The 144179-nt window shown below is 40.9% G+C and overlaps 1 protein-coding gene, 1 long non-coding RNA gene, 2 other non-coding genes and 1 pseudogene across 6 annotated transcripts; 3 read left to right on the plus strand and 2 right to left on the minus strand.

Moving 5' to 3' along the window:
• The first annotated feature begins 4391 nt into the window (after nt 1-4391).
• Nucleotides 4392-4884, plus strand: LOC100478645 (annotated as a pseudogene).
• A 10578-nt stretch (nt 4885-15462) lies between these two features.
• LOC117797530 lies at nt 15463-15566 on the minus strand. Its single transcript, XR_004622545.1, has one exon. It is a non-coding gene; the product is annotated as a U6 spliceosomal RNA (small nuclear RNA).
• A 923-nt stretch (nt 15567-16489) lies between these two features.
• LOC117797531 lies at nt 16490-16593 on the minus strand. The gene has a single exon (XR_004622546.1). It is a non-coding gene; the product is annotated as a U6 spliceosomal RNA (small nuclear RNA).
• Nucleotides 16594-29607: 13014 nt separating this feature from the next.
• On the plus strand, nt 29608-47821 carry LOC105236643. 2 transcript variants are annotated; one of them, XR_004622420.1, is made up of 4 exons: nt 29608-29759; nt 33678-33881; nt 37612-37736; nt 47149-47821. It is a non-coding gene; the product is annotated as an uncharacterized LOC105236643 (long non-coding RNA). The 2 variants fall into 2 exon arrangements; XR_855103.3 differs by lacking the exon at nt 47149-47821 and adding an exon at nt 46848-47061.
• Nucleotides 47822-48960: 1139 nt separating this feature from the next.
• GK (glycerol kinase) lies at nt 48961-120877 on the plus strand. Of its 2 annotated transcripts, XM_011222081.3 has the most exons (20): nt 48961-49197; nt 59100-59173; nt 61273-61379; nt 68032-68109; nt 80607-80683; nt 82634-82771; nt 85598-85707; nt 86280-86346; nt 89143-89178; nt 89552-89619; nt 93312-93354; nt 93828-93908; nt 109432-109510; nt 110313-110409; nt 110931-111015; nt 111554-111674; nt 111785-111928; nt 114006-114086; nt 117884-117970; nt 119807-120877. In XM_011222081.3, the coding sequence occupies exons 1-20, from the start codon at nt 49120-49122 to the stop codon at nt 119815-119817; spliced, it is 1662 nt and encodes a 553-aa protein (XP_011220383.2). In that variant the 5' UTR covers nt 48961-49119; the 3' UTR covers nt 119818-120877. The 2 variants fall into 2 exon arrangements, with proteins under 2 accessions (XP_011220383.2, XP_034505497.1); XM_034649606.1 differs by lacking the exon at nt 117884-117970 and having other exon boundaries at nt 48963-49197.
• Nucleotides 120878-144179: the final 23302 nt, after the last annotated feature.

Raw genomic sequence — 144179 nt, forward strand, 5'->3', positions numbered from 1 at the left:
CTGGACTTATACACCAATTAATTCAGTTTCCAATTTATTTCAGTTTAGTATAGTCTGTTTTTACAGAGTGACTGCAAATGTAAAGACTACCAAATGTTGTAGAAACCAGCTATGAGCCAATAGTGTGACTTTTGAGCAAGCCATTTTGTACTTCCTAAAGTAGGCACAAATAGGTAATAATTAGGTGGTAATACCCTACATTTATCACAGAAGTGCTTTGAGAGAAAGCAGTTGTGTTGTTTGGAAAACAAATAAAGGCATTTATGAAAATCTTCTTAAGGGCGCCTGGGTGGCTCAGTTGGTTAAGCAACCAACTCCTGATTTCAGCTCAGGTCATGATCTCAGGGTTGTGAGATCAAGCCCTGCATTGGGCTCTGTGCGGAGCATAGAGCCTGCTTAAGATTCTCTCTCTTCCTCTCTCTCTCTGCCCACCCCTCTGCACACATGCACACCCTCTCTCTCTAAAAAGAAAAAGAAAATCCTCTTAAAAATTATAAAGTACTTAAAAAATGTAAGACAACTATTTTTGACATTGAAAACAAGTTATTTGTCAACTATTCGGTAAAAAAACTTATTAAGCAGATAAAAAGAACAGACTTTGCATCTTGTAAAGAGCAGTTACTCTACTTTTAAGTGCCGCAATCAAAATTTGAAACATATGTTTGCAAAATCCCATTCATAACTGTGGTATTTTGTCTTGCTATTGGATCTAATAGAATGGGGAATTGGTATACTAGGTGCTCATGCCCAGATGCCCACCATCGGGATTTTAAGGGGCTTTGGCGGTCTTCTCAAAATTGTGTACCAAGATGCGTGCCTTCTTCACCTCAACCTGGATCTTCTCATCCGAATTTCACTAGCTAGAGAAGCATTGCTTGTCCTTGACCTGAATTGGAGCCTATGTTTCAGGACTGTTCCTATGACTTCCCTTTGTTGTAAACAACTACTTTAAAAACAAAACAAAAATTCTTCTCTTATGTGATGTGTTCCACATACATAATTGTCAATATTTGGAGTTTTGCAGGGGCCCCTGGGTGGCTTAGTCGGTTGAGCATCTGCCTCTTGATTTCAGCTCAGATCATGATATCAGGGTTGTGGAATCGAGCCCCACGTTGGGCTCCATGCTCAGTGGGGAGTCTGTTTCTCTCCCTCTCCCTGTGCCCCTCCCCCTGTTCTCTCTCTCTCTAAAATAAATAAGTAAATCTTTAAAAAATATATTTGGAGTTTTACCTCACTGTCTTTGTTGCATCCCCAAACTCTTTATTACAGGGTTTTGAGAACCTCTGTCTATCGAGACTCCAACCTTCCCTAACACAAACCGTCTCCAAGCATCCTTCTGTTTGCCCTACTTGTTTCTGCCACATAAATGTCTTCATTGTTCCTAGTAAGTCTTCCTTGCTATGCACCCCCCCCAAAACTTATGCCTTCGTCACACTAAATCTCTTATTCCCTGGAATCTATCACTCTCTGGCATCCCTCTTGGGTCTATCTACATATTTTTCTTGCCCGTACATGTTTTGGATTACTGTAATGTCTTTTAAGAGGAATCTCTCTTGCAGAAGATATCTGGGTTTCAGCTTGCTTAATCTTAAGTGTAATTGTCACTCTTGCTCTTCAGGCCATTCTTGCCATTGGAAAAAGGTCAAGGCTACCTCTCTAAAAGCAGTATTTTAAACAAGCTGGCAACAATTTTGAAAATTCAGTTTTTTGGGGGGAATCAATAAAAGACACACATGGTACAAAAGGGGGGAAATTTCCCTAGGTACCCAAATCCTTTCTCTGAAGGTAACAGAAATTACCAGTTTCATGTGAATTCTTCCAGAGATATTCTTGTATTTAAAACACACACACCCAGTGCTCATGATGCACACTGGGTATTATACACAACTGATAAATTATTGAACACTACATCTGAAACTAATGATGTACTATAAGCTGGCTAATTGAATTTAAATTTAAAAAACACACATACACATACATAGACATTCCATGCTCATCGGTTGGAAGAACAAATATTGTTGAAATGTCTATGCTACCCAAAGCAATCTACACATTTAATGCAATCCCTATCAAAATTCCAACAGTATTTTTCACAGAACTGGAACAAGAAAACCTAAAATTTATGTGACACCACAAAAGACCCCAAATAGCCAAAGCAATTTTGAAAAAGAAAAGCAAAGCTGGGGGCATCAAAATTCCAGACTTCAAGCTCTATTACAAAGCTGTAGTCATCAAAACAGTATGGTACTGGCGCAAAAATAGACACATAGATCCATAGAACAGACTAGAAAACTCAGAAATAAACCCACAATTATATGGCCAATTAATCTTTGACAACATAGGAAAGAATATCCGGTGGGGGAAAGAGTGTTTCTTCAACAGATGGTGTTGGGAGAACTGGACAGCAACATGCAAAAAAGGAAACTGGACCACTTTCCAACACCACACACAAAAATAAACTCAGAGTAGATTAAAGACCTAATTGTGAGATGTGAAACCATAAAAATCCTAGAAGAGAGCACAGGCAGTAATGTGTCTGACCTCAGCCACAGCAACATTTTTCTACATATGCCTCTTGAGTCAAGGGAAACAAGAGCCAAAATAAACTATTGGGACCACATGAAAATAAAAAGCTTCTGCACAGTGAAAGAAACAATCAAGAAAACTAAAAGGCAACCTACAGAATGGGAGAACATATCTGCAAATGACATGTCTAATAAAGGGTTAGTATCCAAAATATATAAAAACCCAACATCCAGGGGCACCTGGGTGGCGCAGTCATTAAGAATATGCCTTTGGCTCAGGGTGTAATCCCGGCATTCTGGGATCGAGCCCCACATCAGGCTTCTCTGCTAGAAGCCTACTTCTTCCTCTCCCACTCCCCCTGCTTGTGTTCCCTCTCTCGCTGGCTGTCTCTCTCTCTCTCTCTCTCTCTCTCTCAAATAAATAGATAAAATCTTTAAAAAAAAACTCAACATCCAAAAACCAAATAATCCAATTAAAAATGGGCAGAAGACATGAACACACATTTTTTCTGCATGTTCAAGCATTGCCACTCAGACAACATGCTGGTGCCATGGATATTTCTGGACTTCTAATACGGTCAGCGTGGAGGTAACCAAGGGCATCATAAAAATGCAATTTTCCTTGAACTTTGGGTACACTGCACAACTCTCAGGATGCCATCCATATACTATTATATACAGTGTGTATTTCTGATCTCCTCCTGTGGTTCATATAGGGGTAAGAGATTACCAAATGAAAGTAGATACATTCAACGCACATATGCATGCAGTGCACAAATGAATGGATTTCATTGACTATGTGGTCTAGTGCATGGTGTTTCCTCTATTATTAAAGCGGTAATAAGTAATGCCCACATGAAAATAGACTTATTCCACGCGCAGTTCAGTGAACTGCACAAGTGAAGGAGTGCCATTCACTGTCTGACCTAGTCCTTGGGTATTCGTGGACTCCTCACTTCTTACCGTGGGGGTATGTAATGGCCACGATAAATTAGACCTATTCTGTATGCCATTGATTGCAATCCAGACTCATTTAGTGCCATTCACATCACAGTCTGCACCATGGTTCTTTCCGTCCATGCTCATGTAGAGGTACGTTTAGGGCACGTAAAAGCTGACTGAGTACGGCTGCAGGCACTGTGTACTCAAGATACGTCATTCACATCCTAGTCTTCACCATGGAGTTCTTGGATTCCTGATGTGGTCAGTGTGGAAGAAGTGATGGTCGCATGAATGCAAACTGGTTCCATGTGCAGCTCTGTGCTCTGCACACTCAAGGGTGCCCTTTACATCTTACTTAATGACGTGGATCTTTCTGGATCCACATAGGCACAATTGGGGAAGCAAGTGATGGCACATGCAAGTCAGTTTATTCCATTTATGCTCGGGTATGCGTGAGGAGCAGTGGCCAGGCTAAGACTCAGAAGCAAAGAAACTGAGCAGGGTCGTCCTCAGAGGTCACGGTCACCGAACTCTAGTAGCCTACTTCCATTGTTATTTTCTCAGGAAAAGCAGATTTTTTTTTTTGTCTTTCTAAAAGCTCCACATTCCCTTGAAAACGTTCCCACTGTTTTGGTTTTAATCTGACGCAAAAATATAATTCCTTATGCACTTGCCATGTTTTGGACACACTACGAAGCCCTTCATATATTTCATTTCTTCATTTCCATGGCCTCATGAGTTAGATACTAGTCATATCGCATTTTTAAAAATGAGGAAACCGAGCTTTTTCTTCACCCTCTCCACCCTCGTCCCAGCACTGCTACGCCCGCCCCACGTTCGCGCAGAGCTCCCAGCGCCTGCTAAGCTAGCCCCCCCGTCCTTTTCCTCTAGCCACCATCATGCTCATCTCCCGGGGCTTCATCCACTAGGATGAGATGCCGTCCACCATCTGCAAGATCCGGGAGATGACACAGGGGCTGTGCCTGGAGGTGGAGGGGAGGATGGTCAGGAGGACAGACGGTCCCACTGATGACTCACTCATTGGAGGAAATGCGTCCACAGAAGGCGCCGAGGGTGAAGGTACAGAAAGCACAGTCATCACTGGTGTTGATACTGTCCCGAACCATCACTGGCAGAAAGCGGCTGCACCAAAGAAGCCTACAAGAAGTACGTCAAAGATTACACGAACTCGAGCAAAGGCAAACTTGAAGAACAGAGGCCAGAAAGAGTAAAACCTTTTACGACAGGGGCTACAGAACACATCCAGCACATCCACGTTATTTGCAAAAACTACCAGTTCTTTACTGATGGTAACGTGAACCGAGATGGCATGGCTGCTCTGCTGGACTAGTCTGAGGGTGGTGTGACCCCATATAGGATTTTCTTTAAGGATGGTGTGCAAATGGGAAAATGTTAATGAATTGGGCTCTTACTCCGTATCACCTTGGTCATAACCGGCTGCTGCTCTCCATCCACATGACACCAGGACTTAGACGAACGGGACTGATGTCATCTTGAGCTCTTGATTAATTTTCACCTTGATTTATCTGGAGTGGAGGCATTGTTTTTTTTAAAAAAAAGTAAAAAACATGGTGACTAACATAACATAATAAAAAATAAAAAAGTAAAAATCATGTCAGGTAGGTTGTCTACAAATAAAATGCATTTAAGCTAAAAGAATGAGGGGGCGCCTGGGTGGCTCAGTCAGTTGAGCGGCTAACTCTTGATTTCGGCTCAGGTCATGATCTCGGGGTCATGCAGTGGAGTCCCAAGTCAGGCTCTGCGCTCAGCGGGGGGTCTGCTTGAGAGTCTCTGTCTCCCTCTCCCCCTCCACCCCCTCTCACAAATGGGTAAATAAATCTTTAGGGGTAAAAAAAAATAAACTAAACAAATGAGGAAACTGAAGTACTTATGCAGCTGTTAAGTAGTAAGCCAAGATTTAAATTTAGGTCAGTCTGAAACCAGAGCTCGAAGTATGCAATCTTGTTAAGACCTTTTTAAACTGTGTTGTCATTCTACTAATGGTCTTGTGAGCAGAGAAATTTAGCTACTTCATAAATATTACATTTTGGAAAAATGGAAAGTTCACTGAAGGAAAATGGGAGCCAGGAGATTGCAGACTGTCATGTGTATAAAGTGCTGTATTAATTAATGTGCTCCATTGGCTGTGATTTCCTTCTATACAAAGGAGATTAAATTTAAGATTTAAAAAATTATGATGGTAGCCTACTCTTGGATCTTTGCCTAACAAAACAGTCAAGTGTGACTGAAGCAAAAAGGGTTTATACATCCCTCTCAGAGGGAGCTCAGTTCACATTGTGAAAAGTGAGTTACTGCCGAGATAAAAGGAACGTGTCTAGAGGAAGCTGTTGTAGCCCCTGTCTTCTTCCTGCTGGGCCTGGGCCTTCACGCGGATCCTGAGACCGTGTCTCAAGACCTTTCTAAAAGCACGATTACATGAATTAATAAATACATCATTGAAAAGTGAAATTAAACTAAAATCCCTAGGAAAAGAAAATGAGGCACTCTAGGAGAGTGCCTCTGTAGCTAAATGAGCCAACATAATTAAGTTCTGCGTTTTAGATCGCTCCAGTTTGTCTGTTAATGCAGTATCGAACTGCTAACAAATCAGGGAGACATGGTCTTTCCCTGCAGGCTTCTGTTTATAAACACCAGATGTTTCTGGAACCACTGCTTTTGCTGAGGAGGTGTAATTTTGCCTTGAAGTAGTTGGAATATATTCTCGAATCTGAAGTCTTCCTGAGCTAATGGAACAACAATAGCAAGTATACTTATCTTAAAAGTTGAGCATCTGTGGTGAGCAATTCTATGAATATTCAAATGCCTTTTAACCTATACAATACCACCCTTGACTGATTTTTTTTCTTGGAGGGCCTAGGTTCAGTTTAAAGGATTTCAGTTTAAAGTACACCAATAGAAAGTTTTTTCTCTTAATTTGATTTCACTGTGTTTCCCCATTCCTGTTCTCCTGTGTATGTATATGTGTGTATACACACCGACCATATCTTCTCTTAAAATAGAAATATAAATAATATTCAACAGAAGAAGAGCTATTTCTACCTCCCTTAGATGTTTATTTTTCAAATGGAGGTGCTAGCAATACCATCAAAGTCTAACTTCCTCAAATCTGAAGATCCCTCCTGAACCTTGGATTTTTATTTCCGCTTACTCTGTTCCTGAGTCTTTGCTGTGACTTAGTATGGAAACATACACCTTGTTTGGCTTGCAGCCTAAAAGAAACAGTTTTTGCCATGATTCCTCTAGGGTTTAACTAATGCATCATTTGGATTTCTGTTTCTAGCCAAGATGGAGTAACAGGGTCTGGATTTACAGGAACAAAGTCATGAAACAATAGTTTTCAAAACATTGGACATTAGGCAATGAAGGACAATAATCCCAGAAAAACAGGAAACATACTAGGTAAGCCCTATGATTGCCCCAGGAGACTGAATCCAGTAATATATAAAAAGGATAATGCATCATGATCATGTTCGGTTCACCCAGGAATACAAGGCTGGTTTAACATTAAAAAGTAATCAGTAAAGGGGCACCTTGGGGGGCTCAGTCTGTTGAGCATCGGCCTTGGGCTCAGGTCATGATTCCGAGGTCCTGGGATCATGCCCTGCATCAGGCTCCTTGCTCAGTGGGAAGTCTGCCTCTCCCTCTCCTCTGCTCCTCACCCCGCTTATGCTCTCTCTCTTTCACAAGTAAATAAAAAAAATAAAATACAAATAATCTAGAATACTGAAAATAACTTGCAAAAAGAGGAGAAAAGTTGGAGGACCTATATCTCTTGAATTCAGGACTTGTAAAGTTGCAGTTGGTATTAGTATAAAGATTCATAAATGTATCAACTGATGAGGATAGGGAATCCATAAATAGATCCCCATACCTACCTAGATGGTCAGTTGATTTTTGACATAGGAGCCATGGCAATACAGGGGAGCCTGGGTGGCTCAGTTGTTAAGCATCTGCCTTTGGCTCAGGGCATGATCCCAGGGTCCTGGGATCGAGCCCCACATCGGGCTCCTCCTCTGGGAGCCTGCTTCTTCCTCTCTCACTCCCCCTGCCTGTGTTCCCTCTCTCGCTGGCTGTCTCTCTCTCTGTCAAGTAAATAAATAAAATCTTAAAAAAAAAAAAAAGGAGCCATGGCAATACAGCACAGAAAGATTAGTTCATTCAACAAATTGTGCTGGAACGGTTGGATATCCTTATGCAAGAAAGCAAACATCATACCTCACACCATGTGCTAAAAATTAGCTAAAAATGGATCAGAGGCACAAATGCAAAACCTATACTATAAAACTTCTAGAAAAACATGAAATAAAATATCTGCAACATTAGGCATTGATTTCTTAGATATGACACAAACTATGATACATTAAAGATGATAAATTGAACTTCAATTAAATTAAGAACTTCTGTTCTTTAAAAAACACTGTTAAGAGAATAAAAAAACTGCAGATTGGGAGACAATATATGTAAATTACATATCTGATAAATAACTAGTATCCAGTATATGTAAAGAACTCTCAAATCTTGGGACACCCGAGAGGCTCAGTTGGTTAAGCATCTGCCTTCAGCTCAGGTCATGATCCCGGGGTCCTGGGATCGAGTCCCACATCGGGCTCCCTGCTCAGCGAGGAACCTGCTTCTCCCTCTCCCTCTGCTCCTCCCCCCAGCTTGTTCTCTCTCTCTCTCTCTCTCTCTCATAAATGAATAAAATCTTTATTTAAAAAAACCCTCTCAAATCTCAATAATATGAAAACAACCCAATTTAAAAATGGGCAAAAAAATTGAATCAATACTTCACCAAAGAAGAAATGGATGTCAAGCATACTAACAGATGTTCGACATGATTAGTTCAAGGAAATGCAAATTAAAATCATAAGAAGCTACTACTGCACACCTATTACAATGTCTAAAATTCAAACGGCTCAGCATACCAAGTTTTGGTGAGGATATGGAGCAACTGGAATTCTTTCTGCATATGTAAAATCGTGCCATTCCTTAAGAAAAGTTAACAGTTTATCAAATAGTTAGACATATGCCAGCCATATGATTCAGTTACTCCTCTTCCAGTTACTTGCCCAATGAAGGAAAAATAAAAGCCTATATCTACATGAAGACTTGTATACAAATGTTCATAGCACCTTTACAAACACTAGAAATTCCCCCAAATGTCCATCAACGTATGAACTTAAAAAATTGTGATGTATCATTTGGTGGAATATTATTAAACAATAAAGAGGAGGGATGCCTGACTGGCTCAGTGGGTAGAGTGTGCAACTCTTGATCTCGGACTTGTGAGTTCAAGCCCCATGTTGGGTGTGGAGATGACTTAAAAATAAAATCTTTTAAAAAAATAAAAAGGAATGGGCTAGTGGTACATACAACAATAAGGATGAATCTCAGAATCCTTCTGCCGTATTAAAAAAGCCAAACAGAAATGAGTATGTGCTGCATGATTCCACTTATATAAAACTCTGAAATATGCAAACTAATTAGCAACAACAACAACAACAAAAAAACACCAGCAGTTGCCTGGGGAAAGGGGATGATTAGTGCAAGAGGGAAATTTTACAAAGGATGTGAAGAAGCTTTTGGGAGTGAACTGTTCTTTATATTTTTTTAAGATTTTATTTATTTGAGAGGGGGAGAGAGAGGGGGAGAGAGAGAGCACAAGAGCAGGAGGAGGGAGAAGCAGGCCCCCCACCGAGCCGGGAGCCTGATGCAAGGCTCTATTCCAGAACCCCGGGATCATGACCTGAGCTAAAGGCAGATGCTCAATCGACTGACCCAGGTGCCCCAAAATATTCTTTATCTTGATTGTGGTGGTGTGTATACATCTGTCAAAAGTCATCAAATTGTATACTTTATGTGAAGTTCATTGTACGTTAAGTACAGCTCAGTAAAACTGTTTAATAATTATTTTTTCTTATGCAGTAAATGAGTTTGCTGTATCCTTTTTTTTAAGACTTCTTTATTTTAAAGAGAGAGAGCACCATCAGGGGAGGAACAGAGGGAGAGGGAGCCAAGTAGACTCCCCACTGAGAAGGGAGCCCAATGCGGAGCTTGATCCCAGGACCACTGAGATCATGACCTGAGCCGAAACCAGGAGTTGGACACCCAACCGACTGAGCCACCAAGGCGCCCCTAGCTTGCTGTATTCTAAAAGAGATGTTCACTGTTACATTTGGTGCTTTGGCATCAGTACAAAACACTTAGAAGTATTGAACAGAATGAGAAACATGATCAAAAGGCAGCTGCCTTGTGGTTTAAAGAATGTAAAAATAACTTCAGCCAACTGAGAGGTTAGTACAGAAAGGGGAAGCAATTTTAGAAATAAATGTGAATTATATCTCATTTCATAAATTATTTCTACATATATTTTGTTAATGACCTGTGTTGTTCCTTGAAGTTAAAGTTTTTTTAAACTTAAAATTTTAAAGATAAATAAACATATGCATTTCATTGAGGAAGGAGGTTGCAATCATTGTGAGCAGTTACTCATAGATACTCTGGCATGCTTTGTAAGGTAATTTGGGGCTGAGAGGAGGCCAATGTATTTTTAAGGTAATAAAACAAGGGTGTTACTTTTCAATAAATTAAAGTCAAACATGTATTAGAGGGGAAAATAGATTTCTCTTATGTACATTTGTCCTTTGTCTCTGGTAGAACTTTGGAAGAAAATTCATTCTTGTAAAGGCAAGATGTATTTAATTTTAAATTCCTTAGAAGCTCAGGGGCACCTGGGTGGCTCGGTCAGGTAAGTGTCTGACTCTTGATTTCAGTTCAGGTCATGATCTCAGAGTCGTGAGACTGAGCCCCATGATGGGGCTGGGCGTGGAGCCTCCTGAAGGTTCTCTCCCTCTCCCTCTGCCCCTCCCCCAGCCATAGAAAAGAATGAAATCTTGCCATTTGCAATGATGTGGATGGTGCTAGAGAATATTTTGCTAAGCAAAATAAGTCAGAGAAAGACGACAAATACCATATGATTTCACTAATGTGGAATTTAGGAAACAAAACAAATAAGTGAAGGGGAAAAAAAGAGAGAGAAGCAAACCAAGAACACTACATCAAAAACTAAGGCTATACTGTATGGCGACTAACATAACAAAGTAAAAAATTATTAAAAAAAAAAAAAAGAGTGGGGACGCCTGGGTGGCTCAGTCGTTAAGCGTCTGCCTTCGGCTCAGGGCGTGATCCCAGAGTCCTGGGATCAAGTCCCACATCGGCCTCCTCCGCTGGGAGCCTGCTTCTTCCTCTCCCACTCCCCCTGCTGTGTTCCCTCTCTCGCTGGCTGTCTCTCTCTGTCAAATGAATATATAAAATCTTTAAAAAAAGAAGGAAAGAAAGAAAGAAACAGAAAGAAACAGACTGTTAACTCTAGAAAACACACTGATGGTTGTCAGAGGGGAGGTGGGTGGGGGGATGGGTGAAATAGGTGATGGGGATGAAGGAGGGCGCTTTTGATGAGCACTGGTTGTCCTATGGAAGTGTCGAATCACTATGTTGTACACCTGAAACTGCTATTACACTATGTGTTAATTGGAATTTAAATAAAAACTTTTTTCTTTTTTTTNGAATCACTATGTTGTACACCTGAAACTGCTATTACACTATGTGTTAATTGGAATTTAAATAAAAACTTTTTTTCTTTTTTTTTTTTTTAAAGATTTTACTTATTTATTCGACAGAGATAGAGACAGTCAGCGAGAGAGGGAACACAAGCAGGGGGAGTGGGAGAGGAAGAAGCAGGCTCATAGCGGAGGAGCCTGACGTGGGGCTCGATCCCCATAACGCCGGGATCACGCCCTGAGCCGAAGGCAGACGCTTAACCGCTGTGCCACCCAGGCGCCCCTAAATAAAAACTTTTTCTTAAAGGTAAATAGAATTCTACAGAAGATAGGAATAAGAGATTCAGGGGCATTTGAAACCCCTAGACTCAACACAGAGCGCCCAAGGAAGATACCCCTCCCTGAAGGCCAAAATCCAGATCTTTTTGAGAAGTCAGGGTCATGCCGGAGATGACAGGTGTGGATCAATGACAGAGAAATGCTTGTGGTGTCAGGCCAGCAGAAGTTGCCAGAAACCCGCTGGTAACTTGCTGGGGAAAATCTATCCTCTAGGATTCCTGGGAAGGTGTCTCACAAGAGGCACCCTGCTATAAAACCACTCAAGGTGGGGGCCAGGGGAAGCTTCTGGACGAGAGACGCTGCCGGGTTCTGTGCCCTGGGAGACCTGTGTGCTGAAGAGGAGGCACTAGCGAGGCCCGGCTCGGAAACGAGCCTGCCGAGCAAGGCCGTCAGCCCGGCGTGGAAACGCTTTCCTCCCGCCGCCTTCCCTCAGGCGCCTCTCCGAAGCTCAGCGCTGTGCTGCCAGCACAGGACAGTTTCGAGCCTGCGGGCCGTTTTCCCACCCGCAGCTGAAAAGGGTAAATTTGGACCTGAGCGTCAAGCAAGCCCCTGCTGGCGCGGGACGTGAGAGAGGAGGAGGAGAGGAGGCGCGTGCGAAGCCCCGAAGCCCTGGGAGAGGCCCTTACAGCGCGCCTCGCCCCTGCCCGCGGGGCTCTGGGATCAAAGTTGCTGAGTGCTGGTCCTCCTCAGCCCCCCGGCCATAGGATTTTGGATCAGTTACTATCTCTCTGCAGATAAAAACAGTGTATTGGTTTAAGATTTATTTGTTTGAGAGAGCGTGGGTGCACAAGTGCACAAACAGGGGGGGGTGGGAGAGGGAGAAGCAGGCTCCTCGCTGAGCAAGGGAGCCCGATGCCGGACTCAGTCCCAGGACCCTGGGATCATGACCCGAGCCGAAGGCAGATGCTTAACCGCTGGAGCCACCCAGGCGCCCCTAAAAAGAGTTGAATACTTGCATTCCCTTGAGAAAACCACGGTGGGGCGTCCGGGTGGCGCAGTCGGTTACACATCCGACTCTTGGTTTCACTGAGGTCATGATCTCGGCCGTGTGAGATGGAGCCCTGCATTGGACCCCACGCTCAGTGCAGAGTCCGCTTGAGATTCTCTCTAGCTCTCGCTCTGCCCCTCCTGGTTATGGGTGCGTGCGTGCGCGCTCTCTCTCTCTCAAGTAAATAAATAAATCTGAAAGAAAGAAAGAAAAGAAAAAAGAAGAAAAGAAAGAACGAACTATGGGGTCTCAGGCAGGATGGGGTATTCTTCGCCTCACTGGCTGTATTCGTAAGGTGGCTAACTAGGAGCCCACCAGGGTTTACCCGAAAGTGATGGCTTGAGCAGACTAACAGTAAAGTCATTTACCCAGTTCACTCCTCCCCAGTAGGCAATCAGAAAGAAAAGGAATGGCAATGTAAGAAACATTTATTAAGTGTTCTTTACCAGGTAGGCACTTGTGTACACACTGTACATATATGTATATATTTTATACACGTACATTTTACAGAAGAGGCATCTGAAAAGTAGTGACTTGTCCAAGTGGCAAAGCTGTGACTTCAACTCCTTCTTTCTAATCCAGTTTGAGAGTTCAGTTCACTAATCCACGTGGAATACTGGCTCCCCATAAATACCACCAAGATGACCTGTTGATAAGACAAAGCTGAGTTTATCCTTGCTGCAGTAAAAGAGAGCAACCTTGACAGAGTTTTGGGTGGGGAGGTAAAGCCAGGATGTTACGAAATATTCGACTCTGGCTTTAAAGAAGGCCTTCAGTGAGGAGGTCTTGGTTAGGATTAGGTAAGGATGGTGATGTCATAATTTATGATTGGTGACCATGGCTGAGGTGAGGATTTTTAAGGCAAGGAATTCAGAGTCTGCCGGAGAGTAATATGTCTTTCAGGAAGTTCCCGGAATGAGCAATAAAGTTATTTGCAACTATTATCTTCTTGGGCAAGAGTCTGCTGAGACAGCAAGTTAAGGTGAAGACAGCAAAGTATGAAGGACTAGAGTCACATTACTGAGTGTAGACAGTAAGCTCTGTGGGTGTATATGGTTTAGGTTGTCGTCCATAAAGGGTTTTCTTTTCTCCTTTATGGCCACATTCAAGCATGATGTATGACAAATTATTTTGTTAATGAAATGATCATTAACCAAATTCAATACTAAGACCATTCAGCATAATAACTAACTCTTACGTAGTCCTTTCTATGTGCTTTTTATATCCTAGCTCATTAAATCATTGCGACTCTGTGGGTAGGGGCTATTTTCATCTACATTTTATAGATGGTGAGGTGATGCACAGAGAGGTTAAGTAACTTACTCCTGTTCACAGTGCATTAGGCAACTGAGCTGGGATTTGAACCCAGGCAGTCTAACTCCAGAGTCCTTTTTAGGATCTAATTAATATACTAGTATAGTAATCATTCCATGTTAGGGTTTTACAGTTACCGTTTCTTCAAATCATCTGCAATTCATAGCATGCAGATCAGAGAGGCGGTTCAGATTAATCTATTGCCCAACATGATCCAGTTAATAAGTTATGGCCTTCAGACTAAGTTTGCAGACTCCCTCACCTGAGTAATTATTTTCCCCACCCTCCACTTGATCTTCCATAACTACCCCTTGATTTCCAAAGAACAATTATCAAATCCATGGGGCGCCTGGGTGGCTCAGTGAATTGAGCGTCTGCCTTCGGCTCAAGTCATGATCTCAGGGTCTTGGAATCGAGCCCTGCGTCGGGCTCCCTGCTTGGTGGGGAGTCTGTTTCTCCCTCTCCCTCTGCTTCTGCCTGCAACTCGTGCTCATTCGCTCTCTCTCTCAAATAAATAAATAAAATCTTTTTTAAAAATCCATTAGCTATTGCCCAACAAAGACAAAATACACCAAAAAAATCTAGTTCTGTATTAAGTTAGGGGTCTCTGCAAGTTAGAGCAGGGACTGAATTCTGATGGCTTCTGTACAATAAAATATGAAAAAAAGACAGAATTTTCATGTTCCCCTAGCTTTGGAGTAGCTTCACTAAATGACTTTCATTAAAAGAAGTGACTGAAAGTAATAATCTTTGACTTAGAACAAATATTTAACTTTTATAATAGAAATGTAAACAGAACAATGATTTGCGATTTCTCAACATGTTCTTTCTTGCTGAAGGACATTTAACTAGTTTTGACCTATAGTCAGGATAAGCATAGTGCACACTCAACATTTCCAACAATAAGGACCCACAGACAAGAAAGATATGCTTTTTTTTTTAAGATTTTATTTATTTATTTGACAGAGATAGAGACAGCCAGCGAGAGAGGGAACACGAGCAGGGGGAGTGGGAGAGGGAAGCAGGCTCATAGCGGAGGAGCCTGATGTGGGGCTCGATCCCACAACGCCCTGAGCCGAAGGCAGACGCTCAACCGCTGTGCCACCCAGGCGCCCCAAGAAAGATATGCTTTGACTTAAACCTTATTTGGCAAGGAGAAAAGAAAGCATGGCACCATTAAATTCCAAATGCTGAAGATTTTTTTTTTGCTTTTAGCTCAGGAAATAAAGCTTCAGAGAAGTCACTAGGGTTGACCTTCTTTTATTCTTTAATAGAATAAAATAAAATAATAGAATAAAACTCTTCTCTCTTTTCATTGATGTGCCCTTTGTTCTGGACTCCAAAGTTGATGGACAAGTTGATAATACAGTCAAGAAGTGTGCAATTTACAGACAACTGCCAATGAAGATATAACCTTTCTTTGTTGTGCATTTCACAAGCAGATTACATAACCTTTTGGGGATATGTCATCAGCACCAGCAACATATTAATTTTTTAAAGTTTTTATTTTTTAAAAAAAATTTATTCATTCATTCATTCATTCACTCATTCATTCATTTGAGAGAGAGAGAGAATGAGAAAGAAAGCACAAGCCAGGAGGAGAGGCAGAGGGAGAAGCAGACTCCCCACTGAGCAAGGAGCCGGATATGGGGCTCCATCGCAGGACCACGACCTGAGCCAAAGGCAGACACTTAACCTACTGAGCCACCCAGGCGCCCCTAGTTTTTATTTTAATTTCAGTTAGTTAACATACAAAAATATGGGGTGGTTTGTGAATTTGCCTGTCATCCTTACACAGGGGCCATGCTAATCTCTGTATCTTTCCCATTTTAGTCTATGTACTGCTGAAACAAGCTCAACAGTAACATATTTAAATAACATATGCTAACTACGCAGAGATACTTGGGGTTTTACTAAGTGTAGTTTGACTTGGGCTTTGTTGCTTCCCTTCTTTCCTCATGGTGGATAGAGAGGGAGGAAATGCAAGAGAGAGGCAGGGGTGATAGGAATGTTCTAGTAGGCCTGCTTGGAGAAAGGCACGCACAGGCTCCCTATTCATCGCCCCAACCCAACACACACACCCACATTACATAAAGAGCCCCATGCAGATGAAAGGAGCTCTTTATGTTGCCTTAAAAATGACACAAGAATTGTGTGTATCTCAGGTGCCTCTCCCTGGATTTACACGCCCAAAGCCATGCAAAATTTCCACGCCTTAGCCCAGCCCAGTCCCTCTTCATCCCCTGCTCTCCTGACATCATTCCCTTGTGAATCAGCTACTGTGAAGGCTGTCACCTGATTTCTTTTTTTTTTTTTAAGATTTTATTTATTTATTTGAGAGAGAGAGAGAGACAGCCAGCGAGAGAGGGAACACAAGCAGAGGGAGTGGGAGAGGAAGAAGCAGGCTCATAGCAGAGGAGCCTGATGTGGGGCTCGATCCCATAACGCCGGGATCACGCCCTGAGCCGAAGGCAGACGCTCAACCGCTGTGCCACCCAGGCGCCCCAACATATTAATTTTTTAAAGTTTTTATTTTTTTAAAAAAAATTTATTCATTCATTCATTCATTCACTCATTCATTCATTTGAGAGAGAGAGAGAATGAGAAAGAAAGCACAAGCCAGGAGGAGAGGCAGAGGGAGAAGCAGACTCCCCACTGAGCAAGGAGCCGGATATGGGGCTCCATCGCAGGACCACGACCTGAGCCAAAGGCAGACACTTAACCTACTGAGCCACCCAGGCGCCCCTAGTTTTTATTTTAATTTCAGTTAGTTAACATACAAAAATATGGGGTGGTTTGTGAATTTGCCTGTCATCCTTACACAGGGGCCATGCTAATCTCTGTATCTTTCCCATTTTAGTCTATGTACTGCTGAAACAAGCTCAACAGTAACATATTTAAATAACATATGCTAACTACGCAGAGATACTTGGGGTTTTACTAAGTGTAGTTTGACTTGGGCTTTGTTGCTTCCCTTCTTTCCTCATGGTGGATAGAGAGGGAGGAAATGCAAGAGAGAGGCAGGGGTGATAGGAATGTTCTAGTAGGCCTGCTTGGAGAAAGGCACGCACAGGCTCCCTATTCATCGCCCCAACCCAACACACACACCCACATTACATAAAGAGCCCCATGCAGATGAAAGGAGCTCTTTATGTTGCCTTAAAAATGACACAAGAATTGTGTGTATCTCAGGTGCCTCTCCCTGGATTTACACGCCCAAAGCCATGCAAAATTTCCACGCCTTAGCCCAGCCCAGTCCCTCTTCATCCCCTGCTCTCCTGACATCATTCCCTTGTGAATCAGCTACTGTGAAGGCTGTCACCTGATTTCTTTTTTTTTTTTTAAGATTTTATTTATTTATTTGAGAGAGAGAGAGAGACAGCCAGCGAGAGAGGGAACACAAGCAGAGGGAGTGGGAGAGGAAGAAGCAGGCTCATAGCAGAGGAGCCTGATGTGGGGCTCGATCCCATAACGCCGGGATCACGCCCTGAGCCGAAGGCAGACGCTTAACCGCTGTGCCACCCAGGCGCCCCTGTCACCTGATTTCTAATGTTTTTCACCTTTAAGTCAAATTAAAAAGATCGTTACACTGGGGGAAAACCCCACATCAGTCAGCAAGTGAATATTTGGTAAGAGACTGTGATGAGCCCACACCTTTACCTGATACCAAGTAGATCAAATACAGGAAGTGCCCTCCCAAACAAGGACTCTCCTCTTTGGGACAGCCTCCTCTGCCTTGAAGCTTTGCCCATCCCTCTGAATGCAACAAATCAGTATTTTGTCTCCACTTTAAAGAGTAAAACTTCTGGAACTGGGAGTCCAAAGATAAGTACTTAAGTTCAGGCTTAGTGCCGTCATAACCCATACCACTTCTCTAAGTAGATCACTCCCATTCATGATTAATCTCTCCCATCTTGATTCCCATTAGCTCCATTTCAGATGGTGATTTTTTCTTCTGACCTCATTTTCAAATTCTGAGTTGAATACTACTAATGCCATGAAATTAGATGGGATGATTAAATTTAGGGGGTAAACTATAGAATTGTTCACAAAAACGTGCACTTGAGACCTTAGAAAAGAATGGAAGAATGGATATTCTTTTTTTTTTTTAAAGATTTTATTTAGTCGGGGCGCCTGGGTGGCACAGCGGTTAAGCGTCTGCCTTCCGCTCAGGGCGTGATCCTGGCGTTATGAGATCGAGCCCCACATCAGGCTCCTCCACTAGGAGCCTGCTCTTCCTCTCCCAATCCCCCTGCTTGTGTTCCCTCTCTCGCTAGCTGTCTCTATCGCTGTCTCTATCTCTGTCATTTGAGAGAGAGAAACAGCACGAACAGTGGGAGGGGTAAAGGGAGAGGGAGAAGCAGACTCCCTGTTGAGCAGGGAGTCCCACGAGGGACTCCATCCCAGGACCCCCGGGACCATGACCCGAGCCAAAGGCAGACGCTCAACTGACTAAGCCACCCAGGCGCCCAAGAATAGATATTCCTAATCAGTATGGTTTTGTTTTGTAGTAGAGGTCATTTCTTTTCTTATCTGTAAATTAACTTTTACTCCTTAATTTTGCATGGGATTTCTATTTGAAGTCAAATTGTATTCTCCGTTTCTTTTCCTACCTGAACCACTAGAGTAGATTTCATATATGCGTGTCTGTGTGTGCGTCACACATATATACCTCAAACAATGTTCCTCGCTCACACCACTGGTCAGTGAAAAGTGATGAGAAGTATTTCAGCACGGGTTCTCGTGAGTGGTAGAACTTTCTCAGGAAGTGTGTTGAGGATGGAGCACCGTGGTGACCTATTTTCACCCTCCAGGTGTGGTTGTGTTGGTGGATGAAGGACTCCACAAAAGAGCAGAAGCACTGATGCAGATGTAGGGCCAGAAAATACATCTGAACAACTTTTTTTTTTAAAGATTTTATTTATTTATTCGACAGAGAGAGAGACAGCCAGCGAGAGAGGGAACACAAGCAGGGGGAGTGGGAGAGGAAGAAGCAGGCTCATAGCGGAGGAGCCTGATGTGGGGCTTGATCCTATAACGCCGGGATCATGCCCTGAGCCGAAGGCAGACGCTTAACTGCTGTGCCACCCAGGCGCCCCTGAGCAACTTTGAATGGGGGAGGGGAGAGAAAGGGTTTGAAGGATTGGGAGTCCTCTTTGCTTCCAGGTTCAACGTTGGTACAAAACTAGTTTAACAGGTTTTCCTTCAGACTACAGACTAGACATACAGTGAGACTGAGATTCTAAAGCCACATTCATCGTCCCCACATAAATTACTAGCATTCCTTGGGGCGCCTGGGTGGCTCAGTTGGCTAAGTGTCTGCCTTCATCTCAGGTCATGATCCCAGGGTCCTGGGATCAAGCCCTATGTCAGGCTCCGTGCTCAGTGGGCAGCCTGCTTCTCCCTCTTCTGCTCCCCCTGCTTGTGTGCTCTCTCTCTCTCTCCCTGTCAAATAAATAAAATCTTTTTAAAAAATTACTAATATTCCAGCCCCTTTGGCTCATGTTGAGACCATCCTTGTGTAGTCCCAGAAGTGGCTGGTGTCCTGACAGTCTATGGAAGGCAGAATAATGGTTGTCCCCAAATGTCCGTGTCCTGACCTCTGGAGTCTTCACATATGTATCCTGACATGGCGAAAGACAATTGAGGTTGGGGGTGAATTAAGATTGCTAATCAGTTGACATCATGACAGGGAAATTTTCCTGGATTATTCGGTGGGACCAGTGTGATCACAAGGGTCATTAAAAATGGAAAAAAAGAGTGTCTGAACAATGCCATGTGAGGAAGATGGGACTGGCATTGCTCTCTTTGAAAATGGCCTGAGTCCAGGAATGCAAACAGCCTCTGGAAGCTGGAAAGAGCAAGAACACAGATTCTCCCCTGGAGTGCCCAGGAGGAGTCCAGCCTTGACAGCACCTTGATTTAAGCTCAGTGAGATCCGTTTTGTACTTCTGACCTCAGAACTGTAAGGTAATAAATGTGTGTTGCTTTAAGCCCCCAAGTTTATGGTAATTTGTTACAGCAGCAATAGGGAAGTAAAACAGGCCCCATATGTCTCCTTGGCAATATCTTTCCTTTAATTTTTTTACCTTATTGGATTTTTTTACTTAAAAAAGAGGTTTTCTGTCCTTCTTCACCAATCCTGCCCATCTAAGGTTTTAATGTAATATGTATTCTTCCCCAGATTTTTTTTTAATGAAAAATTTCACTTTGCAACTTGCCTCTTTCACTTGAAATTCTATGGATGTTTTTCCAGGTCAGTTCAGATGTAACTCAATATAAAAGTTAAACGTTTATTCTCCTTATCAAAACAATTAAAGAAAATATACAGAAAAAGTTTAAATTGAGACAAGAAACATAAAGAAAAAATATTAATCCATAACTCTACAATCTGTGTAAAGTCTGCTGATAATTTTAAAATAGATGTACATAGGTAGAAAATCCATACTGTACAGATCAGTGTAAGATTATAAGTAAAAGCTTTCCTCTTTTCCTTCCTCCGTATTCCTCTCCCCAAAGGTAACTACTCTTCAGGTTTTCTTGTGTTTTCTTTTAGAATTTATGTATGTGTGTGCATTTGTGTGTGTGTGTGTGTGTGTGTATCCCACACATATCAGAGTCCATTCGTGATTGTGTACCTTGCTTCTTTTTTCTTAATTTATGTTACAGATCTTCCCCAATGTGACATACGCAGTCTCATTTATAGTGGTCGTATAGTATTCCATCTGAAGCCTCTTCGCAATTTATTTGACCAGCTTCCAATTAATGAATGCATTCGTGATTTCTTTTTTTCCTCTATAATAACGTTGTAATGAACATCCTTTTGAACACACTTTGAAGACCTTTTGCAAGGATACATCTAAGGTATGTTTCTAGCAGTGGCATTTCTGGATGAAAAGTGCATTCAAATGATTGTTGGCTATTGCCAAACTGCCCTCCAGAAATCACTGCATCAGCCGACACTCCCTCCATCACAACAGGGCAATGCCCATTTCCCCAAACTCTCACCATCACTAGATACCATAATATATTTCTAATTTATTACTAACCTTATAAGTGATACATAGCATTTCACTATTTTGATATTCATTTCTTTAATTATGAACAGGGTTGAGGTAATAATACTTCAGACGTTGAGTTGTGTTTGATGATTCACATGTTCATTTGGAGGAATGACAAATCTGTTTATAACAAAATAAATAATATTTGTATATAATCTAAAAATTAATTTGCAACTGACAAGTTCTATGACTTCGAGCAAATCTCCCTGGGCCTCACTGTGCTCGTTCTCACAAGTAGGTTGGACTAGACAATCTCTAAGAACTCATCTAGTTCCAAGTCTACACGTTGAGTTGATACAAGAAAAAAGGATCAGGGGCACCTGGCTGGCTCAGTAGCAGAGCATGTGACTTCATCTCAGGGTTGTAAGTTTGAGCCTCATGTTAGGTGTAAAGATTACTTTAAAAAAATAATAAAATTTTTGAAAAAGAAGAAAGGATTAAAGGGTATCACAATTACAAACCATAAATGTCTGAGTCTATTAGGGCTGCTATAACAAAATACCATAGACTGGGTAGTTCATTAAAAAAATTTATTTCTCACGCTTCTGAAGGTTGGGCAGTTCAAGATCAAGGCACAAAAAATTGTCTGGTAAGAGCCTGCTTCCTGGTTCATATGTCTTCTCACTAAAACCTCACATGGCAGGAGGGACAAGGGAACTCTCTGGGGACTTTTATAAGGGCCCTAGTCCCATTTATGAGGGCTCTGCCCTCATGACCTAATCACCTCCCAAAGGCCCCACCTCCAAACACCATCACATTGGGGATTAGGTTTCATTATATGAATTTGGTAGAGCAGAAACATTCAGTCTATAGCAATAAATAAGCCACAATGTATAGATGTTTTAAAAAATTGAGAATAATAACGACAGCCCCAGGGGAGAGTCTTATTTATCCCTGACTTTTTAAAGGTATTTTCACATTTTTATGTTTTAACTTCTTAGTTAAATGGTAAAGAACCAAACCAGAATGTTTAAATGAGGGGAGAAACCCTCTTTAAAAAAATTATTTCTTATTTAGCAACAGGGTCCTTTCCAACTCTGTGCTTATACTATGAATTTTAGAAGGCTGGTACCAACATTATTCAATTGTATCAATTGTTTGTTTTATGAAACATTATTTTATGTATTTACTTCCACATATTTATTGGTCCTAACGTGTCATTTCTATTGGGAATATTAATTCATTGCCCAAACATATCACAGTTTGCCTAGAAATTTCTTCACAGTGGTTTTTCAGATGCTTTCCAATTTCAACTAGAATTCTATTAGCCAAGTATAAAAATAGCTTTTTTCACACAACTCTGTCAACAATTGATTTATTTTTACTAATTAAATACAGTTAAGATGACACCTCATAGTTTCTCTAATTCACACAATTTCAAATTCTTCTGGAAGCTTAACTTTTGAATAACATTTGATATATTTCTTCTTACATAACTGTACATTCATATTCTTTGGCCATGCTTCCATTAGAAAATAGTTACTGCCTTTATAAACCAGTATCTCTTTTGCTTACATATTTTGGGGTTAAAATTTCTGTTCCTACATGTCACTTACAAGTATCTTTCTCACTCAGTTGTTTTCAGTTTATTAGTCATTGTTGTGGGAAAATATTTCACTTCTTATTATATCCGTTTCACCACAGGTATTTTTTTTTAAGATTTTATTTATTTATTTATTTATTTGACAGAGACAGAGACAGCCAGCGAGAGAGGGAACACAAGCAGGGGGAGTGGGAGAGGAAGAAGCAGGCTCCTAGCAGAGGAGCCTGACATGGGGCTCGATCCCATAACGCCGGGATCACGCCCTGAGCCGAAGGCAGACGCTTAACCGCTGTGCCACCCAGGCGCCCCCCACTACAGGTATTTTTATTACTTTAATTCTCAAAAAATTACCTCCCTTCTACAACTGACTTAAGATCTGTGATTTCACTTTCTTCTAGCTTTGTTTATGGATGACTTTTTAATATTTAACTCTTTAAGTAATTTGAAATATTTAGGATGTTATACAAGTTATTTCTGTAAATTTATTTTTCTCCATTTTCATATTCATTTTCTTTAACACATTTATTAGTGATTTGTTTTTATGACTTTGTGTCATTTGACGTACCATATATTGACATCTGAAAAATGTTTTTAGTCTACTCTTTATTGCTACTCTACTTTATCATTCTATTTTGTCTACTTAGACAGTACCAGAGAATATTGACAGTCGTTTAAAGTTTGGCAGAGTAAATCCTACACTGTTATCTTCTCTTCTAAGAATATTGCTTGGTTGCATGTTTTTCCATAAAAAATTTACAGATAGTCAAGTTCTCTTAAGCACTCTGTTGGGATTTTAATCGGTAATGAATTAAATCTCGAAATTAACTTGTAAAATACCTTTTTTAAATTTTATTATCTTCCCAAACAAGAGCATATGTATTTCTTCTTGTGCTTAGAATTCTCGTTTCTGCTGTTAAAGATGTCCAGTCCTTTTTTATAAGTTACAGATGTCCTCATCAGATTAGTAGCCAACAGTTAACGTTTTTATTCTCCCTGACATTTCTGAAACATGGCTCATGCAGACTTTGTTTTCACCACCCAGTCACTTAACATTTTGTTGTTTACACAGCAGTTTCCCATCCATTATCTCATTTGAGACTCACACCAACCCTGTGAGACAGGTCAAGTTCCAGACTTGTGACTTCAGAGATGAGCACATGTAAGAAATTAGCCTAAGGCCAATAACTGCTGAAAGTCTCAAGCTTCAGTCTAGAACCCTCTCCGTCTCCATTTTGGATTGAGTAAGAAAACAGTGAAGGGGCGCCTGGGTGGCTCAGTCAGTTAAGCATCTGCCTTTGGCTCAGGTCGTGATCTCAGGGTCCTGGAATTGAGCCCCGCATTGGGCTCCCTGCTCAGCAGGGAGTCTGCTGCTCCTTCTGCCCCTCTCCCCTCCCCCCACCCCCGCTCGTGCTCTCTCTCTCTCAAGTAAATAAATAAAATCTTTTTTGAAAAAGAAGAAAAAAGAAAAGAGTGAAATGCCAAGTGTTTTCTTTATTATTATTCCTTACTGTCATTTCCTTTAGATCAGTAAGAATTCATCAAGGCACACATGGTGCAGGAAAAAGCACAAAAATCCTGGCATTGTCATTTATTACAGTTGTGCTGATAAGCAGCCTTAAAATCTTTTTTAAAAAAATTTTTATTTATTTGACGGAGAGAGAGAGAGAGAGAGGACAAGCAGGGGGAGTGGCAGACAGAGGCAGCAGGAGAAGCAGACTCCCCACTGAGCAGGGAGCCAGACACAGGGCTCCATCCCAGGACCCTGAGATCATGACCTAAGCCGAAGGCAGACGCTTCACCAACTGAGCCACCCAGGCGCCCAGGCTTAAAATCTTTGAGCTTTGTTTTCTTATCTGTGAAATCAGAATACCACCTGTCATGTCCACTTTGTAAAGTTTCAAAGGTAAAATGGCATCATGTATATGAAAATCCCCAAGAAATGTTCCCAAGGCAAAATCACCAAATTTCTCTTTGTCAAAATTTTAACATAGAAAGTGAGGAGTGACCTCCAAGTTTTCTTCCTATGCAAATATTCCATCATTCAAGGCTGTTAATTAGGGGAGCAATTTACATTTAATTTAAAGTACAATATTCTTGCTTGATAATTGCAATTTCCATCTTTTACTGATGGTGGCAGTGCTTGTCTCTCTACACACCAGAACTTTTGGAGTTAAACAATCTTGTTAGATTTCACAAAACCTTTATTAGGTCTGCTACATGTTGTATAAGGCCCCTGTGTATTTTGTAAGTGGAAATGAAGTGAAACTTTGTTTTACATTGGAACATAGTAATAGCCTCTTTTTTTTTAAGGGGCACCATTAGGATGTCCCTGGCCCTGGGGTTAGAATTCCTGTCAGGTGATTTGTACAACTCTGAGCCAATTCTTTACACTAGAATGTTACAACATTCTTGTTGGCTGCCATCACTGTGTCCATGTCAGCTTTTTTAGTAGGTTATGGGTCATCCTGCACATAGACACCCCTTTTTTATTGCTTATATGGGAATGGCATTGTGAACCTTTATTTCTTTTAAGAATTTTTTTTTAGAGACAGCGTGGGGGAGGGAAGGGCGGAGAGAACATCCAAGCAGACTCCCCGCTGAGCACGGAGCCTGGTGAGGGGGTCTCTATCCCTCAACCCATGAGATCAGGACCTAAGCCAAAACCAAGAATCGGGTGCTCATCCGACTGAGCCACCCAGCGGCCCCAGCAGTATGAACCTTTAAAAAGTACAGTCCATGGAAGGATTAAGATACTCTGGTCTACCTGCTAGACACTGGATTTTGTATACTTTCATAAGCAGAGGTAGTCTTGGGCAAAAATTATGAAGGTTATGTCATTTATCCTCCAGTTCCTATCTTTTCTTCCAAATCCTCTCCTTGACCTTTTGCCCAGTTTTCTTCGATCAGGAGGAGCCAGATCTGAGAAGCAAAATGTAGAGGAAAGAGCACAGCTCTGGCATCAAAACACCTCTGTTGTTATCCTTCGAATTTGATTGACCCCAGATTGACCTGGTTTCCTCGCTTATAAACAGGGATGTATGATCACTTGTTGAAGGTTGCCAGAAAATAAAACAAATAGGGAAGTATTTATGTAATTTATATATTTAGGTTATTAATGTACCAAGATCTGAATATAAATATTTTATGTATCGTTCCTTATAGCAATGTGTGAATAACCCCAGAGTCTTTGCACACGCTGCTGGTTGTGCTGAAATGACTTCTGCCTTTTATCCTCGGGATTCAGATTCTAGAAGGCTGGTTCGAGTTTCCCTCTTAGAGGCTCCAGTAGCACTTATGCTTACTTCTGTTTGGTCTTTACCACGTGCTGCAATTCCCATTTACCAGTCTGCATCTCCTTCTAGACAAAGCAGAGTCTTTTGGGAGCAGGCACTTTGAGGACATGCATCTTTATAGCTCCGGATAAAATATAGGACGTCCAATAGATACCTAATACACCGGGAAGAGGAGGCGTAAGAATGGATAAAACAAATATAGATACAATGATAAGACAGACTGTGAGATGTACTCTGGGAGGTGAAGTAGGAACAGGTCATATTTGCTTGAGGAATCCACTTCATGGAAGAAGTGGAACTGGAGATAGGCTTTGAAGGGTGAGAATAATTTGACAGACAAATATCGAAAAGACAGCATCCCAGATGACGGGAGCTGCCCAGTCAAAAGCACAGAATCAGGCAAAGAGCAGGCTGTCTTTGGGGGGAATGGAAAGGACGCTCATTGGCAGGGGTAGAGTACAGATGGGGAAGTTGTGGGGCGTGCGGCTGGAAAGGTAAACAAGAGCTTACTCTGAATTTGGAGATGAGGAAGTTGAAAGAGTTCCCACTGCTGCTTGGCCCTTGGCCAGGCCTTCCCCTAAGTGCTCAGAACAAGCTCCTCCCCGTTTTCTCCTAACACTTCCAGTCAGGCCCCAGCCTCCTTTCTGCCGTTAGTAACTGGCTTACATCAGGAGCCTCGTCCGGGACTATCAGAGTAAACCCCTGCCAGTGATTTACTCTGACTGCCTTTTCCTCCTACCATCAATTTGGCATCAAAAAAACAAAACAAAACAAAACAAAACAAAACCCTCTGTTGTCGTCCTTACTTACTGGGTTTTCTGACTTTGTCACCCTGATTTAAACAATCAGAACCTATAGACATCAGGCTGCTCTGGATTTTACTTTTTTTTTTTAATGGTTACATGATTTTGACGTGATCCATACACGACAAACCGATAAGGTGAAACATGATACATCACCAACTGAGTCACTTTGGACAAGTGGTATCGTGGGTTGGGTGAGAGCAGCAGTGGGTTTACAAGACAAAAAAAGCTGTTTGAGCTAGCGGGATTAGTCCATGAGGTTTTTTTTTTTCTTGCCATGCCCTGAGGACCTTCACTAACCTTGCATCTCTGACCCTAGCCAAGCCTGACAAAAGCAGACCGCCTGGGGCCTGAAGTCTTCTTGTCCTATTAGCCTTGGGCCAGTGCTTGCTGTCATGCTAATACCTTGCCTCTGACCTCTTCAATATTGGCCAGACGTGTGACCGGCTTTCTGTATTGCTTTCTGGATGTGCACAGCAGTTTGCTCATTCTGGGGAGTACAGCTCTTCCCTGAACAACCTGGCTGGCCCTCTCCACTGTAGGGCCATGACATGGCCTAGAGATTGCAGCTGTGGTGTCATGTTCTGGAATAATAGTTTGCATCCAGAGCCAGCCACTGTCTGCCATCTCTCCTTAAACTGCCATTCTGACTGCTAACAATCTTAGAAGCCATTCCTATAGATAAGTTAGTTCCTCTAGCCCTTGGACTCCTTTCTTCCAGCTCATCACCATTCGTCACCACCATGGCCGTCTTTGCTGGGCCAAAGAGGAGCTTGTCAAAGACATGAAAAGGGAAAAATGTACCAGGTTGCATTGCTGGCCCCAATTATTCACACCTACCAGCAGGCAGACACTTGCCATGGTCTCATCCTGGGTGGAGTGAATTTCCCTGCCACTTGACTTTGGGCTTGGCCATGTAACTTGCTTTGGTGAATGATATCTGGATGGAAGTGCCACTGTGACAATTTTGAGCCTAGGCCTTAATGGGCCTTGCACGTTTCCATTTATTCTCTTGTACTTATAACATCTCCATTGGATGAACATGCCCAAGAACAGGCCATCTCAACCACAGGGAAAAAAGAACACATATGGAGCGGAACCACCCTTTCCAGTACATGACGTGCAGTGACATCCAGCTGAGCCCGGCTTTGATCAGACTACAGGCAAACAGCAGAGGCACAAAGACATCTTGCCTACCCTATCTGTCCCGTGTCACCACTGCTGACCAGATCAGAGTGACCGCTTGATTAATGGGGAGCCAAAGGTACATGAGAGGAGCCAATCAAAGCATCTTTTCAAGGGTTTGTATATGGAAACAAATTGTAATCAGAAAGGGACAGACTCAGGTAGACTCGGAGTAGGAGGCGTCATTTAGAGCCCTGGGCAACTTGATAAAGAAATAGAGAAAGCCAGTCTTGAGAGTGAAGTGAGAAAACAGGGCATATGTTCAAAGAGTTTCAGAGAAGAGTCCCAGAAAGACAAAAACAAAAAGATGATTAGAGTAAACTCAGTTCCCAGAGGCCTCCAGCACCAGCAGACATGAAGCCTCATTGAGCTGCAGGCCTTGTGTCTAAGAAGTTGTCAATCCTGTCATCAAAACCATCTGTCGTCTCCCACTCAGTGTGTGCACGTGTGCACGTGCCCACACGCACATAGGCACACACAGTGTTTTATTTTTAGCTAGCTTAAGTGGATTTTCTTCCTTGTAACTAAAGAACTGGACTAAGACTTTTCCAGAGTGGAAGAAGAGGAAAGAAGAGCAGCCAGCTGTGTGGTCGGCAGCCCCTCACATGATAGAAAACCACACCGACTGCAGGTGGGACCGTGTATCACGTAGCATTTGCTGCATAAGAAACCTTGAAGTTGAAGGGCTTTGAACAACAAAACAGGTTGCTGACAACTTTGTGGAATGTGATAGCTGGGATATTTGGGACGTTCGTGGTGACTCTTCTGGTCTTGCCTGTTAGGGCTGATGCCGGATGCTCTAGGATGGCCTCACATGTCTAGTGATTGTTAAGCCGTCTTTCTAGTAGGGCCTTAGTGGCAACGACTTGTCTCTCCTCCCTCGGGTCTCTCATCCTCCAACAGACTAGCCTAGGCTTCCCCACATGGTGGTTTGAAGACTACCAAAGAAGAAGCGAGGGAGCAGTACCCCAAATGAGGAAGCTCATTTTAAGTCTCTGCTCACATCATGGTTCCAAGGCCCCTTAGCCAAGACAAACCACTTGGAGGATAGACCCAGAGTGATGGACACAAAGCAAGGGCTTACATGCAGGGTGGGGCGAACACTTTAGAAGCCCTTATTGCAACAACAGAGAAAAACTACAATGGACAGGGAGGGAGAAAGGAATACAGCCGAGAAGCGCCTGTGTGCAAGGGCCAAAAGCCAGGAGAGTGGTATTTTTAAGGGAACAAGTCTAGGAAAATCTCCACTTTGCTATGACTCGACCTGTATACCTTTGGAAGAGTACAAGACTTTAACTTGGGGACTTGTTACCTTACAGTCATGGAAACATCAGTCTAAATAGTTATATACCATAAACATCTGTAGTATTTCACCCTCGCTGGAATGCCTAATAGCCCTTTCCTCCTTTAGAAAAGAGGCATTTCAGTAGAATTAACAGGGGGTGGAATATCAAAAGATTGAAAATAAAGTGCTTCCTGAATACAGTTTACGTAATAAGCTCTCATACCTGATAGCAGAGAAGACTCCCAAATAATAAACATAATTTTGGGGGGTGGGGACTATTCTGTTGCAAACACTTCACTGGGGGTACCACCAAAGGCACCAAATCCTTACTTGAAACGGGGCTTGTCCCTTTAAGTATCATAACCACAAAGCTGTGAATCATAAGTTAAAAGCAATCACTCCGTTCCCTATTCCTGAACACATATGCCAGCCTGGGCATCCATATCGGCAATGTTGGCAGACTGGAGACCTCCAAAGGTCACAGCAGTATGAACTCTGCCACCTGTGGAATATGCAGGCATCCCAAAGTGTCTAGACATTGGCACTAGATTACAGCAAGTTCTCTTGAATAGGCAGAAATGTCATATCACCCCACCCAGAAGAAGAGGGAATCAGGAAAGGAGAGCCATACAAATTTATGCCTTCCTCATGGTACAAATGCTGATTTACAAATAGAAGTTATTTCTCCTTTAACTATGTTCCTCTTGCTATGTTGCCTAACTGCAAACCAACAATTGTGACATCACCATCATTTCCAGGCAGTCAGACACAAGCTACAAAGAGAAAATTTCCATTTGTTGACTGCAGTGTTATTAACCAGCACTTAGGGAAAAGAACATGAAGGGGAGTGGAGAAGTTATGGTATACAGCATTTGAAAATGTAAGTACGAAGTATGTATGTGTGCCAAATTTCTGAAGAGCAGGGATTTGTGGACCAACTGTTTTTCTTTTTTTTAAGATTTTGTTTCTAGGGGTGCCTGGGTGGCACAGCGGTTAAGCGTCTGCCTTCGGCTCAGGGCGTGATCCCGGCATTATGGAATCGAGCCCCACATCAGGCTCCTCCGCTATGAGCCTGCTTCTTCCTCTCCCACTCCCCCTGCCTGTGTTCCCTCCCTCGCTGGCTGTCTCTATCTCTGTCAAATAAAATAAATAAAATCTTTAAAAAAGAAAAGATTTTGTTTCTAAGTAATCTCCATGCCTACTATGGGGCTCAAACTTACAACCCCAAGATCAAGAGTCGTATGGTCCACCAAATGAGCCAGCCAGGCGCTCCAAGGGACCAACTATTCTTAAAAGGAGAAAAAAACCTCCGTTTCCCATAACTTGGTGATTACATGTGTGCCAATATTTTACACAATTTTAAAAGAAACTTTTAAAAAATTAAATGTGTGAGCTTATTTAAATACAACCAGAAAGAGTTCTAATAAAATTTATTTTATCACAAGCAAGGAAATAGGCCAACAGAAGCCATGTGGTCAAAAGTAAAGAAGGTCAAGATCAGAGAATCGAAATGGCAATGGGAGGGAAACAGGTGATTTCTCAACCTAGGTAATGAATGCCCAGTAATGCCCAGTCAGCCAAGGAACATGAGTAGAGGACAGAACCATTCAAATATGTTGAAACTATCTTTACAGGTTTTAAAATAGACTTTATTTTTTAAAGATTTATTTGTTTGAGAGAGAGAGCACACAAGGAGAGACAGAGGCAGAGGGAGAGAGAATTTGAAGCAGACTCTGTGCTGAGCATGGAGCCCGACACGGGGCCTGATCTCATGGCTCTGAGATCATGATCTGAGCTGAAACAAAGAGTCTGTGGCTTAACCAACTGCGCCACCCAGGCGCCCTAAAATAGACTTTATTTTATAAAGCAGTTTCAGTTTCACAGGCAAATTGAGCAGAAAGAACAGAGATTTCATATATACTCCCTGCCCCATATCCACAGCCTCCCCCGTCATCAACAGCTCCCCCCAGAGTAGTACATTTGTTACAACTGATGAAGCTACGCTGACGTAGCATCACCCGAGGCCACAGCTTACGCCAGGGTTCACTCTTGGTGTTTCCATTCCATGGGTTTAGACGAATGCATAATGACATGTATCTACCATTATAGTATCATACAGAGTAGTTTCATTGCACTAAAAATCCTCTGTACTTTGCCTATTCGTCCCGAAGTCTCCCCCACACACCCCCAACAACCCCTGGCAAGCACTGATCTTGCTGTCTCTGTAGTTTTGCCTTTGCCAAATTCTCATTTGGTTCGAATCATACCGTAAGCAGCCTTTTCAGACTGGCTTCTTTCACTTCGTAATACACATTTAAGTTTTCTCCACGTCTTTTCATGGCTTGATAGCTCATTTCCTTTTGGCACTGAATAATAGTCCATTGTCTCGATGGACTACGATTTATCCATTCACCTCCTGAAAGACATCTGGCTGGCTTCCAAGTTTGGCAATTGTGAATAAAGCTGCTATAAGCATCTGGTACAGGTTTTATGTAGACATAGGTTTTCACCTCCTTTGGGTGAATACTAAGGAGCATGATTGCTGGATCATACAGTCAGAGTATGTTTAGTTGTGTAAGAAACTCCCAAACTGTCTTCCAAAGTGGCTGCACCATGTTGCCTTCCGAACAGCAACGAACACGAGTTCCTGTTGCTTCACATCCTCTCCAGCATTAGGTGTTTCTCTATAGCTTTTAATTTCTCATTCTCTAACATAGATTGATGACAGAAGTAAAGACCTAGGTTTTGTGCACAGTGGTGCGGAATGGGGCCTTGGGAGAATGGAGTACAAAAAGTAGAGTAGAAAATTCTGAAAAAAAGACCACAGGGGCACCTGGCTGGCTGGGTTGGTAGAGCATGCAACTCTTGATCTCAGAGTCATGAATTCAAGCCCCATGTTGGGTGTAGAGCTTACTTTACAAAATAAAATTTAGAAGACCACAGCTTTTTTTTCAGTGATGGCCTAATTATTTATATATATAATGTTTCTATGTTTACAATATCTTTCAGAAAAGAGCACTATTGATTCATCGTAGGCTGGCTTATGCTCTGAGTTTTTTTTTTTCATTGATAGCGGTAAATTCATAAGACACACGTGCACCTCACCACTTGGTGACCAATTTCATACATTTAAGTGACCTTTGACATGTAACCCAGATCCTTGCCTTTATTTTCTTCAGTTCTAATAAATGGAATTGAGCTAGACAATTTGAAAAGTTCTTCCCAGTCCTTTAAGCAATGACATCCATATGTTTTTTCACAAATAAGAAGTGTCCCCAAAGATATGTGTTTTTCAATGGAATGTTCCCAAAGAGAGGAGAATTTCCCATTAAAAAGGCATTGAATGTACTTAAAATTGTCATTCCTCTTTCCTTACATGCCATTCCTGAGTGATAAATGATACATTTTCTTCCAAAATTTTTCCTAATCAGGTTTAAATATGGAGCCTAAACAAGTAAATTATAGTTACATTTTCTTTTCAAAAGCATACTTTTTAAAAAAGAATCAGCAAGCAGTGCCTGGGCAGCTCAGTCGGTTAAGAGTCTGACTCTTGATTCTGGCTCAGGTCATGATTGATCTCAGTCAGGGTCCTGGGATTGAGTCCCACATTGGGCTCCCTGCTCAACGGGGACTTTGTCTCCCTCTCCCTCTGCCCCTCATGTGCTCTCTGTCTCTCTCAAATAAATAAATAAATAAATCTTAAAAAATAAAATAAAATTTTTAAAAATTTTTTTAAAAAGAACCTGCAAACGAATGATTATAATCCCATTGAGAGTAATGAATTCCCTCATTCAACATCTATTTTGTGCTAACTATGTGACTTTTCAGAGAAGGCACTAAATACATTTTCTTTTCTTTGTATGATATGACTGTGTGAATGCAGCCCTTGAAAAGTCAGTGCCCCATGATTACAAATGTAACACGTAATTTATAATCATGAACATACTTAAACATAATCGTGAACATAATTGTGGGTACTTTGGCTTCAATTTTGTTGGTTTTCATATTTGTTACATCTCTATATACAGTGGCAAAAGGCAAACTATAAAAAGGAACGTATGTCTGTCTCTCTTCTGTTAGCCATTAGAGACTCGAAGGTGGGCACATAAAAAGGGAAAGGCAAACAGGCACACAAAAGAGAAAGCATGAAAAAAATAAGAGGAATGTGCGCCTGGAAAGCAAAATGGATGCTGAAGGAAGAAAATAAAAAGAATCAAGTGACAGTGGTCTGACTTACGCATCACCTTGCCCTTCACGGAAACAAGCAAGACCTCAGGGCATTCCCAGCATCCCCCTGCCTCAGAACCCTATCAGGAACAGGGGTGCAAATTGAACACCTGTCAACTTGCATCAATGCGAATTTTCCAAACATGTTTGGAAAATGAGAACATTTCTGGATATTCATATTTTGATCTTTCCAAAAGACCCAGTGTCTTGGTTTTAACCAAATATGACCAAACATTATATTCTGTGAGGAAGAGAGGTCACACCAACACGTACTCCGGTGTCATTTACCTGCTGCTTCATGACAACTCCAAAACCAAGTGGCTAAAGAGAATAACCGTGTATTACCTGTCATGATTCTGTGTACTAGCTGGGCTCAGCTGGGTGGTTTTTCTGCCCTAGGTGATATTGACTAAGGTCACTCATTCTACTGGGTGGCTCATTCAGTAGCTGCAATCAGCTGGGAGCTGTACTGGGGCTGAAATTTCCAAGATAGTTTCATTCACATTTCTGGAAGTTGGTGTTGGTCAGCTAGAGTGCATAATTCTCCACATGGTTTCTCATCTGTTGGCAGGTTCAACTGGCTTTCTTAAAGCATGGCAGCTGCGTTCCAAGAAGGAAAGGCTCACTTTTGTGCCAATGCTTATCAAGTCTCTGCATCGTGTTTGCTGATGTCCTGTTGGCCATACAAGTCACATGGCCCAAGCCCAGTGTCGTCTGCACCTGTGAAGGAATACAAGTGACTTGTGATGGATATGGGGGGTTAAGCCTAGACCAGGTAGAGATGGGAATTGTTGCAAGGAGATGGAAATGTGTAGAAAATCATAGATGGGTTTTTCTTGCTTATCAAAGGAAATGTTACTGTTTTATAACAATGCTATTAATATGGGCAGCCTTTGACACAATGTACTCCAAAGAACAAGTTTATATTTTGAAATGGTTTTTACAGCTGAGACTCTGTGTGTACTGCCTACTTGTGACAGTTGTATGTGTTTATTTTGTATCTAGCAGCAAAGCCTACAGTAAACCCTTAAAACAATGAAAGAAATGTGGGAGGGTGCAGCACAATGACGTTATTACCAGAAGGTATGATTCCACTGACTGATTCACTCATTCACTCATTCAACAGTCCCTTATAGAACACCCACACCCTAGTGCTAAAACAATGATCAGGACAAAATCCCTGGCATCAAAGAGCCTAGGTCATTGCATTCGGAGGGGTCAGGGTAGGGAGAAGGTGGCAGGAATCTGCATCTCTAACAACCACCTTACATGACTCGGACAGACTAATGGTTGAGAACCCCTGCCTTAAGGCTTTTTCTACCACTATTTTAAGTGTATTATTTGTGAGCAAAGAACTAAGATTTGGGAGAAAAGGGGACTAACACAAGATAAAAGACAGATTTCTCTTAACACGGTTTTGTCAAATCCTAGAACAATGGAGACTCTGGCATACCCATAGTGCCCTGGTTCCCAAAGTGTGGTCTCTGTATCTGCAGTATCAGCATTACCTGGGAATTTGTTAGAAATGCAAATTATCAGACCTTGCCTACTATATCAGAAATTCTGGGGTTAGGGTCCAGCAACCCGGGTTTTAACAAGTCCTATAGGTGGTTCTGATATGGGTAGAATTAGCAAATCTTTGCCATATCCTAATTCTATTACAGTTGCAACACTGCATAGAGTGATACATAATTTTAGGTAGCTACACAGAGATTATTAACATGCATGTGAGTGGATTTTCTAGTTTGTGTGGGGGGAGAGGAAAGCTCCTAATTTGGCTTTATTAATCAAGTATGTTTACATTCTTAATCTGCCTTTAACTCCCTCTACTGTCCTGGGCAAATCACCTCTTATACCTGCCTACATCATCCCAGACCTATAAAATAAAGGAGTGTCTGAGCTATTTATTGTGATCCTTTCCATCACTAACTTTCCCTCTTATGCTTTCCATACCCATGTCAATCCCTATTCAAGTATTCGTTGCTAGAATAGCAAGAAGAGATAAGGAAAGGCTAGCTTTCCAAACAGACTAGAAAAAATAGGGCAAATATGGCAAGACCAAGCAGCATTACTGGATGTCCCCCTCCACCAAAAAAAAAAAAAAAAGATTCTCAACGGAAATGTCGTCTTTCTGCTTATATAAATTAACAACAACAGGAAACAGTAGAGGAGGAATCGTTGAAACACCCAGAGACTCTCCAGTGGGAGTTGACTTTGATTTCTTGCTCCACAGTCAGAAATCATCACAATGAACTTGAGACAACTCAAGCTACTTAAATCGTTTGCCTGAAGTGCCTCAGTGTCCGCCTCCAGGTTTCTCCCGTGGAAACAGAATTGCTAGTGAAAAAGCATCTTGACTTTCATGATTAACCATGCCGCTCGCAGAGTGCGTTCACCCACCCTCCCATCCACAGCAACAACATTTGCCGTATTTGACAGATAGCAAAAGGAAGCCAGGGAAGAAAATTAGTTACTCAAGGTCAGGACGATCAAGTGTTGAATGGCAAGGCCAAGATCAGACCAAGATCCTTAGCTTTCCAATCCAGTGTTTCCTCTACTGTTTTACTTTAAGACCTGGAATGGGTGGTGGGGTCAGCAAGGTGGACCAGCATCCTGGTCCTTTTTATTTATTTTCCTGGCATCCCTTCCCTCAGAGTGTTCTAAAAGGGCAATAGGCCTGACGTCAGGAGCTGGAAATTCTAGTCCTGGTTCTGCCACAGAAGGCTGGCTGGTCTCAGGCAAGTCACTTGGGCTCTCTGGGCCTCATGTGCCCCATTGTTACTTCCAACTCTGCCTCAGTAATAGTATGAAAAAGGAAATCGGAGTATCTATTGGTTGATTTTTACATTTATATAAATTTGAGTTTTCAGACTGTAACTAGTGTTTGAAGGGTTGAGAAAGAGCAGACAGATGGGAGTAATTCTAACTGGATAAGAGGAAATAGGACTAGGAGGTTCAGAGTAAATATTTAAGGTGTGGAGATTAGATAAGGCAAGCTAGACACTTCTGTTTAAGACCCTTGCCTTTGCCCTTCCCTGATCTCCAACAGGAGCTTAGATGTGTGTGACTCCTGAAACTTTAAATCATTTTTTGGTCTCTCAGTTTTGTTTTGGTGGAAGGAATTGGGATGTCGAAAAGACTGTTGTGGGAATCACAGGATCAATATATTTAAGAATCTCTCACGTACATCTAGCCCCACTTATTCTGAAATGTTTGAATTCTAATCCCACTATACCGGTAAATAATTTGGCTGTCCTCTTGGAATCTGAGAGTCAAAAAATGTGTGAGAGTTGGAACACAGTCAGTCACTTTTTTGTTTTTAAATGGATCGATGTGGTAGGTTTGGTGGCTTTCTTTTTCTGCCTGCTAGAATCAATGAAATCCTTATCTGTATCATTTAATTAATGCCTTTCATGGTGTTTAGAGGCAAGTTACCTTACTTCCTTTACATTTGCCCGAATGCCTGTCTGTGTCTTCTTCCAGGAAATTCAGAAATACTGATTCATCTGCCCTCTTCTCCTAAGCAGGCCAGTTTATTAGTAGTTCTTAAGTCCAGCATTTCTATAAGCAGGCCTCATGGGGAACACCAGAATCTGATACCTACACAGAGTACAGGAAAATTTCCTTCCAGAGCGAGGGTGGTTAAACTATAAACACAGGGATGGATAAGAGAGTGTGGTGTAGAGTAAGGGCTAGAGGGGAAAAAATAGAAATGATGTTCCAGAACCCTGAGAGATTAGGGGAAAGGATGGAAGGAAATGAGAGCGTGACAATAGTAGAGTGCTTTTGAAATTGACAGACAGCATGCTGGTTTACATAATTAGTGATTTTCAATCAGCATCTTTTTTTTAAAGATTTTATTTATTTAATTTGCCAGAGAGAGAATGAGAGAGAGAGAGAGAGAGAGCACAAGCAGGGGGAGCAGCAGAGTCTCGGAGAGGGAGAAGCAGGCTCCTCTCTGAGCCTGACATGGAGCTCGATCCCAGGACCCTGGGATCATGACCTGAGCCGAAAGCAGACATTTAACCTACTGAGCCACCCAGGCGCCCCTCATTCAGCATCTTTTAAAAATTGGGGAATTGTATAAAATTTCTGGACACAAGAGACTCCCTTTTAAAGCTCCATTTTTCTGTCCAACTAAGGAACTATCGAACTGAACCAGAGGTGGCAATTCTTTTACAAGCAATTGCTCATAAAATTTCAACAGAACAAGTGGCATTCGGATTATATGAGGCCAGTAAAGGAATTAATACATACCAGGGACAGGTGTGTTTGACAGCATCAATAAAAGAATCAATACTATAGTAATTAGGAGCAGCTCTACCAGTCAGCACCAATTAGCAGGGTTTTTTTTTCTTTGTCTAATTCATGTAAATTACAGCTTGCTTGTTTCTCATAAAAACCCCTTGCTTTCGCCACATGAGCAGGACACTTTTCCCACTCCTCTGGAATCTGTGCACCCAAACTGCAATTCTGAGATCACAAAGGCCTGTCTTCTTTTTCAGTTTTGCCTCCTTTTCTCAGTTGACATAAATGGTGTCAGAACAGCATGGGATCCGAAGCAATGCACCGCTCTGACTCTGGATTCAAACATGGTACCTGCCTGAGCAGGCGGCTCGGAGTTCTGCTGGTGAGTTCTCTTAGTTCTAAACCTCACTGTTTTCATAATTTGTATTAAGCAAGCTCTATGCCCAATGTGGGGATCGAACTCACAACCCCAAGATCAAGAGTCACATGCTGTGCTGGTTAAGCCAGCCAGGAGCGCCACCCCCACCAAACTTCCTCTTTTTGGTTGAGGCTCAGGCCTAGGTTTGGGGTGTCTTTCCCATGTGGGCTTTTGTCTATCTGTCTGTCTGTCTGAACTACAGTTACTCTCTTCTGTCTGGTGAATACTCAGTGGGATCTTTGGTTTGGAAAATTGCTGGAGAGCAGCCCCTACCTGGCAGGGTGTATGTTATGGGTCCATTTCTTGTAAGTTTCTGTCTTGTTGGATCAATCTTACTTGTTATTACGGTGGCCACTCCGGGGATCTTTTGAGATTCCAAAATTAGTTTATTTGCATGCACAACTGGAAAAAGAAAAGAGAACTAAGCATCTTGAGTAGGAAGCATAGTTCACTTAGTATTTGGAGACCTCTGAGAAAGTAAATCATTCTGAACTTGCTTCCTTACACAAAAATAACAACTTTCTAAAGCCGACTCTGACCTCCCTCAGAGATGATCTAAACCAAAAAAACTTATGAGAAACTGCTACAGCTGTTGCTTTTCCTCGACCTTCTCCCTCCTGCTCTTCACCTATATAGCCAAGGATTTTCTTAAAGATTGATTGATTGATTTTGAGAGAGCAAGCGAGCATGAGTGGGAGAGGCAGAGAAAAAGAATCTCAGGCAGACTCCCCACGAAGCACGGAGCCTGACACAGGGCTTGATGTGAGGCTCCATTTCAGGGCCCCGAGATCATGACCTGAGCCAAAACCAAGAGTCAGACAGTTACCCAACTGCACCACCCAGGCTGTCCTGTATATCCTAGTTTTACAGAACTTCCATTCTGTAATATCAACCTAGAGGTTCTTCTGGACCCTCCAGTCATCCAAACTGCTTCTCAACTTAAACCTAATGAAGGAGGTTCTAAGATTCATCAGTCGTTTATACTCCTTGGACCAAGGCAGGATTGTGAGCTGCTACCAAGGACCTTCCTAATGCCCTTGAAGACCCCCTAGGACTCGCTAAGGAATTCATCTGACCTTCATCAACTTATACACATGCTTATAAGTGAGTGGAATATAGGGGGATGAATGGGAAAAGTAGGCTGGACAAAGCCTTTTGATGATTTTTCTAAGTGAAAAGTTATAGCTATAGGTTTTAAGTTTTTAAGCTAGCTAAAGATTTACATAAAACTATCCCTAAGATTTTTCAAAAGACTATAGATTGGAGAAGCAAATCAGCAATGTACTCAATGGCCAAATGAATCTGGTTTTTGATTATTATGATAGGTTAAGAGAAAAAATTTTTAACAATACTTTGGTATTGACAAAATTAATTGTGAAAACCCTTTTCAAAAAAATTTAATTGCACCTCTATTAATTAAAAGACAGAGTTGGCTCAAACAGCCCAAGAGCACTTTCTCCTCCAAGGACATGAACAATGGGGGGAATGAATGCTCATGTAACAGAATAGGGCAGCTCCGAGGACAACAGGGGATCTTACTTCTACCCAATACCTTAGGGGAAATAGATGTTATAGGGAATGGGGTGAGATGAGGTCTCTCTTTTCTTTTTTTTTTTTTTTTTTTGAGTGAAGTTGACACACGACGTTACATTAGTTTCAGGTGTCCAACATAGTGACTCGACAAGTTTATACGTGATGCTATGCTCACCACACGTGTAGCTACCACCTGTCACCATGAAACTCTGTTACAGTACCACTGACTGCATTCCCTATGCTGTGCCTTTTAGTCCAGCGATTTATTCATTTCATACCTGGAAGTCTGTATCTCCCACTCCCCTTCACCCTATAGACATGGGAGCAACACTGTCAGTGTTAAGCCCCACCAACCTTCCTTTCCCCCTTCCTCGGAATGCAGAAACACTGTAAGTGGTGGAAGTGTCTCATACCTCATGACAGTTTTGAAATTCTTGCCTGTCCCTTTTCAGCTGGGGCCCTTACAAGACACTTATCAAATCCTTCTCATCCCTACAGACCCTATTCTCCTGTTAGGCTTCAATTTTCTGGAGATGTATCACGCGCACATCTCCCTCCCTCAGAAGGGGCAAAGGTTTTTGGAAATAGAACTGCACAGAGAAAATTCAACTTAGCTTCTGGACTGTGAAACTTCTTTAACACTGAAGGGGGCTGAGGGGGCTCAGAGCAAGTCTCCCCAGGGTGGGCCACTTCAGCATGTGAACTATTCTGAGCTGAAGGCAATGGAGACCCTGTGAGCTCAAGCGAAATAGCCGTTACCTTCCTACTCCACTCATTTTGTCTGCCTTTCTGGGACATGCAGGTTGCCACTTCTTTCTTTTGGCTATCTTTGGGAGTGACTCTGGGTCTTGGGAAGGTAGTATCTTTGCACGCTCGTTGGGAACGTCTTACACCCAAAGGGTAGTTATTTAATACTGTCGGAAATGCTTACTGTTTGTCCCCGCTGAAAACTGGCAAGAATTTTTCAAAGGTAGCTCTGTAGTCAAAAGTTGGCCAGATCAGAGGCTGATATTCAGCACCTGATAGGAATTTTTTTAAGGCATCTCCCTTAAGTTAAAATTGTAATTATATATCCAGAGGGAAAGAAACAAACTGAGGAAAGTGTAGCCAGATGGGTACATCAACCTATGATCTCATTTAAGTTGCAACCCAATTCCTTGAGGGATTAAAAGCTACTGTTTTTATCCTACAAATCTCTCCAAAACTAGAAATAAAGCCCCAGAAACAACCAACAATCCTTCAACCTGTCCTTTTCACCAATCCCAAAATATCCACTACTTATCTCAAAAGTCTTGTAATGTCTCTGGAAACTCCTATGTAGATCAGCCTCTATTCCTAAAACTTAGAGGGGGGACTGGGGGAGTTTTTTAAAATTACAAATGGCTATAGAAGCACCCTTGCCCAAAATCTAGCCCCCAGCTTCCAAAACATTACTTGTCAAGAATAGATACAAATGGTAAGTGCCTTCTCCACATATATTAGTAGAAAAAGTTTTAGCTATCTGAGCAGGGAAACTTAACTGATTCCATCTGCCGGAAAAACACTTTGGATCCAATTGTTCTTTTATAAACTAGTGAGTTCTGAATTATCCTACTTGTCTCATGACTAAAAAATTTATTCTATTTTTTTTAAAGATTTTATGTGTAAGTAACCTCTACCCCCAATGTGGGGCTCAAACTCACAACCCCAAGATCAAGAATCCCACACTCTTCTGACTGAGCCAGCCAGGTACCCCTCGTGGCTAAAAAATTTAAAACAATAGCTTTAAGGTCACCATTTGTGTCTGTCTTTATGATCATAGGTGTCATACATGTGTGGTATTTACTACTTCTGAATGGTATTGCCAAAATTAATTTATAAAAGAGCTCTGCTTAATTGGCTTAAAGAAAATTAGTGCTTATATAAATTAAATTCTCAGAGATTTCTTTCAAATTCATGTGATCTAAGATTAATCCTTAATATATAAAAGCTAATTGAAGTTGATTGGTTTAATTAAAACAGGCATGTTTTTAGAGTTGCCAGTATTAAATATAAAACTTTTATTCTACCTAGGTTTGCTAGAAGTCAAATTAGCTCATGTTATCTCTGTTGCAGAATTTGTCAGCAAGGAATATAACTTAAAGGTGACGGCTAGCTGTTTAGTGTCTTGTGAAGTTTTCATGACTAATCCAAACATAATTATTAAGAACAAGTGAATTAAATAGATGTAAGTAAGATAAAAGTTTATAAATGAACTTTTCAGCAATATTTATGTCTACTTAAATAGTTTCCCTAAATCCTTTTTGGTAACTTAAAACCTTAGTTTTGTTAAGTTAAATTACATGATAGATAGTCTTTAAATATCTAGATCATTTCCAAATCAGATAAAATACTGAAACTTTAATTACTAAAACATAAGCTTATTTACTTTTGACTTCATATTATAGGAACTGAAGATATTTAGGTCTACTGGTAAACATGTTTTGTGCCATACTGAGAAATTTACCATAAGAAGGCATATATTTCTAAAAATGATGAAATGTATTCATAAATTTGCCAGTCTAAAGAACGCTGGAATAGGGGTGCCTGGCTGGCCCAGTCAGTGGAGCGTGCAATTCCTGATCTCAGGGTTGTGATTTCAAGTCTCATGCTGGGTGTAGAGACTGCTTAAAAATAAATCTTAAAAGGAAAAAAAGGGGGGCACCTGGCTGGATCAGTTGGTAGAGCATTCAACTCTCGATCTCAGGGTCATGGGTTCGAGCTCCACATTGGGGGTGGAGATTACTTAAAAATAAATAAATAAATAAATAAATAAATAAAATCTTAAAAAGAATGCTAGTATAACAGTTCATAATTGCTTACTTCTTAGTTTTCATTAGAAATTAAGGTTTCCAGGGACGCCTGGGTGGCTCAGTCAGTTAAGCGTCTGCCTTCGTCTCAGGTCATGTGATCCCAGGGTCCTGGCATCCAGTCCCATATTGGGCTCCTTGCTCAGTGGGGAGCCTGCTTCTCCTTCTGCCTCCCCCCCTGCTTGTGCTCTATTTCTCTGACAAATAAATAAAATTAAAAAAAAAAAATTAAGGTTTCCAAGGGCACCTGGGTGGCTCAGTTAAGTGTTTGACTCTTGATTTCGGCTCAGGTCATGATCTCAGGGTTGTGGGATAGAGCCCCATGTCCGGTTCTGCACTGGGTGTGGAACCTACTTAAGATTCTCTCTCTCTCCTCTCCCTCTGACCTCCACCCTCTGCCCACCCCTCACTCGCACACTCTCTAAAAAAAAAAAAGAAGAAGAAGAAGAAGAAGAGAAGAAATTAAGGTTTCCTTGGTTGCCTGGCTGGCTCAATTGGTAGAGCATGTGACTCTTGATCTTGGGATCATGTGTTTGAGCCCCATGTTGGGTGTAGAGATCATTTAAAAAAGAAAAATAAGGTTCCTAAAAGTTAAGAATTCTACTAAATATAATTTAAGCTACTAGAAATAATAAGGAAACACTTTCATATGCCAAGAAAGTAGGATGTTATGTGTTTGGTAAGAAAAGATATGAGAAATGGAGATGTGTTTTTTGTTGAGGGAAAAGAAAGTTTTGTCCTAAAGCAAGGCTGGTTATTTAAAGAGGGAAAACATACACAAAATCTGAACGTTGTAGAAAGTTTGTGAAAAGGGAATCTTTGAAAAAAATTGTATGCATGGTCAGGACTACAGTTGGAATGAATTCTTTTCATTATACAATGGAATATTACTCAGCCATCAGAAAGAACGATTACCCAACATTTGCAGCAACATGGATGGGACTGGAGGATAATGCTAAGTGAAATAAGTCAAGCAGAGAAAGACAATTATCATATGGTTTCACTCATTTATGGAACATAAGAAATAGCAAGAAGATCGGTAGGAGAAGGAAGGGAAGAATGAAGGGGGGGTAAACAGAAGGGGGAATGAACCATGAGAGACTGTGGACTCTGGGAAACAAACTGAGGGCTTCAGAGGGAGGGGGGTGGGGGAATGGGATAGACTGGTGATGGGTTGTAAGGAGGGCACGTATTGCATGGTGCACTGGGTGTTTATACGCAACTAATGGAGCATCGAACTTTACATCGGAATCCGGGGATGTACTGTATGGTGACTAACATAATATAATGAAAAATTATTATAAAAAAAAAAAAAGAATGAGTTCTTTTCAGGCCCCTGAGATGGAGAGCCACACGCTCTACCTCTACAGACGGAACCAGCCAGGTGCCCCTGGAATGAATGAGTTTTGATGTCAAAGGTACACTGGTACAAGATTGGAACTGGTTTCCTCTCGCTGTTAAAACAACAAAGTGTTCTTAGATTATTGGTCCACTCTAAATAAGAAATTATAAACAAAGGTTTTTGTCTTTAATGTACTCTAGGTAAGAAAACTGAAGGTTCAAGATGTTTTGTCTTTATCAGGTCTTTGATTACTTAAGGAAACTGAATCTTCTCGATATTAAAAGAGCTAAGTTTTGCTAAGAACTATGTAACCTTCTGTATTTGCCTTTAGAATCTTTTATTGTCACCTTGGATAATAAATAAAAGAGTATTAAGTTTTGTAATTATCTGTGATCCTATTTAGGCATGTGTTTTAAAAACTTCTTATATTTTTAACAAAATACCCCAATTCAAATTCTAAATGAAGTCTTTTTGAATAAATAATCAAATTACCAAAGCACTGTCAGGTAAGTGAGGATAAACCTTCTTAGGTTATATTGTATGGATGAATTGCTGTTAATATAACTGCTCTAGAAATAATAGGAAATTCTTAAAGTTTTAATATGTCCTGGTACAATGTTATCACTTGTAATTCAAATTATTAAAGTGTTGTGTGTCACAAAAATAACCACATTTCTCTGTCAATTGCATTGTAATGAACTCTCATGGATCTTGAACCATGGCCATTTTGAGTCTTTTGTCATTTACGGTTCTTGTTTTATACTTGATGCTCTTGCAAATGTGTTTCAGCTTCAAGGAGATTCATGGAAAGGACTTTTGACAATACAGGTTTCTGATAACCTTAAGATCAAAAAACTGAACTGGATAAGAATTTCTGTAACTAGGGCGAAACCTGGATTCAAACAACAAGAATTGGGGCGCCTGGGTAGCGCAGTCGTTAAGTGTCTGCCTTTGGCTCAGGGCGTGATCCCGGCGTTCTGGGATCGAGCCCCACATCAGGCTCCTCCACTGGGAGCCTGCTTCTTCCTCTCCCACTCCCCCTGCTTGTGTTCTCTCTCTCTCGCTGGCTGTCTCTCTGTCAAATAAATAAATAAAATCTTAAAAAAAAAAAAAACAAGAATTAATAACCTGGGCCCAAATAAACTGAGGAAGATGATCATAGTTTTTATGACTCTTGTTTGAAACATTGCTGGTTTTCTAATGTTCGCTCTTCCAGATTTAAGGAAACTCTCTCTTAAGCTATCTATGACTTAAAGAAATTTGATAAAATATGCCTTTGTGAACAAATATGAAACAATTCTCTTTTTCTCCCTACCTGATCCCTCCAGAGTTTAGAAACTCTCAGTGAATATACTTATTTTCAAGAGGAAACCAGTTCCAACTTATTTGCAGAATTTATTCCGAATCTGCTCTCCTTGTAACAGAACACCATTGCAAACATTGGTTATATTACCAAGGCTTTGACTGGAATGTTATATTTGAGGGAGAAGTGCGTAGACTCAGATATGACCAAATAGCTTGAGGGAACTAAGGTTGGTTTTATGGAGCCAATGAAGCCCCTTGGAAAAATAAGCCTGATACCTTGCTTACAGGATTCCCTGCAGCCTTACCAGATGAGTAAGGAATGTCACTTCCTGGCAGGCGCAGGAACCTCAGGCTATTTGGGAGACCTCAAGAAGGGAGGATTCACCCGAATCCATAGCTATTAATTACACACAAGTTGGATGGCAACTATTTGGGTTGGCTTCTTAGCTTGAATGCTATTGAAAGTTCAATCTAAAATTCCTTATGAAAAGTTTCAGGAAAGCTGATTTAAAAGAAGCTATGGAACCAATCACTATTCTTGCTACACTTTTGAAAATAAGCAGGCCAAGGCGTTGAAATTGGACTTACTTTACAAATGAGTATTCATTTGGCTAACTTAAGTGGAAATGAGGGTGATTTTAGGGAGCGTTAAAAAATAAAACCCAACTGAATAAATCTAAAGATCTAATTGGTTTTATTAAATGAATCGTGAATCAAGAAGCATCCCATCTAGGGGCGCCTGGGTGGCGCAGTCGTTAAGCGTCTGCCTTCAGCTCAGGGCGTTATCCCGGCGTTCCGGGATCGAGCCCCACGTCAGGCTCTTCCGGTGGAAGCCTGCTTCTTCCTCTCCCACTCCCCCTGCTTGTGTTCCCTCTCTCACTGGCTGTCTCTCTCTCTGTCAAATAAATAAATAAAATCTTTAAAAAAAAAAAAAAGAAAAAAAAAAGAAGCATCCCATCTAGAAAATAGAGGGAAGCTCTGAGAAATTGTACAGAATGGAAGGTGCTTATAGGAAGGAGGGTGGGGCCTGAAAATTATGAGTAAAAGAAAAGGATTGTTCCAGGCAAGGTCACTTTCCCTTGGGGGGGAAGCAGGGAGTCTTATCATGCAGATTACTTCATCTTCCTTTGGGGGATGGAGAGGCCCCAAGTGACAGACTCTTTGGAGCTGATGAGGAAAATTCCTGACTCACCAGTTAAGATTACGTTTCTGGATTTGCAACGAGGTAGATGGAACTAGAGGGTATTTTGCTAAGTGAAATAAGTCGGTCAAAGACAATTATCATATGATCTTTTATGTGAATTTAAGAAACAAAACAGAGGATCATAGGGAAAGAGAGGAAAAAGCAAAACAAGACGAAATCAGAGAGGGAGACAAACGGTAAGAGACTCTTAATCATAGGAAACAAACTGAGGGTTGCTGGAGGGAAGGGGGTAGAGGGATGGGGGTAACTGGGTGATAGACATTAAGGAGGGCAGGTGATATAATGAGCACTGGGTATTATATAAGATGGATGAATTACTGACCCCTACCTCTGATAATTGAATTTAAATTTTAAAAAATTACATTTCTGGGGGAGATTGAAACTGAAATTAAATTATGTGTTAGTTTACAGTTTGGGAACTTGGCCTAAGTAACACCATTTTGGGCCTGTGGTTTTCTTTTTAAAAAGAGAAAAGATATATATATATTTCAGTAATACACGTGTACGGGTGTTAGATTCCAGTTCTGACTGAGGGTTTGTTGTTTCCCTATGAAACTGGGCTGGATCCTGAATTCTGGTTTCCTCATATATCTGGCTGTGACTCTCCAACTAAGATTTCTAATTTTCTTTCCTTCTTTTGACTTGGAATCACTGAGAACTAAAATTGCTGTTTTGGGGACACCTGGGTGGCTCAGTCGCTTAAGTGTCTGCCATGATCTCTGGGTCCTGGGATCCAGCCTAGCATCCGGCTCCCTGCTCAGCGGGGAGTCTGCTTCTCCCTCTGCTCCTCCCCACCATGTGCTTTCCTCTCTGTCAAATAAATAAATAAAGTCTTTTTTTTTTAATTGCCATTTTTCCTGAAGCCCTGCAAACTGAAGCTAGACAACTTGAGATAAACTTCAGAGAAATTGCCACAACAGCCCACGTTTAGACCATCTTCGTGCCTTTTGCTGTATGGGCCACTCAGAAAGATCACCAAAGATATTCAGACTGCAAACCAGGAAAATTTATCAGATTGCCACTGCCTACTCTTACTCTCTCTGAAGATGCTGTGAGCCTGACATCTAGAAATCTTCTCACTGGTAGCACTCAGGACCACACTGGGTTTATAATTTGCTCCAACCAATAACGCTTGTTTCCTTTGTTTTTCTTTTATTTCCATAGAGATTCCTCTTTTTAATTACCTGATTGCTTGCACAATATGGGCCTAAATTGGGGAACCCCCTTGAAAGACCACCTCCTGAAATGAGACACAACTGTTCAACTGAATTGACCTATTTTCAAAAGACTAGTTCCTGAGATATGGAGCAGACCTCTCTCTTAAGGCCCAGAACAGAACATTGAACTCTGGTTACCAGGGAATAATACTGATGTCTGATATTTTTCTAAAAAAAATCTTGATCAAAGGGGAATTGTATAAAATTTCTGGACATAAGATTCTCCATTCTGAAGCTCCATTTTTCTTTCCAACTCACGAACTCTTGAACTGGGCCAGGAGCAGCAATTGTTTTACAAACAGTTGGTCATAAAGTTTGAACAGAGGAGCAGGCATTCAGATCCTACGATCAAGTGAATTAATGCATACCAGAGACAGGTTTGTTTGATGGCACCAATAAAATAATCAATAAGATAGTAATCAGAAGTGGCTCCACTGGTTAGCACCAAAGGAGCAGTTTTTTTCACTTCTTTATCTAAATCATGTAATCACCCCTTCCTTCTTGCTCATCAAAACCCCTTGCTTTCCCTACGTGACCAAGACCCTTTTCTGATTTCTCCGGAATCTGTGCACCTCAGTTGCAATTCTGAGACCCCAAATAAAGGCCTTTGTTCTTTTTCAGTTTTGCTTCCTTTACTCAGTTGATAAAATGATATGCAAATAGAATAAGACAATGCAAAACGCATAGCATGGAAAGATAAATTGTTTTGGAAACATTTTTCAAAAATGTAAATATGCATAAAACATATTTATGTGTAAATATATGTACTAAATATAAAATAAATATGCGCACAGGCGCGCCCGCAAACACACACACACACACACACACACACACACACACACACACCTGGAGTTGTCAACTATTTCTCACAGTGCGTCTTGATTCAAAGTTTGAAAAGTCCCTGAAACAGAGGACTCAAAAGGATCCTGGCAAGGTAAATTCAAGGTCAAATAAGAGAGCCCCTTTCCTCTCCCTTTGCAATGTAGAGCAGTTAATGGAGGGAGAGGAAATGGCGTGGGAAGGAGGGGACACCGGAGTGAGGTCAAGCGAGGAGCAAGGGCGCATTAGGACAGGGAGGTGCCGGATGCCCGATTGTCAACTGAAGGACCCGGGAAGGTTGATTCTGCAATCTTCCTTTAAATGCTAAAGCCAAAGAACTTCCGCGTTCCTCGTCCTGAAAAGCGTACAAAGATGGGGATTCGCCGTGCTCCCGGAGGTCACACTACATGGGGCCAGTTCCCGCGCAGGGACTTATTATCCAGGGCAAGGAGACGGGGAGGTGGGCGGGGCGTGGGAAGCGCGGGAAGGCCTGACCTGGTCAATCTTCAGAGCGACTCACGTCGTGCTCTGCACAGCCTACCAGAGGAACCAGCAGTTCTGCACTCGGGGACCCATTCGCGGTAGGGAGCCCCAGGGCGCGGGTTGGGAGTTGTGCGCTTTCCAAGGGCCAGCGGCGCTCCCAGCCAAAGGGCAGCACCCGCCTCCGCCTCCGCCCCCGGCCACGGCCCCGGCCCTGCGGCAGGAAGGCTCGGCCGCCGGGTCGCCGGAGCCCACGTGACCTGCTGCGCGGGCCACCGCCTCCGCCGCGCCCAGGCCCCGCCCCTGTGACGTCTCACCGCCCTCCGATTGTCGGAAGGTTCCGCTTCTTTATGCGTTCGCTAATTGGCTGGCCCGGCAGGCAGCGCCCCCCCCCCGCCACGCCCCCGGAGTCGTGGGGAATGCGCTTGGGGGCGGGGCCTGGGTCGGAGGGGCGGGGTGAGAAGGTTCCGCGCGGGTAAAGGGGCTGCCTGGAGCGCGGTCCGAACGTTCTGCCATCGCACGCCGCCTCGCCTTCCCGGCTCGCCGCCTGCCCCTCCCCCGCCCGCCGCCGTCACCCGGGAAACGGGCCGCGATAGCCGGCTGACCCGAAGCTGGTTTCATGGCAGCCGCGAAGAAAGCAGTTTTGGGGCCATTGGTGGGGGCAGTGGACCAGGGCACCAGCTCAACGCGCTTTTTGGTGAGCCCAGGGTGACATTTGAGGAGGCGCTGAGCCGAGGCGGGAGCCCAGGGACCTTGGGTCTGGCTGTCGAGTCCCCATCCTGCGCCTTCCCCGACCCTGGGCCCCGGGTCGCTAGGCAAAGGGTGGAGGCCAAGGCCCCCAGAGCGGGACCTGCCACGCTGGAGCTGGCCTGAGTGGGCCTGGGGGACCTCGGCCTCTCGCGACCCCCGCGGCCGAGTTGAGCAGCCCTGGCCTTGGTGGTGGAGCTACTAATAGGGGACTCCACCCCCAAAGGGAGCTAGGACTCGCCGAGCATCCGTGCTGAGCGGCCCGCCTACAGCCAGGGACAGGTGGCCACATTGACCGCTGCTGCGGGCTTCCCCAGCAGCATTTGGCCTGCGGGGCGCAGGACGTCCTTGGATGGGGCGAAAGCTGTGTCACGCCTTTGGTAGCCTAACACAGCGTCCTTTGGAGCAGTAGAACGAATATAGTATTGGCGTGATGATGCGTTGTCATCCTCTCCCACAGAAATTGCAGAAGGTGGAGTGCCGGCGTGGTGGGGTGGGGGGGCGGCGCTGAACACATTAGGAAAAAGTCACACTACACTGCTTTTACCAGCATCTTTATTTAATTTCGGAGACTCGAAAATTTCAGTTCTGATACTTTGCCGGTTACAAACAGATGGTTTTCTCCGTGCTTCACAGCATAAAGTGACAGGAAAATTCTGTTTCTCTTTTTATTTACCGTATATGACAGCAGTTTTATCACAATGGAGTGCTATTTAAGGGACTCCGCTTATTAATATGTTTTGTGCAATTAGGAAACTTGCTCCTAAAGTGATCTAGCAGCGAGTTTAGTAAGATAATTTAAAAGTAATTTAAATAAATGGTGGTTAAGAACTCAAGCTTTCAATGGACATTTGACTCAGTTGACAGGTTGATGTAAATATTGAATGATTATTTAGCTATGTCTTCACTTTCCTTCAAATCATTTTTTCGTGCATTATTTTGTATCTGTATATATCTGTGCACATATATGTATACATTATATATAAAGTTTACACATTTTTTCCAAGTTCTGTTGAGCTGACCACTTGACTAAAACCTGCATTTGTGCCTTCATTTTGATACTTGTCTCCCTTGTCTAGAGTGAAAAGTTTTCAGTCCAATTTTAGTTTGAATCTTCTTTAATGACTTACCCTGGTTTGAGCTGCTGAGACATAGTTCTACTGCCTCTTACATTGCTTATCTTTTGATCACCCAGGGCAGGTTTCACTTTGTCTTATTTTCATATAAATGTTTGTAAAGTAATCCTGAATCATAAATAAGATAGTCTAACTGGATTTGATTAATATATAAAATGCACAATCATCATTACCATCTCCCCAAATGAAGAAAGACCATTAAGACATGTGTGTTAACTGTGGGTTAATTTTTGAAATCATATTCAAGAATTGCCCACACAAATGCCCGTAGGGGCCAGCCAGGTAGAAGGTGGAGAGCAGACTCAGGCCAAGGGGACAGCCTACAGCTGCCAAGCAGGAACACCAAGCCTAGTGTTGCCAGATCTTCAAATTCTTTAAGAAAAGCTGATAGTCTAGAGTTTTCAGTGAACTCTTTCTGTTCTTAAATGTTGGCGACTAGTTCATAAAGCATGGTGGGGGCCAAACTCAGCATGACGATTGTTCTCAAGTTTATACAGCTTTCGCCCTCTGTGAATATGGGTAAAGTATTTCATAACTTTGTAGGCTTCCCTTTTAGGAGCCAGCCTTACGTGCTTGTCTTCCTTTTGACTCTTCACAGCTGCTGTCCATGTAGCCCAGTAATCTTCTTTATCCACTTCAGGTTGTTCCTCAGATTCTGCTGCCCCAAGAGGCATCTTTCTGCATTGGTGGGGGAAGAATTCGTCAACTTCATGTTATCACAATCATTTGCTCAGTGTGTGACATGGACAACACAAGCCCCCGGAAGTTGGGGGCCCTATATAGCATGATCTCATTGAGTAAGCTAAGGTGAAAATTCCCAAGATTCCCATCCTGCTTATAGAATGATGCATAAAAGTTGATCAAGTAAGTTTTCTGCTTCTTGAGAAACAACTATGAAAGCATGCTTCACAGGTAGATAAAAGACTTAGAGATCATGCGTGAAATCGAACAGAATTTAGGAACGGTTTAGTGAGGTGTTTTCTTCTTTGGTTATAAGGAAAGCGGTTGCTAAACCACTCCCTGCAAAATGCAGATGATAGATTTGCTGAATACGTTCTTCAATCCCAGGGTGATTCCCAGGAGTTGTTCCAGTCGTTTTGTTCTGTGTTGTAATTATGACTCAAAACTCATTGCTTACCTCTCAGGAAAGAATACAGTGGATACACACTGTTATAAGGAGCCTACAAAGTTAAAGGTGTCTGAATAACTTCCTGACCATTATTCATTAGATTGGCGTACCTCATTCAACTTTTACAAGACCCATAACCTCTGCAAGCTTTCTTCTTCCTTTTTCTGTACTAGCAATGTTAGCTTTCTCCCATGAAGGACACAAGATTTCTTTATTCATGCTTTTTCATCCGAGCGAATTGCCTCCTCCCATTCCCCAGATCTGCTGCTTGAAATTCAAGTCTACCTCCAAATGGTGCTTCAACGGCCATCTCTTAGCAGGTCTTCCTCAAACCCTTGGAATTTCTACCCCTTCCTATTCGACGTTTCCTAAACCTCTATTCCTAGCTCTTATCACCTGCTCTCTATTATAGTTATATACCTGTTGTACTTTGGAGCAGGGACCTCTTTTGAAGTCTTGTTGTTCTCTGTTCCTTGGTCAACACCACAAAGGAACGCGTGTTTTGTCTGCAGGGAGCTCTTGCTACGTATCTATCGAATAGATGTTTATTTCTCTTTAATAGGCTAACTGAATTTTGATTCCTTTTTTTTTTTTAACCTGCCAAAAAATCCTGAAACTTCGTGACTTGGGTATGTTTGATTATTTACTTTCTTCTGTTTTAGGAGTAGACCTGCCCTTTTAGAACATGCTCACTTCTAGCTGTCGAAGAGCCCCCCCTCCGCCTGCGACCCTATGCATAGGCTTTGTGCTAAAGGGAGAATTTCATACTTGTCTGATAGGAAAATGAATTGAGGTTGGCACGTGATTACTCAGATTACAGAATAGGAACTTCTTGGAAAGAGAATCAGTGTAACAGGTTTTAAGGAGGGGCCAGGCCATTTCTTTAGAAGACCAAAGTTTCAGCTGAAACAGTCAACTTCCTTCTTTAATTTGGTAACTTTGTTTTTCCCCCATTAAGTTGGATGTTACAAAAAGCAAAGGCTTGGAATGTGTTGTGACTTGAAATGTGTTGGATGTAGCAGTTGAGGATTTTTCCAGCATTATCTCATTTAATCCTCCTAACAACCGTGATGTACGTAGTATTATTAAGCTCCTTTCCACGGGTTATTGGACTGTGCTGAAGACTGTGCCCAAGGTCACAGAGTAACCGGTGGAACTAGGATTCAAGGCCAGGTCTGTTGCACTCAGAAGCCTGTCCTCCTAATTCCTGCCCTAGGCTTCCTGGCTGCCTGGAGCTCTGTGAAGGGAAGATGAGAGGCTGGGGAAGGCCACTTACCACCTTTCACGTGTCCGTTCTGATTACAATCACAGGTGAATCTTCACCAAGAAAAACATACGCATGCATTCGTTTCGCAATACATTAAAAAAAAGAAAACGTTGCCTTTGAATAAGTCTCGCTGGTTTTGATCATATGTGACTCAGATTCAGCAGGTCCTGGGCAGGGCTCAGGTGTCGTCACCGTGGATAATGGTTGCACAACCATTTTGTTACAATAGCCAGCATCTCCAAGCAAGGCTAGAACTGTAGTTCTGTGCTTGCTTTGGCAGGAAGCATTGCCTTGGCCCCCATTGTTCCATCATACTTCGAGATCTCATCAGGCTTAGGGACTGATTTCCACTTTCCTTCTTTCGACATGTGTTTATTAAGCACCCATGAGGGGCTGGGGACTAATGAACAGTAAAATTGATAAAAACTCATCTGGTTCCTAGGTAGAACGAGGCCACTGTTGTTATAAGTGCAGTCGTGCTTCTTTTGTGTTTTCTTTTTTCCACTAGGTTGGGTTATTTTCTTGCCCATCACCTTACACAAATGGCAAGAACACAGTGTCATCACAGAGCTGCCACCCCCTCGCTCTCTTGTCTCCCATAGCATTGCATGTTAAGAGCTTTCAATGTTGAGCTCCTTAAAGGGCGGGATGGTATCTGTTTTTTCCTCCCCAAAGCCTAACACAGCAACTCGCATGTAGTGGGTGCTCCTTGCATGACGACATCCAAGCCCTTCACATGTGTTGACTTGAACTCTAGGATTGGAAGACTAGGAAGGGTAAAATTTGTGGAGTCTTGGAAAAAGTCTAATTTAGCAGTTCTAGCTGTGTTCAATATAGTATATGCTATTTAATACAGTTTCATTTTTAAGAAAAATATAATGTCATTTGCCGTGTTTTCCTTACTTCTGTGGCTTGTTGGAAGACGCCAGTATGCCGTTTGTGGTCAAGTTGGCAATGTAATACATTTGTAGCTAGTATTTTTATTTTAGGTCATTCAAATTTATGTAGTATCATAGAGTTCTAGAGAAGGAGTTTACATTCCTGAAAAATGTTTTATCACATAGTGAAGCCGAGTGTGGTGTAAAAGCGTAGGCCAGTGGGGAAATCATTTGAAGAGGGAAATGAATGTGCATGTTTATGATGGGCTGGCTGAATTAGTCATAGGATGAGTGAGCAAGGATAAGTGAATTCATCTTAGGACCCTAAGGGACAGTTTCTTAGTAAGGACAGCATGTCCTTATTTTACCACTATCCTTCTAAGACAAGGAAGGCATGCGTTGTTTAAGAAAGTCCTTAAATAGTTTTTTATAAAAATAATTTTCCTTGTGTCTTCACTTTTTAAGCTATCCCTCTCCTGCAAAGCTGGATTTGAGTCATGAATTAGGCTTAGTGGTGACTATAGAGCTGGTGACTTGTAATTCTACCACTTGAAGGTAATAATAGTAGTAGCCCTAATAATAATAATAATAATAAGCATTAGTAGCAGCAGCAGCAGCAGGAGCGGTGACATTTTTGGGGTGTATGCTATGTGCCTGCACTGCTAAATTCCTTTCCTACATTCACTTTTTCTTCAGTTTTTTTTTTATTTTTAAGATTTTATGTTTTACAAGAGAGGGAATGTGCACATACACGTGTGCATGCACACCGGAATAGGAAGAGGGGCAGAAGGGGAGGGGGAGGAAGGTGGAAAGAATCTCAAGCGGACTCCCCGCGAAGCAGGGAGCCCATTGCAATGGGCTCAATCCCAGGACCCTGAGATCAGGACTTGAGCTGAAACCAAGAGCCCAACGCTTAACTGACTGAGCCACCCAGGCGCCCCTCAGTATCATTCAGGACTTAGATGGTCAGTATTCCTTTTTTTTTTTTAAACCTCTCTTCAGCTTGTAATTGCCCTCCCCATAAAACAGAATCTAGAACTGAGGAGTGATTTGGACTTAGAGATGAATATAGTACAGGTGGCTTTGAATCCTCACTCCCACTGGGCGGTTGAACTGCCGGCTGGTGGTAGTAATAACAGCAGTAATAGCAATGAAAATAGTTGTGGCAGCACCAGCGGTGGTCTCATACTACGTTCCTGCCCCATGTGAAATATTTGCCATGAGTTCTTCCATTTAATCCTTTGACAGAAAAGTCGAGGTTCAGAAAAGTTAAAGTCAAACCGCTGACGTGGGCAGGACTGGAGCTTGACCCCGCACTCCCGGCTCTGTGTACCTCCCAGGCCGGTGCTCTTTGCCTCCGTGTTAACACCAAGCATGAAGTTCTCATCTGCCTCTCTGCCCAACACAAAATTCTGAGAACAGACTGATCTCTTTCTCGTTCCCTTTTTTAAAATTCAAATATAACCACCGACATGTAACCTAGTGTAAGCTTAAGGTGTAGAAAGTGTTGTTTGACCCGTTTATGTATTGTAATATGATGCCCACGGTTAACACCTCTATCATGCCACAGAATTATCATTTCTTTTTCGTACTGGGAACAATTGAGATCTAGTCTCTTGGCAGCTTTGAAGTTTATAATACAATATTGTTGGCTCTAATCGCTATGCTCTGTGTTAGATCTCCAGGACTTACCTGTCTACTAGTTCCAGGTTTGTAACCTGAACAGATCTCACTCTTTAAGCTTATGACCTAAAATATAAGCAGCTGTCCGCTGGACATCTCTGTCTATGCCCGAATAGAACCCCAAACAACACGTTATCTGAAATGAACTCTGGGATCTCCTTAACCCCTTTGTGTTAACAACTGGTCCTACCCTACCTATCTTGTGTCTTGTAAACTCTGCCTATGCCAGCCTGTCCCCTGTCATCCATGAGTGTCCCTCCTTTTCCTCTACTCCTCCCCGTCCAAGCCCTTGACGCATCTAATTACTTATATCCTAAATTAAATCTCTCTCAGCAATGCAACAGTTTCTTTCGATCCCCACGGCTGCTCCTCCTCTGACAGGAGCCCTCAGCTGTCTCACCTGGATCCCCACAGATACGTGGTAGCTGCTCTCCCCGCCTCCGCCTAGCCTCCCATCCCTTTCTCAGGCCCACACGCACTCCCTTCCAGTCCACCTTAAGTCTTAGCCTAGAAGTTATCGCTTCTGGTAGCCCTTCTCTCTGACCCCCACAAGTCTGAGTGAGGTGAACTTTTTCCTTTTATGTCCTAAAACTCCATATTTGCTGCCACTTAATGGAGGATGAAAAGATCATAATTTGTATTAGCATGATTTTGTACTGGAAAAGCACTGAATTGGCATGTAGAAAACTCCGAGTTTAGTCCCGTGTGTGAGTATTATCCAATCTTCCGGAGCTCACTTTGGAAGTATGAGAGCATTACATTAGGGCCATGGGTTTCAGTTTGTGTCATCATTTTCTTTTTTGCCCTAGAACTCCATTGTTAAGCTCTTTTCTGAAAGGGCCTAAATCTGGAAGCTCAAGTCAATAAAATGTGACATCTGAGGTATGGCGTGGCCCGGAGGCTCGGCTGGAGCTCCCTGTCCCTCCTTTCTAGGTTCTGAAGGGTCCTGGAGATGCAAAGAGTACGTTTTGAAAACGCCAGCCCACAGGGTCTTGAGGATCTCTTCCAGGAAGAGTAGAGTCCTTGTGCCTTCAAATATTCCTTTTAATTAATTTTCTTAAAGAGAGCCTTCGATTCTGTGCTGTTGTGCATCTGAAATTTCAACTGACTTAAACTTGGTGAATTTCAAATCCGAAAAGGGAGAAAAAGGTGAGGAACTTCTGTAGTTCTGAGGTCTTTCTCCTTTGCCACCTAATGAGTTTTAAACAATGACCATGCTAGAACTTTTATAAGACAGACCATATAGCCATTGCCATCTTCAGTTGACAGTGGCTTTTGAAATCTGTTGGAAAACATCAGACTAGCATTCTCGCTACTGGGTGGACATTGTGTTCTCATATCTTTGTAACCCTCCAAGCAGAAAGGATTGTGGAAGCATCATTAGCCTTCTTTGTATATTTGTCCATCTGCAGACAAAGGGACAGACATTGAAACTTCACAGGAACCTAGATGTATGAGAAAAACATTACTGCAGAACTTCACTGTCCTGTACTCCAGCCACTAGCAACATGTGGCTCTTGACCACTTTCAATGTGGTTAGCCCAAGTTGAGATGGACCATAAGCATAAAATAGATACCAGATTTCAAAGACTTACTTCTAAAAAAGTAACAGGTCTCAATAATAGTTTTTGCTGTTAATCACGTGTCAGAATGATAATTTTTTAGATATATTAGCCTAAATAAAACATTAATAAAAATAATTTTACCTGCCTCTCTTTACGGTTTTTTTTTTTAATGAAAAAAACTTACTTAAGTGGTTTGCATTGCATTTCTGTTGGACAGTGCTGCAGTAAGAAAGTTGGTGAGTCTAAAAATATGAAACCTAGAAAGTGTCCCACAAACTTGGAAGTGTTGCACAGGGTCAGCTCCTAAACCTCTAAAAGTAGTGTCTATTTTCTGCACAGTTTCAGAACTCTGAAGAAGTAAGGAGGTCCAGGCTCCAGCCTGTTACGTCCAAATGCTGTGTGATCACCGGCGTCATGGTCCAATAAGCCAAATGGAATTTACCAAAGTTCTCCCCTTTTCTCTGCCTATTCCAAAGACCTACAAATCCATTATTAGTGTGAGGGTCCTGAAGTTAGCCTAGTTAAAACTATGAGATGATGGAACAGGGATCCTACTCCATTCAGAGCCCCATAGCTCTTGAGGTCTTTATGAATTCAGCCAACCAGAAGGGACACCTCGTCTCTTAACCCAGAGTCCCTTGAGGATTTGCAGGTAGACCCTAGAAGCAGCAGCAGTATGGATAAAAGTAATACAGCTCTGGTTTCCTATTAGAGATTTTCTGCCACATAACCATTTCTCATTTGACTTGATAATTTTTCTCCCAATAAGTACCTGGTAGACCATATCTTTTCAGACATTCGCCAAATATTTATTGTCAGCCCTATGCCAGGCACTCTTCAAGGCTCTAGAGATAATTCAGAATAGAACAAGACAAAATGGAGTGAACATCCTAGAGATACAGCCTAATGCTAAGTTGTAAATATAGGAGGCTATTCCTTGGGGTTCTGTCGAGTGCGTTTTATTTATGACATGCCAAGTTAACCTTTGACTTGTAAGATATTTTATCTCCTCAAAGGACTTGAGAATTTACCTTCTTGCTTTCATTATATTTATCACTTCCTCCCAAAAGGGACATAGTGTGCTGGGGAGGGAGAGCAGCAGCCGCTCATGGTATGTTTTCTCTTCTTACTTTCCCTTTCGTAGACTGCATTGAGCAGGTAATTTTCTCCCACAGGAAACCTAGGTGTGGAAACACTTTCTTACCTAATTGGATGTAAGTTTACCACTGTAATTACAGTGAATTCGGAAGATGAGTTTAATTAAAATATGAATCCCGACTCTGAAAGCCTAAGGACTTTGGTACTCAAGTATATAGGTAGTCACAGGTGAAAAAGAATGTATATGAGAAAAGGTGGCTAAGTTTTTTTTTTTTAAGTATTGTTTTAGTGTTAAAATTATGGAGGGTTGTGTAGCACTTCTTGGGTAGCTTTCATCCATTGGTTTAAATGTTTTATACCAAAGGTCAACAATTCATGACAAGTATGTCACAGGGAGCACTCAGCCAGGAGGATGCCAGGAAACACTTCTCCCCCTGTTAATAGGGCTCTGTTTACCTTTATAAGAGCTAGATGCATTGCGGCGCTTCCCTTCAAAGGAATTTGCGCAGTGCCCTTCTCTGCCCCAGCATCCAAGATGGAAGCAGACTGGAACCTTACACCATCACCATCAGCATTTTGCCACCTCTCTCTTATTCTTGGTTTTCCTATTCTCTCTTGAGATCCATGCTATTAATTGGTTGATGTATTCAATTTCTTACACCTGGAGCCAGTTTTTTTTTTAAGAATAAGGAATTGCCCCTTTAGCTTCATGTTCAAAAGATTTCTTTTTATCATAATTCTATTTGAAGAGAAGGTAGAACATTCTGTGTGGCATTTCATCTGATTGGACTTTTTTTTTTAAGATTTTATTTATTTATTCGACAGAGATAGAGACAGCCAGCGAGAGAGGGAACACAAGCAGGGGGAGTGGGAGAGGAAGAAGCAGGGTCACAGCAGAGGAGCCTGATGTGGGACTCGATCCCGTAACGCCGGGATCACGCCCTGAGCCGAAGGTGGATGCTTAACCGCTGTGCCACCCAGGCGCCCCTGATTGGACTTTTTCTATCAGTAACTGAGAACTTCAGTTGCTGAATAGCTTTGAACACCTTTGCTCTCTACGTGCATTTTCACCCTAATATTGCAATATGTTTTTCAGGTTTTCAATTCAAAAACAGCTGAACTCCTTAGTCATCATCAAGTGGAAATAAAACAAGAGTTTCCAAGAGAAGGGTATGTTTCCTGATTTAATATGTAAAGATACCTCATGTTTATTAATCCATCTCCCCTTACCAGCCCTGTGGCCTTGTAAAGTAAGTGTGACCAAACCGCTCCTGAGAAGACTTGAGAGAGAGGTTTTAGTCAAGGAAAGAAGCAATACCTTGGTTGCTCTGCAAAAAACACGTGGGTGATTGATGGTTTGGGAATTCAGTGACATAAAAGGAAGGGATAATAAAGTAGTAAGGCAAAGGAGTATTAAATATCAGAAATTCCACAATGACCTTGAAGGCATTTAGTTCTGTGTCCGTTCTTGGCGAACACCGCTTTGCTGATTGGAGTGTAAGCATTCACATCTCTTATCGTCTAATGCTGAAGTCCTTCTTCTTGGGGATAATGTGCATATGTAGTAGTTGTGATTAAATAGAATGTTAAGTATATTATTTAAAATTTAATGATGTTTATGATACACCCACTTTGAAAACCTGTGGCAGTTTCTTATGAAATCAGCCATGTATCTATGGATTCTGCTCTTAGTAATTTACCCAAGAGAAATGAAAGCAGAAAGCATATGGCTGCAGAAAGACATACATGAATGTTTATAGCAGCTTTATTCATAATAGCCCAAACTGGAAACAACCCAAATGCCTGTCATCTGTAGAATGAATAGCAGTGGAATACCATGAGGCAGATTTTAAAACGTGAATTGGTGCTTGCAACAACATGGTTGATTTGTATTAATATCATGAAACAAAAAAGCTGAACACAAAGGAGTACATACTACATGGCTGTATCTGAGATAGGAGAAGAGACTAAAGTAATCTAAGATGATAGAAATCCAAAAATTGGTTGCCTGTGGAGTATGTGATTCACTTGAAAGAGGCATGGAAGAACTTTCAGGAGTGACAGGAATAATTCTATATCTTGACTGGGGTGTTGGTTAGATGGAAACATACATTTGTTAAAATGCAACAAATTGTGTACTTTTGATCTGTTTATTTTACTTTAAAATTTAACTCACTTTGAGAAAGAGAAAAAAAAACTTGATGCTGTTCCAAATTTTAGTATTTTCTTTCCATGAAAAATGTTCTCCTACGTTTTAGAGAATTACTTTAATAATAAACACTATTGCTACAGTACCAGCATTAGAATGACTGTCCACAGACCTAATCCCAGTGCAGTTTGGAGAGAGAGCACCTAGGTCTTGAAGAGACAGAAGTTAGAAATATGTGAAGGAGGTTAAGTTTTTAGAAAAAGAATTGAGACAACTCAAAGCTCAGGAAAGCTTGGCAGACTCAAGGAAGGCCAAGAAGAAAGGTATTTGGAATTCCCTTGTGCTTGCAGATTGTAGGGTAGGATTTTTAAAATTTGGGTCCTTTTTACTTGTGGTTTTCCTCAATTGCCATTTGTTTTTTCCACATTTCTTTTCCTTGTCATTTATTATGAGCCTTTCATCTTTCCAAGGTCCTCGTACCTTACCAAAATGGCACCGGGATTAGGTCTGAAAATTGGAAGCAATCCCTTGTCTACGTGAAATAATTACTGGAAGAAATTTAAATTTTTTCCCCTAAATTCTCACAAAATAGTTTGGGAGAAAAATGGGGCAGAAGAGGTTAATATACTTCTTTGACTTTCCAGAATTCCTTTTGCTTCATAAATAAATAAGTACATATACAAGTAAATAAGTAGATCAAATCAGTCCATCCATCCCAAGACTAATACATATATTTCAGTCTACTTAGAAATAGCTAGTGACTAGTGAGAACGTGTAGATGGTTTATTAAAAGTCATTGAAACCACAGGATATAAAGAATTGGGGACCTAATTCTTATTGGATTTGAAAAAATTATTTAAAAGTAGGTATCTGCTGTATGTGGTCATTACTTGCCTTCTTTCAAAGATTAATTACTATATGAAGAATAAGAAAAATGTAAGGAAAATAGGCTTTTGTTTAAAATCATTTGTTTAGAATACTGGTGATACTTTTCTTTGCTAATGTAATTTTCTTTGATTTATGTACCAGCCACATCCTCAGAAGTGCACATTTCTAGAGAAATAAATTACGTTTGTATTGCTTTCTTGTGGACTAACAAAATACGTTCTTTTGTTCAAAGATGGGTGGAACAAGATCCTAAGGAAATTCTGCAGTCTGTCTATGAGTGTATAGAGAAAACATGTGAGAAACTTGGACAGCTCAATATTGATATTTCCAACATAAAAGGTATTTTTAATAGAATGTTTTTCTCCGTGTATGATTATCTCAATCAAATTTATTCATTCCTTCATTCAGCGCATAATTGAATGCCTGTGCAGTGGCAAGCATTTCTGTGCAAACCAAGGATGCAACAATAAATGGGAAGATTAGGTCCCTGTTCTCATGAAGCTTTTATTCCGGTGGGTGTGAGCCCAACAATAACAGCAGACAAATACAAGCTGATCTCAGATACTAAGAAGTCCCATGCAGAAGCTAAAACTGATTGATACAGTGGGGTGAGCCTGGAGGCTTATTTTAGTTTGGGTGGGTAGAGAAGGCCTCTCTGAGGAGGGGACACTTCTGCTGAGGTCTCAGATGCCAAAAGGGACACAAATAGCGGAGAGAAAAAAGTTTGAGGAAAAGGAAGCAGCATGTGCAGCGTTCCTGAGGTGGGAATAAGCTTGGCCTATTTCAAATAAATAAATAAATAAATAAATAAATAAATAAATAAATAAATAAATAAATAAATAAATCTTTTTAAAAAGTAATAAATTTTAAAAACCGGAGAACATAAAATTTTCAGTGATTAAATTCTCTTGCATTAAAAGGAGTGGCCACACTGTTAGAGAAAAGGGAAACCCCCACACCCACTGCCTGGCTCTGCCAAACATATCCACACACATTTCTGTCTTCTGTCTGCTCTCAGAGGGTCTCAGAAAGGCACCTTGTTCTCCAGAATAGCTTCCCAGCTGTGGCTGCATCTCATTTCCAAATGTTATAATGTGCCTCAAGCACACATTTTCCAGAGACTGTTTTCCTTACAAAGCTTTAGACCTCTCCCCACATGGCACTTTTAGTAGCCCCAGAGCCTTCCTCCGGGGCTCTTATTTCCCTTTGGGTCGTTTTAGGGTTTGGTTTTTTTTTTTTCCTAAAAACATGTTCCAATTATAAATTATGATTTTATTTTTATTAATTTTTTAAGTGGGCTCTAGGCCCAACATGGGGCTTGAACTCATGACCCCAAGATCAAAGAGTTGCATGCTCTACTGACTGAACCAGCCAGGTGCTCCTGGTTTTATTTTTAAATAAGAATGCCTACCATCCATAATTCTACCAACAACAATTATAACACCCTGCAGTATTTCGAAAGGCTAAGTACATTTTCTTAACTGTGATGGTAACTTTTCACAGGCAGTATTAAGCAAAATTGAACCAGAGATTTTGAAGTTAGTGTTTAACTAGTTAATTTGACTCGCAGCACTCATTGTTGAGAAAAATACCTCCTGAAAAAGAATGTATAGGTGAAGCATGAACCTCCTAGATACAATGTACTACACTGGGTTTATATATGCCGGTGATGATAGCATCTGTAATAAAAGACTGTGGGGCCAGGAAGTTATATATATTTTATGCACATAACTCTTATAAGCTCCTAAATGGGAGATAAACCAGAATGGAGAACTACAGAACCTGAATATGTAATTCTGAGAAAGAGGGAATTAAAATTAGGCACTATTAAGAGAAGCATGTATGCTGGGATTAGCAGCCAGAAAAGTTTTGTTTTTGTTTTGTTTTTATCTTTTATTTAAATTCAATCTAATTAACATATATTCTATTAGTTTCATAGGTAGAATTTCATGAAGTTTTGTTTTTGTTTTTTTTTTAAGATTTATTTATTTATTGTAGAGAGAGAGCACGCATGCATGAGCATGCAGAAGCATGAGTGGGGGAAGGGGCAGAGGGAGAGGGAGAGAAGCAGACTCCCCGCTGAGCCCAACATGGGGCTGAATCTCACAACCCTGAGATCATGACCTGAGCGGAAATCAAGAGTCTGGTGCTCAACTGGCTGAGCCACCCAGGTGCCCCAGAGAAGTTTTCTTTAAAAAAAAAATAGACGACGCAGGAGGGCCTGGCTGACTCAGTAGGTAGAGCTTGTGACTCTTGATCTCAGGGCCGTGAGTTCAAACTCCACATAAAAAAAAAAAATCTTAATACAGAGGATTTTAGGGTAAAAGTGACGAGAAGTTGGAACAGTGAAAAAGTTCAGAGGTGCTGCCTCAGGCCTATGTGCCCTGAGGAGAAACCAGGAATGGAGATGTGTTTATGGCTGCCGAAGAATCCTGAGAAGCTATTTCACTGGACTTTGTCTGCAAGAAGAGCAATTTTCCTTGGCCCAAAGGAATCAAATTAAGGTAGAAGGGAAAGACGGAGTGGTCTGGGAGGAACCTGTGACCAATGAGTCAGAGAGAAAATAGCTCTAGATTACATTCTGAATATAAGTTCGAATGAGCCAATAAAGAAAGGTAGCCCAAAGGGCATAGGATAGTGACTCAGAGACTGTAGCTAAGCGAGCAGCCAGTCTGGTTATGGAAAATGAACGTAGTGGGGAAGAATAGGAGATTTCACCGGACCGTGAGTTCATTGTGATCCCACAGTGTAAAGTTGTCACTAAAACTATCATGTTCACATGATAGCAGTCCATTGCTGAGGTCCCACTGAGTTCTCTGGCCTCTGTTGTGTTCTCAGAACTGCTGGGCAGTTCCTTTATGTGTCCTGCTTAGCTCAGTCCCATTCTCTGCAACTATTAGTCCACTCTCTCCTCGATAATATTGATGACAATGAGGGGCACCTGGGTGGTGCAGTCCATTAAGCGACCAAATCTTAGTTCCGGCTCAGGTTGTGATCTCAGGGTCGTGGGACCGACCCCTGACTCGGGCCCCACGCTCCATGTGGAGTCTACTTGAGAGTGTCTCTCTCTCTGCCCCTCCTGCTCATGCTTTCTCTCTCTCTAAAATAATTACTTAAAAATAGTACTGATGACAATGATGGAAGCAGTAAGGAACATTTATTGAGCAGTTACTATGTGCCAGGCACTGTCATAATACACATTAACTCAGGGATTCCTCATTGTAACCCTATTAGGTGGGAACTATTAGCTCTGTTTTACAGAAGATAAAACAGATTGAGATCCAGGATCATGCTGCTAGGAAACAGAAATTCGAATTTGAACCCCAACAGTCTGGCTTCAGAACCTGAGCTCTAATTGAATAGTGCCCCAAACTCATGATCCGATTTTGCTTGAGCCCATTTGAGCAGATAACCTTGTGTGCTACTTCACAGAGAACACTGAGGCTCTGGGGGCTTACTTCCTCATTTCCTGTGCCCGTACGTAATACCTAGAACTCTTACCCACTTCCCCGCATCACAAGGAAAGCAATAGCCTTCTGTCCTTCTTGAGGCTCCTCCCTCCATCTGTGCATTAATCTCATCCCCTCCTGTCACTACAAGAATCAAGACCATGTCTCATTGATTTCCAGCTCCCCTGCCCCCCCATTCTCCTTTTTCTTTCATCTTTATTCCTACAAACATTAGTGTCTTCTGTTTTTAAGGAAGTGCTCCCAAATCTCTTCCTTTTACCCTGTGCCTCTAAGTTTCTTGAAGTAGACCATCAGTCATCTTTGTACCTTTAGGAAAGGTGTTCTAGTAAGTAAATTTGCTTTGGATAAAGGTTATTTAGATAAACTGTTAGCTAGACTCTCTAAGAAAAAAGAAAGCGTTCAAATACATAAATGAAAGGGAGGAAGTTACTACTGATACTAAAGAAATACAAAACATCATAGGAGAATACTATGAAAAATTCTAGGCCAATAAGTTGGGCAACCTAGAAGAAATTGGTAAATTGCTGGAAACCTACAATCTTCCTAGACTAAATCTTGAAGAAATAAAAAATCCGAATAGGCCAAACATTAACAAAGAGCTTGAATCAATGATCAAAAACTAAACTATAAAGCCTCTGCACAGCAAAGGAAACCATCAACAAAATAGGCAACCTACTAAATGGGAAAATGTATTTGCAAATCATATATCTGATAAGGGGTTAATTTCCAAAATTACAAAGAACTCCTACAACTCAATAGCAAACAGTCCGATTAAGAAGTGAGCATGAGACCCAAATGTCATTTTTCCAGAGAAGTCCTACAGATGCCAACAGGCATGTGATAAGATGTTCATCATCACTCATTATCAGGGAAATACAAATCATAAGCCACAATGAAATATCCCATCACGCCTATCAGAATGGCTGTTCTCAAAAAGACCGTGACAGCTGTTGGCAAGGATGTGGAGGAAAGGGAACCCTTGTGCGCTGTTGGTGGGAATGCAAACTGGTGCAGCCACTCTGGAAAACAGTATGCAGTTTCCTCAAAAAAGTGAAAACAGAACTATCACATGATCCAGCAATTCCACTTCTGGGTATTTATCCAAAGAAAATGAAAACACTAATTCGAAAAGATAAACACACCCCTATGTTCATTGCAGTTATGCACAATAGCCAAGATAGGAGCAACCAAAGTGTCCATTGATGGATGAATGGAGTATACAATGGAATATTATTCAGCCACTAAAAAATGAAATCTTGTCATTTGTGACAACATGGATGGACCTTAAGCGTATGTGAAATGAGAAGACAAGCATTGTTAAGACTTTACTTTTATGTGGAATTAAAAAAAAAACACAGAATAAAACGAATAGATGGAGAGAACAGATCGGTGGCTGCTGGTGGGAGGGGGGCAAAATGGAAGAAGGTATGGATGAGGTACAAACTCCAGTCATAAAATAGATAAGTCATGGGGATATACTGTACAGCATGGTGACTATAGTCAACAATATTGTATTGCGTATTATGTAACTTTGTATGGTGACAGGAGGATACTCGATTTGCTGTGATCTCTTTGCAGTGTATACACCTACCCAATCATGTTGTATACCTGAAGCTAATGTTATGTGTCAATCATAGACCTCAATAAAAAATATATATTGTTCATTTTACATAGGCCAGTTTTCATTGCTGTCTATTACACATAAAATCTCCTTAAAGTAAAATCTAAGTAATTACTTTTTTATTTAGATTTTAGTGTATTGTTCTAAAAATAAACTGTTGTTTTGAGCTTTAAAAAGAAGATTATTTAGAACAAGGGAACTATTGGTGCCCCTCAGCTCTGTACTGGTGAGAACATTCCTGTTGTGTTTTATTCTGGGTGTACAATTTGTACAGTATGGACAGTAAGTTGCGTGTTCCTAGGAGGGGTGGTGAAGGGATTTTAAATCATGCCACATGAAAGGGTGCCTGGCTGGCTCAGTCGGTAGAGCATCTGACTCTTGATCTTGGGGTTGTGAGCTTGAGCCCCATGCTGGGCATAGGGATTACTTAAAATAAAAAGAAATAAACCATGCCATATGGTGGGAGCAGTGGAAGGAAATTGGACTGTTTAGCTTACGCAGGGGAAGACCTGGGGAACAATAGAGCTGCCTCAAGTTTGTGAAAGACTCGCATGTATGTAGAAGACGTATTAACCTTACTCTCCAAAGACTGTAGCTAAGAGCTGTAGGTGAAAGCTACAAGGAAGACGCTTTTTTTTTTTTTTAATAACAAAGTTGTGAATAAAGATTGGTCTGCCTCGAGAGAGGTAGTGAGTATTTTGTCACTAGAAGTGCTGTCTCAGTGGTCACATGATGAATGGTTTTGGGGGGATTTAAGCGGAAGACCTGTTACTGATTATATAGCCTTTAAAGTCGGTCCTCATCTTACATTCTGAGTTCGATCCTTCAGGCCAGTGTGTTCAACCCAGACTACATGATAGAATCACTTGGGGAGTTTTAAAGAAACATACTAATGTTCAGATCCTACCCCAGTCTGTTAAATTGGAATGTTTGGGTCATGGCCTGGGCATTGAGACTCTTTTTAAAAGCTCTCTAGTTGCTTCTAATGTACAGCCAAGTCTGAGAACCTCTGATTTAGCTGAATCAAGCTGAATTGAATGAAATGGTATGGATTAGTATTTTACTTAGAAGAACTATAACTGCAGCGTTTGAGTTGTGTGAAGGTCAGTACAATGTAAATGTCATCACATACTGTATTTATGCCTGGTTCAAATTCAGATGTCTTAGAACATATTCCGATACGGGAACAAAACAATTTCTGAAGAACCACAGCAGGAGGTTGCCCAGCGTGAAGGATTTTATCTGTAGCTGTTTTTTTTTTTATTATGTTCAGTTAGCCACCATATAGTACATACGTAGTCTTTGTTGTACTGTTTAAGGATTCATTAGTTACGTATAACACCCGGTGCTCATCACCACACGTGCCCTCCTTAATACCCATCACCCAGCTACCCCATCCCCTCCCCCCCCGAAACCCTCAGTTTGTTTCCTGGAGTCCAGAGTCTCTCATGGTTTGTCTCCCTCTCTGATTTCCCCCCTTCAGTTTTCCTTCCCTTCTCCTATGGCAATTTGTAAATAAATGGATGAGGTGATTATTGGTCTCCATAGAATAATAATCGAGTATTGTAAATTTGGAATTAGTGCATTCCCTTTTTTATGAGGTAACCTGAGAGCCTTTCATTTAGCTATTGATCTGGGTCCATGTTGTCATGTGCCCGTGGTGGAGTGGGAAGCAATCTTGCAGAAATAGAAAGAAGCACTTGACAGTGGCTGTTCACTTTTCTCAGAGCTGCTCACAGACAGTATATTGAATACCACTACAAAAGCGCCAAATACTTTTTCGAATTGTTACATTTAATTATGCCTGTAAAAAAAAAAAAACCACATGACAACTATTCTCCTGAAGTAGTTTTCTGCTTGTTTAATTTGTATTCCCTTCTGTTTAATCTTCTCTTTCAAGCTATTGGTGTCAGTAACCAGAGGGAAACCACTGTAGTCTGGGACAAGTTAACTGGAGAGCCTCTCTACAATGCTGTGGGTAAGCTGTTGTTCATGGAGGCCAAATGCACGGCCTTTGTCCACTTGCACACATTGGCACCCTGAAACGTCTGGCTGAGAACGCATGCAGTCATGTTTCCTGTACTCAGATGGGATGGCCAGAATAGTTCTCTAACAAGTTAGTTGTTCTATATTTACCATCTTCAGGTGTTTATTCACATCTCGAATTAAGTCTTTCCCTTGCGTTCTCGTTTTCCTGATTATTTGTATTATGCGATTGGTTCAGTGTTGCCACAACTGTTTCGTAGTCCCTGCTGTTTCTGACATCTAAAAGAGATCTCACCTCCTCCCTTCAAAAATCAAAATTATGCATGTTCACAGTCATCTGTCTATAAAGTACTTAGGTACTTGTTCTTCCCTTCTAGTAATTTGAATTGACTTATCTGAGGTTATGAAAATAAAATTCTCAACATTTTAGCTCCTTCTGCTACACATGTGTCTATTTCAGCAGGGGTTCAAAAACTCAAAATTGCAAATACACTAACATTGGGTATCACATCTTCCTTAAATGTAAATGACCATGAGTATAATGTAGCATACCTTCACACATGACATTTGGGCACTAATGACACTGTCAGTTGCTAAAAGGAAAATTTTGTTGTAAATATACAGTTGCTAACATGTACCATTCCATTCACAAATAGAAAAATGCAAGTTTCTGTCAATAAAATACCAGGTTGTCAGGTGGGGAATGGAGGCAGAAATTGTCAGAGATGGGATGATTTCTAGAGTGAGCTATTTTTACTTGATAGTTATTTTAGTAGTATAGTTACTTTAGTGTAGTGATTGGAAGAAAGTGATATTCCAGCAGAAAATATACTAAAATGATGCCTTGTAAGAGTAGCATGAAACCTTTGGAAATAATCTTTATAAAAAATTAAGGTATTTAATGTTATTGTGTCATCAGAGACCATTTAGTGTGTCTTCTGTACTTGCAATAAAAAAATTAAAGACTCAAAAAATGTCAAAGAATTGCAACCATAGGTCCTATTACACAAAAGTACGTGTTTTAAATCTTTATTTAGTTCTCATTCTCATGAGCAAATCATTTTGAAAATAAGTAAAGCAGGACATTACAATTTTAATAACTGATACGTAGCAGGTATTCTTTCATGGACCACTATTTGCCAACTTCTTGAACTAGTTTAGGGTTTTACTTTTTTTCCCTTAGGGAAAAGGAAGGACCCTCTCAAAGGAACCAGAAAGTTCCTGTTAAACTCTAAACTTTGAATTGTAAAAATGCAACTTTGGACTTTGAGTCGTCATTTTAAAATAACGCAACTAGGTTAGTTGAAGTTATACTTAAAGTAAAAGATTTAGGTAAATATTTTACCAGAAATATTTTCTTTTCTGATGGCTTATGTACTCATCTCCTTTTCTTCTACCTTTGTCCCTCTCTGCCCCATCCTATGTGCTTTTCTTATTAATTTCTACTGCATCTATGGGATATGAAGAACTTTTTTCAATACCGAACCATGCCCCTCATGTCTTGAGAACCTGTTATGTGTTTGGTGCTATACTAGGTGTGTTATAGAGGATATGAGTTACTGGCCAGTTTCATAAACGCTTTGTAATCTAGTTTTGGTAAGAGACTAACACAAAATTAGAGTATTGTTGATAAACTATGCTGCTAAAATGAATAGGAATTAGAGCAAGTACATGTTAGTATGGATTTTGAATTTTGGGCATACCTTTGGCGGAGCTTGAACTCCATCTTAGGCTTGAAGAATGTGTTGGATTACATAAGAAAAGGGAAAATTGAAGGCTAGTGTGAACAAGCTGTGAAGGTGAAAATGCCTGCACATATTTCACCGAAGAGTGAAGAGACTGAATAGATTCGTGGATAGGATGACTTATTTATTAGCTTTAATAGAACTAGCAGTGATAATAATGCTCTGTAAGTGCTAACGTTACTGGGGACGGCGGATTGTGCTGTAAGTAGAGGTAAACCCACAGTTTGAACATAAACCTCTCCAACCCCAAAGCCTGTGTTCTCCTTTGGATAAAAAGGGGTTGGTGAGCACATAGGGGCACAGAAAGCCGTGCACTGGGTAACATGGGACAAAATGAGTAATAAAGGAGAGTTTACCTTCCCATATGGTGGAATGGGTTGTTTCGAAAGCACCTGTCTACTGAGAACAGCTCGAGAAGTTGTACAAACAAAATAAAACTGTCTCAGGGACTGGAAGGCTACCAAGGCAGTGAGGAATTGTGGGACCAAGATCCAGGAGGAAGGAAAGCCCAGAGAGATAAGCCTGGCATTTGGTGCTGCTTATTCTGTAAAAGTACTTGTACATTCTAAGGGGTGTACCTGAGGCTAAGCAGCATTTTCATAGGTTCGTGGAAATAGGGAGGCAAAAGGTAGTCAGGCTGCCAGGGGTAGAGATGAATGTGGGCAAAATCCTAGACTTTGATTGCGACTATGAAGGGCCAACCCTAGAAGTGAGGTAAACTGGGAATACACTACCCATCACAGAAGTTAAAGCCCAGATTCAAGTAATTTAAAGCACTGAGTGGATTATGGTGACCTATTCAGAAGTAAAAGTGAACATTTTTCGGAGGAAAATTATCTCTAGTTTTTCACATATGATTTCTAGTTTTCTATTTTAAAAAAACCAAGCATACAAAATAAGACATGACTAAAAACCAACAGAAACATATACCCTTAGAAACCAACCCATAGGAAATCCCAATATTAGAGTTATCAAACTTTAATCATGATCAACATGTTCAAGGAATTCCTTGACAAGATCGATCACCTTAGCCAAGAGTTAGGAATTTAAAAATAGAAATTCTGGAACTGTATTAAAAACTCAGTTGATGAGTTTTATATCAGATTAGACACAGCTGAAGATGGATTAGTGAACTGGAAGAGAGATCCGAAGTAAACATCCAGACTGGAGCACAGAGAGACAAAGGTTTAGAAAACGGAAAAGAATCTGGGAGAAAGATGGGATAAGGTGAGGAGGTCTAACATATTTGTAATTGAAGTCCTAGGAGAAAAGGAAAGAGAAATGATAAGGTTTTTCAAAACTGATGAAAGATATCACAGAGTCAAGAAGCACTGTGATTCCCAGGCAAGATCAATACACAGAAAGCCATATGTAAACATATGCGGAGACCTGAAGATAAAAAGAAAAATTTTTACGTAGCCGGGGGATGTGACCTTCAAGAGAGCCACACTGACATTCAGTTGATTTGTTTTTAAAGATTTTGTTTATTTATTTGACAGAGAGAGAGTACAAGTAGGAGGAGAACAGGCAGAGGGAAAGGTGCCCTCAGTTGATTTTTCAATGGGAACAAAGTAAGTGAGAATCTAATAGAATGAAACCTCTGAAGTGCTAAATGAGCGTAACTTCCATCTAGGATTCTATACCTGTGAAATATCCTTAAGTAATTAAGGTGAAATATAAAGGCAAAGACAAACAAAACCTGAATTTTGATGGCATAAAACCATAATATCTTATGATGTTCAAAATTTTTTAAGAATTAAAATACGCGGGGCGCCTGGGTGGCACAGCGGTTAAGCGTCTGCCTTCGGCTCAGGGCGTGATCCCGCGTTATGGGTTCGAGCCCCACGTCAGGCTCCTCTGCTATGAGCCTGCTTCTTCCTCTCCTACTCCCCCTGCTTGTGTTCCCTCTCTCGCTGGCTGTCTCTATCCTGTCAAATAAATAAATAAAATCTTTAAAAAAAAAAAAATACGCAACAACGGTTGTACATGAAAGGAATTTGGAGTAGATGAGTCTAAACTGTTTTTGAGGTCCTTGTACTGTCAAGGACGCATGTTGTAATCATCTCCAGGGCACGCAATGAGAATAAAATAATGTATAATTAACAAGCTTATAAAGGGGGAATGTTGAATGATTTTTTTAAAAAAAAAGGCAAAAAAGGAAAGCAAAAGGAATGTGAAACAGGAAGGAAGCGCAAATAGAAGGCATTTAAATCCAAATATGTAAGTAAGCATGTTAAAAGGGACGAGATTCGTTTCTCCGCAGTAAAATCTGGCAAAGGTCGAGACTGCTAATCAGTGGATGGGATTAGTGCCAAGACAGTGGAGAGAAAGCAAACCGGAAAGACCTTTCAGAGGAAAGTCACAACCTGTATGTTTGTAAATCAGATAGGGCATAAAGATGAGGAGTAGGGGGAACAGGGCTGCAAGATTTTTAGCCTCAGATAATGGAAGGAAATTAAGATTTAAGGGGTGTCAGCCTGGGAGGAAAATGGCTTGCTTCTTTGAACAAGGTGAGTATTGGACTTGTAATCAAAGCTCATTTCTGGGCGATTAGGTTTGGTGCTCTTGTGGAAAGAGATTGTTCAAATGTAAGATGGAGACTCAAAGTCGGTACCAGCGAGGTAAGAGTCTCAGTTTATTAAAGATGACTTCACTGTAGGAATGAATGTAAATTATTCAACAAAAGTTCAAGTGCTCTTCTGTGTACAGGTTCTGTGATGAGCCCTAGACAAGCTAGTGACGAACCAGGCGGACACTGTGCTTACCTTTGTGGCTCAGAAGGCTAAGGAGAAGAATCTGGAAGTGAAAAAAGAGGAGAGAGAAGGAGTAATTAGCTGAGAAGGGAAGCTACTCGGTCATGACAAAGATTGATTCTGCCTCCAATTTTATGTCACCCAGGAAAACGCTCAGGTGTCATATCTCCATGCAAGTCTCAGTTGAGAATATGAACATAATATTAAATCTTCAGCAGCTTTCTCTTAACACAGGGTGGGATTGGTGGAAACAATCAGATTTTCACTTGTCTCTGAGCTTTGTCTTTGTTTGTATCACAGTCTGTGGATTTTATTCTCTCTCTCTCTCTCCTCTCTCTTTGTCTCATAAATCTATCACTCTAGGCCTGTCCTCTTCATCTCTCTCTTTACTTACTCAATTATGAAACTGATGAGCAGTGTTTGTTATAGACAAGCCAACAAGAGAAACAGTCTACACTCCTCTTTTTTAAAAATTGCTTTTTTATGTGGCCTTCTGGTTTATGGCCCACGGGTCCTTAATAAACCATCAACTTACCTCCCAGTATCCGTCCTGTTAGTGAACCTGAAATACATTTGATGAAGAAGTTGAACACTGAGAAAGGCTGTTTTTTCTTGCTTACGCATAAAGTTGTGTGTGTTTACTGATGTCTTTTGTAATAGATAGACTTACAAGCACAGAAAAAAAATTTAAATCAGTCCATCCAGGCACAGATGGCCTGTTTCATATAGTTTGAGAATGTATGTGTTAATTGTGTGGAAAGAGAGGTAATCCTTGGTGTGGTACCTAAAATAGAGCGGTGTCACTTGGCATCACTGCTTTGGAGTCACTGTGCCATGATGTGGCCACTGACTCTGATGGCCTCCCGGCTGGATTGCAGAAGCTTTGTGGCCCTGGGTCCTTTGGCTGCTCTCGCCTATCTTCACTCATCCTTGCCCCCGTGGTGGTGCTTTTCTCCCTCTTAGCATTCCCTTCATCAGTATTCTTCTTTTTAAGATTTTATTTATTTATTTGTCAAGAAAGAGAGAGAGCGCGCACGTGTGCACAAGCAGGGGAAGAGGCAGGTTCCCTTCTGAGCAGGGAGCCTGATGTGGGACTCGATTCCAGGATCGTGACCTGAGCCAAAGGCAGACACTTTAACAGACTGAGCCACCCAGGCGCCCCTACAAGGACTTCCCTCCACCCCAACCGCTGCCATTTTTCTAAGCCTTTTCCTTCCAAAACCAACTTTTATTATTAGGTAAGGTCTACATACCTTGCTGTCTCCTAAGTATTAGTGAGAGAAAGGTTGGGGTTTAAAAATACACGACAGATGAAACCGAGTGCAACTACAACTGCACAACCAAGCCCTTCAAACCACTGAAGTGGTAGGGAAAGGGTTGAATCAGTGATGTCTTATATCTTCATGTGCACGTTTCTTGACACCACCAGTGAGACGTTCTGGCCTAAGGAGAATGGCCCACCCACTTCCCTCCTTCTTGTACAGGCTTTATCTCTCTCTTATGGTTGATGGGGGTGCATGGCAAGCCTAGCACCATATGACCCTTGCTCCAATAGCTTTCTGGAGAGCACAATTCATGCTTTAACACAAAAATATTATTCGTATTAAAGACTAACATCCAGGGAGGCAAGAGTCACTGATTTAAGACCTTTATGTATATGAAAGAAAACCACGGACAAAAATCATTGTCTCCGATCCATTTTTCTTTATTGAAATGGTACGGCAAACATTTTTTTCTAAGATGTTGGATTTAAAATTTCCTGCGGGGCTCCTTGCTGGCTCAGTCAGTGGAACCTGTGACTCTTGATCTTGAGGTTTTAGTTCGAGTTCCACATTAGGTGTAGAGATTACTTCAAATAAAATCTTCAAAAAAATAAAAATAGGGGCGCCTTGCCTGAGTGACTCATTTGGTTGAGTGTCTGACTCTTGATTTTAGCTCAGGTCATGATCTTAGGGTTGTAGGATCAAGCCCCACGTCAGGCTCCGCGCTCAGCACAGAGTCTGCTTGTCCCTCTCTCTCTCTGCGCCTCTTCCCTCTCTCTCTCGCTCTCTCTCCCTCTCTCAAATAAATAAATAAAATCTTTTAAAAAAAAATAAAGTGCCCCATGACATATAACTGTTTATGCAGAGTGTTGTGGTTGTAAACATTGATCATCCTCTTTGCCTTTTTTACTTTTTATGTACTGGTTAACCCTGGGCCAGTGATCAGACCTGTGTAATCATTTGTCAAGATCTGAAGGAAACTTGAGCTCAATTTTTTTAACCTTTTCTAAGGCTGAGTTGTATTTCAGAGTATCAGCATGAAAGAAAACCGTAGGGGCGCCTGGGTGGCTCAGTTGTTAAGCATCTGCCTTGGCTCAGGGCGTGATCCCGGTGCTCTGGGATCGAGCCCCGCATCAGGCTCCTCTGCTGGGAGCCTGCTTCTTCCTCTCCCACTCCCCCTGCTTGTGTTCCCTCTCTCATTGGCTGTCTCTCTCTCTCTGTCAAATAAATAAATAAAATCTTTAAAAAAAAAGAAAGAAAACCATAAATGACAAGCTACCTGAAACTTGGAAGCACACTTGTCTTTAAACAACTGAAGTGTGGTTTTGTTTTTATTGTTTTGCTTTGGAAAGGAGCAGATTTTTTTACTTTTGTAAGACCTAGAATATTCAGCTTGATCAAGATATACTTAATTTCTCCTTACTTCAAATCCTTTATCACAAGATTCTTTGAATGTCTTATATTTCCTTCAATCGGGAGTAAAAAATTCTGTGTATTTGGCAGTTAATGAATTCTTCAACTCTGGCCAATTTAAAAAGAAACTGAATTTGATTTCACCCTTGAGGTTTCTGATCTTTAATATTTCTTTATATTTCGTTTTAAGACTTTGAATTCATTCTGGCTTACCTGCGTCGTTGGAGTTTCATGCTGGATTCAGACTCTGGGTTCAAATCCTGGCTTTTCCACTTATTACCATTCTGTGCCTGTTCCCTCAACAGTTAAAGTGGAGACATTGAAAGTGTGGACCTCTTAGGCATGAGGTAAAACCTAGCGAGTTAATACAGGTAGAGTACTTACAGTGCCTAGCAGAATAGAAGGCTTCAGTGAGTGTTAGCACGCCCAGTGTTCTGAATTGGCTGATGGTCTTTTTAATCCAGGAATGCCAAATGGAATGATTGGTTTATACATGACAAGTGTTCTAGGAGAAATGCAGAGCTTACCTGGTTCACACACACTTGTGTGAGTCATTGGCATTCTGGCATTTACACACCTAAGAGCTGAAATAGTTTTCAGTCCCCACATTGTGGCATATATGTTTTAAATCACCCCCCTCCCTAACTCTCCATTTTTCTTTTGGCCCCATGTGATTTTTGAAAATGTCATCAGGTGAGGGACAGTCATCGATTATAGTCTTTTCTCCTTCGCAAGTGGCCTCTTACCCAGCTTAATTAATAGCTTAACTTTTGGCAAGTGATAACACGTAGCAATTAAATCTGGTTGACTATTATTCAGTCTCTGTGGGGGAAGCAAGCTTAGAACACTTTGTGTCACTGTCAGCAGTCCATGCTTCCGGTGTGCATCGGGACCTGGGGCCTCACCTCCGTCTCCCTTCTCGGCAGCCCTGTAGCTGCTCACAGCCCTCCCAGAGGAGCTGTGTTATGTGCCTTCGCTTCTAGTCTGCTGAAAATAATTCCCACTATTTCTGGTGAATTTTAAACTTTTTTCTTAGGTACTTTTCCCTTCTTTTGTTCTGACTAACCAAAACGGATACAAAATTTCTAAATATCCTCAAAATCATTTCTTCCTCTGTACTGTACTACGTCACCAAACTGACGCTGGTCTGTGGGCGTTGGGCCACATTTCTCTTCACTCTTAAAACTTGGTGTTTCAGACCAGACTAAATCTAACGGACCTATATTGGATGTGACTTTATTTAATACAAATGAAAGTGTATTCCAAGTGGGTTTTTTTTAACTTACTCATTTCATGGTTTGAACCATTTAAACCAGATTTACTGGGTCTACATAAGGGACCCACCTTATAAAAGCAGGCTGTATAGTGTTCCGGACTCCCTAGCGTCTGTTTTCCTTCTTATTTTTTTTTCCAAATACTTTGCAACTTAGCAGCTCCCTGCTTCTCCTGGTTGTGGTGGTGGGCTTCACCTCCTGCCACCCTATCGGGGAAGTGCTTTCTTGGGGCCATGACTTCCCAGAGCAGCCTTTCCACGTCTTCCTGTGAATCGCCCCAGCCTTCTAAGGAAGGCTCACTCACTACAGCACACAGCGTTTCTCGATTCACGGGTTGGGTGAGCAGTCAGTCACCGGCTGAGCCACTTTTCTAACCAGGGCGCAGATCCGTGGTGAGGTAGGGAAGAGTCATCCTGAAGTAGAACCAGAGACTGACTGCACTGCCTTCGTTTCCCATCTACCCCATGTCTCTTCTTTTGCTTTTTCTATGCTTAAATGCGTAGAAAATGTTAATTCTGGTGAACTTGCCCAAGGGGGCTACCGTTTTCTAAGTGGTCAACGAGAGAACACACACCTTGAATCTGGCCACCTCTAGCATGAATTGCCATTATTTCTCCTAATGCTCCAGCCGCTCCAGTTTCTCCTGGCCCTTCAGATCCAGTTGCCGTTGCTCCCTCTGGCTCTTCAGTTCAAGCTGCTGGCACTCCCTCAGGTATTGGTGCTCCGGCTCCTGCTTACCTCCCGGCCTTCCGCCTCAACCATGATGGGGGAAATTGACCACCGCTGCTGGACGTGGATCTGGCACTTCTTTTGATTGTTCTCGAAAATTACCTCCACAAGGGGCTTGGTCCTCCATCTTGGGGTCTTCTCTTTGGCTTTTGGTCTCTTTTCCTGCAAATCTAATTCTGCCATCTTAGCTTCTTTAATGAGTTTCCTAATTTTTTTGTTCTTAATTCAATTAATTTTGAGCATTTGTGAATTGTTTGGTAGTGTATCATCCACTGACATTTTTCTCCTTGGCAGTTGTACTAATTCATTCCATGTATTCTAATTGCCTTAAACTCTGGGGGTATAAAAACAAAATGAATCTGCCAGCCTTCTGTGATCATGGGGTTATGGCAGGAGAGGGACCACAGAGACCCTCTAGTCCTACTGTCTTATTTTATATTCAGGAAATCTAAGCCATGAGGGATAAAATGACTTGCTTGAGTCACATAGCTTGTTGGTGGCAAAATCAGAAGACCTAGAACTTTGGTCTCCTGATTTCACGTGCGGTGCCTTGATTCATTTTGGTGAGGAGTTGATTTCTGTGGATTCCACTGTGGATACTTGCAAGCTCTCAAGTGAGGGGTAAAGTGCCCAGTTACATAAAAGTGGTCATTGGCCAGGAACAATCAAGTTACAGAGTCACTGGGACTCAGGGGAGCCACCTGGTCATCAGTTTGTCTGTCATTTGATTTTTAAAGAAACAGCTGGAAAATTCCATATCCTAAAGATCATGCCCTAGAAAAGAGCTTCTCAAGTTCTAGTATATAATACTGAATAACTTGGGTACTTATAACAAAAGTAGAAAAACTCAGGCCTTCCTTGCCTAGACCCACAACCAGAATCCTGCAAGGTAGGGCTTGGAATGTGTGATTTCCAGTTTATCCAGGGGATTCCGGTATGCTTTCTGGGTAAGGACCACTGCTGTGGAGTCCCGCAGTGTTTGTTAAAAGGTGAGCTCCTATTTAAAAGGTGTATTTCTGGGCTCCCTCCCTGGACCTACTTATTGGCCTAGAATTTCAGGGAATGGGGTCCATCTTTAAGCTCCCTAGTGATTATTTATATTAAAATACAGAAAAACCCCGACCTAAGAGGCTTTGGGTCACTAAACAGCCCAGAACAATAACTTTCAGGTCCTTTGTTCATGTCCCTTGATGCGAAATATGTTTTACATCATGATTCATCAAACTCACATAACTAAAAAGTTTTACAAGTCTGTACTTACTTTACTGAGTTCAGTGAACTCTGTTATTTTCCATCCTAATCCATCCTATTTCATTTTTTCAGAGTAGGTAGTCGAAACACACTCAAATGTTTGTAAGCCCCCAGTCTGTTGTAGCTCGAAACACTGAGAACTGAGATGTGTTTGTTAATTCTACCTGTCACAGACTTCTGTCTTGAGTTCCTCTCCTTTCCCCAGTTACTCCCGTTAACACCTGCTGGGGTTGCCTACGAGGAAGGTCACAGTCATGCAAAACGGCCCCTCTGTGAAAAGTGGACTGCCTTGGTGCCCTGGACAGGGGAGTGCTTGCCAACTCTGCTGCTGCTGCTGCTGCTGTTAATGGCTTATATCAATCACAGTGCAAGGGCTAGAAAACTCAGCCCTAACTCAATAAAGTGAAAAATTTCAAAAAAAAGTAATTCTTTTGTTCAAGGAACCGGCAATGCAACAGTAGCTTAGTTCAGGTGCTGTTTGATTCTAGACTCGGACAGCATGACCTGGATTCCCCCGCAAGCCTTCTGGGATGGCTCCAGATGTGGCCAGTTCAGCTCTCTCTTCACGGGGGCAGCAGGCCGAGCCCCACACGGCCTTGTGGTGCTGAGGAGAGGGGCTCTGGCAGACTGAGCACAAATGTCCGTTGGGCTGATGAGACCACACGCTGTCTACTGAACCAGTCACGGGGATCGGGACGTGGTCCTGGAGCTGGGGGTAGGGTCCAGCCTCTGGCAAACCTCACGGCTGAGAAGGAGGAGAGCATGAAGGGAAGTTGAGATGCGGTTCCAGGAGCAAGAGGAAGACGTGGTGCGCAGCAAATGCAGATGTGCGCTGCAGGCCACGCCTTCCCCCTGGTGTTCCTCTCCGCCTCCTCTTTCCTCGGGTGCAATGAGCCTTTTCTCGCGGCTTTTCGCACCTACAGAAACCAGCCTGTTGTCCTGAAGTAGCCACCTGCCAAAATCAAGCTCAGGCAGCCCTCGGGGGAAATGACAGTTCAAGGAATTAGAAGGAACTGATTAAAATTCACTACGTATGGGAAGGCACGGTTTTTAAATGGAGAGAGAGGAATAGTCTAAAGGGCGAGCCCAACGATGCAGTGACGTGCCTGCATTCACGTGTGGAGGGGGTAAGCCCGCGTTCGCTTCCCAGGTGCCCTTGAAATAAACTATGGGCCTGAGGCTTTCCAGGAGGCGTCTGAGCGCAGTCAGTGCCTAAAAATACCAAGTGACGCGAACAGATGAAAAGTGATAGAAGTTAAGTACAAAACTTAAATCTGACAAGGAACACTCAGTTGACCTGTCCGTTACCTTTCACAGTTGCTTTCCGTGCTATGTGGCACCTTCTCTTTCTCAGGCCTTCTGTCCCGAAGCAGAACAGAAATATTTTCTACTAGAGGATCCGAAAGCGGATGATACTTAGTGTAAATAATGTTGATCTCTTAAAATAGATTTTTTACAATCCAGCATGGAGCAAGAATGGTGACCTTTAAACAGTTCTTTTAACAATTCTGGCATCTAGACTGCTTTTGAAATGGAAGCATTTACTGCACAGAAGCCTTTCATAGGGGAGAGACTGAATCTTTTTCCTTCAATAAATAGTACCAGGTTCTCTGCTTTGTCACAAATTGCTCCCAAGTTTTAGAAGATACCTGCTTTCTACCCGGTACGGTGATCCTGAGCGGTGTGCCATGCCCTGGCAACTGGCCTGCCAAGCATTTAGATTTTCTCTGTACTCATGTGTTCTTAGGAACTTCTTATCCAAAATATTGTTTCATTGGTTTTTTTCTATCAAAAGGATACAAAATAAGTGCCCTCAGGTTTGTATTGTTCTTCTAACTTAGTCTGTAATTTTGCACAAAGGCTTTAAATTCTTCCTCATAAATTTATTTTTTCTAACAATATGCCCATTCATTTCTAATTTTCTAATTTCAATCTTTTGAAAGCTCTAGCATTTTAATTGCTTATGGAAACTAATCAGTCTCCTATCCTTGACAGTGATTTCATGAAGATCTGAATTTTTAAATGAAGTTTTTCATATATGTTATTATATTTTGGTCTATAGTGTGGCTTGATCTAAGAACCCAGTCTACCGTTGAGAATCTTAGTAAAAGAATTCCAGGAAATAATAACTTTGTCAAGGTAAGAGATCTCTTCAAAAGTATACTGTAAGAATGCTTGTTTTAAAAAAAAAAGTTATAGAGATTTCACCTGAAAGATGATTCAGGCCTTACATCCTATTGCACAATAGTTAGTTGATATGTTTTATAGACTAGTTCTCCGCAGACAGTTGAGGACAACTCGAGTATTTACCTTTCTGTCTTCTTGCCCTGTGGTGGATTAGAGGATTCATAGTCTCAGCTTGATAGGCCGGAGGGGATTATAAAGTGTCCCAGGGACTAAACCATTCTCCCTCTTGTTTTCTACTATCTGTCAAAAAAAAGTTCTGGAGGCATTTGAGCTTTTAGGCATCTGGATTCAGGGAGAGAAATTAAAAGTCACTCCAGCTCCTCACTGAACTCCTGCCACTGTCTTCCTAGGAAGGAGGCTGATAAAAAGTGCCTAAATTTCAATCCATATGTAGAGCTCTCTTGGGTTAACTGAAGGGAGAGAGAATTTTTGAAACAGGCAAGGTATGTTTCATATCAAGGTCAAGGTCCACTTCTCCTAGCATCCAAAGGAAGTTCTGTTTTCTTGGCATAGCCCCTTCATATTTGTCAGTGGGACTCTTAAAACAGTGGTTCTTAGTTCTGAAACTAGGGTTCAAATCCCATGAATTGTAGCAATTTAACAAACCATTCCCTACTCTCAGCCCCCGCCCCCGAATAACTTCAGGCTAGTCCTTAACATACCCTTACCCATTTCCTATGCTGTTCTTCTTTGTCACCATGCCCAATCCTCACCGCCACCTCCAGCTGCACTTTGTTTCAAGTGATGCATGTTTTTCTCTTCAGTGCCATTTTAGGCAACTTTTACACTTGCTACCTAAATCATTAAAATGAGGTATTATCGACTACCTCACTGTTGGCTTTGTGGAATGACCTTTGGTCCTTCAAGTCAAAGAGGAATAATCCCATAAATTATTTCCTCTCATTATTTTTGAGTATCAATCTTACTTTTTTTCTAAGAAAGCTAGAAAACCATGAGTTAAGAGTCATAACTTACAGGGTGCATTAAATTTTGAAATGGTTTGGTGTGAATTTTCTTACCAAACATATCCATAGCAGATAAGAAGGAAAATGGTATCACTTTCTGTAGTTAGGTGATAAATCAGGAGACTAAGGATTAGGGGAGGGGAAAGATAGTTGCATTATTTTGATGTATGAATCTTCTTAACCACTTTCATCAGCCCTTATAAATATATTTGGTATTTAATATACTAACAAAATTGGATCTGATCCATTCTCAAGGAAGATTGATTAGCCCATATGTGTTTTGTATTTACCATTTATCCTTTATTCAGTATGCCCTCCCTTTGTTTAATGTACTCACTGAGTTTTTAGGCAACCACTTTCTTATATAGAGCGACTCAGTGTTGCTTTCATCTGGCATGTCCTTTATTCTCCATTTATTTTATGTTGTGTTATTTGAATATGTATGTGTATATGTATATATTATTTATAATATATTTTTACACGTATATGTATATTGTTATTAAGTCTTATATGTTTTAAAACAAAATTTTCTGGTTATGGTTTGATATACTCTCTGATTTTTAATAGTTTAAAATATCACTTTCATGAAATATAAAATGAAAAGGCAGAGTTTCAGACTAGGTCCTGCATGTAATACACACTGCAAAAGCTAACATCTATGTGTTCACTCTAGATTACAGGGTGTTGTGTCATTTAATTTTCTCTTTACCTTGCAACGTGGATGCTCTTTGAACTGCAAACATATCACGCTGATCTTTGTTCATGAACATGCTTTCCTGTGCCATGAGATAGGAAAATTATTTTTATCCATAATACCATGGGATTAACTCTAGGGCCATTGAATATTTTGTGATTTGTTGAGTTTCTTGGTTTGGTGTTTTATTTTTTAAACTGTTGGGAACTTAATTTGCTGGTTGAATTTCATAACTGTGTTTAGTCCAAGACAGGCCTTCCACTTAGCACTTACTTCAGTGCAGTGAAACTTCGTTGGCTCCTTGACAATGTGAGAAAAGTTCAAAGGGCTGTTGAAGAAGATAGAGCTCTTTTTGGGACCATCGATTCATGGCTTATTTGGGTACGTTTAAATATAATGTATGTATGGAGAAAATTTTTCAGAATTTTTTTAGACTGCCTTGCCTACTCTGTATTTTCTACTAAGAGTTCAAAATTTTAAAAAAATGTTTTACTTATTTATTTCTTTGAGAGAGAGAGAGTGCATGTGTGCACGCATGAGCTGGAAGAGGGGCAGAGGGGGAGGGAAAAAGAGAATCTTAAGCAGGTTCCATGCCCAGCACGGAGCTGACCTGGGTTCCATCTCATGAACCTGAGATCATGACCTGAGCTAAAATCAAGAGTTTGTCACTCAACCAACTAAGCCATCCAGGTGCTCCGAGTTCAAATTTTTTAGTTGGCAAAATTATTAAGAAAAGCCACTCAAACTATGGACTCTGGGAAACAAACTGAGGGCTTCATAGGGGACAGGGTGAGGGATTGGGATAGGCCAGTGATTGCATGGTGCACTGGGTGTTATACGTAAATAATGAATCATGGAACACTACATCAAAAACTAAGGATGTACTGTATGGTGACTAACATAACATAATAAAAAATTATTATTAAAAAAATTTTTTAAAAAAGAAAAGCCACTCAAGAGACAGCAGAACATTTCAGCCTCCAATTTAAGAGGCATTTTTGCCTACTTCCTCCTCATTTTTCTTGCTTTATTTCCATAAAAATGGAGGGTGATTACCAAAACCACATCTCATATCTATTATCCTTAGGAAAAATAATTTAGGTAATTAATTAGTAATTAGTAATTTAGATAGTCTTTTTCTCTTGCCTATCATATGCTCTTTTCCAGTGGTCATTTCTTAAAAGAAGTAACTATTTAACATAATAGAGCACCTATGTGACTTTTATCATTTGCTTTCAGCATTACACAGCTCTCTCTTATTAAGCCGTAATGAGAAAAAATCATAGTGGAATTTCGATGTGTAATCTTTTTGCCTAAGCTGAACACAGATGAGTAGAAACTAACATTTTAGACATTTCCCAGAGTTATCTTAGAAGTGCGTATTCTCTCTCCCCCTTTCTCTTTTTTGTTCTCTGTTATTTTTATTATGGGCATTTTTCAAATACACCCAAAAAGAGAGGGAAAAGCATAATGAACCGAACCTCTGCAACAGTGTGCCAGCTACAGCAATCAACTATGGCCAATCTTGTTTCAGCTATACTCACATACTCTTTCTCCCCACAGATAATTGTAAAGCAAATCCCCACACATATAATTTCACTTGTAATTACTTCAGTAAGTATGTGATTATCTTCTTCAACATTCAAGAGAGTTCAGAGGAATATTGTCCCCATTCTCACTTGCCAGATCCACAGAACAGATCTTCCAGAACCAGTACCAGGAAGCAGTATTTTCCCCACGCCTCCCTGTGCTTGGCCAGGGCACACTGGGCTTGGAGCTCTCTTCGCCCGCAGTTTTCATGCCTGTCACAGTTGAACTAGTTCTGACAATAGTTCTGACAATCAGTTGCTCGAAACCAGAGTAAGGCAGGGTGTGGCACCTGTGAGCTGCAGGAGGGAGCTCAGTTAGCTGCGGGGTGGGGGACCTACACCCCGGGTGCTGAGATGCCTTTTCTCTACTGTTGTTCCTTTCTTACCTCTTATTGCTCCCACGCAAAAGAAGGCAGCACTGCTCGAGGGTATTAACACGGGAGAATTTAAAACTCTGCTTTCAGGATACATGCTTGGGTAGGCACAACCCAATGAGAATTGTTATTCCAAAAAACTAAATCACAAACAGAGAAACAGCAGCACAGAGTTCTGTAAGATCCTGAAGAGGCAGACATGCTAATATATTTCACTTTGCCAAATTTAGTAAGACTGACTTTTCCAAAGATAACAGATGAAAGCAAAACTGATTTTTTTTGTTTGTTTGTTTAACCACCAATTTACTAGAACTCTGCTAATACGGTAGGCAGTTAAGCACGTTTGGCTACTGAGCACTTCAGATATGGCTAGTCTGAATCAAGATGTGCTGTGAGTATAAAATATATACTGTACTTAAGTAGGTAAAATGTTGGAGCACCTGGCTGGCTCAGTCAGTAGAACATGCAACTCTTGATCTGGGGGTTGTGAGTTCAAGCCTCATGTTGGGTGTAGAGATTACTTAAAAATAAAAAAAAATAAACACATAGGTAAGATGTCTCAGTAATAATTTTTTATATTAATAGGATATTTTGGGGGGGTGCCTGGTTGGCTTAGCCAGTGGAGCATACGACTATTGATCTCAGGGTTGTAAGTTCAAATCCCATGTTGGGTGTAGAGGTTACTTAAAATTTTGTTTAAAATAAATCTTTAATAAATAAATAAAGGATATTTTGGATATATTGGGTTAAATAAAATATATAGTGTTATTAAAATAATTTCACCTGCTTCTTTATACTTTTTAAATTTAGCTACTAGAAAATTAAAAATTATGCATGTAGCTAGCGTATTTCTATTGGACACTGCTGAAAACTAGGAAATTAAATAATTGACCCATTCCGTTCTCCTGCTTTATGCACTCTGCTACTGATTATGGCCCTTGACGACATGTAAATTAAATGGCAAATTAGGGGGTGCCTCAATTGGTTGAGGATCTAACTCTTGATTTTGGCTCAGCTCATGATCCCAGGGTCCTGAGATCAAGCCTACGCTTGGGCTCCGCGCTCTGCAGGGAGTCTGCTTGGGGATTCTCTCCCTCTGCCCCTCCCCCTGCTCACATGTTCTCTCTCTCGGCTCTCTTCTCTCTCTCTCTCTCAACTACATAAATAAATCTTCTTTAAAAATGAAAATAAATAAATAAATAGCAAATTAGTACAAATCTAACATGTCCTTTTATTCTGTCTAGAGTTTGACAGGAGGGGCCAATGGAGGTGTCCATTGTACGGATGTAACAAATGCAAGTAGGACAATGCTTTTCAACATTCATTCTCTGGAATGGGATAAAGAGCTCTGCGAGTGAGTTGTGTTTTGCCCTAAGAAGCACTTCCCAATACATTAGCTATTTATAACCTAAGTCTTTCTATTTTCAGATGTTGGTGGAGTACCAAACTTTAATTGTTGATGTTTCAACTACAGTATACAAGCCTATACTGTGTTTTCAAAGAAGAGACTATTGTTGGATATATAGCAAACAGGCTAAATTATTTGTCTTGATTAGGAAGATTAGGTTTCTTTAGAAAAGTACTTTGTTTTTTGTGGGTTTCTTATTTTTTTATCAGCTTGTATAAAGTTAGAATGATAAATATCCAAACATACAACTGTGTTCTGCTGGCTTATTCTTTAACTCTGCGCTCACATACCTCCATTGTTTAATTGCAGTTTACATTTTTGTCTTTAAATACATATAAATGTTTCTAGATATTTATTTAAAATGGTGTTATACTAATGAAGCATCAAACTTTACATCGGAATCTGGGGATGTACTGTATGGTGATTAACATAATATAATAAAATAAAATTTAAAAAAAAATAAAAAAATAAAAAATAAAATGGTGTTATATACCCAATCTTATCTTACTGTTTTTCAGATTTTTTGAAATTCCGATGAAAATTCTTCCAAATGTCCGGAGTTCTTCTGAGATCTATGGCCTAATGGTAAAAAAAAAAAAAAAATCATTTAAAAAAAGCTTTACTATTCAGAATTCAAAAGTCAGTTGTGTTACATTTTCTAGTTTGAGAGTTTTGACTTTTCTGTAAGTGTTGATAGTATATAAAATAAGAACTTAGTGCTGTTTAAATAGTTTTATAACTTAAAATTTTAGAATCCTTCTTACCAGTTGGTTTTATATTTTATAAACTTTAATTGGCTTTTATTTGAGTACTCTACTTTTAAAGTATTAATGCAATAATCTAACTACAGAGGGTGTCATGGGAATGTTTGAGCCTGTTTATTCTTTTAATTGAAATAACTTTAGTAGTTGTGGTATGTGCTTATAATTTATAGGAAGGACTCCACATTTTAGTGTTCTTTTTCCTGTTGAATCTCTTTTAATGGCCAAACCATGTTTTTTTATATTAGATTCTTTGTCAGCCTGAGCAAAACTTTAGCAAAGAAACTGAAAACAAAGATTCTGCTTCTGATTTGTGATTGCTAATTAAACTGGTTTCCGTAATGGACATTTTACTGTTGCTTTCACTGAAACTGAGAGAAAAAGTGCTTTCAGCAAAAAGTGTGCTTAGCATCATTGAGTATCTCTGATTACACATCAGGGATGAAAACCTCCAGGAGGATTTGAATTGGTATTTGAGCACAAAAATCTAGAGTTTATGATAAAATTTAGAATTACGTCTAAGGTCAATTGCAAAAAAAAAATATTGTTTAGGCGTTTCATGACAATTATTAGAAACTGTACTTACAGAGTTAATAATAATAGAGTTGAATACTAAGTGCTCTGGATAAAGCTTGAGCAGAGTTCTTAAATATTTCATTTATAATAAAACCTTCCAAAGCATCATGGAAATTTTTAAGGGAAGCATGGCTCAACTACAATAAAAGTGCTTGGATGACTCCATAGCTGTCTACAGACTGCCTTGGGTCAGAGAAAAAACTTATCCTTGAGAAACAGTTTTAGAGAATGGTTGGAAAAACATTTACTGGCCTAGTATTTTTCTTGCATTTAAAATATTATGCTTCTGTCCTCCTTTTTCCCCCTTGCTGACTATAGAAAATCTCTCATAGCCTGGTGAGTAGGTTGCCCACCAATTATGCTACCCATTCATTTGGAAAAGATACAGTGCATTTCCATTTAGTTTTAGACAAGCAGAAGTCCATTTACTAAGCAGATTTATCCAGAATTTCCATGACCCTCCAAATTGCTATAAGCTCTAGAGAAGCTCTAGGTTTTCTTTAAACTCAGTCACATCTGTTTAAGTTTCCCATAAGATTGAAAGTGGTATTTCAAAATAAAAGATGAAGCTAGTTTTCTGAAATGAGAAATTCTGATGTTCCCCATGACAAAGTACAGTTGTGATGTGCTTTGGGCTTTGGTGTAACAGGGAAATTAGGTGTCATTTCTAAACATCCTAAACGCCTATCTTAAATGATACTTGACCAACCTTTTAGACTAGTTAGTTGGAAATGCACTGTCACTTTTTCTGCATGCTTCACCAGAGGACGTTCCCAGGAACCCTCCAGAGACCCCTCCCTGTGAAGGAAAAGGAGCGCTTTATGTGCCTAAATGCACATTAGTAGATCCTCCTGGTAGCTTGATAATACCTTCAGTAGTGTCAGCAAAGGCTTCTTTTCGTATTTAAGTATATGAAGATATACAGCCTCTCAGTTTCCTACAGATTCACTTTCAGTTCCTTATGAAGTGTACCCTTCACATATTATCCAGGTTCAGGTTTCCTAATAGTATATCCAGTAAATAAAAATGGCAGGTGTTGAATTAAGCAGAGAGCATGAAAGAAATAAAATAATATCCACCATCTAGATGTTTTCTGTTTTGTACAGGGTTTCCACATACATGCTATTACTTCCTTATCATAGTAGCCATGTGAGGCGGCTTCTATTCTTACCCTTACTCTTCTAGATAGGGAAACTAAAGCTCCCAGAGGCTCACAAATGGGAGACCAAGAGCGTAGTCAGTGGAATCACTGGCCCTCTTCCTAGTATATCATACTGCTTCATGGATCACGTTCTTTCCCCCTAATCCCTTAATACCAGTACAAATTGCTTTGTATTAGAGTATTTTTTTGAAAATGAAGTTTGGTAAAATACACAGCCACTTAAATCTTGTTTTTCTCCCTAGAATTCTAGCCATACTTGATCCAAATAAAAACCACTCTTCATGACCTAAATTAACTCTTGCTTATCTAAACTTGAAGAACGATGTCAGCTCTGAACATATAATACCCAATACCCAAACGCTCTCGGGTTCTTACTTCTCTTAAGAGCAGTTTGGGTAAGGAAGGATAGTTGGTAAAATACAGCCTTCCAAAATGAGGCCTTTCCATACCGGTTTGGCAGCTATTCATATGTTTGTTTAGAGGATGTGTTAGATTTCCTTATTAACGGCCACGATAACAGAGCTATCAGACCTAGGCATTCATGTTACCTGGACTCCATTTTATACATCAAGAAATTGAGGCATAGAGAAGTTTCAGCAGCCTGCTCAGTGGCTTAACACTAACTAACCAAGAGTAGACCCCTTGTCTCCTGACTCCCAGTCCAGTGTATGATGTCCGTTCTCCAATGCCATGTGTCTTCTTGTCATTCTAGAAATATGTCTAGTATCTGTCTCTGAACCACATATGTAGTTGAAACACTTGCTTTGTCTTGTCTCCCCACATGCTCTGGCATGTTGCTATTCGTGTTCATTTCTGTTGCAGTTGTGTTAGTAGAGACAATAGTTTGTGATTACTCATAATCCTTTTTTAAAATTTTATTAGAAAGCTGGAGCCTTGGAAGGTGTCCCAATATCTGGGGTAAGTTTCATCTCCCTGCTACCTCCCCAACCCTACCTGCTTCCATGTGAGGGGTGTCCTCCTCTGTCTTAATCCATCTTCCCCTTCTGAAACTCTGGAGAAAAAGTAAAAGCAGCAAAATTGGCTGATTCTTGTTCTTAGGTGAAACAGTGTGGGCCACTGAGAACCTTTTGACCAAATTCTGACTCTTCCTTCCCATTCCTACGATCTTATAGGGAATATTAGGAAATGGGAAAATGGCCAAATGGAAGCAGTGCAAAACTCAAGACCATTCATTCCTTGATAAATGAAGGAGAAAGATATCCTATGGCTGTTCTAAAAGGGAAAGTAATAATATTGTCTTAGTGTTGTTTATTGTCATTTATGCTTTCAGTGTTTGGGGGACCAGTCTGCTGCATTGGTGGGACAAATGTGCTTTCAGGATGGACAAGCCAAAAATACGTGAGTTTAAGATAAACAGACCCAAAAACCGATGGTGTTTTGTTTGTTTGTTTCTCCCTTTGGTGCTTTGAATGAGGAAAACCTGTTGACGTTCATCCAGGCTGCAAATCAGTAGCTTAGGTGTTCCAATAAGTTTTTTGCCATTTAGTTTTCTTTCTCTCCTTCAAATAAAATACATTATGCCATATGTAAACACACTGCTAAGGCTTGTAAAGACCTTAATTTATAAACGTCAATACCTTTTCCGTTAAAAAACTAAATTTTGGTTTAAAGGGTTAATGGTTTTGGTTGGGGTTGGAGGGTGGAGAGTGGAGGAGGTCAGAGCAGAGGGGAGGAAGAGCCATGATTTAAACTGTTGGAGGCATGCCTGGCTGGCTCAGTCAGTAGAGCATGTGACTCTGATCTCGGGGTTTTGAGTTCAAGCCCCAGGTTGGGTGTAGAGATTACTTTTTAAAAAAAAATTGGGGGGGCCCCTGGGTGGCTCAGTTGGTTAAGTATCTGCCTTCGGCTCAAGTCATGATCCCAGGGTCCTGGGATCGAGCCCTGCATCGGGCTCCCTGCTCAGTGGGGATCTGTTTCTCCCTGTGCCTCTGGCCCTCAACCCCACCACCCACTCCAGCCCATGCTCTCTTTCACTTGCTGTCTTCCTTTCTCTCAAATAATTAAATAAAATCTTTAAAAATTTTTTTATTTAAAATTTTAAAAATGAACTGTATTTCTCAACGTACTCTTCCTGCCCTAGTCTTTCTCACTGTAACTGTAAAGTTATATTTTTGTGGGATTTTCAATGCTGTTTTCCTGGCATTGTGCTTTCTCCCCATTACCTGGAGTTTCTCCTTCAGCAAGCAGTAGAAGGAATGATGGAAGTAGAGATTAGGTGCATTTGTTTCCTAATCTTATCTCCTTACTACTCCTACTTGGGGAATCTGTAACAACCCCATATCTAAGAGTGATAAGATTCCTTCCATTTCCAGATAAGAAAACAGATGTTCAGAGTGGTTAAGCTAGTAAGTGAAAGAAGCAGTCTTTGCCTCCAGATCCGCCTGAGTTGACTTAGCTGGGGCTCTGAACCTCTCTACATTACTGTACCCTGTGTAGGAAAGATTCCCATCGACCAAGCAGGAGACTATCTACATTTATTCTTCTCTGGAGGATTTCCTAATTCTCTCAGCAATGTTAACCTTGTTGATTAAATTCTTCTTTTGTGGATAATGGAATGTCTAACCTTTTGAATGAAATGTTCTTGTGGTCTAGCATGGTCAGCAGTCCTCTGGTGAGAGTGTGACATCGCCTGTGAGAGAGGTTTTTGGGGGGAGGAGGGGAGAAATGTAAAATCTTTGCAGGTCATGATATCCTGAGGTTAGGACCAAGAGAGCTTGAACGAGTGTGGGTCTGGAAGCATACTGTTTGAATTCTGGCTTCCAGGCAGCTGCGCCAGGAGTGAAGATAAATGATGGGAAAATAGGCTGTTTCCCCTCCGCCTTTCCTCCTCTGCCAGGCACGCTCGTGCTAGTAAATCAGAGGCTCGCTCTCTCTATTTGTCAAGTATCTAACACGGTGTGGAGCACCTGGGACGTTCCCAATAAAATCGTTGGCTTTTCCTCCTCTTTCGACTCCCTTCCCGCGTAAGCATTATCAGTCACATCCTGGAACGGGGAGTGTGAGCAGGGGAGGACTTACTGAGTTCTGGGATCTAGCCCCGCATCAGGCTCCTCCGCTGGGAGCCTGCTTCTTCCTCTCCCACTCCCCCTGCTTGTGTTCCCTCTCTCGCTGGCTGTCTCTGTCGAATAAATAAATAAAATCTTAAAAAATAAAAGAAAGAAAATCGTAAGATCTTTGGGCTTGTATTTCCCTTCCTGAGGGGAGAGAAGGCAAATAGACATCATCTGAGAAGTCAGAACTTATGTACCATAAGAAACTTTGAAATACTGCTCTTGGGTTTCAAAGGAAGGGGAGAAGAATTGCGAAAGATCATATTAATAATGAGATGTTTTAAAGAAGCTATATTGACGAGTGCACAGAACACTGAACAAATATGCAAAGAGCGAAATGGAGGACTTTGTTTAGAGCATGTAGAGAACATTCAGGTAGGGCGGTGGTAGAGAGTAAGGCTAGGATCATATCGTGAAGCCACTATTTTGGTGGTGTTTATATGGGAGCTAAATTGGTACAGATTTCTCCTTTAAAAAGTGTGAAACAGGTAATCCATTTTTAAGAATATTTTTTAAAGGAGATTAACTTAAAATATATAGCTTTTTCAGCATCGTGGAAGTAAAAGGGCGTAGTGATTTATGTTTTCATTCGTAAATGTATTATTACCTATACCTAGTGTTAGTTGACTGGTGTCTTTAAAAACGTAGGTATTCCTTAATCACGTGTTCCCTGATTGTGTTGGCTGTTTGTCTACAGGCAGAGAATATATTTGAGGGAAAAGAGATAGCATGTCTTGGGTTAATTCTTATTCACAACAGCAGTGCCTGGAAAAATGTTTGCTGGAAAAAATTGCCCTCGGTTTCTATTTGCTCCACACCACCTGATGGGGCCTGCTGACTTCATGCTTACCTGTAGTGGCTTCTGCTGGGATCCTTCTGCCTGCCCCTGAGCTAGTGCTCCCTGTTCTCCCACCTGCTGGAATATCAAAGAGCACAGCAGCAAGGCCTGTGGGGAGGGAATCCCAAGCTAGGGCAGGACGGTTTGTAGAGAGCTGGGGGTGACAGTCACAGCCAGCTCCTTGGAAAACTGTTTCCCTGTGACCCTTACTAGTATCACTTTGGATTCCTCCTCTGCCTGGTACACATGAAAACTACTCACTCATGTCCAAATGCCAGACTTGTTGCAGAGTCCAAAGCTTATACTTACAAGGCTGCAGTAAAATAAATTCAGTTCTTCCATGGCTGCTATGTTCCATTCTCGCTCTGACTCTCCCACCTGTTAGGATGCCGTAGCCTGCAGAGAGAATGGGAAAGCTGGGCCTTCAGTAGCTTTCCCCTGTATGCCACTCCGGTTGCCGAGCTCCATCTCCACTTTCCCTCATTCTGGACCTAGCCTCCCCTCCATGCCAGAAGACAGCAGGGTTTCTCAGTACCTGATTGTACTAATGATAGAGCTATGCAGCCAGGCCCAATCGGTGAAACGCTTCATTCCACGTGGGTTAGTAGCAATATCACGGGGACTGGACCTAGAGTTTGTTGTCATTTGGCGGTATTTTATAAACAGCCCTGGGCTGTGACTAGGCACTGAATACCATGCTTGCAGTTTTCCATTAGGATTGCACTAAGTACGTTTTCTTCTAGACTTAGTCTTTAAAATGTTATTCCAGGGGCGCCTGGGTGGCACAGCGGTTAAGCGTCTGCCTTCGGCTCAGGGCGTGATCCCGGCGTTATGGGATCGAGCCCCACATCAGGCTCTTCTGCTATGAGCCTGCTTCTTCCTCTCCCACTCCCCCTGCTTTTGTTCCCTCTCTCACTGGCTGTCTCTATCTCTGTCGAATAAATAAATAAAAAATCTTTAAAAAAAAATAAAATAAAATGTTATTCCAAAAGGAGTATGTGATGCTTGTTAACTTTTGGAACTTTTCTAGAACTTTAAGATAATGACTTATTGTACATCACTGTAAATGATTTGTATTATTAATGTTTCAAGATTTATTTTTAATAAAATTATCACACTGTTCATTCTTCCCCCAACTATAGGTATGGAACAGGCTGTTTCTTACTATGTAATACAGGCCGCAAGGTTGGTTTTTCCCAATTAAAAGATTGAAAGCCTTCTTTAACTTCATATAAATAATGCTTGAGCATAATTTGCTATTAAGTTACTTATGATTCTGCAGATTTTGTTTAATCTTTATTAGAGTTTAATTTAGAGCTCTATAAAAATGATGAAAATCACTAAATTTAAGTGGCCCTAGTAAGAACTATTTTAGGTTCTTTGAATTTTTTACGTGTGTTTTTGATTTTTGGTGGAATATCTATACTAGGACCATGTCAGATTCTTAACACAAATCTAATTTGGAACAAAGGATAAACATTTTGTACTGTTTAAATGTATTGTCCTTAATACTGGTAATTTTGACTTAATATTTATTTTTTTAATTGTTACATATTTATTGAATTATTTTTGTACCTAGGTCATCTTAGCTTTAAAAAATATTCTTCTGCTATCTTTTTATTTTCCGGGCTACTGAAATATTTTTCTCTTTCCTACAGTGTGTATTTTCTGAGCATGGCCTTCTGACTACAGTGGCTTACAAGCTTGGCAGAGACAAACCAGTGTATTATGCATTGGAAGTAAGTACTTTTCAATCAATATGAGTAGTATGGCAAACAATCAAAGCCAGTGAAAATCATGAAAACTGAAAAATCTCAGGTTTTTTTCTTGGCATTTGGTTGAGTGGAAGGAACCCGGGACTGAGCTGGGGTCAGGACTCCCAGGAGATCTTGAGTATATGAGCTCCTTGGTTCTTTCACCAGTCCCTTGTGGCACCTCGTAGCCACTTGGCAGCGTAAGATTTTCTATCTCTGAAGTTTAATGAAGGGGTTGACTTGCTCTCCAAGTATTTCTGTTAGCTGGAAAATTCTGTGTTTTTATAACTACAGTGCCCCAGTGTTCCAAAGAGAGTCACTGGGTGCAAAAGCAGAGGAAATCTCTTCACGTGTCTCCCCATAAAAATAAATTCTGTGTCCGATTTTGATGTGGGGAAGAAAGTGAGGAGATATATGCCATGTTTCAGCAGAAGTATTTGTTTCAAATACATTTGTAAATTCTAGTAGGAATATACCAGTCTGTCTGTAGGGCATGGTGAATTTATATTAGAAATATTACTAACTTTTATTGGTAAGGTCAAAGAAGCAGAGTTCTTTTTATCAGATCAGATACATTCTTTTTTTTAAGATTTGATTTTTAAGTAATCTCTACACCCAATGTGGGGCTCAAACTCAACCCCAAGTCACATGCTCTACTGACTGAGCCAGTCAGGCACCCCACATTCTTTTGTTGTTGTTGAGTATACTTGACACACAATGTGACATTAGATTCAGGTGTACAGCTTAGTGATGTAGCAAGCTTACACATTCGACTCTGCTCCCCACAAGTGCAGCTCCCATGTGTCCCATACAGCGCTATTATAGTGTCATTAACCGTATTCCTTATGCTGTGCCTCTTATTCCTCCAACTTACTGATTCCATAACTAGAAGCCTGTGTCTCCTTCTCCCCTTCACCCATTTCACCCATCCCCCCCCATACATTTCTTAAAGGCATCTCTTTACAGTTCATTTTAAATGGTTCCCTTGAAATGTACAAATATACAGTTGATCTGAAGTCTTACTGAGGCTTGTTTCCTAAAGTATCTGATAATAGTTTGGTCACAAGTGTTAGACTTCTGTTTATAGTTCAAACATTTTGTTAGTTGCTCTGCCTAGAGCATGAAGAATTTATTTCCATTTTTTTCTTGCCCCCTCCTGACATAAGCACTGTGCTCTCTCTCCTCCCAACCCCTTCTGTATGGATAATAGAAGCATTTGGGAAACACTTGGTCTGCGTAATAACGGTATCATCTCATTTTTCAAAAGTTGAATTCCTATAAGCCCTGTCCTGCTCAGTTTCCCCCTGTGGAAAGTGCTTAGTACAGAGCTGGGCACATCGAATACCTACTATGTATTAAAAGTTACCTGCAGCAATTGAGTAAGCTGCTCTTTTTTCCTTATACTGGAGACAGTCAGTCATTTAGAATTAGAGATGGCTTAGACCTGGAAAGGGCTTCCGGGATAGGGCTTACCTGGTCTTAACTTCCCTCCCAACACGAAGAGCCTTCTCTCTTCTTTCCTTCACCAATAGCCCTCCAACTTCTGTTTGAAGATAGCACCAAAAACTGCTTCTTACTAACACCTCTACCACTAGACCTGGATCAACTGTCAAGAGCATTCAAATACTAGGGGGTGGCTATTGCTTTTTCTGGGTCTTTCTACTCCAGGATAAACTTCCCCAGTGCCCTGATGTCATATGGTTTCTGGATGCTTTCTAGTTCTGGACTCCCTTCATTAGATGCATTCCAGTTTGTCAGAATCTTCCAGAATGGAACAGAATATTCTATGTGTAATCTGACTTGTACTAACTAGTGTGATTTATTCTTCTCTGACCATAAACACTGCTTCTGCTATTCTAGCCTGAGAGTTCATTAATTTAGTCTAATAACCCCACCATTTCATGGGCTCCAGGAGCAGGTGTTAAAATATCTGGCTCTTTTTCAAATGACTCACTGTCATGCCACGTCCTCTCCGTTCTGTATTTGTGCAGATCTTTTTTTTTTTCCTCTTAGGTAATCTCTACACTCAAGCTGGGGCTTGAACTCATAACCCCGAGATCAAGAGTCACATTCTTTACCAACTGAGCCAGCCAGATGCCCCTGCAGATCTTTTGTTAATCTATATTCAGGTCTTTGCTTCTTCCTGTCAAATTTCATGATAGTGGTTTCAGCCTACAGTGACACAGTCTAGATTCTTTTTCACTCTTTACTCTGTTACTTTTCCAGTTTTGCATCATCTGGAAACTTAACAAACATATGCTTTAAGATTTTGTTTCAGTTCATGTAGTTTTTTAAAAGATTCATAGAATTTTAAAGCTGAGAGAGACAGTAGATTAGACTGACAGACAACAGGCTTTGCTATGTCCTCACAAGGCATTCGAGAGTAGGAAGTGAAATTGGAGTCACTTGGCCATGATCACTTTTGTGTGTTTTTTTTTAAAGATTTTATTTATTTATTCAACAGAGATAGAGACAGCCAGCGAGAGAGGGAACACAAGCAGGGGGAGTGGGAGAGGAAGAAGCAGGCTCCCAGCGGAGGAGCCTGATATGGGGCTCGATCCCATTTTGACAGCTAGTTAGTAGCAGATCCAGGATGCAAATTCAGGTTATTGGACATCAAAATCTAGACCCCTGGCCAACCCTCTGCCATCTCCATTCTCCCAAGTCCAGTTCTTTTCAGTGCATCCCGGATATGTCCCTTGCTTCTTCTGCTAAGCTAGCAGCCTACCTGAGCCACAACATACACACTTACATACATGTGCACACACACACATTCACAGTAGTAGATAGTATTTTTTCTTTTTTTCCTGCATCTTCTCACTTTTTGTTTCAATTAACAGACATGTAAAAAAATTGAACCAAACCAAAAAAAGAGGTCAAAGCATGAAGCTACATTGATTGGTAAAACTTTTTCTCAAATTCCTGCTAATCCCACTTGGTCACACAACTTCCATTTTTTGTAAGTGCTTACAAAGTGTATATTTAATAATCATTTCTTTAATTTGACAGATTGTTAGGGTTGGCAATCTGAGGTAGAAAAATGGACTTTCCATTTTTTAAAAACGGAAACTCTAGCTGTACATCTTAAGTCTTTTAATCACGCATTCTCCCTCTGCTGATTTGGAAGCAACATCATGCATTTCCTGTTGTTGTTGTTGTTGTTGTTGTTTTGGGTTTCTTTTCTTTTCTGGGTACCTTTAAATTTTGAAGATATTATTTTAACCATAGGGTGCCTGGGTGGCTCAGTCCGACTCCATCTCAGGGCCATGAGTTCAAGCCCCACATTGGGTGTGGAGCCTACTTTTAAAAAGTGTATTATTTAACTATATATTTTCTTAGCAGTGTTCAGAGTTGTTTAGTAATTTGAATGTCCCACCCATGATGATGACCTCAAATGCTTCTCCTCTGGCACCTCCACCAGCAGTCCTGTCATTGAGTTTAAAATTTTTGTTTCCCCTTTTTCTTCTTCTTTTTTCTTTTTTTAAGTAGGCTCCTTGCCCAACGCCAGGCGCACAGGGTCAAACTCAGTGCTGAGATAGGAGTCTCAGCACGAGATGCCTAACAACCTGAGCCACCCAGGTGCCCCTCCCCTTTTTCTCAAGCAGGCAATAATTAGCTGTATTTTCTTATCAGTAGATAGTAAATCATACTTAATGGCTTATTTTATCATTTTTTGTGTCCAGTATCATTTCTTTGAGGTCAAACCTTTTATGGCCCTCCCCCCATTTTTTTCTTGCAGAGGGGCATCCTTTTGTGGTTCTCTTATAAGAGCCTCAGGCGGTAAGCCTGTTCCTTTTAGGTTTGTCTTTATTTTGCCCTCTCTCTCGGGTGGGTATAATAAAATCTTAGGTGAAACCCTTTGTTTCTCGTATATCCCTTCAGGCCATTTTTATGCTAATGAGACCTCTGATCTAAATGTCGTTTCTCTTACAGATAACCTGGCTTATTTTCTGGGGATGAGGGGTATTTAACATGTTCTTATCACTGATGTTCTACACTTTACTATGATGTGCCTGGGTTTAGATTTGATTTTACTTATCCTGTTAGATAAATTGGATAGGAGTCTGTCTTCAATTCTAGAAAATCCTCAGCAGTTATCTCTTGAATGCTATTCTACCATTACCTCCAGCCTCTTCTGCAATAGCTATTGTGTGGATATTGGAACCTTTCAACCCATCGTCTCTGACTCCAAACTGTTCTTTTCTGTATTTTTCATCCCCTTGCTTCTCTGTGCTGCATTCCTGGCTAGTTCCTCCCTACCTATATCTTACATTCCAAATTCTCTTTTTTAAAACAAACAAAGCAAAACAAAACTTTTTTATTGTGAAATATAAAATACAGAAAGATGCGTAAAATATCAATGTACAGCTTGACAAATGATTATAAAGGGAAGACCCATGTATCCTCTACCCAGGGCAGGACACAGAATACTGCCAGCAGCCAGGAACCTGTGTGCCCCTCCCACTCACAGCCTCTCCCTCTCCCCTAAGGTCACCAGTGCCCTGGCTTTTATTATAATCACTTCCTTACTTTTTTTTATAGTTCCAACACTTAATATGTACAACCCTCAGGGCACCTGGGTGGCTCAGTTGGTTAAGTACCTGCCTTCGGCTCAGGTCATGATCTCAGGGTCCTGGGATTGAGCCCCTCATTGAGCCCTGCGTTGGACTCCCTGCTCAGTGGGGAGTCTGCTTCTCCCTCCCCCCTCCCCCCACTTGCACACATGCTCTGTTTCAAATAAATAAAATCTTTATTAAAAAAAATGTGCAACCCTCAATACCAGAGTTGAGTTTTCCATGTTTTTAATACTTTGTATATTAAAAATAGAAAAGAGAAAGTGAGAGAGACTGAGTCATACAGTATGCATTTTTTTTTATTTTATTATTATGTTAGTCACCATACAGTACATCCCTGGTTACTGATGTAAAAGTTTGATGCTTCATTAGTTGCGTATAACACCCAGTGCACCATGCAATACGTGCCCTCCTTACTACCTCACCAGTCTATCCCATTCCCCCACCCCCTCCCCTCTGAAGTCTTCAGTTTGTTTCTCATAGTCCATAGTCTCTCATGTTTCATTCCCCCTTCTGATTACCCCCCTTTTCTTTATCCCTTTCTTCCCCTACCGATCATCCTAGTTCTTATGTTCCATAGATGAGAGAAATCATATGATAATTGTCTTTCTCTGCTTGACTTATTTCACTTAGCATTATCTCCTCCAGTGCCGTCCATGTTGCAGCAAATGTTGAGAATTCGTTCTTTCTGATAGCTGAGTAATATTCCATTGTATATATGGACCACAGCTTCTTAATCCAGTCATCTGTTGAAGGGCATCTCGGCTCCTTCCATGATTTGGCTATTGTGGACAATGCAGCTATGAACATTGGGGTGCATATGGCCCTTCTCTTTACTACGTCTGTATCTTTGGGGTAAACACCCAGTAGTGCAATGGCTGGGTCATAGGGTAGTTCAATTTTTAACTTTTTAAGGGACCTCCACACTGTTTTCCAGAGTGGCTGTACCAACTTGCATTCCCACCAACAATGTAGGAGGGATCCCCTTTCTCCACATCCTCTCCAACAATTGTTGTTTCTTGCCTTGTCTATCTTTGCCATTCTAACTGGCGTAAGGTGGTATCTCAGTGTGGTTTTGATTTGAATTTCCCTGATGGCTAATGATTTTGAACATTTTTTCATGTGTCTGTTAGCCATTTGTATGTCTTCATTGGAAAAGTGTCTGTTCATATCTTCTGCCCATTTTATGATTTGTTTATTTGTTTCTCGTGTATTGAGTTTGAGAAGTTCTTTGTAGATCTTGGATACCAGTCCTTTATCTGTGGTGTCCTTTGCAAATATATTCTCCCATTCCGTGGGCTGTCTCTTAGTTTTTTTGACTGTTTCCTTGGCTGTGCAGAAGCTCTTTATCCTGATAAAGTCCCATAAGTTCATTTTATCTTTTATTTCTCTTGCCTTTGGAGATGTGTCGTGAAAAAGGTTGCTCTGGCCGATGTCATAGAAGTTGTTGCCTATGTTCTCCTCTAGAATTTTGATGGATTCCTGTCTCACATTGAGGTCTTTCATCCATTTGGAGTTTATTTTTGTGTATGGTGTGAGAGAGTGGTCAAGTTTCATTCTTTTGCATGTAGCTGTCCAATTTTCCCAGCACCATTTATTGAAGAGACTGTCTTTTTTCCACCGGATGTTTTTTCCTGCTTTATCAAAGATTAGTTGCCCAAAGAGCCGAGGGTCCATTTCTGGGTTCTCTATTCTGTTCCATTGGTCGATGTGTCTGTTTTTGTGCCAGTACCATGCTGTCTTTGTGATCACAGCTTTGTAGTACAGCTCGAAATCCGGCATTGTGATGCCCCCAGCTTTGTTTTTCCTTTTCAACAGTTCCTTGGAGATTCGGGGCCTTTTCTGGTTCCATACAAATTTAAGGACTATTTGTTCCAGTTCTTTGAAAAATGTCCTCGGTATTTTGATCGGGATAGCATTGAAAGTGTAGATTGCTCTGGGTAGTATGGACATTTTAACTATGTTAATTCTTCCAATCCATGAGCATGGAATATTTTTCCATCTTTTTATGTCTTCCTCAATATCTTTCAAAAGTGATCTATAGTTTCTAGGATATAGGTCCTTTACGTCTCTGGTTAAGTTAATTCCAAGGTAACGTATGGTTTTTGGTGTTATTGTAAATGGGATGGATTCCCTAATTTCTCTTTCTTCAGTCTCGTTATTCGTGTATAGAAATGCAACTGATTTCTGGGCATTGATTTTGTATCCTGCCACCTTACTGAATTGTTCTATAACTTCTAATAGTTTGGGAGTGGATTCCTTTGGGTTTTCCATATAGAGTATCATGTCATCTGCAAAGAGAGACAGTTTGACTTCTTCTTTGCCGATTTGGATACCTTTGATCCCTTTTTGTCTTCTGATTGCTGTTGCAAGGACTTCTAGTACTATGTTGAATAATAGTGGCGAGAGTGGGCATCCTTGTCGTGTTCCTGATCTTAAGGGAAAGGCTTCCAGCTTTTCCCCATTGAGAATAATGCTTGCAGTAGGCTTTTCATAGATGGCTTTTATGAGATTGAGAAATGTACCCTCTATTCCTACACTCTGAAGGGTTTTAATCAGGAAAGGATTCTGTATTTTGTCAAATGCTTTTTCTGCATCAGTTGAGGGGATCATATGGTTCTTGAGTCTTTTCTTGTTGATATGATGTATCACATTGATTGATTTGCGAGTGTTGAACCATGCTTGCATCCCAGGTATGAATCCCACTTGGTCATGATGGATAATCCTTTTAATGTACTGTTGGATTCTATTAGCAAGGATCTTGTTGAGGATTTTGGCATCCATATTCATTAGAGAAATCGGTCTGTAATTCTCCTTTTTGAGGGGGTCTTTGCCTGGTTTGGGGATCAAGGTAATATTAGCCTCATAGAATGAGTTTGGTAGCTTTCCTTCTGTTTCTATTTTTTGAAATAGCTTTAGGAGAATAGGTATTATTTCTTCTTTGAATGTTTGGTAGAATTCCCCAGGAAAACCGTCTGGGCCTGGAGTTTTATTATTTGGAAGGTTGTTTATCACTGACTCAATTTCTTCATAGTTAATTGGCCTGTTTAAGAAATCTATTTCTTCCTGTTTCAGTCTTGGTAGTTTATAGGTTTCCAGGAAGGCCTCCATCTCTTCCAGATTGCTTAGTTTTTTTGCATATAGCTGCTGATAAAAATTTCTAATAATCCTTCCAATTTCAATGGTGTTGGTCGTGACCTCTCCCTTTTCACTCATAATTTTAATAATTTCGGTCCTTTAATAATTTCGGTCCTCCCCCGTGCAGGTGGCCCGCCAGCCGCCCCCACGCGCGCTCCCGGAGCTCCCGTTCTCAGTCTGCTGTCTCAAGCATGCGGGTCCGCTGTCCGTCTGCTCCCCCGTGCAGGTGGCTACCGCTTCCCGGCGCCCTGACACGGTGGCTCCCTCCCCCTTCTGTTTATCTTCCGATATCTGTGCGCAGTTTCAAGGCTCCCCGCTTCGTACCTCGATACTCAGTGCTGGAGATGTTCATTTGTAGAAATCCAGATGATCCAGATGTATCTTCCTGCATCTCAGGCTGATTCCGTGGATGTTCCTACTGGTCTGGTACCCATCCAGCTCAACTCAGGGGACCGGCTGAAAAAGGGGTCCCCTACTCCTCCACCATCTTAACTCCCCTCCCACAGTATGTATTTTTGATGTGGCTTCTCTCACGCAACATCACATCTGTGAGGTTTCTCCGTGTTGTTACGTAGAGCTTTGACGTCATTCCTTTTCATCACCATATGAAAATGACACGGTTTGTATTTGTCCAACTGTTGATGAGCTTTTAGTTTTCTCTTTTCGTCTCTGATAGAAAATGTTGCTATGAACATTTTTGTATACCTCTCCTGTATACATCTTGCTGTAGGAGTAGAATTTGCAGGCGGTAGATTATGTGTATCTTCCCTTTGAGTGGATGACGCAAACCGTTTTTCACAGTGGAGGCAGCAAGCTACGCTGTCCACTACGGTCGTCTCCTCTTGTCTCTTCTAGAGTCGATCTCCCCTATTACACTCTTAAATTTCATTTAAGTAACTTCATTTCCACCAGTTTTAACTGGTTCTTTGTTCATATCCACCTGATCTTGTTTTATTTCTCTTTTCTTTTGATTAATAATTTCATGGCTTTTTTTTTTAATGGAAATCATGCCTTAATTTATCTCTTGAATTCTTCCAGCAGTGACTTATTTTAGAGTCCTTGTCAGAGTGGAGTGAATTCTCTTCTGGCTGTTAAGTTTTGTGGGCTGATTTCGTGATAATAAATTTCTTCGTGTGTTTTGGAATTTTTACTTCCGGTCTCATCTTCCATTAAGCCGCGGCCTTTGTCAGCAAATAGCTCTCTGTACACAAGCAGGAGAGCGCCACCTAGCCCCTGGCTTCAAGCATTGAAGCTGATTCTCTTCCTTGTCTTCCGCAAGCCACTTTGGACCCCTTTCCTCTGGAGGAGCCGGTTTCTGGCCCCCACTCCTGCTTCCTGACGCATACAGAAAACCGAAGCAGAACCCCCTGTGCTCAGTTGTGCGTTTCTGCTTCTGGCCGCCTCGACCGCGGCTCGGCATTTGAGTCAGCATGTGTTGTTTTGGTGTTCCCTTTTTACATTTTACCCTGTTAGCCTCTGTGTCTAGAGCAGAGGGAGGGGATTTTTAAAGTGCAAACTCACCATTTCTGATGTAGACATCACCAAGAGAATTTTTTTTCCCTTCCTTCTCCCCGGCATGTGATTCCTCTGGGCCTGATATGTCAACCTCTCTAGGTTCCTATTTTCAGTATCAGTAAAAAGGAATTGCAACACATGATCCTTGAGTTGCTCTAAGACTTTATTTTTTTAAGATTTTATTTATTTGTCAGAGAGAGAGCACAAGCAGAAGGAGCAACAGGCAGAGAGACAAGCAGACTCCCCGCTAAGCAGGGAGCCCAATGCAGGACTCGATCCCAGGACCCTGGGATCATGACCTGAGCCGAAGGCAGACGCTTAACCAACTGAGCCACCCAGACGTCCTGCTCTAAGACTTTAAACTCCTATTAAACTGCTTCAATTTGTCCCACTCTTTCGCTAGGAAATTTTCCTTTTTTTCTTTAAAGATTTTTTTTTTATTTTTAAGTAGTCTCTACACCCAACGTGGGGCTCGAACTCACAACCCGGAGATCAAGAGTTGCGCGCTCCACCAACTGAGCCAGCCAGATGCCCCCACTAGAAAATTTTTCTTAGTGGTGTGAGAGGTTGAAGCAAAATAGAGCAGTTGAGTAGGTCTGCCTTTTCTCTGCCATCTGTTAATAGGACACCATCTTCCTTAAGCCGTGCTTCTCCCTTCTGTTGTTTATCTTTTTCTAAATATTATTTCACAAAACAGAAATCCTTTGGGGGCCTTTAATATTTATGAAGTTGAGATTACTTAGGATTTGAGACTTCCACGTTCTGTACTGTGTCACTGAGATGCAAGTTCCCTGAGGCCACGGTACTTGTCTGTCTGCTTCATCACTCTGTTGGAGCAGGCTCGTGTGGACTAGATACTCAGTAAATATTGTCTATATACCAGGTCTTATGCCATTTTTCTCTTTTTAAACATGAGTTTCAAAAAGGGCTTCTGTATAGGCCCCCTTGGTTTCTTTAAAAGTCCCTTCCCCCATCTCCTTTGATATGATTTATCATTATAGCATTGAGATTTCCTTTTTAGAGTTTTTCATCCTTTTTTTAAAAGATTTTATTTATTAGAGAGTGAGGGAGAGAGAAAGAGAGCATGAGCAGGGGGAAGGGGTAGAGGGAGAGGGAGACTCCCCGCTGAGCAGGGAGCCCAACACAGGACTCAATCCCAGGACCCTGGGATCATGACCTGAGCCAAAGGCGCCCTGAGTTTTTCATCCTCCTTAAGCCAGATATTCCATTTTTGGTATAAGCCTATGTGTTAGTTATCTGTTGCTATATAACAGTTTTACCACAAATATAAGTGGTGTACAACCACTTATCTCACAAGGCTGCAGTCGAGGTGTTGGCTAAGGCTCTGGTCTCATCCAACGCTCTGCCTCCTTCTGGGCCCACTCACGCAGATTATTGACTGAATTCAGTTCCTCGTGGTAGTAGCACTGTGGTCTTCAGTTTCTTGGTAGTTGTCAGCTCAGAGGCTGCCCTCAGCTCCTAGAGGCCACCTGTAGTTTCTTCTCACATGAAGACCCCAACAGAGGACCCCTCTGCTTTCTCAAAGCCAGCAAGGAAGGGAGAGAGTCCAGACAGCAGCCGTGATAATCTTATAGAGCTTAATCACGTCTACTTCATCACGTGCCTCCCATCACCTTGACACGTGCTGTTGCTTGGAAGCAAGTCCTGAGTCCCACCGTGCTCAAGGAGAGAGGCTCCCACACGGGCATGAACACCAGGCGGTGGGGACCAATGGAGGCCACCTTCATTAAGAATCTGTCTGCCACAGCCTGTAAACGTGGTTCATGGACTTTTGTAATATACGTTCTTGGAAAGTATACTTTCTGAGCAGTAAATGCTTTTTATCTTAATTCCCTAACTTATTACTGAAGTATTAATAATATAGATTACATTTTAAAAATCATGCTCCTCAATTTAACTCTAGGTTTCTGTTCTCCTATGCAATTAAAAATGCTATGGAGTTAGATTTTGCATTCATAATCTTATACAAATTAAGTACAGTATAAATTATATACAGAGATACATATTACTGTCATATACACAAACCTATGTTTACCGTGCCTAATGGATGATTTTAAGCAATTTAAGGATAATCTTAATTTTACGTAATTTTTCTCCATACCCACTGATTTTAACCATAACTGCCTTATATCATACAACTACCCCACATCCTGAATTATCTCCTTTATATGGAGACTGTTCATGGCAAGAAGCTCTTGAGGAAAAGTATATTTGCCTGCTATGACATTACATCAGATCGACTTTATCATTTATTTATTTGTTTTTGTTTTTGTTTTTTAAAGATTTTAGTTATTTATTGGACAGGGAGAGACGAAGTGAGAGAGGGAACACCAGCATGGGGAGTGGGAGAGGGAGAAGCAGGCTTCCTGCTGAGCAGGGAGCCTGATGCAGGACTCAATCCCAGGGTCCTGGAATCATGACCTGAGCCAAAGGCAGACGTTTAATGACTGAGCCACCCAGGTGCCCCTATTTATTTGTTATTTATTTATTTTTAGAGAGAGAGCATGCACAAGCACAAGCAGGGGTGGGTGGAGGGGCAGAGGGAGAGGGAGAATCTTTTTTTATTATTATTTTATAAAGATTTTTATTTTTGTGCGAGAGAGAGGGCACACACGTAGGGGGAGCAGCAGGCAGAGGGAAAGAAGCAGGCTCCCGGCTGAGCAAGGAGCCCAATGTGGGACTCGATCCCAGGACCCTGGAATCATGACCTGAGCTGAAGGCAGATGTGTAACCAACTGAGCCACCCAGGTGCCCCCTACTTCATTATTTTTAATCTGTTCTTCCCATAGCCTGTTTCCTAGCCTTCTACTTTCCAGACTATGTATTTAGTTGGGTTTTTTTTTTAAGATTTTATTTATTTATTTGAGAGAGAGAGAGAGAACACGAGCGGGGTGGGAAGGAGCAGAGGGAGAGGAATAAGCAGACTCCCCGCTGAGCAGGGAGCCTGATGTGTGCCTGATCCCACGACACTTCAGATCATGACCTGAGCTAAAGGCAGATGCTTAACCGACTGAGTCACCCAGGCGCCCCTAGTTTTTAAATGATTTATTCTTCTTGTCCTGTTCATCATCTCATTTATTTTTCTTTATACCTTCTCATTTCTGTTATGTCTTTCTTAGAGTAAAACTATTCAGCTTGCATGCACCTTTCTCATAGGTCATGCCTTCGAATGAGAGTTCATTCATATTTGTAGACAATACACTAAAGTATTGGATCTTTATATTTAGGATATAATTGACAATAACTTATTTGATAGCAAGTAGACCGTCACCTTCTATCATTTTAGGTTTCTGTTCCTCCACTTTATCCCCTGCCTCTGAATTCAGAAGACCACATGTTTTGTGAATTTGGAGGTTTCTTTCATTTTTATTAATTTTTTAGAAGGCCAAAAACCATGTGTTATGTCCAGGTGCCAAAATTATATTCTTATTTCAGATAAGTGTTTTTAATCTACCTTTTATTTTCTTACATTGAATTTATTTTTTCACTTAAAACCAAACACTCCTATATACTTCTGATGACCAAATTTAAAATAATTTTTTTCTGGAGCCTTAAGAGTGGCTTTGTATTTTTTTTTCTTTTGTTTCAATCTAAGTAGTGCCCTCTGGCTCATGACCACTTACTTTTCATCAAAACCTTGATATTCCTTTTGCTAAAACAATATTGCTTCCTCTCCAAAAAAAAAAAAAATTAAGCCTATAGCATGCTGCCTTTTCAATGGAAATGAGGTTCATCAGCATTTGGTTTCCCAAAGTATAAAGTTCCCCTAGCTGATAACCACAAAACCATTCTGCTAGACTTTCACCCCAGCAGCTGTTTGAAGTTCATTAGTTTACTCACCTAAAAATATTGAAAATATTTACGTTTCTTGGTTAGATGCGATTTAGGCCCAGTGTCTTTTGAGAGTATAAAGAGAAAGGGACACCTGTTTCTTGAATTAGATCTAGAATTGTGCTGTCCAATATGGTAAGCCACTAGGAACATGTGGCTAGTCCAAATTGAGATGTGCTGTAGGTGTAAAATATATTCCTGATTTCAAAGACTTAGTACCAAAAAATCAAATGCCTCAATAATTTTTATATTGATTACATGTTGCAGTGATAGTATTTTTAATATATTGGTATATTACAGTTAATTTAACCTGTCTCATTTTACTTTTTTAATATGATAGCTACAAAAGTTAAATTATATATGTGGCTAACATTATATTTCTACTGAACAGTGCTGGTCTAGAAAATCTTACACATTTACTTGTTTTTAACAGCTACCATCTCTGAATTGTTTGCTTCCAAAGGAAATTTGAGAGTAAAATTCTAAAGTCTTTAGGTTTCCTTGATGGTTCCACTAAGTACCTAAATATATAACATATCAAAGTTAGGAAGTGTATTGAAAACTTCTCCAGAAAGAGACAGTGGGTTAGAGTCCCTTCAAGGTATTTGTTGAATTGGTTTTTTTCCATTCTAAAGCCTGGTTAAAATTTGCCTAGCGAGGGGCGCCTGGGTGGCTCAGTCGTTAAGCGTCTGCCTTCGGCTCAGGGCATGATCCCAGGGTCCTGGGATCAAGCCCCGCATTGGGCTTCCTGCTCGGTAGGAAGTCTGCTTCTCCCTCTCCCACTCCCGCTGCTTGTGTTCCCTCTCTCACTGTCTCTCTCTGTCAAATAAATAAATAAAATCTTTAAAAAAAAATTTGCCCAGTGATGTCAGATCTCTTCCTCAGTAATTTTTTATAGCTAAAAAGAGAATAGCTATATTCTATATAGCTATAAAGAGAATAATTGTGTTAGTCTGCAGCTTTGCAGTAACATATAGTGACTTGTTCTCATAGAAGCTGTGAATGGTAGAATGAATCATCATATTCCACGTCCAGTTTGTTTATATCCTGGAAATTAACAGCAAGAAGGGGTGACCATTTGTAATTCAGTTAATTGAATTAGAGGCAGGGAGGTAGGCAACACATAAAAAAACCATTCTGCTTTCTGCAATTAATATCACCCGATGTTTTTGTTTGGGGTGACTCTGTGGAAGCAATTTACATTAATAATCTATATGAATAAAACATCAGAACCAAAAAACTTTTTTTGAAATTCCTGATGGTTTGTGCTGGTACTTTTTTTTTCTCCCCCTCAGGATCTTTTTATAATAGCTTTATCGAGCTATAATTCACATATTGCATGATTCGCCCTTTTAAAGTATACAGTTCAGTGGTTTTCAGTATACACAGGGTCAGGCAACTATCACCACAGTCAAACATTAGAACATTTTCATCACCCCAAAGAATAACCACGCCACCCCAACCCTAAGCAACCAGTAATCTACTTTTTGTCTCTATGGATATGCTTACTGTGGACATTTCCTATGAATGGAATCGTGCACTTTACGGTCTTTTGTGACTGGCTCCTTTCACTTAGCATAATATTTTCAAGGTTCACGTTATAGCAGAACTTCCTTCCTTCTTGTGACCAAATAATATTCCCTTGTGCGGATATACTGTATTTATTTGTCCATTCATCAGTCAGTGGAATTTGGATATACTTTTTTAACACATAAAAAATTCATGAAACTAATATTTACATTCAGTAATAACCTTCCCCTCCATGCTCATGTCAAGCCTCACAGTAGTTTAAGGTATTGTGATAGTCACCGCCGTTTTATAGGTCATGAGACGGAGGTTCACTAAGCCTAACTAATCAGCCTAAGATCACACAGCAGTTAAGAACTAGAACTTGGACTCAACGCCTGTTCATCCGACTCCAAAGTGTGTGTTTTTCTTCCTTATTGCCACAGCTTCCTCCCCCGCCTCCCCATGCCATGGTGATTTTGTTGAATAATTACTTTGTAGTTAGCTTCTTCGCTAACTTTTTTGTTGCTGTTGCTTGATTTAATATACTGTTAGATACAGGAAATGGTTTTGAAAAAAACCTTTAATGTGGCCTCTCCTGATAACTCGGTGGATAAGGCGGGAATGCTTTCTGGGTGATAATCTACCTCATAGTTCAGCAACAGTCCATAGAACAACAGATCGTACAGGTCCAAGGGTGTGCTGGAGGGCTCACTTCTTTGCCCTGTCTCATGAGAAAACTTCTCTAAAGACTTATATAAAACTATGTTTGCGTTAGACCTCCTTTATGATATTTGTTAAAGCCCCAAAGTTGACCTTTTAAAATTGTATCCATCTTGGAGTGTCATACATTGAGAAATGCTCAATAAAATCTTTTTATAGTGATAACGTATATTCCCTCTGGGCTTCCTTTTCTTTCATAGGGTTCTGTAGCTATAGCTGGTGCTGTTATTCGCTGGCTAAGAGACAATCTTGGAATTATAAAAACCTCAGAGGAAATTGGTGAGTATGTTCTAACAAAGCATTAGCATCTAAAGAATGAAAATTTTTAATATTTTACCTTTGCAGTCTGTTAATACTTATACTTTGAGCCATATGTGGGGTTAAATGGTATGGATTCCTCTTACGAGTTGGATTTATACATAAAAGACTATTTTGTGAACATTTGTAAAACAACAAATTGACATCATTAGTGGTGGCTATTAACAAGCTGGCAAGGGAGGGCATAAAAATGACCCAAGCATAATGGAAGAGCAAAGATGGCCAGAAAATCTGCAAGTAAAGTAGTCCAGTTACATTTGTCTGATGATGAGAAAGAACTTTAACTCTTAGATTGGAGTGAGCATTCAAACCCCAGTGCCTATCATTTAACTATTACTATGGCTATTTTCAGTGTGGATGGTTGTTTTTGAACTCATCTAGGCCCCCTTTCATCTACTTGTTTACTTCAGCCTGAAGGTGAGACAATCGGAAACACATTTCTTACTGGGGCTGCGCTGGAGGCTACTTTTTCATCTCGTAGTCAACAACCTTAGAAATAGTGGAAATGAGTTAAAATATCTTAATGAAACCTATCCAGTTCCTTTACATCTTGGCCTGGGTCACATTGTAGTGGGAGGTGTTCCATGTGGGGCAGTTTGTTTCTGTCGCTCCTAGCTTACATCTTTAAGTAGGAACATTTTGCTCTACTAGTGAGTGAGAAATCAAAAGCTGTGTCCTAATTTTTTATACAGATATGTGTATTGACTAAAGTAATAGAATATTTGAGAGTGATTTTTGTTTCTCTCTCTTTTTTTAATATTAGAAAAACTTGCTAAAGAAGTAGGTACTTCTTATGGCTGCTATTTCGTCCCCGCGTTTTCAGGGTTATACGCACCTTACTGGGAGCCCAGTGCGAGAGGGTAAGAAGTCAATATGAGGTATGCTTTTACGGGGCTTGATTTATGTACTAAATGAGCTAGTAACTTATGAGTTACTGGTTTCCTATCCATTTTCAGATGATTTTAAAGTGTTGAGGAAACGTTTTCTGTTAGGAGAGTACTAATTTCAGAAACTTTAAATGGCAAGAAATTATAAATTATCTGACAATAAGCCCCTGCCACATCCGTGTTGGTGTTATGCTCTTTTATCTCAAGGCATCTGCCATTTATGTACCCAGGGGACATCGTCTAGATGAATTCTGATTTGGTGTTGCCTGATTGTCATCTGTTCATTTGGATTCGGGACTTTTTCCTATGTGGATGTGGATCGTGGACCATAAGGACTTTCCAAGCTGTTCAGTGTTAATGTCCAGTTTTTTTAATGTGCATTTTTCCCCTGATCCTCTCCATCTACTAAAGTCAGCCTTTCCACATTCACAGCATTTCAGATTGATGACTCGTGTACTCCACTCTAATCTGAAAAATCTTCCTGTGTGTTTTAGGATCATCTGTGGGCTCACTCAGTTCACCAATAAATGCCATATTGCTTTTGCTGCATTAGAAGCTGTTTGTTTCCAAACCCGGGAGGTAATAATAATGGCTTTTTTTTTCTTGCACTTCATCCACTTTTATCACTTTCAAACAAATGATATATTAATGCTGAAAATTTATTAAATACTTCATTATTAAATACCTCATCAAAAATTAAGCCTGCCTAAGCTCTCTTCAAGTAAATACAAGTTTCTCCTTTTTCTTAGCTGTCATTACCTTCTGAGTTCCTGTCATCTGCCAGGCGCTGGGTGTTTTACAGTTAGGGGGATGTTGAGTAGAGCATGTTAGGTGAAGGAAATAAATAGCACAAATACAGGCATCAAGGCAGGAAACCAGGGTGCAAAATTGGGGTGTTTGTCATGGCTGGCTCTATGGGTGCGGGCAGAGGGGTAGTGAGACGAAACGCTGGTGTGACTGCATGAAAGAAGGCTTGGAAGATGAGAATAAAAAACCTGAATTCGATTCTGTAGGCTTTGGGAAGCTCCTGAGGGTGTTTGAGTAGAAGACTGCCATTTTCAGAGATGTCACTATGGAATAGTAGTTGAATTACGTTCATTGCGTTGGTTTATTTAAGATTTTGGATGCCATGAACCGCGACTGTGGAATTCCACTCAGTCATTTGCAGGTAGATGGAGGAATGACCAACAACAAAATTCTTATGCAGCTGCAAGCAGACATTCTGTATATCCCAGTAGGTCAGTAAGCCTTCTTTCCTTTACCTTTCGAGAGTAATATTTCTTTCGGAAGAACTGGTATTTTAGGCATATGTAACTTCAAAGATGTTGATGTCGCCATCTTCCCTCAGTGAAGCCCTCGATGCCCGAAACAACTGCCCTGGGAGCTGCCATGGCAGCAGGGGCTGCAGAAGGAGTTGGCGTTTGGAGTCTTGAACCCGAGGATCTATCAGCAGTCACAATGGAGCGGTTTGAACCCCAGATCAATGCTGAGGGTATGTTTAAAAAATGAAAATTTAGGGGCGTCCGGCTGGCTCAGTTGGTAGAGCACACGTGACTCTTGATCTTGCAATCATGGGTTCGAGTGCCACGCTGGGTATAGAGATTACTTAAAATATTTTTTAAAATGTAAATTTAGTGGTATACCATGGAAAGGAGAGAGAGTTTGCTTTTCTGTTTATTCTTAAGTTCAGAAACCAAGTAAAATAGCAAATGCTACGATGTTAGATTGGCTACTAAGAATATTGGGGTACACTGAGTATGAATGGGGGTAAAAGTTCCTTATTATAAAAAAAAAACTTTCAAAATCACTTTTTTTGCCATTCACTTCTACTGTTTACAGTCCTTTTCATGCCGAAGGATAACACTGCTTCTAGCTTGCTAACATAGCCTTTTTTAAAAAGTAAGCAGGGAGATAGATCAGCCATGGAGCTGACCATCTTTGGTGCCCGTGGCCCAGTTTCAGGACATGATTAGCTGGTCTAAGGGACATCCTGGTAATTTATAAGCCCAGCAGAGCTAGTCTGACAAAAGCAGCAACAGTGTAAATAAACAAGCCTCAGATACTTGATTCACTGTCCTAACGAGCTAAGCTAAGCCACAAGCTCTGACCGACACCTTTTTAAAATACAGTGGTGCATCGATTAAATTGAAATAAATGTGAGTACAGAAATAAGGCTTTAAATATATCGAATTTGATTTTATAACTTTTTAAAAACCTATCTATAAAATCACATCAAAGTAGATTTTGCACTACTGGGAAATAAGCTTTCAAATGCATTTCTCTTTAATTTTCTGGAAGACTAAGCCAGCACTTCTTAATTTTATTCCTTCCCACATACAAGAAAATGAATTGTGACACTAGTAATTTTATAGTCAGACAGTATACCATGTAACTTTATGTAGAAATGTGTTTCAAAATCTGATATGCTACCTATAAATAATTTTTACTTTTTAATATTGGATTAAATGGGGGCTCAAAAAATATTCTACTTCTGAAAAAAATCAGTTTTTTAATAAACAAATAACGTTCAGAGTGAGTATATGGTCTCCAGATGCTAATCCCACTCTTAAAACAAAGAAGTTTTGAGCAAAGGTTTTCCTGTTTTCTGAGGACAGCCTTCTTTGCCATTTTTTAAGGCCTCAGCCCAGAGCTGGTCAGTTATGTCAGCTGTCCTTCCCTTCAGCAGCTCCACTTGTTCGTTCTCCAGCAAACTTGTTGTAGAGCCGAGTACAGGCAAGAAATTGTCCTGATGTGGGGATGTAGAGATGAAAAAGGCAAAGTCCTTACCCTTCAGGAGACTCACATATGTTGGGAGAGGCAGACAAAGCCATGACAGTTCGCTGTGGTGGCTGATAGTCTGAGATGTGTGGGAAGTGCTGTTGGGAAGATGGAGGAGGGATGTAAGTGGGACGCTGGAAAGCTTTCTGAAGCGAGTGATGCTTGAGCAGTGTCGCCCAGGTGTCACAGGCTTCAGGTGTTATGGAAAGGCTGGGAGGCCTGACAGGGATGCCTTCCCGCATGCCTCCCCATATAACTAGGAGGAGTATGTGTGGGTAGACACACCAACGGTGCCCATTTCTGTTTAGTCCTCTTACTGTGCACTTCCATCATAAAAAAAATCCTGCCTCACAGGAGTGCAGTTTGAATCCTGTGAGAAATCAATACTTGTTAAATCCTTTGGCTAGACCGACTAATAATTCTCCTTCTAGTCTTTCCACATTACAGTATACCCCTTCTCTGTATATCAAGCTTCCCCCGCTTCCTCCCCACAAGGAAGAGAGAACGGATCCAATGGGAATCCCTCTCTAATTCATCACCACTCGTGTGGGAATGGCCTGGTCTTCACAGGTAGCTTGGCTCCCAGTCTCCCTTCACCCCGCACACCATGCTGAATTTCCCCTCCTCCTTCCAGCAGGTATCTCTCCCAGATCCGAGTTCTGGTAAAGCCCCATGCCAGTTGAATACGTGTCACAATTTGTTGAAAATGCTGAGTGAACATAAGTATGGTGCTTAGACTATCTCCGTAAACTACTTTTCAGATGTGTGTTTTTCCTACCTTCTGTTTCTAGAAAGTGAAATTCGTTACTCTACATGGAAGAAAGCCGTGATGAAGTCAGTGGGTTGGGTTACAACTCAGTCTTCAGAAAGTGGTAAAAATGTTTTTATTATTCTTGCCGTTTTGCCTTAGTATGTTAAATAACTTATTTAAGTATCTAACCATTTACAGTTAGCAAGGCTGCTCTGAAGAAAAGCATTATCATATGTCCAGAGTTGCTAACATTTTGAAAACACTTTAAAGTTCTAAACATTAAATGTAAATTATCAGATAGATATATACTTAATTCTATCCTGCCCTCTCTTTTCCTTATTAGTTTTTTCCTGGTACTTCAGTGGGTAACTGAGCTTTCTAAAAGTAAAACTGTTTCTTTCTTCTCAATGAAAAAGAAAATCAACTAGAGTCTTCCTTTTCTTTATTTTTTTTTCACTTAAGTGTCTTCTTTTACCTTTTTGGGAGGCTGTCTTCATGGCCTGAACAAACCAAAACTTAAGATAATTTCAGAATATATTTTTCTACTTCCTAGGCTGATTCCAAGTTCTTAGTGAATGTACATTATGAGAACTCATTGGAATCAGAGAGGAAGAAATGTACCAAATAGTAAATTAGAAGTGTCATAATAGATTGGGAAATGCTTTTGGCAGAAAATAGAAAACTAGTTTTTTCAATCACTTAAGTAGGAAGGTATTGAGCTTAAGTAAACCATTCAGTTGTAGACAGCCTGAAGCTGCCTTTACTATGCACTTGATAATTAAACAGACTTAAACATGCCTAAAATGCCATAATATTTTAATTCTTTGCTAAATGAAGATTTAGAACATAATAAATAGAATAATCTCCAATAATATATTGAAGCATACACTTTAATGGAGAAGAGTTTTTAAATGAAATATTACCTGCCTTCCAACCCAAAAGTGAATATAGAATTACTTTTACTGTATCTGGCTTTTAGGAGACACTTCTGGAACCATCCATTACCGCAGATCACTGATCTGTATTTTCAGTCCTGGATGTTCCTACCTGAAGCTTTTTTTCCTCCTAAATAAGCTTAATATCCTTTCTCTTTAAAACTTTTGTTCTGAGATTCAGTTTCCTTTCCACAATGGTGGCAAAGCTTTTCTTACTAAGACCTTTTGGGATTTTGAGACCCTTTATAACAAAACTTCACAATCGCAAGTGTTTTCTTAGTCCGGTGCTAGTTGCTGTGCATGATACAACATGGACCCTGATTTATGTTCTAATTGCCCTTAATCATTGGCTGATGAGAAGTCGAGTCCTATGATTTCGTTGACTTGTTGGATTTTTTTAAATGGCACCGTCACCCCTTTGTCCCTCCCTGCACCACAGTGCCACACACACACACACACACGCACACACACACACACACACACTTCTTACTAGCTAGCAGTTGAAGATCAATTTTAATTGCAAAATTCCCACAAAACCAATGGATCATTTTCACTTTGTTTGCATACCTTACTGTCAGTGAATTTAAAACATAAGGAAAAGTTGATGAAAGAAAATTGCATGATTTCTTTAGTTTCTGCTATTGAAAGTTTTAGATTTTTCACATTTTGTTTTTTTCAGACTGCAGTGCATTTTTTAGATTTATGAAACACACTCTATAATATTGAGTCTCTAAGCTGTGTAATAAACTCAGAATTATATTCAATTAGTGACATGCTAATTGTATTTCTTTAAGTAGTGTAAACTATATATAACTATGTATCAATAAGCTATATAATAGCAGCAGTACAGATAGAATCCTATTTTGATAATCTTGAAAGGGTATTAAAATTGCTACCTGGTCTTTCATGCTCTTTAAATTGCTTTAATTTAGGGAAAATATTATGTTAGCTTAATTTCCGAAGCGTTTTGCCACTTTTGAAGCAGTCATATTTATTTTCTTATTTCTAACTCTATTTGAATATACTGTAAACAATTTTTAATATACATTTTGACATGTGTTTAAAATGTTGTAGAAGTGATTGGGGATTTGATACTTTTTAGAGAGATCTTATCATAAATGATAAGCTTGGCTTTGTACTCCAAACACACCAAAACAACATTTGGAAAACAGGTCAAATTGGTTTAAAATGCACAGCTATCAAATAACAAATAAGTGTGTGTCTGTGCGTGTGACCAAAAAGGATATATTTTCATTAAATAAATGCTACCTGTTGGCTAACTGAACATAATAAAAAAAAATAAAATAAAAAGAAATTTAGAAATAAATGCCACCTAAATTGGTAAGGACTCGTGAATGCAGATAGTCCTTGGGGTCCTCTCTGCAAACTAGAATTTGCTGTAGCCGCATCAGGAAATTAATGATTAGAACTTAGCTTAACTGAAAAAAAAAAAAAAAAGAACTTAGCATAACTGATGGCTTGCTCTAAAAGAACGAGAATATTGTTCCCTTTCCTAAAATCAAATTAAAATGTGGTCTCCACAAATATGGAAACAAAAGAAAACCTTGGTTTTATCTGAGAAATAACATAAGCAGTGGTAAAATGGAGAAAAATGGTTTATACCCCTCTTTTAATCTATCTTCTAAGGGAAAGAAGTATATAGTGAAGGGAAAAAAACAATCCTCTCCCAAAAAGACAAATAAATGACTATCGTCATTTTATTATATCAAAAACTATGCCTGTAGCAAATCTTTAGCTAGCTGCATTTCACTGAAGCCCTTTCATCCAGTGGTTGTATATTCTTAAAACTTGGAGGTTAAGTTTGAATGTGCTTCTTTTTTAAAGAGCATTAAATAATATAGATACATAATTTTTAAATTCAAGTAAAGCATAAATAAAGAATATTCTTTAAAGGAAGGGATTTTGACAGAAGTTAGGTTAGAAAATACCAACACAACCATATTCTCAGGCAATTTTTTAAAAACGTGGATTCACAGGGCACCTGGCTGGCTTAATAGGTAGAACTTGCGACTCTTGATCTTGGGATCATGAGTTTGAACCCCATGTTGGGTGTCTAGTTTACATACATACATACATACATAGAATTAAAAAAAATTGGGGCTGCCTGGGTGGCTCAGTTGGTTAAGCATCTGACTTTGGCTCAGGCCTTGATCTCGGGCCCTGGAATGGAGCCCTGCGTGGGGTTCCACGCTCAGCGGGGAGCCTGCTTCTCCCTCTCCCTCTGCCCTTCCCACTGCTCGTGCTCTGTCTCTGAAATAAATAAATAAAATTTTTCTAAAAATACATGGATTCGTACAACTTAGTTTTTAAGATTTTATTTTTAAGTGATCTCTGCACTCAACATGGGGCTCGAACTCACAACCCCGAGATCAAGAGTCCCACACTCCACAGATTGAGCCAGTCAGGTGCCCCTTTACGATTTAGTTTTTAAATTACAGTAATATTAATTGTGAGGTGCATTTCCTTACGTAGCAAATTCTGTTTAAAAAAGAAAACAAAACCAATATTTTAGCAAAAATAGGGTTTGAAGTTCATTTCCAGTAGACCAGTGTAACTCTTCTCTGATAGCTAAAGGATCTCTAATTTGAATCTTGGGGGAATTGGGTTGCTCATTTAGTATATTTGGGGTAAGAATCAAAAAAGCTAAAATCAATCAGCCTCCCAAAAAGTTCTCCATCAACTCTCTTCAGCTTTGCCAGTGGAAGGCTTATGTGGGTTTGTATATGTATTATGTTCTTGGCTACCTGTGGCATGCTATCCGTATTGTTTGTTAACTGTCATAAGCCTTCAATATTGATTATATTTTTGATTTGAAGTAATAAATCTGCTAGCTTTTATGAATATACTATTTTTATAACTTATTTTGTTTTGCTGTCATGTGATTCTTAACACAAATATTGTAATTATGTGTCTCTCTTTTGGTTTGCTTGACTGGAATTCCCTTCTACTTGGATGACCACAGGTGACCCTAGTATCTTCTGTAGTCTACCCTTGGGCTTTTTTATAGTGAGTAGCATGGTAATGTTAATCGGAGCAAGGTACTTCTCAGGTCAGTTACTCTTTAAATTAGACAATTTTATTAGTTAGCACTAATGTATTTGTGTATAACTTGGCAGAAAATGTTTAGTGTTTTTCATTCTTCCTGTGCTGAGGAACCTGGAAAATCCATGAAAGGTCTGATTTGTTAGACCAATTAATCTTTCGGGGCAGTCAGAATTGAGGACTGTGGCTCTGCTTAATTCTTTTATTATTAGTAGATGGCAGTTTCTTTGAGGGGCTACCTTCTGCTGTCAGCTGAGGCCGGAAGCAGAAGTGAAAGTACCGCTGTGAGAGCTTACATGAAAGCACTTTCAGAGTGACAGATGAACGTAAAAGTATGATTTTTGACGCTAATTAAATTGGCTTTCAAACATATGTAAGAAAACTTGCTCTGCAAGTCTAAATATTTCAGTTCTGCTAAGAGTTTCCACCATAGTATGTTAGCAGAGTCTCTGGAAAACTCTAAAATTGGGCAACATGTATAGTTGCTTTTATTTTAGTTAGAAGAATATATTTTGTGAGATGAAGTTTTAAAAACTATTGCTAAAATAATTGGAGTCAAAATTAAAACAAATTATTTGTTGCACATTGACTTTTGCATATTCTTAGAAAAATAAAACTGCTAAGCATGTTATAAAGTACGTTGCATAACCTGTGATCATTTAAATGTAATAATCGTTTGGGGGAGCTATTCCTGATGATAGCTCGATTTTTCTTTCAAATGAGGCTTAAGGGCTTACGTGGCAAAGACTTATTCCATATGTTACCAAGAAAGTGAAATGTTTTTTAAATCTTCATAATTAAGGAAAGGGTTGAATTATTTCTCTTAATTAAGTAGATGTTGACCTGGGTTTAACATGTAAAATGCAAACTTCATTGATACGGAGGGAACATCTGATTGTAGACATCGGACAAGCCTTAACTCAGCTTGACATCATTAGTGTAAAACTATATATAAGGATGGAACGAAAATTATTTACAAGAGCAGAACATTAGATTATCTTTTAATGATAAAATATGAGTTACTTGCATGAGCACTTTAGACTACCATTTTCTGTATCCTTCATATTTGGAATAAGGTTATTCAAATCTGCTTTCATGAAAACAATACCTTATGTTGGTATTAGTGCTTTCTACCTTCTGAAGGGCTTCTGTATACATAAGTCTATACAGAATTCACAGATGTCTGTTTTCTTTCTGCTTCTTGCGAAAGTTTGGTGGAAAAGTCCAAATACTGTACTTTTCCAAAACATCCAAAATGGATATCCAAAAATATTTTCCAAATATTGTGATAATCCAAAAATAAGTGATTTAGGTTTATAAAGAAACTTATGAGTTGTTTTAAGAAAAGTTCTATCATTTTTATTATCCTGGGTTTTTTTGGCTGCATAATGATGGTATGGAAAGGGGGCAAAAATATTGCAACTGAATGTTTTCATTGATTTTTTTTCTGTTTCCCCCTTGGTACCATGAAGGGTGAAGAGGCCTACTCTTTATCAAAATTGAGACATATAGCTTATCTCTAAGCTAAGGGATACATTACTTGTCTAAATTCCTGAGCTTCCAAATGGATATGGTTACTATCTTTAGGTTCTCTCTCTTGGTAACATATGCTGAGATTTGAGAACAGTGGGAATAGCTTGCCTTGGTAAAGAAGTAGCAATAGTGTTAATATTTGCTAATTTTGGAATTGGCCTAGTTATATTTGTTGCATTTTAACTGTGAGGCAGTATTTAGAAATCATGTGGAATGTGTAGCTCAGATGATTGAATAGTCTTCGTTGCCTTAGCTTCTAAGTTGCATGTACGTTGTTATTGATATATGTGGTTTTTGTCCCCCATTTTAGGTATCCCGTAAATGATACCAACTCATGGATTCCAAAGATGCGAGCTCTTTGCCTAATGAGAGAATCCAGCGATTATCTCTTAATGTGATGACACTATTCATAGACTCTGATTTTATTTATAAGCCACTTGCTGCATGACCCTCCAAGTAGACCTGTGGCTTGAAATAAAGAAAATGCAGCAGAAAGAATGCTATAGAAACATTTGGTGTGTTTTTTAACATCAAGAGTTAAGATTGGACCAGCCACCTTGGGGGCTGACCCCTCCTTTGCCATCGCATCCTGCCCCATTCCCTCTGAGATCTAGGAAGAATTCAGGTCCTTCATTGGAATCTTTCATCAAACACTCAAACGCTGATGGCCTAGGATTTGATTCTCTGCACTACACACACATGACTAAGGGGTGATTGACTAACCAGCTAAAACTGAGTGGCTTTTTGTTTTGTTTCTTTTTAACAGACCCTAGAAGTCCTCTTTTCTGCGTATTAAAGAGACCACAATATCTTCCCTGAATGTTTAAATGGACACCTCTACTAAATTCTTAAAACGGAAATTTAGTACTCTCATAGCTTAGATATTTTCCAGAAAGGTATTTGCCAAAACTGAAGTTCTTCAGACATTTTACATGACCTTGCTAATGTCACTGAATTGCTGTCTGGGTCTTCTAGGGAAGGACACTTCTCCCTTTCTTTTTTCATCTCTCCTTTTTATATTTTTCACTTTGTATGTATAACATACATGCCTATATATATTTTATATACTGAGGGCAGCCCATTTATAAATTAAGAGTACATTTTACATGATCTCACTAATTACACTGAATTTCTGTCTGGATCTTTCAAGGAAGAACACTTTTTCTTTTAATCTCTCCTTTTTATATTTCTTACTTTGTATGTATAACATACATGCCTATATATTTTATATACAGAGGGTAGCCCGTTTATAAATTCAGAGCACATTGTATTCAGTACGTTATAATGGGGCTGGTCTTAAGTGGACCGCTATGTGTATAAATATTTTGGGGAAAACACTGTATACATTTTTGGGCAACGGTTATGCATATTTACAGGGAGATACTTTTTCTTAAAGAGCCAGCATTTAAAGTTTAAGTATATGTTCTATGTCAATACATGAAAATGTACTTTATTGTGACTTCAACTATATTTCTTATACCTTACCTTTTTATTTAATTGTTTTAGCTGGATATATGTCTTTAAAAAAGGAAAAAGGCAAAACTGTGGAATTCTACGGTAAATATGTTTTCAAACAAACACTAGTCCATATAAAGTTATCTTCCTTTGATGTAATTTGAGACATATTTGGGATTCTTTTGAGGGGATAGCAAAAAAGTGTAAACACATAAGTAGAAGAAAACCTTGGGAATAAAGCCAAGAATCTCTTTCTATCCATATATGTTATTAATTGCTGGTAAGTAAGTAGAATTTCTATTTGGGATCACAGAGAATTATCTCCACTTACTGTCCTAGTACAACTGAAGAAAGGTTTGCAATTAGAAATGGCTTCCAGTGAAACCAAGAATTTCTCAAAATATTTAGTATTACATGTTATAAAAAACCTACTTAATCTAGCATCTTATTGTCAGTTTTTAAAACCTTAAAATTAATTTCTGTTTACTACAAATAAGAAAATACTGCCTCCTGATATTCAACCAGTGCTGAAAATGGGAAAATATTTATATATTACTATAAAAGGTTTGGTTTGGTTTGGAATTAATAGTAGCTGGCATTTGCAGTTCTGATTGTGCTGTTTCCAAATTATTCAATCTACTTGGGTTTTATTGATGCAGCTGCCACTTGAGTGACAAAAATATTATAGAAAGGTACTGTGAAATTATTACTTTGTGATGAGGATACTTTTAAACATAATTATGTTTCTACAAAAGTAGGTTGAGTTCATTGTAAATAATTGTTAAATCACTGTTCAAATAATTTTAAGATTCCATTAATTTTCTATAAATTGCAATATTTATAAATGTTTGAAACTGTACACATTGGTATTTAATGATAAATTGACTTAAAATAAATTGACCCCTCATTCTTACTTGCATTTCTCATTTATAGACCAGAACTTAAAATCAAAGTTAAATCCAGAAGGATGTTTCAGGAAACATAAAACTCCACTGTTAGCCCTTAATCAGGCACACTCCGAAGAACTGACCAAGAGCCTGGGAAGTAGTTTCTGAAATGATAAGCACCTTAATCATGCGAGTGGAAAAGATTACACTGTTCCATCTCAGCATCCAGAAAATACCTGGTGAGGTCAGAAATCATGATCACTTAGGACTAGCCATGCCTTTCTGCCGATTTCTTTCTGTTCCGTCTTGGTTGGCCAGTGGAGTCAAGTGTGCCATTGTTCTCTCAACCCGATAGCCAATACCTCAATCTTTTGTTCTTCAGTTAATCAGCAAAAGAAGTAAATGCACCTTTGCTTCTGTAACAATATCTTAGAATTTTTAGCGTTTCTTTTGAAGCACCCAAACTCAATTCTTTGGTTTCTGAGTGTTTTGTATCATGTTGGGAATGAAGAATGATAGCTATTTATGAGAAACCAGCAAACAAAAGATGTCATGGCACAGAAGTAACAGCATTGGTGGTAGAGTAGGTAGTGTTTAACTCATAGTGTCTACCTAATAGTAAATGGAAGTAAAGACATGATTTTTTACAGCTTTAATGAAGTATAAAATTGATACACAGAAAACTGCACATATTTAATGTACACACTTTGAGGAGTTGGGACATATGCGAACACCCATTATACCATCACCACAGTCAAGGTAATAAACGTATCCATCCCCTCCACACGTTTCCTTGTGTCCCTCTGCTTTCTGTGTGTGTGTGTGGTAAGAATGCTTAACCTGAGATCTGCCCTCTTAACACATGTTTAAGTGCACACTACTGCGGTGTTAACTCTAGGCAGTACATTAGACAGCAGATCTCTTGAACTTATTCATCTTGTATAACTAACTAAACCCGTTGAACAGCAACTCCCCATTTCCCCAACCCCTGGTGACCACCAATCTGCTCTCTGTGACTATGAATTTGACATTTTTGTTTCCTTTTTAGAGTCCACATATAAGTGAGATCATGTAGAATTTGTCTTTCCGTGTCTGGCTTATTTCACTTAGCATGATGTCTTCCAGGTCCAGTGATGTTGTTGCAGCTGGTGGGTTTCCTCCTTTATTGAGGCTAAATAATATTTCATTGTAAGTATATACCACATTTTTTTAATCCATTCATCTGTCAGTGGACATTCGGTTGTATCCACATCTTGGATGTTGTGAATACTGCTGCAGTGAACATGGGAGTGTAGATATTTCTTTGAGATCCCAATTTCCATTCTTTAGTATAAATACCCAGAAGTAGGATTATTGAATCATATAGTAATTCTATTTTTACTTTTTTAAGGAATCTCCATACTGTTTTTTTTAAAGATTTTTTTATTTATTATTTATTTGACAGAGAGAGAGCCAGTGAGAGAGGGAACACAAGCAGGGGGAGTGGGAGAGGAAGAGGCAGGCTCCCAGGGGAGGAGCCTGATGTGGGGCTCGATCCCAGGACTCCGGGATCATGCCCTGGGCCAAAGGCAGACGCTTAACGACTGAGCCACCCAGGCGCCCCTCTCCATACTGTTTTCCATAGTGACTACACCGTTTTACATTCCTACTAACAGTGTACAGGGGTTCCACAAATTATTTTTTGACTAATTTTAATAGCTTATTTTAATTAAAAGTATTTAAATAATGAAGTCTACTTGATCCTTTGTTTTTGCAACCTAACAACTTCTTTTTTTCCTGACAACTTTCATAATGTCTCATAATAGTTAGAAAACCGAGTGACTTTCGGGGCACCTGGCTGGCTCAGTTGGCAGAGCGTGTAGCTCTTGATCTTGGGGTTATGAGTTTGAGCCCCACATTGGGCATAGAGCTTACTTTAAAAAAAAGAATAAGAATAATAATTACTGTTAAAAAAAAACTCTTTTTTTAAAGATTCTCTTTTTAAAGTGATCTCTGCACCCAGAGTGGGGCTCAAAGTCACAACCCTGAGATCAAGAGTCCCATACTTCACCAACCGAGCCAGCTGGGCGCCCTGAAAACTGACTTTTAAATCAACTTCATTGCTACTCGGCCTGTACTTTATAAAGGTATGTATCTTAATTCTGGTTTTATGATAAAACATTAGATGTGCTAAACACCATAGAGAAAAAACTCTTCAAAAGTATTTCCTGAAGTTTTACTTTCATGGAAAGGAAAATGGCTCATTAAATTACATGTGGGGACTATAAAGATAAATATTCTGAGAAGCAGAAGGTAGGTTCAAAACAAGTTGTTCAAGGGGTGCCTGGCTGGCTCAGTTGGTGGAGTGTGCGACCCTTAATGATAGGGTTGTGAGTTCGAGCCCACTTTGGGTATAAAAATTACTTAAAAATAAAATGTTTAAAAATAAATAAACTGGGGGCGCCTGGGTGGCACAGCAGTTAAGCGTCTGCCTTCGGCTCAGGGCGTGATCCCGGCGTTATGGGATCGAGCCCCACATCAGGCTCCTCCGCTATGAGCCTGCTTCTTCCTCTCCCACTCCCCCTGCTTGTGTTCCCTCTCTCGCTGTCTGTCTCTATCTCTGTCAAATAAATAAATAAAATCTTTAAAATAAATAAATAAATAAATAAATAAATAAATAAATAAACAAACTGGTACAACCATATAACAGAAGATGTGTAGCTTTAGAAAAGAATGATACTATAGAAACATGGAAACCTAGCCTGGAAAAATGAAAGAGCAAGGTGCAGAGGAGTGCATAAGTGTGCTCCCTTTCTATTTAAAAAAAAAAAAAGAAACCCGGGATGTTTGCCTATGCTGTGAGGACACCTAAGGAGCTGTCAGTAGTGTTTACTTAGTGTGATAGAAAGCAGTGATAATTGGGCATGTGGGAGACAAGGGTGAGAAAAACCTTTTCACTGTTTATATATATTCGAACTACATTAATTGTTAGTGTGTGTAATCTTGAACCGTGTTCTTAGCTGTTTATAAATCTAATTTAAGGGGCGCCTGATCTCAGCTCAGGTCTTGATCTCAGGGTGGTGAGTTTAGGCCCTGTGTTGGGCTCCACCTAAAAAAAAATCTAATTTAAAATTTCTGAATTCAAATTCAGAGGTCATTGTACATGAATGTTCATGGCAGCATTATTCCTAATAGCCCAAAAGAGGAAACAATCAAATGTCTGTTGATGAATGGACAGACCAAAGCTGGCATACCCATACAGTGGAATAATTCAGCTATAAAAATGAATAAAGCACTGATACATCCATTTTGAAACATGGAAGATGTTTCTTGAAAACTATACAAAGTGAAAAAAGATAGACACAAAGCCACATATTGTATGATTCCATTTATAGGAAAAGTCCAGAATAGGCAAATCCATAGAGGGAAAGATGGTTAGTAGTTGCCTGAGTCTGGGGTAGGGGGAAAGGGGAATGAGAAGTAACTGCTAATGGGTATGGGGTTTTTGGAGGGAGAGTGATGAAAATGTTCTGGATTTAGTGGTAATGGTTGTACAACTTTGTGAATATACTAAAAACCACTGAATTACACACTTTAAAGGGGTGCATTTATGGCACATGTAATATATCTCAATAAAATATATACTTTAGGAATTCAGATGTCTTAAGTTAGTTACCCACAGGCCAAAATCGGCCCACAGGCTTGTTTAAAAGAACAACAAAATTATTTTTAATTTGCATTAATGTAAAGTCAGCCTATGACCAGTCCCTGATGGCATGTGAGCTTGTAATCTCTGAAATGAGCCCACAGAAGGAAGACTCCTTGAAAAAATGGATGTTAATAAATTTAACTCCTTTTATTCCACTTTCATTAACTTTTTCAAGCATCTAATATTGGAAATAAGGGAAATGCTTTAGTTACTAATACATAAAAGATTATGATGAAACGAAAGATCTGGCCTTCTGTTCACCTTTCCAGAGGTTTCCGTGGTCTGTCCAATAGAATATACTCTATACTAATATTAAAGGATGCATCTAACCTGCTTCCCCCAAAGCCTTGATGAATGAAGAGGCAATCTTCAGAAAGTGTTAACCGAAATATGTTACCACAATTACCAGTAACTTGATTTTTCTCTTAAGTGGAACCCTTTAACTGTGTCATTTCTTAAGGTTCTAAACAGTTTTCTTTAAAAAAAAAAAAAAGATTAATTTATTTGAGGGAGAAAGGGTGCAGAGGAGAGGGAGAGAGAGTCTTAAGCAGACTCCGCTCACAGACTCCGTACTGAGCGTAGAGCCCGACCTCACGGCCCTGAGATCGCGACCTGAGCCAAAACTAAGTGTCAGACACCCAACTGATTGTGTTACCCACGAGCCCCAGGTTCTAAATAGTTTAATTTCGTATGTTCATTATCCTCTTTCTCCCCAAACTGTTTAAACCTTCAGCCCTTTGCTAATTTACCACATTTTTCTTTACTACAAACAATAAAGGAAGAAACAATAGGTTTCTTTAAATCTGCCTCTTCAGTTAATTGTAAATCTAATTCAAAGGACAGTAATATTTACCAGTTCACAGTCCACATCACTGGATTCTCAGTTCAGGGAGCTCTTTTTTTTTTTTTTTAACTAAACTCTACGCCCAACGTGGGGCTCAAACTCATGACCCCCGAGATCAAGAGTCACATGCTCTATTGACTGAGCCAGCCAGGTATCTCCCAGGGGGCTCTTTTTAAAATGACCATTTCTTGGGATGCCTGGCTGACTCAGTTGATACAGCATGCAACTCTTGATCTCAAGGTCCCAAGTTGAGCCTAGTACTTGCTTTAAAAAAAAAAAAACGGAAACAGGGGCGCCAGAGTGGCTCAGTCGGTTAGGCATCTGACTTCGGCTCAGGTGGTGACCCCGAGCTCCTGGGATCGAGTCCTGTGTCAGGCTCCCTGCTCAGTGGAGAGCCTGCTTCTCTCTCTCCCTCTGCCACTCCCCCTGCTTGTGCTCTCTCATGCATGCTCTCACACTCTCTCAAATAAATAAAATCTTTAAAAAAAAAAGCGTTCCTGTGCTTTTTTTTTGGATCAAATAGTTATTTTTGGAAATAATAATACTGCTTTTAGAAAAATTGGAAAATAGTTTAGAAAGAAGAGTAGAAAATATCCATAATCCTAAAATGATGTTTGTGGTTATTTTTATTTTTTTCCCAAACTTTAAAGGGATGTTTTCATAGATCTTGAATGTTCATAAACTTGATGTAAAAATGTTAACATACGAAACAACATGTGACGTCATGTGTATGGACACATACAGGTGAACTAGAAGTATAAAATTTGCATAGGGATGATAAATACCAAGGTTTTTGGGGTTTTTTTTTTAAAGATTTTATTCATTTATTTGAGGGATGCCTGGATGGCTCAGTCGGTTAAGCGTCTGCCTTCGGCTCAGGTCATGATCCCAGTGTCCTGGGATCGAGTCCCACATTGGGCTCCCTGCTCAGCGTCTGCCTTCGGCTCAGGTCATGATCCCAGTGTCCTGGGATCGAGTCCCACATTGGGCTCCCTGCTCAGCGGGGAGTCTGTCCCTCTGCCTGCCGCTCCCGCTGCTAGTGCTCGCTCTCTCTCTAACTCTCTCTCTGGCAAATAAAAATCTTTAAATATGTATTTATTTAAGAGAGAGCATAAGCAGGGGGAGGAGCAGAGGAAGAGGGACAACACCTCCATCCCAGGACCCCGGGATCATGACCTGAGCCAAAGGCAGACGTTGAACTGACTGAGCCAGCCAGGTGCCTAAATACCAAGTTTAGGATGGTGGTTACCTCTGGAAGGGAGACGATGGAATCAGAGAACATGGAAAGTTGTGTTTCTTCAAAAAATTAAAAGAGCTAAAGCCAACATAGCAAAATCTTAAGATCTGACACTTCTGAGTGGTGAGTGCCCATGTATTTACTATCTTCTCTACTTTTCTGTATGTTGAAATATTTTTTATAGTAGATAAGGTCATATGGCTCTCCTAATTGTACATGCTTAAGGCCATCCCTCACTGTCCATTAGTGTAATTTTGTTTATCCTGAAAGCCTTCCCAGTTAAAAGGGCTGAAGTCTTACTGATCTTCTGGCACAACTATTCCAAGCCTTTTTCTTCCCTCGGAGACAGGCACAAACCTACGCCAGGCCTGGACAGGGCCGCGGGTATAGTACACAGGGCTTTGTGTGCTCTGAAGCCTGTTGCTGCTTAATACTGCTTCCTAATTAACTTCCGTGAGTCTGGCTAATTGAACTGCACTCCCGGGGAACTGCATGGGCGTCCCAGAAACAAGGTTCGCCTTTCAAGACCAAGGAAAGAAAATCCCGTCTTCATAGGCATCCCCAGGTTCTTTGGTTGAGCCAAGTAACTATTAAGCTCAAGCTAAAGATTTGTCCCCCACAACTGGAAGAACTGGTGAGGCTCCAAGTGTTAACATAGACTTCTTTCACCTGGTCGTAGCAGACAGGATTTCGAATATAACGAGTTTTTACTGAGTTATATTTTAGACACCGTAATGCCAACGTTAAGTGATTCCAACACCCGCAGAGGCTGAACCGTTTCTGCTGAAATGTTTCAAGCATCCAATCACAATTTACGAAGTCATGTGTATCATACAAGATTCCTTTATCTTTTACAAGTCCATCACTCGTAGTCAAATCTTTCGTCACGTTGTTAAAAGCCCTGTAGAACAGGATCCGGGGACCTGGCTACCTCTTGAAAAGCCGGTTTCTTGTTAGAAACAAAGTTGACCCCTAGGTGGCGCTGCTCTCCACAGTTAGGCTTTTCTGCCTTCTCCGGCATCTTTCCCATCAGCTGTAAGGTACTGCACAAGTTGCTGGGGGTACTCATTGCTCATTGCTCGTAACCCTAGTTAAATAAAAGCATTGCAGTGACCACGGGAGATGTCCATGGTGCCTTCATGCGAGGATCATAAAAACCAAAGACTTAAGGGAAGCCATAAATCCATTTACACTTGCCTGCAGCTTTGATTTTCCTTCGTTTTTTCAGGTCATCATAAAGTTAAATTTATAATTCCCTTCACAATCTATACTTTAATATTTATCAATTATTTAAAAACTGGAATAGCTCTGATAATTACACATTATATGTTTTCCTAAATTTATTCAAAAAGATCTTAGTTACAGCCTGTTTGCTTTAAAGGTATTTTAATTTTTTTTTTAGATTATTTCTTTATTTTAGAGAGAGCCCAAGCTTGAGTGGGGGCAGGGGGCAGAGGGAGAGGAAGAGAGAATCTCAAGCAGACTCCTTGCTGAGCTTGGAGCCAACACGGGGCTCCATCTCAGGACCCTGGGATCATGACCTGAGCAGAAATCAAGAGCCAGGTGCCCCTGAAAGCTATTTTTAAACACATCAGTTCATAACTGACTTTTGGGATGACATGATAGATCAACCAATTCCCAAATAAAATGTGCCCCCTTTTCCCACACCTGTTTGGTTCTAGAAAATTGTAAAGAAATAATCTCATAACAATCCGCAAACATGATCAAATCAAGACAAAATTTTATAAATTATACCATATGTTGATATGATTATTGTCTCAATACCAAACAAATCTTTTTCAATTCTTATGGTTGTCATTAGCTTTTTACACATTGAGCTTTACAAATCTCTAAAGAAAATATTCTTACTACAATTCATCAGCATTTAGATCATATGTTCTAAACACCATAAGCACTTCAGCATCCAAATAAAATAAAACTTAACTAATTTAGAAAATGGTGAAAAACCTAATTTATAGAATGTTTTGTAGGGGTGCCTGGGTGGCTCAGTTGGTTAAGCATCTGCCTTCGGCTCAGGACATGATCCCAGGGTCCTGGGACTGAGTCCCGCATCAGGCTCCCTGCTCAGCAGGCAGTCTGCTTCTCCCTCTCCCTCTGCCACTCCGCCTGCTTGTGCTCTCTCACTCTCCCTCTCTCTCTCTGTCAAATAAGTAAATAAAATCTTTAACAAAATTGTTCTTCTAAAAAAAGAATATTTTGTAGCAAAAAAAAAACTTTTCCCAGTTGTATGAGACAAGAGTTTCCTTTGAAAAAACAATCGCAATAAGATTCATATCAATGTTAATCAGCTACAAATAGGATTAAATTCCTTTGATCACAAAACCATTATTGAGTCAACAATTTTAACACCCTAATTCCTTGGCATCGTTTGAGTAAAGTATTTTATTTTTGTTTTAAATTTTATTTATTTATTTAAGTAATCTCTGCACCCAGCACGGGGCTCGAACTCTTGACTCTGAGATCAAGAGTCGCATGTTCCACTGACTGAGCCAGCTAGGTGCCTCAAGTAAAGTATATTTTAAATTGAGTTCTTTTTATATAAAATAAAGTATTTAAAATTTTCTTTTAGGGGCGCCTGGGTGGCACAGCGGTTAAGCGTCTGCCTTCGGCTCAGGGCATGATCCCAGCGTTATGGGATCGAGCCCCACATCAGGCTCCTCCGCTATGAGCCTGCTTCTTCCTCTCCCACTCCCCCTGCTTGTGTTCCCACTCTTGCTGGCTGTCTCTATCTCTGTCAAATAAATAAAAAATCTTTAAAAAAATAAAATAAAATAAAAATTTTTTTTTAGTAGGCTCCACACCCAACCTGGGGCTTGAACTCACAACCCTGAGATTAAGAGTCTAATGCTAATAATAATAAGTCGCATGCTCTACTGACTGAGCCAGCCAGGTGCCCCTAAAATAAGACATTTTTAAAAGAAATTTCTGTGAATATACTACTCTAAGAAGAATCATAAACAACTTTGGAATCTCAGAGTCCAAATTAATTTTTAGCTTTGAGAAGTAATGGTATTTTTGCTTTGCTTTGTTCTATTAGAAACTTAATGGGGATGTATAGATGCTAAAAATGCATAAGCAGGAAAACAGTGAAAGACTGTCTTACTCCAGCACTCTTTGGAGCTCTGCTATAGAAAGACATAAAGAGGTTTTTATCCAAACCAGGTGAGTAGAATGTTAACTTGAAATAACGTGAATGGCCTTAGAGCTATATTATTCCTATCTCTGCACTCAGGTTTCTAGGTTAAAGAATAATGAGTTTTGTTTCTAAAATTGTTTTTAGTGGAGCTCACTGTAGTCCCCTTGGGGAAAGGTGTGGAGAAAGGCAGGTATGGTTTTTCCTACCATGCTTTAGTCACTTACTGACTTTAGAATATGCAGATGAACTTGGCCATTCTAACCACATAGGCTTAAAGATGTGCTTAAAATCAAAGGGAAAAAAGAATTCAAATCTAATTCTGCCACTAAATATTTGATTACTCAAGTAAAATATACTTAGAATTACCAAAATGTACATGAATATCTTCTCAAAATCATGAACAACGAACAGTTAGTGATATTTTCAGTGTGAACATTTCAGTTAGGGTGGTTGGCAGTTTTTGATAGTGAGCTGGGTATATCAGTGATCATGGCTTCGTGGATAATCCGAAGAGGAAATCCAAAAAGCTATACTGTCTTTTTTAGGGAAGCATATATAGATCATAAAACTGTTAAAAATGCGAGGGAGTGATTACCATAAAAGTCAGAACAGCGGTTACTTCTGGGGTTATGTGGAGGGGATATGGTTGGGCAATGTCTCAGTTCATTCGGACTGCTATAACAAAAACACTATAGACTGGTGACTTTATCATCAAATATCTATTTCTCACAGTTCTGGAGGCTGGGAAGTCCAAGATCAAGGCACCCACCAGCAGAACTGGTGTCTGGTGGGGGCCTACTTCCTGGTTCCTAGACACTTCTCACTGTGTCTTCATAAGGCAGAAGGGGCAAGGAAGCTTCCGGATCTCTTTAATTAGAGCACTAATCCCATTCATGAAGGCTCCACCCTCATGACCTAATCACTTCCCAAACACCATCACATTGGGGATTAGGCTTCAACCTATAAATTTGGGAGGGACACAAGCATTCAGCGTATGGCAGACGGTACGATACAGGAAGCTTACAGGATGATGGCCATTCTAGCTCATGATGGGTACATGGGTGTTCGCTTTATAATAATACATAGCTACTTCAACTACATATTATGGCTTATATACTCTTCTGTATATAAATCATATCTCACAATAAAAAGGGCTAAACATATAAAATATCTAACAGAGACCGTGGATGAAAATAGCTTAAATGAAGGGGGGAGAGCACAAGAGCAAAATCACAAGCCTACCCAACACTCGTACTCTCTTCTCTGCTATGTTTTGTCCACAGCACTTACCACCATCTGACACATTATGGATTTTATGAAATGACTTTGTCATCTAGTTCCCTTACCTACATCTGGAATGTGTTTTTCATGAATGCAGGATTTTTTTTAATTCACTTTTTAATCCTCCATGCCTAGGAGTGTAGCACATGGTGGTGCTGAACATGTACATATTGAATCAATGAATGAATGAGTAGCATTCTAAGAATTAACCTTTTGCTGCAAGAGAGATGTTCTGGTGGTTTGTGAATGCCCATTTTAGAAGGCCACTTTATGAATGATGGGCCTCGTGGTGGCTTAGATAATGAGTTTTCATCATGTATCTGGTGATCAGTCCCTGGAGTGTTGAGCTTCCCACGGAGTTTGGTGGGAAGGAAGGCCCATTGGCCATCTCATCTCCTAGGAGTTGCCTTTGCTGTCACTTTTCTGCTTCGGCATTTTCCTTAAAGGTTGAGGTAAAGTGAGAAAGGTTAACAGAAATTACCAGAACTCAGAGCAATTCTGGACATAGCTCCTGCATATTACAGTCATCCTATTATACACTCCATGGTACTGGTTTTCTCCTGTGACCACGTGAGGTCAGAGAACACTACTGAAGTTCCTAAGAGAGGTCTACCTTACTCTATTAACAGTGCTTTCCTCCTGGACTATGGGGATGGGGACTTTTCACTTCTGTATATATGTATGTATTGTTTGACTTTTTAAAAAGGTTTAGTAAAGAATTACAACTACAGAGAACAAATTGAAAGCAAATCAAAATTTGCAGGAATCTTGAAGAAAAAGAAAATACATTCTGAAAACATCAGAGGAAAGCAATGGGGAAAGAACATAGCAGCTAAGGTCTTGGGCTCTCTGCCCAGGTTTGCCCCACGGTAATGAGTCGTGCAGCCTTCGTCTCGTTGTTTTACTTCTTAGCATCATTCCCTCATCTAGAAAATAAAGATATCAATCCCTGCTTCTTTTTTTAAAAGATTTTATTTACTTATTTGAGAGAGAAAGAGAGCATGGGGGTGGGGGGAGGGGGAAGGGCAGAGGGAGTAGCAGACTCCCTGCCGAGTGGGAAGGCCAACATGGGGCTCAATCCCAGGACCCAGAGATCATCACCTGAGCCAAAGGCAGACACCCAACCGACTGAGCCACCCAGTTGCCCCAGCAATCCCCACTTCTTAGAGTTATGAGGATTAAATTAAATAATACATACACATTGCTCAGAACAAGGGTGTCACAGAACAACTGCCCAATAAATGTTAACTAGCATGATCATTTAATCGGTGGGGAAAATAGTAATGATAAGATGTTACAAAAGCAGGAGGGTCCCTTCATGCCCTAGGCCCATCTCAAAATGTCAAATGTCTGCAGAGGCCAGGCAAGAAATGTAAAGAGGGAAGAAGGAAAGCAAGTGGGGAGAGACAGAGTTCTGTAGAAACAGAGACTACCTATGCTGCGTGAATAGGGGTTGTGGCCATGGGGGAATCGTCGGCCCTTATTGCAATATCTTAATCAGTATAATCCTACTAATATAAAGTAGATACCGGGGACATAAGAATAGAATACGTTAAATTCAGATGCTCTTGGGAGATGGGTTTCCAAAGCCTGAAAAATATTGCATGTCCAGATCTGTCTTACTTTAAGGCAAAATGCCTAAGAGGTTTGATATAAAATATTGTCCTTCTGGTTTATAAAATGCTGCTCACATGAGATGATGATGAGGAGGAGGATAATGATTGAGGTGTTACTATACCTCCAGCTTTCTGCTTTCCTTCTTTTAACATTATCACGTTTGTCTCAGAAATGCCCTTTAAGTTAGTTAATACTACTTCCATTCTACTAGAGAATTTTTTTGAGCTATCAGAGCTGTATGCTTGGGTGGAGGAGAAATCTAAGTGCTTCTAAGGGCAGTGAGGAAAGGAAGGAAACCTCGGGGGCCAAACCCCAAATCTCCACAAGAGGGGAGACTCAGGTTCTTCTCCCTACCGAGACTTGGGGAGAAAACTTCAGAAGCCTTGTAGGTGAGAGGTGTGGCAAGGAGCAGGTAGTGAGGTGGTACTTGGGGAGGCTGATCCTAGGACTAGAATATTCCTTGGGAAGGCACAAGCATCTGTAATCCCTAGAGGTAGCCAGAGACATTGAATGCTTTGCCCAAGGTGAAAGAGCAAGTGTGTAACAAAACTGAGATTCAAGCGCAAGTGTGTCAGACTGCAAAGCCAAAGCTGTCTTAGCATTGTTGACTTTCTTCTGGTCGTGATGAACTATTGTTCTGCCATAGGCATTTCTGGACCCCAAAACGGGTTAAATGTATACTTTCAGAAATGGTACCAAGAAATAGTAGTGGGACAGGAGATGGTCATGTGCAATTCAACTGTCTGCCCTGAAATCCTGCTGGGTTAGCTTTGATTCCACATTCTAGTCTATGGCACAGGCTTGTTTCCACTTTCGCTCTATGAAGTTGCCATGATGACTATTTGCAAGTGTATTTACTTAGAAGCCTTTATTTTCTACTTCAGTAACCTCTGCCATTAATATTTATTATTAATCCATAAAGCACACATAATTGGACCTAAGTAGGTGACCCTAAATTAGTAAATTCCTAGCCCATCAACTGCAGAAGATTTATTGGTTCCAGGAGTAATTCATTTTTTTTTATCACTGATTCTCTGGGGGGGATTTCAGAGCTTCTTTTCATGGCCTTTGCTTCTCAGATAACTGGCAGAATAGCCTGAGCAGCCTTCGAAAGTGCTGGATATTTGATAAATGTCTAGAACTTTCATTTAAAGTTAGGGACAGAAAGTGATCATTCCTCTGTGAATAATAATACCAGGAAAGGAAAGAATGTCTTGATATACTTGGGATAAAAAGGACACAGTGAGTGATACACTTGATAACTTAGTTCGGTGTACAAATTTCTTACCCACCTGTTCTGACAAGTGATGAGTGCAGAAATAATAAGCTAAAATATCTATGAATTTCATAAATAAAGGAATGGATGAAAGAAAACGCATCTCAGATAAACAACAACCATTTAGGGGGAAAATTGAAAATAAAAAGCCAAAGAAATAACTTACTGTGTCTTAAGACTTTAAAAAAAAAACCACATTTTAAACACAGAAGGGGAGAGAAGGAAGGCAGAAGAAGGAAAGACAGAAAGAGATTGAGAAAGAAAGTGGGGATCCAGAAGCAAATGAAAAAACAAGCAAGCGGGGCACATGTGTGGCTCAGTCAGGTGAGCTTCTGAGTCTTTTTCCTTTTTTAAGATTTTATTGATTTATTTCAGAGAAAGAGAAAGATTGAGCAGGGGCAGAAACAGAGGGAGAAGCAGACTCCTCTCTGAGCAGGGAGGCCGACAGAGGCTCGATCTCAGGACCCCGAGACCATAACCTAAGCCAGAGGCAGGCGCTTAACTGACTGAGCTACCCAGGCGTCCCTTGATTATTTTAAATAAAAGTTACTGAAGAGACAGCCTATGTAAGAAGGACACTCAGACCCTCCTCCATCCCTCTGAAAGCAGGAAATAGGTCTCCCATGTGAAAGGTGCCACCCGTGTACTGGGAGGTAAAGAGACATCCTCATCACCAGATGTGGGGAATTCAGAGCCCAGAGGCTGTATAAACAACCCTGGTTACTTTGTACTAATTTACTACTGCAGTCCAAATTCTGTCTAGAATTCCTGGCTAATTGACACTCCCAAAGTTAAGTTTTCTTCTGCCAATTTCTCACAGATTTTTTGTGTCTTTCTCTAAAAAGTATAAAAACCGCCTGCCTTGGTCATTTATTTAGGTCTCAATTTCATTATTGGGCCTCCATGTACACTTAATAAAACTTTGGGTTTTTTCCCCTGTTAATGCATGTCGTGTAAATTTAATTCTTACTACAGCTGGAAGACCTTGAGGGTAGAGAAAGAATTCCTCATTCCCTTCAAACCCGTGTGTGGCCGGCTGTTTCAGTAATCGCTGCCGTTTTGGTTCCAGCCCCCTCCTCTATCCATGCCCCTGCGTGACCCTCTTGGACCATGAGTCTGGGCTTGAGTACGGGACTGCTTTTACCCAGGAGACAACAGTACATGGGGAGCAAGTAAAAGCTTCCCAAGTGCTAGCACTTGGGGAGATCTTGTTTTGGCTTGGAGCCCCGAGACTGAGGGTAGTCAACAAGGCCGCTGGCCTGCAGAAGCGGCGAGCACGTGGAACAGTAAATCCCGTCAGCTGAGGGCCCTGAGTGAGCTGACTGGTGCGCCAGGGCCCAGACGCCAGCAGGACAGGAGCCACCCGTTTGAGCGGGGCCCAGACTGCCAATTCTCAGCACTGTGAGTCCCTAACGGAGTGGTGTTTTAAGCCACTGTGTTTGGGGGGAATGGTTTTGGACCCGGTAAGAGCTGACTGGTCCACCACGTCAGCCAGCCCCCGGATTGCCTTTGCAAGCCGCATGGAAAGGGGGGTGTCTTGTTTCCAGCTCTCACAAGTCAGTAGTGCGGCATTGTGATTGATAGGAAGAGAAACATACTCGGTTCCCGGCACAGAGCTCCTAAAATCCTTAGAATTTCCTGTGAGGAAAGTAGTGAAGGTGTCTCCCGTGAGCTTAACGAGGTGGGTTTGGGGAAAACACTTGAAGATGGGGCTGCCAGTGGAACCAATCACGTTCTCAGAAGGTTGGAACTTCCAGCCCCACCCCCAGACCTCCGGGGCGGGGAGAGGGACTGGAGATCGAGCTCCATCTCCAATGGTCAGTGATTTAAACAATCACACCTGGGCCCTGAAGCCTCCACAAAAACCCGAAAGGAAGGCGTTCGGAGAGCTTTTGAGATGGCGAACTGCTGGAGGTGCGGGAAGAGAGGCGCCCTCCAAGAGCTTGGCGGCCCTGTGCCCCTTCCCACATAGCTTGTCCTGCCTGTCCTGTCGATATGGCTGTTCCTGAGTGACATCCTCTTCTGATTCACAGGGATCTGGTAAGTGAATTCTTTCTGTGTGTTTCATGAGCCGCTCTAGCAAACGAATTGAACTTGAGGAGGGGAATCTAGAAGCTTCTGATCTGTAGCTGGTCTGTGAGAAGCTCATGTGACGACTTGGATTTGTGATTGGCATCTGAAGGTGGGGTTTGGGGTAGGAGGGTGGCAGTCTTGTGGGACCGAGCCCTTTACCTGGGGTATGTCATGCTATCTCCAGGTAGATGGTGTCAGAATGGAGTTGAATTGTAGGACGCCGAGGTGGTGTCGCAGAGCTGTTGGGGGGGGGGTAACCCTCACATGGGAACTGGGTGCAGTAACACGGGTAGAATCCTTATTACAGGTATTATTGAACCATTTGGGGAGCTACGCGTCAGCTGTGATGCCTTCCTTTCCCACAGCCTGCGCATATCCATCAGCAAAATCTCTCGTTTTTACTTCCTACAGATCTGAATTCCTTCCCTTGTGCATTTATAGAGGCAGCACCCTAGTCCAGGCTTCCCCTGAGAGTAAACAGGGATTCCTCCTCCTCCTTTCCCGGCATCACCCCCGGCCCCATTCACCTCTGCTGTCCAATGTAACAGAATGATCATTTTCAAGCAAATGTGACCACGCAGCCCCCCTTCCACTTCCTCCACTCCTTCAGTCGCTCTCATTTACTTTAATGGGAAAGCCCATGTTTTTTCCTTTCCCGGCCTGAGCCACCCCATCCCCCACTTCTGGCCTCACCTCCCCAGCCGTCTGTCTGCCCCAGCTCTTCCTTCAGTTTGGCCACAGAGCCTTTTGCCGTATGCTGTCGCTTTGACCACGAATTTTGCTCTGTTTGGCCCCCGCGGACTTTTTTCCAACCTTCTTCTCTCCCCTCTGGCGTGGCCTGCTGAGGGAAGCCGTTCTCGGTGACCTAGGGCAGGTCCTACCCTCCTTGACCGTACTGACCTCCTGTCTCACTTGGTGGTTGAGGGTGCTCCCGTTCGTGAGGGGTCGAAGATGAATGTCTGTACTCCCCACTACACCACAGGCTCCAGAGAGGAAGAAACGCTGAGCCTTGCTCACCCTTGGCACCCTAATGTCTTAGCTCAGTGCCTGACGCGTAACTGACAACCGGGATGTACTCGTTGTGGGATGAGTTCGATAGGCCGAATTACGATTGCACTTGGCATATGAAATCAATTCAACAGATAGCTCCTGAGTGACGAACTGCTGAAGGCCTAAGCCTGGGACAGGAAGGGGAAAGCAAATGGGAAAATCCTATCTGACCTGCATTGGGTTTTTAGCACATCATAAGCTACGTGTTTTTGGAATGAAATGAGTAATCTAATTAGAGGATTTTGAGGGGATAAATAAGACTATGGACAAAAAGCCAACAATGTTTCCTTTATCCTTGGAATAATCAATTATGTGGTTTCCTTTGTGTAGCTATGGAACTAATTTGTAAACAATTTAAATGAGTACCTCTGTGGATGTACATCTATTACCAGTGGTGAAGTTCTATGGGATAATACCTCGTGATCGTAATTACTGAGCATCTCCGTACAGTCTGCAAAAATTTCTCTTGGTTTAACACTAAACTCTTACGAGTAGAAAAATGAGCATAAATTCAAGACCACTCTTCTTAAACATAAGTAGCAAGCAGAACAGAAGATACATACTATTTTGTCCTCTGGTCATCCTCCTTATTAGCCTTCTTGAAAGCCTCTTCATCTCTCAAATGTATACAAGTGTAAAAAAAAAAAAAAGTGGTGTCCTAGAAAATCCACAGGTTCGGCCATACCTCACAAATAAAACAGAACTCCCATAATACACAGCACCAGGAACGGTCCCCGATTTGCTCTCACCTTTCCGTATCCACTCCTGTGGTCCCCATGTGCACTGACTGGCCATGAGACTGGCCTTGCCTACAGAATGATGAGCATAAAATGATGGCTTATTTAAGCCTGTGTTAGGGGCTATGTTTTTATACAGCTAAAGCTAGTGGCCCCAGTCTTGCTACTCTAACACTTTTCTAAGCATGAACCTGATGTGTCAGTCCACTCCTTACAGGCCTTCAAGATTCAGAAGTGGCCTTGGGGCGCCTGGCTGGCTCAGGTGGAAGAGCAAGTGGCTCTTGATCTCCGGGTCATGAGTTGAGTCCCATGTTGGGTGTAGAGATACTTAAATAAAATCTTTAAAAAGTTCAGTAGTGGCCTTGAGGAAGGAGCCCTCAACACTGAGGGGTCAGGTGCTGGATGAGAAGGCTTCCCAGAACAAAAGTCGAGAGTCATTGAGGAGGGGCACCTGGGTGGCTCAGTTGGTTAAGCGTCTGACTCCTGATTTTTGACTCAGGTCATGATCTCAGGGTCCTGGGATCGAGTACCACATCGGGCTTCCTGCTCAGTAGGGAGTCTGCTTCTCCCTCTCCCTCTGCCCCTTCCCCCTCATGTTTTCCCCCTTCTCTCTCTCTCTCTCACTCAAATAAGATCTTTTTAAAAACCTGATTCAGGAGTGTATGTCTGTGTGTGTCTGTTTTTGTCTTTTGGTGGGTCAGGAAAAGGCCTGGTGTCCATGAAAGTACATATGCTTCTGTAGTGTCTAATATAGGAGCAACTTCTCAGTGTATTTTGAAATTTCACAAACTCTTAAATTAGAAATCCTGGATAGGCGATCTTTGGCCACACATGACACTGACTGAGAGCTCTAAGTCTTAGGGAAAGAGAGATGTCAGCAGTCATTTCCTGTTGAATTTCTTTCTAATGCCTACTCAGCATCTTAATGCGGTACTCTGGCTAGGATGTAACCCTCTTCACATTGTTAAACAGTGATAAGTAGGCCCAGATGCTTTACTTTAAAAGACATTTTAGTTAATGTTCCTTGAGGAGAAGCAATAGTAACCAGTGTTGCCATTTGTCTGGTCATTCTGGGCTCCAGATGGCCTCATCAGTGCTGGAGGAAATAGGAATGTTTTATTGAGCTGGAGGATTGAATATATATGAGCCGAACCACTTCTACCACTTTGGGAGGGGTTTTAAATTGAAGCCGCAGGCATTTCTGGTGAAACGCACACAAAGTGTAACCAAGTAATCAAAACTGCTCTCTTTTGCAACAGGATGAGTGAGCGGTGGGTGTCTGTTCCACAAACAACAATTGATAAAACTGTCCCTCCTGGCCTCCTAGCAGAAAAGCACTTGGGAGTATTATTGACTAAATTTACAAAAGAAATCGTTTCGGGACTATATGTTTAGGTCTCTTAGATGATTAAATATCTTCACTAAAGATTTTGAAAATGGGATTACCCTGATAAAATGCTAGTAAGCGATGGCTTGCAAGTCCCTGTTGGTTCTTCAACTTGAAATACACTTCTTGCAAAGGTTGTCGGGTTGGTTATGTGATGGTCGTGTCAAGGAGAGAAGGTCGTAAGCATTATTCCACGTTAACACTTAATAAAAATTTAGCTTCTATTGGCACTTGATCCCAAGCATAGCTAGGAATACAATTTGGACGCAGGAAACTGTGGGAACTAGCTGCTGGGGATGGCAAACATGGCCAGAATCTTTGCCTTCGTTCCCAGCTGTGGTTGATTTATCGGCCCCTTGAATGTGGGTTGGCCATGTGACTTGCTTTGGCCAAAGGGACCCTAAAAATGAGATGCAACCACAGGTTTGAGAAGTGTTCGTACAGTTTGGGTTTGCCCTCTCTTGCACATCCCCAGTGAATGCCATGTAAAGAACCCCAGGCTGTCCTGCAGAGGACAATGGGCCACGTGGCCCTGTCACTAACACAGCACCCCAACCAATAGCACCAACCTGCCAGACCTGAGGGGACCATCTTCTGCCTCCTCCAGCTGACCGCATGAGCAGTCCTTGCATGAAAGCAAGTGAAATGAACACAAGCAGCCGTGCCCAGAATCTGCCCGCGGACCTGCCAGCCCGGGAGCTAAATAAATGCTGGTTTTAAGCTGCCAACTTTTGCAGCAGTTAAGCAGTAAAAGGTAACTGCCACATAGCTTCAGCCAAGAAAGATTCATTGGAAGACCCTTGTCTGTTTTGAGGCTGAAGGAAGTGGAAGAAAGGACGAGATAATCTTGAGCCTCAGGAACAACCTGTACCAAGGACTTGAACGTCAGCACAAAATGAAACTGACTGCCATCTGAGATGATAACTTTTAAAGGTGCATATAGCTGGTTAGCAATAGTAATTTTTAAAAAGCTGTCCAGTGTTTACCCAATTGGAATTCCAGATCTACCTTTAAAAACTTCCCTGCCAGGAGCACCTGGGTGGTTCAGTGCATTAAGCATCTGCCTTCAGTTCGGGGTCTCAGGTCATGAGCTCAGCATCCTGGGATCCAGCCCTGACTCGAGCCCTGCGTCAGGCTCCCTGCTTAGCAGGGAGTCTGCTTCTCCCTCTGCCCCTCCCCGCCTCACTCAGGCTTTCTCTCTCTCAAATCAATAAAATCTTAAAAACCATTCCCTGCTTGACTACAGCAAAAGAAAGACTTCGCTTTAATGCAGGGACTGCCTGAGAATAGCAAGCAAGCATTTGCAACTTCAACCACTTTGGGGTCCTGATGCTGGTCTGGGTTTTCATCAAAGGTAAATACATAGTAGGTGCAGAAGCCTTTGGCCCATCAGAATTTTTCCTCTGGATCTTCATTACTAAGTATCCATCACTACACGTGGCATGTAGGCTAAAATTATATATTTATTTATTTATATATCAATATATATGTATAAAATATATCACCCTTTCAGACACTCAAGATGGAAAAAATAAAACATATTAGTAATGAATAAATTTGAATGTTTTGAAGAGTGAGGGCTTCTGTATTTTTTAAATATATTTTTATTGAGATTTAATTGACACCACAGTGTATGTTTAAGGTACACAATGTATTGGTTTCATACATTTACATATTGTAATATGAATAACACCATAGTATTAGCTAACCTCTTGATCATGTCACATAATTCTTCTTGGTGGTGGAAACAATGAAGAGCTAGTCTAGCAATTTCGAGCTGATAACATGATGTGGATGGCTGTAATTGCTATGCTGTGAGTAAGACTTATCTACAGTTGCCTTGTACCCTTAAACACCATCTCCCCAAATTCCACTCTCCCACCCCCCACCCCTGATAAACACCATTCTCCTCTGATTTTACAAGTTAGGCTTTTTTAGATTTCTTCTACAAGTGATACCGTACATCATTTGTTTTTATCTGACTTACTCCATATAATGTCCTCAAGGTCTGTCCATGTTGTCTTAAGTAGTAGGATTTCTTTATTTGTCATGGTCGAATAATCTGTCGTGTATATATACATTTCAGCATCTCTATGTGTTCATCCCATTATAGAAAGGTAAGGTGGTGTCAAATTTCGGTTATCTTGAATAGTGCCACAATGAACATGTGAGTGCAAATAATTCTTAGATACTGTTTTTGTGTCTTTTTTTTTTAAGAAAAAGTATATTTACTTTGCTACCATTTCGAATGCTGGTTTTTGGGGGGTGGGGGTGGTAAGCTCCATACCCAACATGGGGCTTGAACTCTTGACCCTGAGATCAAGAGTTACAAGCTCTACTGACTAAGCTAGCTGGGCATCCTTCCAATGCTCTTTCTTCAGTACTGAATATATTTGACCTACAACGATGTGTAAATTTAAGTTGTATAGCATGGTAATTAGATAAATTTATATACTGAAATTGAACTCTAATTGTAGCAATAATTAACACCTCTGTCACATTACACACTTCCTTTTTCATTTTAGTGGTTAGAACAGTTAATGTCTAGTCTCTTAGCAAGATGTTTTCATTTTTCTTGGATTTTTACCCAGGAGTGGGATTGCTGGATCATGTGTTAGTTGTATTTTTAACTTTTTGAGAAACTACCATATGGTTTTCTGCAGTGGTTGCACCAACTTACATTCCAAGCAATTGTGTGCAAAGCTTCCCTTTTCTGCAAATGTTTGCCAACATTTATTTCTCCTCAATGATCACAGTTCCAGCAGGTGTGAGGTGATAGCTCATTGTGGTTTTGATTTGCACTTCCCTGATGATGAGTGGTACTCATCTTTTCGTGTATCTGTTGGCCACCTGTACATCTTTGGAAAATTGTCTATTTAGGTCTTCTGCCCATTTTTTAAAATTTTGTATTGTATTTTTAAGTAGGCTCCACACCCAGTGGGTTTTGAACTCAAAACCTTGAGATCAAGACCTGAGCTGATATCAAGAGTCAGACCCTTAACTGACTGAGCCACCCAGGTGCCCCTCCATTTTTGAAATTGATTTTTTTTTTTTGGTGTTGCATTATGTGCGTTCTTGATATATTTTGGTTATGAAACCCTAATCTGATACAGTTTGCAAATAATTTCTCCCAATCAGTGTTGAGTTGAGATGGCGGAGGAGTAGGGGACCCCTCTTTCAGCCGGTCCCCTGAGTCGAGCTGGATAGGTAACAGACCAGCCTGAACATCCACGGAATCAGCCTGAGACGCAGGGAGATACATCTGGATCTCTACAAATGAACATCTCCAGTGCTGAGTATTGAGGTACGAAGCGGGGAGCCATGAAACCGCGCACAGATATCGGAAGATAAATGGAAGGGGGAGGGAGCCGCCGTGTCCGGCTCCGGGAAGTGGTAGCCACCTGCACGGGGGAGTGGGCGGACTCGCGGACGGCACCCCCGAGACAGCAGACTGAGACCGTGAGCCAGGGAACGCGCGCCACCAGACTGAAACGGAGCTCCGGTGTGCTCACTGGAACCAGACTGAGACTGGGAGCTTCAGGAGCATGCGGGGCGGCTGGCGGCTGGCGGGGTTAGAAACACAAAGGACGAGACGCGCTGGCCCTGGAAGTGAGGGCTGGGACGCCAGGTGTGGGGCACACATCCCGGGACGCTGCAGGGTTGAGCAGCACCAACAGAAACAGAGTTAAAGTGGCCAGAACATCAGTGGAGAACGGGCCGCAATCCCTCTGTTCTGAGACAGAGGCTGAGATTCGGCCACTGCTGCTCTGACTCTCAGAAGAGGCACAGCAGACCGCCAGGGAAAGCCGCCAGAGAACAAAAGCCTGGAAATACCAGCTCACAGGGTGCCCATCCCCATCCCCCCTCGCAAGGGACAAGGAGACTCTACCCAAACAGGGTTGCCTGAGTATCCATGCGGCAGGCCACTCCCCCAGAAGGCAGGCTGAAAAATCAAGAAGCCCACATCCCGGGGCGCCTGGGTGGCGCAGTCATT

Source organism: Ailuropoda melanoleuca, chromosome X (assembly GCF_002007445.2).
Source record: "Ailuropoda melanoleuca isolate Jingjing chromosome X, ASM200744v2, whole genome shotgun sequence".
NCBI lineage: Eukaryota > Metazoa > Chordata > Mammalia > Carnivora > Ursidae > Ailuropoda > Ailuropoda melanoleuca.

Excerpts from the sequence above, each read along its gene's own strand:
- GK (XM_011222081.3), top strand. The coding sequence starts at position 49,120 with ATGGCAGCCGCGAAGAAAGCAGTTTTGGGGCCATTGGTGGGGGCAGTG. Across the intron at positions 68,110-80,606 it reads GCCTCTCTACAATGCTGTGG|TGTGGCTTGATCTAAGAACC; the intron begins GTAAGCTGTTGT and ends TTTGGTCTATAG. Across the intron at positions 85,708-86,279 it reads TGGGATAAAGAGCTCTGCGA|ATTTTTTGAAATTCCGATGA; the intron begins GTGAGTTGTGTT and ends ACTGTTTTTCAG.